The sequence below is a fragment of the Camelus ferus genome, chromosome 11 (genome assembly GCF_009834535.1).
Source record: "Camelus ferus isolate YT-003-E chromosome 11, BCGSAC_Cfer_1.0, whole genome shotgun sequence".
NCBI lineage: Eukaryota > Metazoa > Chordata > Mammalia > Artiodactyla > Camelidae > Camelus > Camelus ferus.
The window spans coordinates 40,790,778-40,934,956 of record NC_045706.1 but is presented as its reverse complement, the minus strand read 5'-3'; positions in this window follow the sequence as shown (position 1 = coordinate 40,934,956).

Here is a 144,179-nt window from a genome sequence, read left to right as displayed (position 1 = left end):
TTTAAACAATAAAAAATTTGCTGTCATGAAACAGTGATAGAATACGTTGCAAAGATGTTGGAAAACCCAATTTATTGACATATAAACAATTCAAACACAGATGATAACTTAGTGTGAGGAAAAATACAGAGTAAAGAGAAAGTTTTAAACCCTCAATATCAGTACTTCCTGTCAGGTAGGGCATGTTTAAAAGATAAATAAAGACAGCCTGAATTTAAGAGACCCCCACATTTAGCAGGCTGTATGAGGCCAGGAAGATCAACCAAACAAACTCAAATAAAAATAGAAACACCAGTTGTTTTACATAGAGATTTAACCAAAACAGTGGAAGTATGATTGGGCAAGGCAGAGGGTTTTACAGATTCAATCAATAAATGTTCATTACTGCAAACTAGCTCTATATTACCTCCTGAGGACTTGATGGTAAACAGGAGAGACACAGTCCATGCTCACCTAGAACTTATGTTCCTGAGTAGGGAAACCTGCGGCTGGATAATGAAGTGCAATCACGTGTGCTAAGTGTTAATGACACTGTTAGATGCCCATGGAAATAGATAGGAGGCCATTGAATCAGATTGGTTAAGTCGGGCAGTCAGCCAGGTCAAATAGGGGCCATGTATGTAAATGAGTCATCCAGTGAGAAGGAGTGGCATTGATGAGACTTCTAGAAAAAAAACATAGTATGATGTATTAAGGTACCAAAAGAGGTTCAGTACAGCCAGAGTGAAGAGTGAGAATGGGGTGGGGTGACGGATGGGAAAGTGGCAAGATATTGGGGTAATTTTAAGACATTTGTATCCCTGGGTACTTTTACCTCAAAGCTCTCATTTCACACTATATCCAGCACCCATATCCCACATTAAATACATCTTAGGTTTAAGCAGGGGAGGAACATTTCACAACTGCACTTTAGAAATAGCATTCTGGCTGCGGTGTACATAATGCGCTGAAGGGGAGTACGTAGAATGCATCAGAGTGGAGATTGGAATGGGGATGTTGGAAGCTTGTTGTGAATTTTCAGGGAGAATTGATTGGACCCTGGACAAAAGTGAAGTTGTGACAAAGAGTAGAATTTTAACTCTGCAGGGTAGCGGTACCATGAGTTACTAGTGATTGAGCCTAAAAAGAAATCTTTTCTTCAGTCCTTGAAAAAGTCCTTATTATCTGACCCTTTGGAGGGGTCATTCATTGGGCCTGGTGTCACTTGTGAGTTATACCCCATGTCACAATGAGATGAATAAAAAAAGTTGACTGAAAAATGGCCTGCAGGTCTTTGGCCAACGGACCCTCTGGTCCATTCGAATATGTCTGTAGGCAGACTCTTGGCTTCAGGACTTAAAAAGTGAGTTGTTGGCCTAGTGGAGACTTGGATCAAATGTTCCCTGCCTTCCTAAAATGTTACATGTTTACCAAAAAGTAAATGCTTTTTGTTTTCCTTTTTCTGTTGTAAAACCTAATAAAACAGGCAGTGTTTGCCTTCCGATTTGGTGCTGCAGTACATCACTCATGAGAGCAAGTCCCAGGCAATGTGGCTGCAGTGCAAGGAGTTCGTTCACCTATGTTAATGCTCCCTGCTCATTTCTGTGACCTAGCCAGGAGTCTGTCCATTTTTGTGACAGGCCAAAAAGAGCTGCTTTTGAAAACCAAATCTATTTGAAATTTAAGAGTCAAGAGAGTTTGTGTGCCTTACTTTTTACTTTGTATAAAATGATGTTAGTTGCAAAGAATGGCAGCATATGTCTCCCTCAAATTTGCCACTTTGGCATAAGGATATTTTGAACTAATGGCATTTTAAAAAACAGCAGATGCAAGAAGGGCATTCTCATCTCCCCTTTTATTCTTGAAAACAGGAGATTAAAAACTCCCATGTGAAAGATGCCCTCCTTGAACAGGAGAAATAAACATTCTTCAACAGAATCAAAGCAGAGAGGATTCTGTACAAACAGATAGTATTAAAGTAGTTCTTATCATCCTTTAGCCTCCCTGTAAATGTAGTTACTTTTCTACAATTGCCTCTCTTTGTTCAACCTGATATAAAATATGGAGGTTTTGCCATTTCTTTGGGTATTCTTTTTATTATGAGGGCTCTTGTGTCACATAAAATTTATATAAATTTGTACGCTTTTCTCCTGTTAGTCTGTTTTATGTCAGATTAATTCTCAGGCTCAGCTGAAAAACCTTAAGAGTGTAGAAGAAAAAGTTGCCTCTCCTACAGTTATATACCACGTTTGCATTTTTTACTTCCAATTTTTCAAGAATTGACGACTTCTAGGATGTAAATAATTATATAACTGCCTGAGACGCTGAGAAAATTGTAAGCAAAACTCATTTCAAGATGTATTTATTGAGTGCATAGCCCTATGTTGCGAATAATATTAGCTAAAAAGTAATTTCCTAAGTTGCTCCCTGCTGTATCCATGATTATGATTCTGGGGGAAAGATCGAGTTAGACATAATACAGAGAAAATATATAAATATTTTACTAACTAGCTGAACACTGAAGAACTTTTGGAAACAGATTTTTATACTGAAAGTAGAGGTCTATTTGATAGCATCTATTTTTTATATCAACACTTTGCATGTGATTAAACACAGTAGTGAATTTTAAGCTATCCCTTACTTAACTGTATTTGATTTTTAGAAGTTATAGGAAAATGAGTATGATACACATGAAATATTTCCAAACAAATATACAAACCATTGCAATAAACAAAAATAAGGAAAAATAGTATACAACTTTCTGTGGTTAGTATTCACACTGAGCTCAGCCTCCTGTGTGCCCTTACACAGAGGTGAGCCAGAGCAATTCCAATGGTTGCTCTGTAAGCTTTAGTTTTGTCGTGTGTAAAACAATGGCAACACATCTTAATGCTCCTTTTAACTCTGTGATTCAAAATATAATCCCTGTGATCCTGTCATACACTAGATGAGCAAAGAAGGAAATGCTCTTATCTGATCTACAAGTTACTAAGGCAGGAAAATAGCCTCAACATTTAAGAGAAAATGTAAGTAACCTAGCTTAAAATAGCCCAAGCCCCCACCAATATGTTTTGTACTTATGAACCAGGAAATGCAACTAAGAAACTTGATAAATTGATGTTTTTATTGAATTTATTTCTTCTGGACTTTCTTCTTAACTCACATAAGTCAGAAAATCAGAAATAGTCAGCCAGCATTTCTTGAAGTGGCTCTTTACCCACTTACCTAGAAGGTATACTGCAGGAAATGGAAGGAAATTAAATTGGGAAGGAAAGTTCAGTCCATTTCATGAAGGGTAAAAAAGTGAGGGTAAGAATTTTATTCTGTAGGCAACGGGGAGTCTTTGAAGATTTCTTAGCAGGAGATGAACTTGTTCTGAACTGTGGAGGATTAATTTGACCCTGGTGTCTAGAATTCATTGGATGGGGGAAAAACAGGAATTAGACATTTATTTTAACAGTCCAGGTAAGAAGCAGTGAGTATCTGAGCAAGTATGGTGGCAGTGGGAAAGGAGAGGAGACAATGTGGCAAGAAAGATCAGTTAGGCTGATTGAATAGGGTGGATTGGCTAATGAGATATGAGAAATACGGGAGGGGCAGGAGTCAGATGTTACCTGGTTAGGGGAATAAAAATGATGTTTAAGCTGGAAAGGAAAAAAGAAGTAATTAGGAGATATTAAAAATCTGTGAAGCTAGAAGCAATAAGAAAAAGTATTTTGTTAACTTAAATAAATTTGTATTAACAGGTCCATAAAAATCATGTCCCAGGGTAATAATAATAACAATAACTGTGAATTTTCAGGGAAATGCTGTGTCAGGTATGTGTATACAGCACATCATGTGTAAGTCTTACAATGTCTCTCGAAGGTAGATATGACTACTTTAATTTTACAAAGTAAGAAACAAATCTCCTAGATATGAAGAAAATAGCGTTAACCAGCTTATAAGTGGAACAAGAACTGATATTCAGATCTGTCTGATGTAAGGATCTGTTCTCTTGCTATATGCCACGTGGCCGCTCTTGTGCTTGAAAAAGACTTATTGATTTGTTACCTGTGGTTTTAAAAAATTTTGTAATGATGGAGCTAACTATGCTAAATTATGCATTATTAGCATTTTGTTCATATTATGACAAACTCGGCTAAATCATTCATATATTAAAAATGATATGGAATATATCTACATAGACTTATTTTAATGTTCTGCCATATTTGTTTCAGATTTTTTTTCTTTAAGAATTAGATCCCTCAAAAGCCTCTCATTTCATAATTTTAAGTTGTTTGTCCCAGCAAGTAGTTTCAATATTAGTTTACTGATAAAGAAACTGAAGCTCTAGTGGGAAAGTAACTTGCTCAAAGTTCTACAGACAGTACCAGAGCTGAAGTTAGTTTGCCTTGGAAGGGCATCCTTTTTATACCATACCAAACTGTTTTGGAAATCTATCAAAATCCTAGAAATGGACAAATATTTCAAATTTCAAAAAAGAGGAAAATTTGGATCCCAGAAACTAAAGCTCATAAGCTTGATGTTGATCCAGACATTTAAACTGATTATGGAACAATTTATGAACAATTCTGAAAGAAAGAAGGAACCATTAAAAGTCAACATTGGCTTATTAAAAATAGGTAATGCTAAACCTGGTTTCATAAAGACAGTGTTGTGGACTGGTTAAAATGATGGATACTGTAGATATGTTCCGATTACTTATTACATAATTATGGACAAGATAATACCATACAGACTAATGACAGAATTGACTGGACTTATACTCAGACCTCATAGCAATTAAAGTTCAATGTCTTCCTGAAAGTCCTTCGTCCCCTTTGTCTAGTCTGGTCTTCTTTAAAATTTTCATCTACAGAAGTAGTTTTTTTTTTTTTTTAAGATAGAAAGATATTCTTTATTAGTAATCCCAACCATATTTCTTCAGATACAGGAGTTTTGAACTCAAATACTTACGAGAAAACAAGTTAAAATTGCATTATACTGCAACTCATTACCAGTAACATTGCAAAGCGAAATAGCTTGGAAAAGTAGGGGAAGGAAAGAGGAGTGAGGGAGGGAAGATAAAGAAAAGGAATTAAGTTGATCAAGTGGAATTCTTTTTTTTTTTTTCCTTTTTTAAAATTCTTGAGAACCATGAAGTCCTTGCAAGCACAGCTCGTTTTTGCAGATTATTTTCCAAACATGCTTTCGTACTTGTGGCACACTTTCAAATCTAGATTTTTTTGATAGTATGATTGAAATAGCAGCCATAGTTGTTGGGCTTTTCTCTTGGTCACTCTTTCCCCCTAGTTTCTCATTAGAGGAGATTTATTAGAATAGAGCTGTTGAGTGTCCTGGCTGCTTTCTGCTTTCATATGCACATGTGAGCAACATTTTTGTATGTTCTGGTTCTCTGGTGCCTGCCTGATATTACCGTCTACCTCTGAGTGCTATATGTAAATGTGTACATGCTATATCAGGTCTGCTCTCTCAGCTCAATGTTCCATATGACAGATAGGTATATAGAGCTGTTTTTCAGCCTGTCTATTTCAAAAGCAAATGTTTAGTGATCAACGTTTTTGATGGCACACTTATGAAAACTTCATAGTACACTGGTGCAGCAAGGCTCATTGATTGAGAGCTACTGATCTATAAAGTGGGTAAAGTCATAGAATAGAAGGTACATGCATTTGGAGACAGCAGAAGATAATAGGGCTATTTGAAATTCTTCATTGAGAGGAGAAAATTATGCATTCTCATAAGACGCACACACACACACACACTGAGCAAAATTTAAATAATTTAGATACTGGTTGGGTTATAAGCTAGTTGTATGAAAAAATTGCCTATTAAAATATAGTGTGATATAAGTTTCTGTTGCTGGAAGTAGAAGTCTCAATCAAGTGATAAAGAAATCTCATATGCCACAGGGATTTACTCTTGGGCACGTACTTTTTTTGAAATGTCAGCAAATGCCCAGATGAAGGAGCCACAAATGCAGTCCATATATGTGATTTTAAATTTTCCAGTAGCCTATTAAAAAAGGTAAAAAGAATCAGGTGAAATTAACTTCAGCAATGTATTTTATTTAAGGTAGTATATTCAAAATATGACTTCAACATGCAATCCATTAACATATTAATGAGTTATTTTACACATTTTGTACTAAATGTTCCAAATCTAGTATGTATTTTATACTTACAGCACATCTCAGTTTTGACCAGTGACATTTTAAGTGCTCAGTAACTGTCTTGCATCTAGTGCAAACTGTTAACTGAAAGATATTTGCACAAAGTGAGAATTGGGAGTTTCAGTTTTATTCAGGAAACTTAGTGAGGACTAGAGCCTGGGAAACAGCCTTTCAGATAGCTCTGAGGAGCTGCTCTGAAGAGGTAGGGGAGGAGCTAGTATATATGTGAATTTTATGGCTGGAAAATACATATAGTCAAGCATACATCTTGGTTAAAATTACTGCTAATCACAAAAAACAGATGTTTCAATTGAATGATTTTAGTACTTTTTCTATGTATAGGAAGATGCAAGAATCTGGAGTCATTGAAATTCTTCTTGAAATAAACATCTTAACTATCTAGGAACACATTTAACCAAAGCACAGGAAGCCTCATCCTATTTTTCCATCCTGAGTCCCCTTCAGTGTCACTGTCATGGGCATACAGTGGATTAGGACTTAACCCTAGTGTAACTGGATCATGAGCGACATCTGGTTTTTTTTTTTTTCTCCCTGCACTACTGTATTGGACAGAGTGTTTGAATAGTTGTCACATGGAAAGTAAATTTGTCTTTTTCTTTAGATCTCGCTTCATCTAGAAGAACTGACATTAATGGATAAAAATTTGGAGAAGCAGATTTGACTCATTTTTCAACACCAGCCTAGTTGGGTGAAAAATGAATGGCTCAGTGTGTGGTATTGAGCTCTCATTCACGGAACTTGCTGAAGCAAAGACTGACTGATCCTCTCTCAAGGTATTGTCAGAGGGGATTCCTATAGTAAGTAGAATATTAGAAAAGATGAATTTAAAGTAGGATAAAATCATGACTCTCATACAAATATAAAATGAACACATCAAAATTTTAATTTAACACATTATTTAATAAGCTGTTCCAATACCACATATTTTTAGTCAGAGTAGGAATGCTGAAATAAATTAATAAATGGATGCAAAACTTGCCAAACTGCTCAATATCTAGGGAGTGGCAGTTGCATACCACTGAACACAATTTGCATTTCTAAAGACAGGGCTTATTTGCATTACTCTTAATTTCCTATAAATTAACTTCTATTTCTACAGAATTGTAAAGTAGCCTAAAGAGTTGCAAAATAGTGCATAAAAAGCAGAGATAACCCAGATGGAAGAGTTAGGCAACCACTAACTGTCACTATATTTTCTTACATAAACAGTGTGAAAGGGGAAGGTGGTCTGAAAGGTGACAGATAATGTCTGGATGGGTAAAGAAAGTAGAAGAAAAACTGCATCCTAATGTAGATGAATAGAGTTCATGTGACTCTGAGTCAAGGCTCTCTCTCCTTTTCTCATTTATAGTGTGACTTCTTGCATTTTCTCCTACTCATTGGAGAGTGCTCTGACAATCTTTCCTCACAGATCTATTTTCTGTAGATTAAGACTTGAGAGTGAAGGGGTGCAGGATCTGCCACCCCAAAATACACCTTTTTGGCAGAAGGGACTATTTTAAACTGGTTACCTTTAAAAAGCAGCAGAAATTGGAGAAGCTATGAAAACTGAGAAGTTGGTCTTTTATGAAATACATACATTTATAAGAGAAATCTCTATTGCTAAGCATGTCTCCCTCGCTGTACCAGGATGTAAAAGGTGACTAAATTTCTGGAAACTCTTATCAATGGGGAAGGTACTGACTTAAATCTGCATTACAGCCATACCCTTGGTACTTGTCACTGTGCTTTTCCTGGTAACCTCCTATTAACAGACCTTCCCCCACCCTCCCAACATCTTTCTTTTGTTACTGTTGGAGATGGTATTTAAGGTGGTGGCATGGCTTAATCAGTTTTTCTGGGTATCTTTCAAGTATACAGAAGGCATACACATTATTAAACTTCAGTTTGTTTTTTTCTCCTGTTAATCTGGCTTTTTACTACAAGGTGGGTTTCAGCCAAGAACCTAGAAAGATAGAAGAAACATTATTTTTCCTCCCCTATGAAATGTATTAAAATGGCACGACAAAGAGGTAAAAAAACAGTTAAGTCTTTATCAGCTCAAAATTTCTCAAACCAGGAACTATACAAGCTTCAGAGGAAATAGAGCAACAGAAACACAAATAAAGCACAAACCGTACAATAATACGTGTTTGTAAGTTGCCCACCCAGATCACAAAGTCAAGCAAATACAGAATAGAACCACAGAAAATCTATGAGATAAACCACTATAAGCAGAACAAGGGAAGTACAATAAACAGACAAATTCTAAGCACTTCCCAGTGAACATACTTTTAAATAAAAGAAGACAGAAACTCTACGTAGAGTTTGGATGTGGTGAGAGTAATTGTTGACTCCACTTAACTAATCTCGGTAGTGAAAGAATGACAAAATCTTCAACTTAAATTGTGACTTTATAGGATCTCACTAATCGTATTTATGTAAAAGTAGTTTTTGTGATATTTCTAATAACTAGGATGATAGGAACTTTATCTATGGATGTGTTTTTCCTGAGAGTTATGAAACCATTTAATGCCCTGGTTTAAACTGAAAATTGTACTGACAATTTCTCACTTTGTTGGGAATCACTTTGCTTAAACTTCATTAGGAGCTTATAAAGGAAAATGAGACCTCTGCAAACATTCAGGAATAAGGAGCCAGTATTCTTCATTAGTCCTTTACTTGTATCATTTAAGGAGATTTACAGAACTCTCGTATATTAAAAAATCCACCTAGGCAGGCAATTTTTTTGATATTTTATTTTATTTTATTTTTTCTCCCCACCCACACATACATACTCCCCTACCCTCAACATCCCTCATCAGTGTGGAATATCTGGTACAATCAAATAATCAACATGGACATATTATTATCAACCAAAGTCCATAGTTTATATTAGGGTTCACTCTTGATGTTGTACATTCTATGGGTTTTGACAAATGCATAATGATATGTAGCCACCACTATAGTATCATACAGAATAGTTTCATTACCTTAAAAATCTCGTGTTCCCATCTGTTCATTCCTCCCTCTCCCCAAACCCCTGAAAACCACGATCTTCTTATTGTTTCTGTAGCTGTTAGGCAGGCAATTTTAAAGAAGGATGGTTTGGTATCTCAGTCTTACTCTTACATTTAAAATTATGCAATAAAGTGCAAGGAGGAACTAAAAATACATGTTTATTAAGATGATTAGGGTTTTTAAGGTTTTATTTCACTGATTTTATTTCTACCATTATAGCATGGCATCATTGATGAACTCAGCAAACAGTATAATGGTGTTGACATTTAGGAGTTATTCCCTCAAGGACTTTATACCACCTCAAACCAAAATTCAATAGAATATTAGTTCTTTGCTGAATCCACTAAAGGGGAACTATTTCATGGAAGGTGACAGTGCTGCTGTCTCCATAGTGATTTTTAGGATGTTCATTCAGTAGGGAGCTAGGATTGTAAACTCTGTGTCTCTATTTACACATAAAGAATTTACCTTTTTTTTTTTTTTAAATTGAAGTACTGTCAGCTACAATGTATCAATGTCTGGTATATAGTACAATGTCCCAGTCATGCATATACATACATATATTCATTTTCATATTCAGAACTTAGCTTTTTAATTCTGTGTTTTTCCATTAGCATCTTAGTGCAAACTACCATCATTTCCTTGTTAGATTAGCCTAATTGGTGCCTAACTAGGCTGTCTCCTGCTTGCCTCCCTACGATCTGTTATCTACACAGTACCTGGAATATCACTTGACTGCTTAAAATCATCAATGGCTTCGTTACATTGCGTTTAGAATTAAATCCACACTCCTTAAACTGGCCCCTCCCTTCTCCCTCCTTGCTGTATTATGCTCCGGTCATACTGTCCTTATTTTGGTTGCTTAGGCACACTAACGTCATTGGTACCTTAGGAATTTTGCAATGGGATGTCCTTCGTCTGATCTTCAGATGACTGGTTCTTTGCCATTTTGTCTCAGTTTAAAAAGCAGATTCCTCAGGGACACCTTCCCTTACTAACTTGTCTGGGGTGGTATTCTGGTCACTTTCCACTAAATCTCTGTTTAGCCTTTATATTTTCTGAAAAAAAAGTTCGGCGTTTGTTTTAAGAATACATACCAATATTTATATAATTTATATATAAATTGTCTAGATCTAAATCACCTTTCTATATAAATGTTACATAGTTTTAGCCTGACACCTACACCATTTCCTCAAAATATCACCTCCACGGAATCTGTCTTGTTCATCACTGTGTCTATAGTATTTAGAACAGGGCCAGGGACACAGGAGAGTCTCCATAAACGTTGAATCAGTGGATGGCTAAGAGCATCAGATTTGACATCAGATGGGCTTGGGGTAAACTCCCAGCTCTTTTTCTTCCTCACTATATGATATTGGGCAAATTGCTCAGCTTCATTAATATTGCTTTGCTAAATGAAAACAATAATCATGCCTATCTTTACAGTCATTATCCCTCACCCCCATAAAAAAAAAAAGACTTTAGTAAATCATAATTGTGGTTTTGACTATTGTTACCCACGCCATATCCATCCGTGTTATCTAGGGGTGTCTGGGTTAGCTTAATACAGTAAAGATATAGATGGCCTGTAGAATGTGATTTGCTTTTCTTACTCTCTTCTTTTTTTCCTGAAACAGAGCAGCTGTTTGAGTTATCACTTACGGCCCTGTTCTGGAATATACACAGGCCTTCTGTGGGAGGTAGGTCTCCCAGGTGTCTCTCATCAGTGGCCTCCTGAACTGCTCGAGAGGCAGGGTAAAGGAGTTCGCTGGAGATCTGGCTTTAAGGGGAATTAGCAACTCTGTTTAGGGGCCGGACGGACCTTAAAACCCCGGTGTGTCCCCACCTGTGGCCAGTTTATTCCCACGTGGTCAGAACACGGGATCTATCCCAGGAAGCCTTGGGGCGAGTCAGCGTCTTTTGCGCATGTGCAGCGTCTTCCACTCCAGCGCCTCTGCCGCAGCCATTAGGATCTCTGAGCTGTTCGCTCCGGCCTGCACTCACCCACCAGGCAGTCTTTCTGGGCCGCAGTTCCCTGCAGGGCGCCACCGATGCGGGGGTTTGTGTGGTGGAGCCCGACAGACAGCATATGGCCCTGCTGGCCTTGGGGGACTTGGGGCCTGTCTTCAATCTTGAGTCCCAGCTGTCCCCGCATCTCCTGCAGCCTTGGTCAGGCCTGTAATGGCTTCCGAAGTCCCGCAAATTCTGGCTTCAGGGGAATTAGCAGCTCTGTCCTGGGCTGTGCTCGACGCAGACATCGGTGTGTCCCCAGCTGTGGCCTGGCCTGTCCCTACACGCCTGGACCTGGGACCCATGCCAAGAAGCCTGGAAGCAGTCACACAGCGCGCGCCTGTGAAGTTCCCTCCGCTCACCTAACCTCCGGGACCAGCACCTCTATCTCTGTGTGGACGTGGGCTGCCCACGCCCAGCAGGCCATTTGCTGGGGCCAGTGGTTCCCAGGACTGCTCACCTGATGCAGTGAAGGTCGTTTGAGTTAGACCATTTATGGCCGTGTTCGGGGAAGGCCCACAGGCCCTCCGTGGGAGACCGGTCTCCCAGGTGTCTCTCATCACCGGCCTCCCCCGCACTGGCCTGGGCGGAGGACAAGGCTCAGGACTTATGCGATCTGGCTTCAGGGGAATTAGCAACTCTGTTTAGGGGCTGGACGGATCCTGAAAGCCTGGTGTCCCCCCACCTGTGGCCAGTTTATTCCCAAGTGGCCAGAACACGGGATCTATCCTAGGAAGCCTTGAGGCGAGTCAGCATCTTCTGCGCATGTGCAGCGTCTTCCACACCAGTGCTCCTGCCTCAGCCATTAGGACCTCCGAGCTGTCCGCTCCGGCCTGCGCTCACTCACCAGGCAGTCTTTCTGGGCTGCAGTTCCCTGCAGGGCGCCAGTGACGCGGGGGTTTGCATGGAGGAAGTCATCAGACAGCACATGGCCCGGCTGGCCTTGGGGGACTCTGGGCCTGTCTGCAATCTTGATTCCCAGTTGTCCCCGCATCTCCTGCAGCCTTGGACAGGCCTATAATGGCTTCCGAAGTCCCGCAAGTTTTGGCTTCAGGGGAATTAGCAGCTCTGTTTAGGAGCCGGAAGGACTTGGGCCGCCTGGTTTGTCCTCATAAGTCTCCACCTGTGCCTGGTTTGTCCCTACGTGGCCCAGACCTAGAGACTGATCTGGAGGAGCCTGGATGCCGAGGCAGCAAGGTACGTGCATGCGCATTACGCCCCGGTCGTCAAGTCTCTTCGCTACTTGTTCAAATGGTGTATTTGAAAGGGGTACTTAGTACGTAACACTGGTGGGGATGTTTTAACTTTTTTAGGATATGGTCCTTAGAAGATGTGCTTTTTTTTTTTTTTTTTTGGTTACTGGAGCTTATAAAATTTGACTCGAGAAGCAGAACCGTTGCCTTAAAGTGAGTTCCTTGGGAGGTGAATAGGAGTTATTTTTCAAATTATTGGGGATGTGCTTGTGGGACTGGCATTTGGCTCTAAAACACTAGATAAAATTGAGAGACTTAGTAAGGTGAGGTGGGGTTGTGGGAATAAATATTTTATGGAAGGAACATTTTGCTAATGTTTGATTTGAACTCGAAGTTAATACTTAAAACAATTGAGAGACGTCTCTGATAGACTGGATCAAGGTAATTATTACGGTCAAGGTGAGACATCACGCAGTCCATCTTTTCAAACTGTATGGTTTTTTTAAATTTGTCTTTGTTTTGTATTATTACATATAAAAGTGGATAAAGAACTTTGTTCTATGTAAGTGTTATATGGCATTATATAAGAACACGGAGCATATAAGGGTGTGGTTTACTGTTGTTTTTCCAACTTACTCTGCTTACGCCTGTGTAACCACTAATTTTTTCAAACCATGTGACAGTTAATCAATTGGAGGTAGAAGAGGGAATAGTAGAACACAGTGGAGAACATTCACTTTCTCTTTAGAACACAGCTTTCATTTTACAGTAGTGATGGAACCAGCACCGTCATTGCCCTTTTGCTATTTGTAAAATGGAGGCTTTATTCTTAAGAAATCTTTTAAATATCCTGCTCTTAACGTGTACTGTTCCCACAAAACAGGTAATGATTGGTTCGTAAGAACTGCATCTTTATGATCATGTTATGACATCTGTGGCTTTTAATATAAGGATTTCTTAGTGAGGCTTTTGTATTGTATAAACTTTTACTTTGAAATTGAACTACCCTATTATGATCGTTGGATCTTGTCTTAAATTTTAACTTTTTCATTCAACTTTTCACTAATACTAATATATACTTTTCTTTTAATTAATTTTTTCATACATTCTCAGAAAACAGGTTCTTTGGTGTGCATCATTAATAAATTGCTTTTTCTTCAGTAATGGGTAGAAAATGTTAAATTTTGCTCCATCTCATGTTTCTAATCTTCATTTAAGATAATATTATGTCAGGTTCGAATGTTTCAAAATTGGTACAATACTATATCATTAATGAATATCCTGTATATATCTGTACATCCTTGAAAAGACTTTATTATGTTGGCACATTAGGTAGTTTGTACATCATTTTATACATATCTATTCATTTAAAGTATACTTTCCACAATATATTTTTAAGACAGTATCCTGTTCCCTTATAACTGTTTAAAAAGTATTATTGGTAATATTTTAACAGATATTTTAGTCTATTTTATTATCAAACATGGAGAATAAATGGTTTTCATAGTTTAATTTAAACAATGGATAAAATATAACAAACTTCCACATTTATAATTAAGAGGTTTTTTTGGGAAGGCCAGTGGTATTTGAAGTAATGTGCACTTGTGCTATCAATCAGGAAGGTTCCTTGTTTAATTCTGGAGATTGAAGAAGCAGGTGATTACATGACCCAGAGACCCCACTGCAGGCTCATTTAGCTCCTCCATCTAGACATATAATTACAGGCTTCATCAATCTTTTAAGGAGTCACAGAGAAAAGTTTCAAAATTATGGTCCTTCATGCTTGAAAAATCTGAATATTTTCAACATCATATATTTCAGTTTTGCAGAGAATATTGTGATGGTAAAGAAGAATTGTAAATTGGTAGTAAAATGACATGATTTCCAACAACTTACTTGAATTGAAGTCTATGGTGGTGTAGGGATTTTACATTTTTTTCACGGTTATTGACTAATATTTTCTCACCACTTAGAATAGAAGTTGGAATATGAGAAAAAGAATATGGGGAGGGTAAGAAGGTAATGGATTTGAAGGAGACGGGAACAGGTGTTAAACTGGGATTCCCCTAGACTTCTGTTGTATGTAATGGTTCCATTCTTCCGTCCTTACCTGGCTATCATCTACACATTTTGTAGGAATCAACTTCCTGGCACCCCTTCCAGCATAATCTTCAAGACTAGGTTAGGGTTTGTGCTTATATAAAACCATAAATAATTTGTATTTCCTCCCATCCTGCTTTTCACACTCAGAATGTTGTGTTGTAATTTCCTGTGTTCCAGATGTGTGCTTCCTTAGACAGGAATTGTATCTGACTCGCTAAATTCATGGTGGTGGTGTAGTAATTGTTCAGTGACTGAATAGTTACTCAGTCTGGAAGAACTGACTGGATTGTGTGCACTGCACTGTGGTATATTTGGCTTTACAGAGGGTAACATTTGGGAAAAAGAAAATGTGGCTGGATATTCAAAGTCAGAAAATTTGGAAAATTCTTTATGCTTTTGTATTTCAGAGCAGTGGGATGTATTCTTGACTAGAAACCAGGACTTGAGTTCTGTTTCTTTAATGGCATCTGTATCTGTGTACTGTTGGCAAGATTCCTGACCTCTCTGGATATCAGTTTCTGTATTTGTGGGAAAAAAAGGCCCTTAATTTGATTTCCAGGGTTTCTTTGAGCACCTATACTATTATTATATGAATAGCAACTTGGTATCAGTGGCAGGACTAGTTCTTAACCTGGTGAGTTTCTTGAGGTGAGGGTGGGTATTGCCTTGTTTTGCCAAATGTCAGTGACTCTAGTGGAAGCAGGTAACATTGAGAAGCTTCCTCATTTGTGGCCAGAGGAATGTTGCTTATTCCATATTATTCAGAAATGGAAATTATGATTGAGTTGCTCCTGAAGCACATAGATCTAAAGAGTTTTGGAAGAGGGAGTTCTGATATGCAATGAATTATAGACCAAGGTGAAATGGGGTTACTATTTACTATAGATAAATCACTATTGGATAAGTAGAAGACGAATTAGGAGTAACTGCTACTGTAACAAAGAGATTGAATAAAAAGTTACTGTTAAGGAACAAATACAGTCGTACTTAAGTATCCACAGGGACTCACTGAGGGATTCAACATCCATGGATGCTCACGTCCCATCGTTGGCCCTCAGTGTCTGTGCTTCCTCATCTCTGCATTCAATTGACCATGGATTGTAAACATAATGATAGTACATAATCTATAGATAGTTGAATCTGAGGGTGGAACGCATGGCTCTTGAGGGCCACTGTGTATTATTTTCTGTCCCTCACAATCATCCTGTAATGGTATGGGGAAGTTATCTTTTAGTCATTCAGCAAATCACATTCCTTTCAAGTCAGTGTGCTATTCTAGGGTATATTGTCATCTGCTCAATAAAAGCTGGGTTGCTGTGAATTCTTGGTTTCAGTTGAGGCATATGTGGGATGTGGTTGGGGATAGATGAATGCAGTGAAGCACATATGCAGTTTTTTAAAGTCAAGGCCTGGAAATTGCACGTATTCTTCCAATTACATTACACACTTAGAAGCAAGGGGACGGATGGGTATAGCTCAGTGGTAGAGGGCATGCTTGGCATACATGAGGTCCTACGTTCAACCTCCAGTACCTCCATTAAAAAAAAGCAACAAGGGGAATTGGGGAATGTAGTTGGTCCCCAGCTATATTTCTAGAAAGACAGAGAGAATGGACTTTGGTGGATAACTTAAATTCTTTACAAGTTTTATGACTTTCAGTAATTAGAAGTGAAATGGTCAAATGCATCAAAGATGCAATTTGAATCATCATTGTCCTTTTTTTTTTTAACATATCCATCATCACATTACAAATGTATAATTCCATTGTTAATTATTTTTGTAGCATAGCCATACAGCAGATGCTATGTAGCTCTTCAAATACTTTTGTAGAATAGTTAATACAATGAGAATGAGTACACCATATGTAGCTAATTTAAACTAACAAGATACGGAAAAAGTTATGCAATAAAATAACTAATTTTTATAAAAATATTTGGATAAGTAAAGTAAGGAGATTAGAAAAATAAAGTTCAAAAAGTGTTATCTTTTTTGATGTTTAAGCAGTTTTATTTTGTATAGAGTTTTTATTACAATCATCTAAAAGTTTCTTCAAATAGCTTGTTAGTCTATGATATAAAATAAGAACTATCTTAACCCTCCAGCAGCAGAGTTTCTCATTTCTCTTCTTCTATGAATTTTTCAAGAAATAACCTTGTTTTCATCTACTAGTCAGATCTGGTGTGTGGATGGAGCACTTAGCATGGGAACAGATCTGGTTTTGAATCTTGACTCTAATACTTTATAGCTACACATTTTCTCTGAAAAATCCCTTAACCTCACTGACTGCCCATTTTCACATCAGGTCAACAGGGATAAAAGTACCTACCCTATCCAGCTGTTTAGAGCACTAAGTAATAAATGTGAAAGACGTTTATAAATGCTAATTACTATGTCAAGTATTGATAGTAATAATTTCTCCTAGAAATTAAATTGATATTTAGCAACTGTTTAAATGACACTTGACTCTGGGTGAATTTGGTTCATTCATATTGGCTCACATGCCCTAATTGATTGTAGTAAGGCAGTAAATCAAGTTATTCTGCTAGATTCAAATAACTACAAGATAACTGGTTTAGACAGGCTGAAGGTGGGACCATTTAGAGTTCTTTAGTAACACTGCTGTGTCCAACTTCAAAAGAAGTGGCTAATGGCCCTAAAGTTCACTTTTCAAAGATTAACAGTATTCCAGTAAAGGTTTTCTGTCTATAATTTTAAGATAAGTTTTTAAAAAAAGTTTATAAATGACATGACAACAAAGTAAAATGATGTATATCATTCAGCCCTCCTAGAAAATCCGTAACAGCATCATATTTTTAATTAAAGTGTAATTCACATGTTATGAATTGCACAGATCTAAAGTATGAAATTTATATAACTGTGTGAACTACAACTTGTAAATATACAGAATATTTCCATTTTCATCACTTCAGAAAGTTCCCCTGTGCCTTCTTCCAGTCAGTATCTGCATATGCAGCCACTGTGATTATTCTATTATAATAGATGATTTTACTCATTCATAAAAATGGAATCATACAATATGCACTTTTTTGTGTCTAGCTTCTGCTTAACAAAATGTTTTGGTGATTCATCAGTATAGTTTTATAACCTGTTTATTGTGTCATATTTGATGGTAGAATTTAAATCATCTTTCTGTCTGTTTTTTTCTATTTATATAGCCATATTTTCTAAATTTTCTCCATTGAAAATATATTTGTGCAATAAGCAAAAATTAATAAACCTTTATATTAAGAAGTGAGAATTTTGAAATGACCCAGGAGAAGTTAAATTTACCCATACTCAACTTCAGCAATTGATTCAGATAGAATTAATGATCTTTTTGGTCAATAGCCAGGTAGACTTACGGTCTCTCAAGGAAAATAAGCCAGAAAATTTGGCATGTAGAAAAAATGGTAATTGTGAGTTATGGTCCTCTTTCAATGATACAAGAGCCAATCTCATAGTAAAGCAAATGCATATAACATTTTTGTATAAAGTCTTATCACAACGCCCATAAAAGCACATAAATGTCTTACTTCCCAAAATCAGTGAAGGAAAATGTCTGAAATGAATGCAACATTTAAAAGGTAAGCCTTTTTCTCCTATCTGAATGCTTCAGTTGGTTAACAATTTCAGTGATTCATTATCTGCCCTGAGTTTGATTCCAGATTACTTTTGATCACAACCAAATTAAACAAAGGAGCAAACTTTTCATCACGGAAGTGCTCACTTTTTTCTGATAATGAGAAACCTATACTTTTGGAGGCCATTTTCCTACATGATTATTACAAGTAGCCATTTTAACTGCTATTTTTATTTTTTAAGTAGTAAAGTTGAGTTCATTTTCAATAATACACCAAAATTAAAAAGATTTTAAAAAGAGAAGCCTTGACACTACCATCAGTATTCTCATCTTTTATTGCCAAGTTGTGATACATGCCCATTAGGAGTATATGTAGAAACACATACATCAGTCACCTTGTAAATAAGATAATGTCATCTGTGACCCAGTTACTTATTGGCCCTTCTCTCATTGAAGGAAACTGCCCTTTAACCTATGCGTATAACCGGAAGGTTTGCTGTGGATTCTTTCTTGCTGGTGTAGTCTGTAGCATATCCTTTTGGTAGCTGTGATTCACCTCTAGTAGCGCTGACCACCACCCAGAGATCTGAGTCATTACTTACTACTTTAAGGCAAGTGCCTGCTCTTTGCCAGATCCAGTACATAGGGTGGGCCAGCTTTTCCTGTATTTTTTGGTTCCTAATTGCTTTAGTCTCAAGCACTAGCTGTGGGATGCACTAAATCTTGGCTTTAGTCTTCTCAGTGTTGCTGAAAGGTTGGCCTCCTCATCCCTGATGAACCAAATAACTCAGAGACAAGGTCTTGGACCTTAGAAGAAAAGGGGCAATTTTGCTTTGCTGGGCAAAGGGGACTCACAACAGGCTAGTGCCTTCAAAACTGTGAACCCACCTTGAAGATGGGGTGGGGTGGTTATATAGCCATAGCTCAAACAATAAAGCATTGATAAGAAGCAATAGAATCATTTTCTCATCAGAAGACTTAGAATGGTGACATGATGCCTCTAGGCGACCAATTCTATAGAGGCCACTGGTTAGATCTCTTTATCTTGTAAGCACTCAAGGTGTGGTCTTCTTGGTAATTCAGGCTATTTTTGTAAGGTTACAGTCCTGTGATCTCCTTGGAGAATGACTCAGAGACCAAGCTTGATTATTACTTTCAATTACTGGAATGAAGTAGAATCAGTAAGATCAATAGCTTTAGTTTCAACAATAGGCCTGGAACTGAGTAGTAACTGGTCAGTCAGGTCAGTTGACCCTTTTAAGGGCAAGTATAAGAATAACCAAGCTGTTAGGCTAAGTGCGGCCATTTTATTAATCCTCCTTCATCCATATTTACACAAATCTGCTTTATGGCTTAGTTTTTGGGAAGCTGAGTGTGTATGGATTTTAACATCATGCAAATGTTACTGATGACACATGCACATGGTGAGGGCTGTGAAGTATACGGGAAAATGTCATGTTTATGCACACACTTCAGTTGGCTGTTCAGAAAGCAAATACAGCACAGAACATATTGCAGAGTTACTGGTCATAGCCAGAGAGATAATGGACCTATTTTATCATTATTCTTCAACCATAGATAAACTGCATGATATGCAAGAAATTTCAGAACTGCCTTATATTCAAATAATTTGGAATAACTGCATGTTAAAAAAAAACTGTTTGAGACAATTAGCTTGAATACTGTACTTTGCAGTTAACAACACTTGTATGGCTATGTACTAATTGGTTTAGTAATACTAGAATAGAATAGTCAATACTGGCCTTAGAGAAAATAGTTCACTTTACCGGAACTTGCTGAAAGTTTTTTTAGGGGCAGGTATTTGTTACATAATGCTTGTTGATCCTCCAACTATTCTACTCCAAGAAAAATAGTAAAATGGATATGCATTCAATGAAAGCTGAATTGCAAGTAGTAATTTGAAGACAATTTCATTATCTTGAAACTTGAATTTGTATCTCCACTGGCACATTTTTCTGTTTGAAGTTTAAGGACAGATTTTTCTTGAGTGGATGTGTGACAAATCAAGAGCCTGCAAATATATTAGAAATAAAAATAAGTTTGGGTCTTAAATTTGCTTATGAAAATAGTCCACATCTTCTGCAGACAGTACACAAATCTTTGTTTCAGGGATTGTGTCAATAAAATTTTTAACGTGACTATATTAGTGTTCTCCAGAGACAACAGAACCATTAGGAGCTTTGTGTATCTCTCTCTCTATATCTCCATCTCTCTATTTATATTATCTCCCCTCAATTTCGTTAAATATCATATTTTTGGATTTATTATGACGAATTGACTTGTGTGATGATGGAGGTTGGCAAGTCCCAGGGACTGCAGGGTGAATCAGCAAGTTGAAGACCTAGCAGAGCTGATGGTTTAGTTCCAGCTCAGCCTGAAGGCCTGAGAACCAGGAGGGACAGTGGTGTAGTTCCTGTTGGGCGACTGGCAGGCTTGAGACCTAGTAACAGTGTTTCAGTTCAAATCCACAGGCAGAAAAAAAAAAGTTGATGTCCCAGGTTGAAGGCAGTCAGATAAAAGGAATTCTATGTTATGTGGGGGAGGGTCAGCCTTTTTGTTCTATTCAGGCCTCCAACTGATTGAAAGAAGCCTACTGGCATCAGGGAGGGCAGTCTGCATTACTCAGACTACCAATTTAAATATTACTCTTACCCCAAAACAACCTCACAGAAGCATCCAGAATAATCTTGACCAAATATCTGAGTACCCCATGACCCAGTCAGGTTGATATATAAAATTAATCATCGTAATCACCATCAACATTTGGTTCAAGAGTTGAAGAGGCAATATTAGAGGAAAAGAATTTGTTAAGAACTTAGCACCAACATCAGCAGCGACAGGAAACAATAGAGGCATATAACTGATACATTTTGCTTCTTCCACTGACTGTGGTTGGAAGTAAGCATCCACTTAGTGTTATAAATGTGCAGTTTAGGGGCTGCAGGAATAATTAGCTGGTGAGGCTTTTTTTCTTTCAGTTCAGTGCTAAGCTTTTACAATTTGACCATTATATTTTAAAACAAATATAATGGTAATAATATACTATAGTAATACTATATTAAATATTACTTCACAATTTTTGGATGTAAATTAAGATACTCAGTTTATCCTTGAACAACAGGGGTTTGAACTGCATGGGTTCACTTACATTGATTTTTTTTTTTCAATAAATGTATTGGAAAATATTTTGGAGATTTGTGACAATTTCAGTGAGTTTTTTTCTGTGTAGCCTAGAAATATATATCAAAAAGAGAAAGATATATCACGAGTACCTAAAGTGTATGTAGATACTAGTTTATTTTGTCATTTACTGCCATAAAATATATACAGATTTATTATGAAAAGTTAAAATTTATAAAAATTCATGCACACAACTTACAGACCATACATGTCATCATTTGCAGTTGAGAGAAATGTAAACAAATGTTCAGATGCAGTATTAAATTATAAATGCATAAAATACTGTACTATTTTAACAATTTTGTAGCCACCACCTGTTGCTATTGTGGTGAACTCAGGTGTTGCAAATATCCTTTTAAAATGCCATGTGATGCTGATCTTCTCTGTGTGAGCAGTTGGTCCCTGGAGTAAATTGTATATCATAGTGAAAAGTGGTTTCTTGAAGTTCTCAGTTATTTTTCATCATGTTTAGTGCAATACCATAAACCTTGAATAATACCATGGGACCCATACAAGTGCCACTAGTGATGCTGAAAGTGCTCCCAGGAAGCAGAGAAAAGTCATGACGTTACAAGAAAAAGTTGAATTGCTTGGTAAGTACTGCAGATTGAGATCCACAGCTGCAGCTGCCCGCCATTTCAAGATAAATGAATCCTGTGTAAGGACCATAGTCAAAAAAAAAAAAAAAAAAAAAAAAAAAGTAAACTCATGTAGCTGTTGCTGCAGCAGGTGTGAAAACTTTACACTTGTGAAATATCTCATTATCTTGTGTTGAAAATGCAGCTTAGCTTTTATGTGGGTGTAGCATTATTATTAGAAAGGCATGCGTACTCTAACGATTCAAGAAAAAGCAAAGTCATTATGTGGCAACTTAAAGCAAAAGGATAGAGAAGGATCTAAAGCTAGAGAATTTAATAAAAGCAACAGATGGTTTAATAATTTTGGAAAGAGGTTTGTCTTAAAAAATGTGAAGATAACAAGAGAAGCAGCTTTTGCTGACCAAGAGGCAGCAGACAAGTTCCCAGATGCCAAAATCATTGAGAAAGAGTATCTGCCTGAATAGGTTTTAATGCAGATGAAAGTGCCCTGTTCTGGGAAAAAAAATGCCACAAAGGACATTTATTAATGAGGAAAAGAAATGAGTACCAGGATTGAAGGCAGGAAGGGACAGTCTAACTCTACTGTTAATGCAAATGCATTTGGGTTTATGATCAGGACTGCCCTTACGTATGAAGCTGTTAACCCCTGAGCCTCGAAGGGGAAAGAGGAACACCAGCTGCTAGACTTTTGATTGTGCAAGAAGACCTGGACAATGAAATCAACCCCCCCCCCTTTTTCCCTGTATCTTGCAGCTTTACTGAATTTGTTTATTCTACCAGTTTTTTGATGGAGTCTTGAGTGTTTTCCCTCTCTCTATATATATGTCATATGAAAATAGCGACAGTTTTACTTCTTCCCTTCCAATATTTATGCCTTTTATTTATTCTTTTATTGTCTGATTGCTGTGGCTAGGACTACCAGTACGGTGTCAAAAAGAAGTTATGAGAGAAGGCATCCTTGTCATACTTCTGATCTTAGAGGAAGGGCGTTCAGCTTTTCACTGTTGAGTATGGTATTAGCTGTAAACTTGTCATGTATGGTCTTTATTTTGTTGAGATACATTTCTTCTATGCCCAATTTGCTGAGATTTATTATTATTGTTAAAGTATGTTGAATTTTGTCAAATGCTTTTTTTATGCATGTATTGGGATGATAATATGATTTTTATCCTTCATTTTGTTAATGTGTATCATATTGACTGATTTGCAGATACTGCATACCTAGACTGTATCCCACTTGATCGTATTGTGTGATCCTTTTTATTGTTGAATTTGGTTTGCTAACATTTTGTTGAGGATTTTTGCATCTATGTTCATCAGGGATATTGGCCTGTAGTTTTCTTGTGGCATTCTTGTCTGGTTTTGATAGTAGTGTAATGCTGGCTTCATGAAATGAGTTGGAAAAGTTCCCTTCCTTTGATCTTTTGGAAGAGTTTGAGAAAGATTGGTATTCTTTGAATGATTGGTAGAATTCAGCAGTGAAGCAGTCTGGTCCTGGACTTTTGTTTGTTGGCAGGTTTTTGATTACTGATTCAAAATCTCCTTACCAGTAATTGGTCTGTTCAGATTTTCTGTTTCATAATAATTCAGTCTTGGTAGGTTGTATGCTTCTAGGAATTCATCCACTTCTTCTAAGTGTCCAATCTTTTAGTGTATATTTGTTAGTAGTCGTCTCTCATGATTCTTTATATTTCTGTGGCATCAGTTGTACTATCTCCACTCTCCTTTCTGACTTTATTTATTTGGGTCCTCTTTTTTTTTTTTAACTGATGAGTCCAGCTAAAGGTTTGTCAATTTTTTTTTAATCTTTTCAAAGAGCCATCTATTGTTTCTTTTTTTCCTTAACCTTTTCTATTTCATTTATTTCTGCTCTGATCTTTTTTAAAAATTTCCTTCCTTCTACTAATTTTGGACTTAATTTGTTCTTTTTTTTCCTAGTTCCTTTGCGGAGTAAAGTTAGGTTGTTTATTTGAGACTTTTCTTGTTCCTTGAGGTGGTCATTTATTGCTATGAAAGTCCCTTGTAGAACATTCCATACCATTTGGTGTGTTACATTTCCATTTTCACTTGTTTCAAGGCATTTTTTGATTTCTTTTTCAATCCATTGATTGTTCAGTAGCATGTTGTTTAGTCTCCATAATAGTTGTGGATTTTCCGCTTTTCTTTATGTAGTTAATTCCTTGTTTCATACCATTGTAGTCAGGGAAGATGCTTGATATGATTTCAGTCCTCTCACATTTATTAAGTCTTGTTTTGTAGTCTAACATCTGATCTATCTTGGAAAATGTTTCATGTGCATTTAGGAAGAATATGTGTTCTGTTGATTTTGGATGGAGTGCTTTATAAGTATGTCTGGTCCTCTGTCATTTAAGGCTGATGTTTCTTTATTGATTTCCTGTCTGAATGATCTATCCATTGATGTAAGTGGGGTATTAATGTCCTCTATTATTACTGTATTGCTATTTCTCACTTTGGGTCTTTTAATATTTGCTTTATTTGTTTAGGTGCCCCTTTTTTGGTGCATATGTATTTATAAACATTATATTCTGTTGATGGGTTGACCCCTTTATCATTATGTAATACTTTGTTTTAAAGTATATTTTGTCTGATACAAATAAAGGTACTCCAATTTTCTTTTAGTTTCCTTTTGCTTGGAATCTCTTTTTCCATCCTTTCCCTTTCAGTCTGTGTGTCCTTAAATCTGAAGTGAGTCTATTATAGGCAGCATACAGATGGGTCTTGTTTTTTAATACATTCAGCCACTCTTTGTCTTTTAATTGGAGAATTTAGTCCTTTCACATTTAAAGTAATTACTGATAGGTATGTACTTATTGCTATTTTCTGGCTATTTTTGTAGTTCCTCTCTGTTTCTTTCTCTCCTCCTTTGTATTTTGATGACTTTATTTAGTGCATGCTCATATTGCTTTCTCTTTGTCTTTTGTGTATTTGTTACAGATTTTTGCCAGAACTATGGACAGTTTTTTCCCCTGTATCTTGTTTGCCAGCTTTTGTGTTACTAGGGAATGATCTTTTCTCTCGTCCTTCCCTTGAATTTCTGTGTCTTTGGCGATTTTCCTCTCTCTTGCTCTTTCATACTTCCTTGCCCCTCAGCCTTCGAGGAACTTTAAGTGCACTTGGTGAAGGCTTGGCATGCTTTGGAGTGTTTCCCCTCAGCTTTCCTCCTTCACCCCCAACATAAAGCAGCTGTTGCCTTATAATTGGAGATCTGTTTTTAATGTGAGAGAAATTTCTTTCAGTTATTCTGTGCTGTATTCACTCTTTTGACTGCAGCTGCCTCACATTTTGGGAAAGCTGAGTACCTTGGAGAAATTTCTAAAACCTTTGCAGCTCCACCTCCAGCTTTCTTTGCACTGGGGGAAGGCTCAGTGTACCTCAGGGGATTCTCTCTTAGTAATCCTGTTCTGCTCCCAACCTTCAACATACTGCCCTGAATATTCAGTGAAGGTCTGTGGGAATGAGTTTGTCAGTGGATGAAGACTCATTCCTTGACTTACCATAGTTACTCTAATGTATGATACTAGTACATATGTGCCTTATGTTACCGTTAAAAGTTCATCTGCATTCTCCTTATCTCCATCTGTGAAGAATTCTTCTTTCTTTTGGTGATCCTTTAGGGATGATAGCAGCTAGGGGTTTCTTCTTTTTTAGCTTGAGTCATTTTCCTATAATTTATTTTATTTAGGATATTTTATTGTGTATGAGTCTTCAGCTCTCTGAAGAGTTTAAAACAACTGATTTTTATAGCTTATCCAGCTTGGTTTCATTAGTGGGTGGAAGCAGTGGCTATTTGAAATATTCTGCATCCTGAACAGAAGCAAATATTTCCATGTCTGTTTTAACTGTATTCCACAAGTATTGATGTGTAGAAATTTAATTTTTCTGTAGCTCTTTGGAATTGAGTTTTAAAATCTGTCTCTAAACTATTTCGTATTTTAATTGTATTTCATGCAATTGTATTTTAGTAAGAGAATGTGGTCTATATGATAATGATTTCCTTCAGAACCCCATTGAGATTTTCTTTGTCACCTTGTACATCTTCAGTGTTTGTAGGAATCTCTTGTGTACTTTAAAGAAATACCTATTTCTGTGGTGCAGAGTTCTCTCTCTCTCCGCTTTGCTCTTTCACTAGTTACCAGTTTACTTCTGGGCTAGATTTATTTTTCCATTAAAAACTTTCCTGATGTTAATGGCTATAGTATTTATTTTCAAGAAATGAAATGAGTTTGTTTCTTTTCATATGTACTTGTCTTTATTTCACTTATACCACTTCTTATTTTGTAATTTCTTATTCTGATTTAATGTATACTGTTTCTGAATTTATCATCTTTTAAAGTCTTTGTGGTAACTTTTATTTCACACGTTAATTTCATTTGGAGCAAATTTGCAGTTAAATTGTGATTTTTGTTAGTTTTTTAGTACTAGCTAAGATACCTAGCTGGAGAGCATATCTTCATGTGTTTAGGTAGGCTTATTTTAAGGGAGATTTTTGTTGTTACTATTTTCTCTTCTCTGCTCTCCCTCCTTTTCCTCTGCGCTCTCCTGGTCTAAGGGTCTTGCTGTTTCCCATCATCAAGCCCCAATTCAGATTTAAATGACATTTTGTATTCCTGCCCAAGTTGATATTAGAGGTATTGTAAATCTAGTCACAAAGCTAATAGGTGAACAATTTATTCTTGCTCACAGGCTCTGTTTTTTCCCTGTACAGAATTTATGTTTTTATTTACGTTGGTATCTTACGCAGGAGTTGGTTTCAGTTCCCTTTTAGGAGCTTGGAAGCCCCAGCTGAAGTCCTGATTCTGACAATGACCCTGACTTACTTCCTTGTATCTCTGCCCTACTTCCCTGTCTCTCTGCCCTGGTTACTCTGGAAAGCCAAGCTACGACTTGCTGTTTCCTCACTCCAGACTGTTGAGCCCCTTGATCTGCTGCTTCAGTCCCACCCATCTCTTACTGTTCTCTGGTCTCTGGTCAGTTTCTGATTGCTTCTGAAACTAGTTAGGCCATTTGTTTCCCCCTCCTGATTAATTTTCTATTTTCATTACTAATGTTATTGTTATTTCTCTGTTGTCCTGCCTTGGAGGGCCTCACTGTTCCCTTGGGATTGTGGATACTTGCCTACTATCTCAACATTGATACGTAAATACTATTTGTTGAGTACTACAGATACACTATTTGGCTCTATTATCAAATTTGAAGTGAGCATATTTTTCTTAGTTTTAATAAACTAAAAGAATCTGTTGAACATTGCCTTCTTAGATGATGGCAGAACTGTGGTTAATATTTTGAAAGAGATGAGAAATACAATTTTCATTTTCTTGTGTGGTGAAATGTCTCCTATTGATAGTTTTTTTCTGTATTCTCTGCACATTATGCTGTGTAAAGTCTTTGAAAAGAATAATGATAATTTTTGTAGGTGCAAAAAGCCTATTCTCTCACAGAAATTTATTTCCAGAATGAGCCAGCTGCAATTTGCTGGTACTAAGAGTAAAACATCCAGTTCTTCTGAGAATTAAAAAAAATTTTGTTTTCTTTCCAGACACCACTTTTTAACCTGAAAAAAATAACCAATCATTTTTTGTTTTTGTTGTTTCGCAGGTTGCTTTTTTCTTTTATCCTTTGTGCCACTGCACAAATTTCAGAAGGTGGTTTTATAGTTTAGTATTTTGAAGAGATGATTTGGCCACTGTCTAGGATGCTAACAACATCTTTGGTTTGCAGAGAGAAGTTTGCTGTGTTAAGTATTATTTCCTTAAGACTTCAGAAGGCCTGCCAGGAGAGTATGTATGTTCTCTCAGTGGATCTGTGTCAGTGAGCTCTTCAGAGCACAGCTCACCACTGGCCAACTGTCTAGCCCTGTATAGGGCAGAGTAAGAGGCTGCCATGGAGCATTTCATTTGAGGAGGGTCAAAAGGTTTGCTTGCACAACAAATTGTTCACTCTTGGTTTGATCAGACTCCCACCGTCAGACTCATTTGCAGGGAAGCTGTATCTGGTTGTGTACTTTGCAGTCTTCGAGGATGCCCATCACACAGACCGTGATTGGTGTCCCCTGTATTTGTGCATTGCACTGGCTATGGTGATTTTGCTAATTTCTTGAGGTTAAGATATTTTCCTCTGGAAGATACTGTTAAAATGCAGGGTACCCAGGAACACAGGAGTGTGAATTGGTTGGTTAAATTAACTAACTAAATTCTAGCTATGATTGTGGTTCTGAAGGAATTAGGCAGAAAGGGAGTATGTGGACTAGAAAATTGGAATAGAACCAAAGAGAGATGTCTGTTTTCACCTGGTGGGGTTATGAGGGGGAATGGTGGGATGCATTGGGAAGATTTTGTGTGTTGAGTGAGATGCCAGGAAAGGAAATAACGTACCCAGTCAACAAGTGGGGTGGGGAGGAGACACTGAAGAGAAATTTAATCTTATGCATAGTTTTGCCAGAGGCTGCCTTGATACAGTTACGATTTTTAAGACATTAGGGACATTAGGAAGTATTTCTTAGGTTATTAGTAACTATTAATGGACATTTTATAATCATGGAAATCTTTGATCAAAATTTTAGTAACATTCTGTAAGCAAGAAGTGTGCCCTTGGGCTCAACACGTTAAAATCAAGGCATTGGCAGAGTAACATTCCTTTTTGTAGGCTCTGGGTAAGATCTTTTTCCTTGACTTTTTTAGTTTCTAAAGGTTACTCACATTCCTTGGCTCATGGCCCCTTTTTTCCATCTTTGAAGCCAGCAAAGGTACATCTCTCTGATTCTGCTTCCATTGTCACATCTCTTGTTACTCTGTTTTCTACTTTTAAGGACACTTGTGATTACATTGGCCCCATCCTTATACTCCAAAGCAGTCTCCATATTTTAAGATAAACTGCTTAGTCATTTTAATCCCATATTCATCCTTACCTTCCCTTTACCATGTAACCTGACATTTTTGTAGATTCTTCAAGTTAGGGCATTGGTACCTTTAGGAGGCCACTGTTCCAACTACCATACTCAGTACAGTGGTTTTAACATGTAATGGATAACATTCATCAAACATTTCCCATTTTCACTGTGCTTAGTATTTTATTATGCATCATCCACAAAGCAGTCCTAAGAAGTAGATACTCTTATCTCCATCTTACAGATAGGAAATTTTGACATTGAGAAGGCTAAATAACTTGCTTAAGGTCACATAGTAAGTGGCAAGGCCAGCCTTCAAGCCTATGTGATACTAGAATCAGCACCCTTAACACTTTGCGGTACTGTTTTCCATCTTTTCTTAGCTTTTGTTGCCCTTTCTCTGATAATTTTCCCCATACATTGGGAGTGCTGTCCCTTGTGGTCATTTCTTTGCTGTGTGACTTTATTTATGTGACTGTAATTATTTGAGCTATAAATAGACATTTGGCTCAAACTGGCCTCATTGAATTTTCTCTCAGAGCATTTGGAATTGTGACAGGAGATTCTGATTTAGTTGATTGAAGGCACCAGAGTAGGGAGGCCATGTTGTTCTGGTGCCCAAGTAACTATTTTTGATCCCGTATTTAGAGACATAGAATCAGTGTATTTGTAGACAGCAGAATGATTTAGATACCCAGAGAGAAGGAAAGAGAGCACATGTGGTTCCAGAGGAAAGAAAAGTGTGGTTGTTCGGCTCTCTAATGACTTTCCAGTTTATAATTCTGGTACCATGTGATGCCCTGCTCCACTCCTTGGTTTGGGTTCTGTGATATGCCCTTTTATCCTATTAGTATATTCTGTGTCTTATAGGTATATTCTCATTTTTGCTCAAGCTATTCTGCATGGGTCTTCTGTATCTTGAAATCAAAAGATATTTTAACTAAGATTCTCAATCTGTTACTTTTGTGTTCCCAACCTTCTTTCTTAAAATACTGTTAATTTTGCCTTGTAGATAATGTGGATAATACCAGACTCCATGTCTATGAGGAATTTAATGACTAAAGTGAACCACACCAGCATGGTGATGGCAATGCTTTCATCATTTTTTTTTTCAAAATTAATTTCACCTTAAGAATGTGAGACATTGCAGTATTATCACCATTTATTCTATTCCATCATAAAACATTATTTGAAGAGTTTTAAGAAATTTTAAGGGTGATTATTTTAATTTAATCCTATGTAGTTTTTTGAAGATTAAGAAATAGAATATTTTTTTTTCTCTCCCTGTTTATACTTTGTATGGAAAGGTAGAAGAGTTGTGTTCCTCTTACCCAATTTGTTGGATAAGGTGTCGTTTGTCAAAGTACTAAACTTTTCCACATAGACCAGTGGTTCTCAACCAGGAGCGATTTGCAAATTTTGGGTGAGTGATTACTGAGGCCCTATATAATCCTGACATTCCATGAGCCCCATTATTTCATATGCTTGAAAACATTTTCATGCAAATCAAACTTAGACCTTGCATTTGAAGATGACAGAACTTTCCATGCATTTTAATGATCATTTAAAGAATTCAATCCAGATGGCAGAAAGGATAATACTTTTTTTCCCTAGAAAAGCTGAGTTTTTTTATAATGGTATATCAAAAACAGTGAGGAAAACAGATGTTATTGCAATATAGTTTCTTGTATAAATACAAGACACATGTATTTCTTTATGTTTACAAAATGGTATAAGGAGAAGACTAAAATGCCTGTTTCAGATAGATACCAAACTGAAATTAATTTCAGAAAATTTGTTATATTCTTTTTGAATGCTCACAACATTGTATTGCCATGAAGAAATCACGAAAGAACAATATGAGCAAACAACAGAAGTGAATAGCATTCTTTATTTTTATTATTACTTAACAGCCAAGTGTTTATTGAACATATCCTTTGAATTTAATCTGGAACAAGGGGCTTTTTAAAATGATTCTTTCAAACAAAGCTTTTCAAATTTTTTACTGCTGTTTTGGCAATTAATATGCCAGTAACACTAAATGATTTTCTTTAAATCCCAGAGGTCCTTAGAAGTATCTGACTAAGGATTGTCCTGATTGCTCCTGTTTTGCTGTGATAACACACTAACAAAATACTAAATCACAGTGCTAAAGGCACACACATGGGTTTTCTGCTGACTGTCTAATCTAAGGAAAACAGTGTACCTCCCTGGATGAATTCATTAATAAACCACCACATCAGCCTTTTACAGATCATTTGACAGTTACTTTAAAATCAGCTAAAATTGGGAAAGTCAGATGCCATAACTTTATAGCCAAAATTCACATATGTTATTGATGCTGAAATCATTAGTTGTGAGATGAATAGTCATGGGCACAGATGTATATGGAGAAGGTTGTTTTTCCCTCTGTAAAACCCTTAGGTACGAAAATAAGTTGTTGAGTAGGAGGACAATTTTATTGTTGGTAAAATAAATTATTTGAGATACTTCGAGCTGAGATAAGAGGATGAGTACTTGATGCTATTACTTGATCATCAGCCACTAACTGTTGGAAGCCCAGAGAAGAGGCTAATGAGTATGAACATGAGCTGGTTCTAAACAACGTGTTAGTTTCCTCATGAAGGCACCTAAGGGTCTTGAAAGCTTGCTTGGTTTGTTTGACAAACGCTTAGATTCAGTAGAATAAGCTTCCCTCTAAAATGTTTGGTGCATTTCCTTAAAGTAACTTAACTCATTTAATAAATTTAAATCCGGTAATAAAAAGTTTCGTTTTATATTGACTTCAAATTAAATATTGGTGTAAGAACATTCTACCTTTGGGCAATAATTTGCTTTCCTGGTCATTATAAAACTGCGCTGCCATATAAGATTCCTCCTCTGAACTTGTAAATTATTGCTTACACAAGGCTTTTTAGCAAGTTTCTTTTTTTAGACTATCAGAACTTTAGAACTGGAAGGGAGTTTAGTGATCATGATGCACTGTCCTTATTTCTGATGTGAATAAACAATGGTGAGGGAGATTGAGCTACTTGCCTCCCATTACACACTCCGCAAGTAACACTCGTGAGTTTTTGACATGACAAAAGTGTATGAGTCTCAAACAAGCATGGGAGCAGCCCTGGTGTGGATAAAACAGTTCTCAGACAAGTTCATTCTGGTAGGATTTACTCTTAGCTTTCCCACGTCTCTAATTTTGGCCTTACTGTCCTTTTGTCATTTTCTCTTTTTGTCTTAAAATTGTTCTTCTGGGTCCTCTCACCTGTACCTGAAACATGAAGTTTAGATCCAGACTGCCTAGGTATAAATGTTGGCTCCACCACCTTCTAGCTGTATGGCCAAGGGCAAATTACCAAACCTCTCTGTGCCTCAGTTTCCTCATGTGCAAAGTGGAAATAATGATTGATACAGGGACTGTATAGTGTATTTCATATAAAGCATTTAGTACAGACCTGGCTCATAGTAGATAACTGGCATTGGTAACTATGATAACTGCTTTTATTATTACCATCATCACTTTTAAGACAGCACCTTATGGGTATCTCCTATTCTTATCTTCAACTTGAAGTCTTCTACATTTCCAGATTTGGTTAGTGGAAATGTGATAACAGGAGTCAGTCGTGATTCCTGCTCTTTCTTAGTTCTCTGCCATGATCCAATAGTCACTTAAGGAATAAATATTTTTGATTTTAAACTAGTAAATATCTCTGATCTAACCTCACATCTCTAGTGGTAGTGAGTGCTACTGCCTCATCCAGATCCTCAATGTTTTTTTTTTTGTTTGTTTTAGTGTTTAGAATATAACTTTTTAACTTTTTATAAATGTGAACTACAAATAAAAATTTTGGTTACAAAGATACATTGCTCATATAAATCACAAAACCGCCAACTCAAGATACCTGAATTTGATTTTATTAATAAAATAAATAAAAACTGATTTATTTATATTCACATAGGACCACAGACAAACCTGTAAAGAAGGCCTGTGTACAAAATACAATTCATCAAATACAGCCCTTGGACCTAGTGCCTAATTTACTAGGGTGTGTCATATTTCTTCCTGCTTACAAAGTGCAAAGCCTCAAGTCAAGGTTCACATTCACCTTGGTTACCTGTAATAATCCTGTTTATTTTCCAACCCCTGTAAGCATTGCTGTGGTTGACAGTCTCCATCGCCTCTTGCCTTTGGCTACATTCTAGCTCTTCCTTCAGCTCCATTCCAATTACTGATACATAAATGCCTTCATGCTGTCTTTGTAAACACACATACTTCTTTTGTTTACTTTTACTTATATATAAATTCCTCAACTGGTAAATATTTATTTTGCTTACAAAAAAGTCACCAAAACAAAGGAATGCTTGAGGTTGCTTCAGTGTTCAAGTCTGCTTTCTTTTTCACAATTTTTTTTTTTTGCTGTTTTGATGAGTTTTATTTTATACCAGTATATATGGTATTGTCACAAAGTTTGGTTTAATGAATTACCCAAACAATAAAGCATTTACATTTCTCCCAGAAATGAGAGCTGTAAGTACTGCTCTGTTGCTGATTTTGATCTTGCACTTTCCTAATAATCTCATGTAAAAATTTGTCACTGGGCAGATGAAGTAAGTGTAACCTTGTTTCTCTGTCAAATTTTGAATTTCCCCATGAAAGGTAAACCTCTGTGTCATGTTATCCATTGCAAAACTCACTCAGTAGTATGAGCTAGAAGCATAGTTCTCAAAGTATTTTCTGCATTTTCCTGCAGCATCTGCAGGTCTTCACAGAACTTAGGCACAGTTTAAGGGGAAGTTTAGAATAAGCAGAAGACAGTTACTTTGTGCGTTGCTTCATTTCCCTAACGTTGCTTTCTGTTAAGACATCGCTTCTCTCAGAGAAGTCTGTAAAAGCAACATGATCCTGCTTATTCAATAAAAATGAAGAAAGAAAATCAGTTAACTAAAGACTATTACACTCTATATGTAGAGATATAGGAAAATACTAAAGATGAAAAGAAATCACTTCAAGCAGACTCTAGAGATGTGTTCAGTAAGAAAAGCTTTGGGATATTTTATTGCATGTGTTGTACAGAAAACATGCTTCATTTCTTTTCATCTTTAAATTTTAGATGCCAGCTTCACAGTGGGGAGGCATTTTTAAGCAAGACAAAGACAAGGCCAAGAGTATCACAAACCATTGGCCCTGGGCAGCCAAAAGCAGTTTAGTTCAAGCTTGTTCCTTTTCTTCATAGGTGCATTGTTTCACTGAAAGCTTTGAAAATCAAATAGCTATCATTCTCTTTTTTTTCCCTTCTGGTCAAAATTTAGTAGTGACATGACTGGAAAAGTATTGGGAAAGTCCAAGCATTGAATATATACAGAGTTAAGCACGACGGCATAGTGGAACCAGTATATGGTTAGGCAGTTGGTGACAGAGTCTTCCAGCAGATTGCTCTCTGTGTGATGAATTTTATATTTGCCAGCTCTACTAAGATATAATTGACATGCAACGTTATGTAAGTTTAAGGTGTACAACGTGTTGATATGATGCACTTACATTGTGAAATGATTACACTCATAGCATTAGCTAACATCTCCTTCACCTCGCATAATTAATATTTTTTTGTGGCACGAGCGTTTATGATCTACTCTCTTAGCAACTTTCAAGTATATAATACAGTATTATTTAAAAATTTCAAAAAATTTCAGCTTTATTGAAGTATAATTGACATATAAAATTATAAGTTATTTGAAGTACATATCATAGTGATTTGATTATGATACAGTATTATTAACTGTAATCCCCATGCTGTACATTAGATCCCCAGAACTTAGTCACCTAATAACTGGAAGTTTGTACCCTCTGGCCAGCATCTCCCTGCATCCCCTGTCCCCCAGCCCCTGGAAACCACCATTCTAGTCTCTGTTTTCATGAGTTTGTCTTTTTTTAGATTTTACATATGAGTGACATCATACAGTATTTGTTTTTAATTGCCTGTAACAATGTATTGAGGAATTACTAGCTTTGAGGGCTGACTTTTAAGAGAAAAATTTGTAAGCAACTTCATGTCCACCTTCAGTTTGACATTACTCAGTATATTCGTTAAAAAAAAAATTCCCTGAAGACAAACAGCTTCTTGAACTTAGAATGTGGAAGTTTATTTGGTGGCTTCTTTGGACAATTTCATATATTGCCTAATCAGGACTATTTAGAAGGTAATTTAGGCCTTAGTAGGCCTACTCATCATTTTTCTCCGTATACTTTCTGAAAATGGAAAATTCAAACCACGGCTGTTCTTGGGTGGTAGCTTGTGACTGTTTATTGCATACATTTTAATTAAGTAATTGCAGTGAGTTCATCTCAGTTAGATATTTCTTTCCCAAGGCTGCTCCAGGAACTTCACTCTCCCAGTTCGGGCTGAGCAGCAGAGTGGGATCTCGCTGTGCTGCCCAGACCACAGTGACGGCTGGGTGGTGTCACAGTTCTCCAGTCTTCTGTTCTTGATTGCTTGCTCTGCCTCCTTTTCTTTTTTGCACCCCCTTCCCCATCCTCAACTGTCCTGCCTTCACTTTGCTCTCCTTCTTACTCATTTTTGCACTGATTCCACACACCCTGTCCTCTTCATAGCTTCTTTTTTTTCCCTGTATATATATATTTTTATTGAAGTATATAGTCAGTTTCCAGTGTGTCAATTTCTGGTGTACAGCACAATGCTTCAGTCATACATGAACATACATATATTTGTTTTCATATTCTTTTTCACCATAAGTTACTACAAGGTACTGAATGTAGTTCCTTGTGCTATACAGTATGAACTTGTTTATCTATTTTATGTATATTAGTAATGGCCATAGCTTCTTAAGTGCTCTTTACTTAAACTCCTAACTTGTCTCCCTGCCTTTGTGTACCCTACTCAAATCCATGCTTCATATCACAGAAACGTGATTTTTTTTTTTTTTTGGAGATAGAAATGTGGTTCTATAACTGCCGTGCTTAACTTCATTGCTCTCTTACCACCCAAAGAATATTGTCCTGATTCCTCAGTATGACCTGCAAGGTGGGCAACCCACTGTATGGCTCTTGTTTACCTCTGAATCCTTTTCTACTGTGATCCTGTCATAGTGACATGATAAATGCATAACATTTGATACATGTTATGTATCAAATTGATTTTGAAGCCTAGATAGAATATAGTAGGAAAGACTAATTTGGGAAAATAGTATTAGTTCATCTTAGAATCTATAAACAAATCTGGTTTTGACTAAAGAGCAACACGTTTGATCTTAATTTTTGATGGAGTAATGAGGAATTATGGAATATGACTACCAAAGATTCTCATTACTTTTGCTATAGTCATCTGTGACTTACAAGATTTTTCTAATTTATACCTTTCTCTAAAACGCCTCATGATAATTTTATCTGCAAGTTATAATTTATTTTCATTTCTTGACTATAGTTACAAATGATTGAAATCTGGAGATTAAATGTCAATGTTCGGCTGGCCAATATTAATTGTGTCATCTGCATAAAACCCAGTTATCAACATATATTAGAAGTAATACGCAATTTTATGTTTAAAATGTTGATGCTTTTGATATGACCTGTGATGGGAATCCTCCTTCACTGAGCTTTATCTAGGTGGCAGTTTCACTAAAACATGTGAGTGCTGTATTTTCTACCTAGGAAAGTATATGTTTTAGGACCTTAGTAAATTCTCAGTAAAATGTTATTTAAAATAACCCTGTGCTGTGAACCCCACAGTAATACCAGGAACTCACTGTAAAGCGTGAATTCATAGACAGTGTGTAAGTTTCTTTTATAAATTGCTTTGGTAGACATGCAGTGCCATACAAGCAAAATAAGGTTCAATTTTTCTGTGAAAGTGAAAATACTGAGTTGAAGGAAATGCTCTTTTAAAATTTTGATACTAAATTGCCTTGTAGAAAGTTTGTACTGATTGATAACTGCTGTGTGTATGAGAGTGTGTCTTTATCCACAACTTTTTAGTTACAAAGGCAGACTTCTTGGAAATTGTCAGATTGGTAAAGTTCGAAATATTGATAGGTAAGAAATTCATCCTATTTTAATTTTTATTTTTCAAATTACTAGTGATAACAAAATTTTTAGAAAGTCGTATTTTATTAATTCTACCACTGAGCTATACCTATCTCCTCGAGCATGCCGCCTTCTTCTTCTTCTTTATATTTTTTCATCACAGTAGTTCCCTACATCTAGTTAAAAGTTTTGAATTAGTAACAATAATTATCATGTGATTGGAAACACTCCCCCAATCTAAGTGGCTTATAAAAGGTTATTTTTCCCTCATGGCTACTTGTCTACCCTGGACTGCATGGAGAGTGAGTCTGCTATCCATGTTTGTTTAGGCATCTAAAGCGATAGAGGCCTTTCTAACTTACAGTTATACTTTGTGGAATGCAAGTCTTCCTTACTTGTCCTAGTAGGAGAATGGGTTTATATAAGCTCTTATCCCTACTCTTCTGTGTTTTAGGCAATAATTCTGCTCATGGCCTGTTGGCCAGAACTAGTCACATGGTGCTACCTAACTGAAAAAAAGGCGGATAATATACTTTTTTGTGCTCTTGGAAGAAGAAAGCTGACAGATAGCTACCATGGAAACTAATTGTTACTGAGAGTCTATTGTAGTGCCATGCCCTGTAATAGGAGTTCGTATATATAACTTCTTTCTTATAAGAATCCTATGGGGTATATATTAATAATCTGATTTTTAAGGTGAGGAAACTGAAGATGATGCATATTTAGCATTTGTCTGAAGGTCATAAAGCCAGTATTCGTGTAATCAGGATTTGACTCCAGAGTGTCTCCTATTTGAAAGTCTGTTCTTTCCCCCCTGGGAAATAAATTATTTATACAATAAATATTTGCTGATTTAAATAAACAAGGTATGTTACAGTAGATGGTAAATAAATAAGATATGTTACAGTAGATGGCACAGTCTTATTCAGTTTCTTTTAAGAAAAAAAATACTGCTGATTCAAAACTTCTTTAGTGAAAAATGTCAACAAAAAATCTTATCTTTCATCTGTAGACATGAAATGCTAGCTCATGGGAACTGATTTCTGGAACTAGTTATTTGTTTTTTTTAATTTATCCTGATGTCTGTCACTGTAGAAGATGAAACCAGTTTTTGTAGAAAGGGTTTATAGACTGAAAAGGTAGGAACTGTAAAATATAAGCAAAATAGACATGCTCTATGGGTAACTGAAAATCTCTATGAAATATGCCAATGTGAATAGTACTGTAGAGAAGCAAACTGTGACTGGCACATTACGTGTTTTTAATGATTAAAAAACTTGAGTTTTGGCACAACCTAAATGTCCATTGACAGATGATTGGATAAAGAAGTTGTGGTATATTTATATAATGGAACACTACTCAGCTTTAAAAAAAAGAATTAAATAATGCCATTTGCCGCAGCATGGTTGGACCTGGAGATCGTCATTGTAAGTGAAGAAAGCCAGAAAGAGAAAGAAAAATACCATATATCACTCATATGTGGAATCTTAAAGAAAAAAAGAAGACGCTAATGAACTCATCTACAAAACAGAAACAGACTTGCAGACACAGTAAACAGTCTTATGGTTACTGGGGGGGAAGGGGGTGGAAAGGGATAAATTTGAGAGTTTGAGATTTGTAGTTGTTAGCCACTATATATAAAAATAGGTTAAAAAAATCAAATTTCTCTTGTATAGCACAGGGAACTATATTCAGTATCTTACAATAATCTTTAATGAAAAAGAATATAAAAATGAATGTATTTATGTATATGCATGACTTGGACATTGTGCTGTACCCCAGAAACTAACACACTGTAACTGACTGTACTTAAGTTGAAAAAAAAGAAAAAGACGAGAGTTTTGGTCTCAAACAAATTAACCTTGGAAGACAGTATATTGAGCCTGATATTGTACATTTTGAGTAAAGCAGGAGATTGTGGCTGAGAAAAACCTGACCCCAAGAAACCACTTTCTCATCTTCCTTGTGTTTGGGAGAGAAGTGTTTTGGCAGTGGCAAAGAAGGTGCTTTTGGAAGCTGTACTGTTGCTGCTTAAAACATTTCTTACTTATATGGAAGGTTAATTGTTATTGTACCAACTTTGAAATAAAAACTATGATTTAGGATGGAGATGCATTTGTGAAGTATGGATGGGGGAGGAGGGAGTGTCTACCATTAGCCAGACATTGTGCTAAGTGTTTTATGTACAGTTCCTCATACTTAATGAGATTTTAAATAAATGAGTTTGATACTTCAAATTATTCTGTACCGTTATACAGACAGTATGCCAGCACTTACAAGGTTCTGGAAAAGCCTTCTGAATGTTGATAAAGTTAAGTTTAAGAAAGCTGAGGGGAGTTTCTGTGAAATTTAGTCAAATGTCAAAAGTCCTTGGGGAGAAAGAAGTGAGAAGCTGCTGTTGCTGTGACCCTTCCCGGCAGCAAGAAAAAGCGATTCATAATTTTGAAATTAACTAATCTGTTGAGAATGGAGTCTGTGATTTTCAAATGTTTATATATCCATTTGTTTACAAAAATATCTTTATAAATGTTATCCCCTGAGATGATTCTGTTTTTCCTGATAATTCTGCAATCCTATGGCCTCCTTTCGGTTTTTTTAGACTGGTCACAGCAGAGGACTGCTGTCAATAAAAGAACAATTTGTCTTTTGAGCCAAACTTCCATCACCGCTCCTTTTGCTGCCACTAGCTATCGATTGTAGCCTGAAGTGTTCACCCCTATTTTTCTGAGGTCTTGCGTCCGTTGCTTTCTGCTGTTAACGAGACTGAATTCCGCTCTGCTCCTTGTGCACAAGTCTCACTGACAAACAACTCTGAACACTTAAGTTTTTCTTCATGGTGTTGTATTATGAAATTCCCTAATCTGTATTGTTTAGTCGTTAGAGGATTACACTTGTGGAGAAATTTGAATGTTAATTGTGGAATTTTTTTAAATTGAAGTATTGTTGATTTACAATATTATATTACTTTCAGGTGTACAACTTACTGGTTCAGTATTTTTATATATTATGCACCATACAAAAGTATTACAATATTATTGACTATGTTCCCTATGCTGTACTTATTTTGTAACTAGTAGTTTGTACTTCTTGATCCTCTTCGCCTGCTTCCCATATCCCTCTAACTCCCTCCATCTGGCAGTGACTAGTTTGTATCAATGATTAATTTTTTGTATATGTTTATTTATATCAGTTTTTAAGATTCTACATGTAAGTGAAAACATATAGTATTGTCTTTCTCTGTCTTAGTTTACTTAGCATAATATTCTCTAGGTCCATCTCTGTTGTTGTGATGGCAGATTTTATTCTTTTTATGGCAGAGTAATATTCCATTGCATGTATATATGTGTATATATAGACACACACAACTCACATCATCTTTATCCATTTATCTGTCAGTGGACACTTACGTGCTTCCATTTCTTGCCTATGATGTAACTAGTGTGGCATTGAATGTTGGGATGCATATTTTCTTTGAATTAGTGTTTTCATTTTCTTTGGATAAATGCCCGAAAATAGATTTGCTGGATCAAAAGGTGGTTCTATTTTTAATTATTTGTGAAACCTCTGTGTACTGTTTTCCATAGTGGCTGTACCACCAACAGTGTATGAAGTTTTCCTTTTCTCCACATTCTCACCAGCCCTTATTATTTCTTGTCCTTTTGTTGATAGCCATTCTGACAGATAGGATGTAATATCTCATGGTTTTGATTTGCATTTCTATGATGATTAGTGATGTTGAACATCTTTTCATGTGCCCGTTGACCATCTGTATGTCTTCTTTGGAAAAATGCCTACTCAGGTCCTCTGCCCATTTTTTAATTGGATTGTTGGTTTTTGGTTTTTTTTTTTGGATATTGAGTTCTATGAGTTCTTTATATATTTTGGATAATAACCCCTTATTAGACATAAAATTTGCAAGTATATTCTCCCATTTAGTAGGTTGCCTTTTTGTTTGTTGACAGTTTCCTTTGTTGTGCAAAAGCTTTTTAGTTTATGTGGTCTCATTTGTTTATTTTCACCTTTGTTTCTTTTGCCTGAGGAGACAGATCCAAAAGATATTACTAAGACCCATATCAAAGAGTGTAATGCCTGTTTCAGCTCTTACATTTAAGTTTTTAATCCATTTTGAATTAATTTTAGTATATGGTATGAGAAAGTGTTCTAGTTTCATTCTTTCATATGTAGCTGTCCAGTTTTTTCAATACTACTTATTGAAGAGACTGTCCCCTTTGGTATATGCTTGCCTCCTTTTTCATAGATTAATTGACCATTGTGCCTGGGCTTATTTCTGGGCTCTCTTATATTCCATTAATCTACCTGTCTGTTTTTGTGCCAGGACCACAATATTTTACTGTAACTTTGTATTATCGTTTGAAGTCAGGGAGTATAAAACCTCCAGCTTTGTTGTTCTTTCTCAAGATTGCATTGGCTATTGCAAGATTGTATTCAGGGTCTTTTGTGGTTCTTAGGAATTTTAGGATTATTTGTTCTAGTTCTGTGAAGAATGCCGTGGGTATTTTGATAAGCATTGCATTGAATCTGTGAATTGCTTTGAGTAGTATGAATATTTTAACAATATTAATTTTTAAAATCTGTGGACACCGGATATTTTTCTAATTCTTTCTATTATCTTCAGTTTCCTTGATCAGTGTTCCATAATTTTCAGAGTGTAAGTCTTTAACCTCCTTGGTTGAGTTTATTCCTAGGTATTCTATTCATTTTGTCTTGATTGTAAATGAGGTGTTTTCTTAATTTCTTTTTCTGATAGTTCATTATTAGTTTATAGATACTCCAGAGATTTCTGTATATTAAATTTGTATCCTATATCTTTACTAAATTCATGTATTAGTTCTAATAGTTTTTTGGTGGTGTTTGTAGGGTTTTCTGTACATAGAATGTACAACTTGTTGGCATGTGATTGTTCATAGTATTCACTTATGATTGTTTGTATTTCTGTGGTATTGATTGTTACTCTCTTTCATTTTAAATTTTAATTGGGCCATCTCTTTTTCCTTGATAATTCTATCTAAAGGTTTATCAATTTTGTTTATCTTTTAAAAAGTTAGCTCTTAGTTTTACTGATCTTTTTTTTTTTTTTTTGTCTCTATTTCATTTACTTTCACTTTAATCTTTATTATTTTCTTCCTTCTGCTAACTTTGGGCTTTGTTCTTTTCCTAATTCCTTTAGGTGTAAAATTATGTTGTTCATTTGAGGGTTTTTTTTGGTTTTTTTATTTGCTTGCTTGTTTCTTGAAGCAGACCTGTATTGCTATAGACTTCCCTCTCAGAACTGCTTTCGCTGTGTCCCATAGATTTCGGAAAGTTGTCTTTTTATTTTCATATGTGAAAAGGTATTTTATGATTTATCTTTTGATTTCTTCATTGACCCGTTGGGTTTTTTTTAGTAGCATGTTGTTCAGTCTTAGTCTCCATGTGTTTGCATTTTTTCCAGTTTTCATCCTTTAATTGATTTCTTATTTCATACCATTGTGGTTGGAAAAGATGCTTGAAATGATTTTAGTCTTTTAAAAATTGTTGAGAATTTTTGTGGCCTAGCGTGTCATTTGTCCTGGAGAATGTTCCATGTGTATGTGAAAAGAGTGTGTAATCTGTTTCCAGAAGGAATGTTCTGTAGTAACATTCACATAAGTCCATTTCTTCTAATGTGTCACTTAAGGTCAGAGTTTCCTTACTGATTTTTTTTGTCAGGATGATTTGTCCATTGATACAAGTGGGGTATTAAAGTCCTATACTACTATTGTATAACTGTCAATTTCTCACTTTATGTCTGTTAATATGTACTTTATGTATTTAGCTACTCCTACAATAGGTGCATGTAGGTCTACCAACATTGTGTTCTCTTCTTTTGTCATTATGGGATGCCTGTCTTTGTTTAATGTCCATTTTGTCTTAGATTCACACCCCAGCTTTCTTTTTGTTTCTATTTGGATGAAATATTTTTCCCCATCCCTTCACTTTCAGTCTGTCTGTGTATTTAGCTCTGAAGTGAGTCTGTTGTAGGCAGCACATAGGTGGGTCTTTTGATTGGAGTATTTATTCCATTTATATTTAATGTGATTATTGATAGGTATGTACTTATTGTCATTTTGTTACTTATTTTCTGGTTGTTTTTGTACTTCTTTTAGTGTCTTCACTGTGGTTTGATGATTTTCTTTAGTGTTATGTTTGTGTTCTTTTCTCTTTGATTTTTGTGTATTGTAGATTTTTGATTTGTGATTATCATGAGGGTCATATATAGGCACACACATTTATGTATATATAAATACACACATTTATTTATTTTAAGCTGGTAGTCATGTAAGTTCAAACATTCTGAAAGTTCTATATCCACCCCCCACTATTTTATGTTTTTGATGTTATATCTTTTTATTTTTGTATATTCCTTAACTATTTATTGTTGTTATAGTTGGTTTTATTGCTGTTTTCTTTTAACCTTCATACTAGCATTTTGTTTTGGTTTACTGCCTTTACTATATATTTGCCTTTACCAGTGAGTATTTTTTAAAAGTATGTTTTCTTATTTCATGTTATGGCCTTTTCTTTTTTGCATAGACAAGACCCTTTAACATTTGTGGTAAGACCATCTAGTTTAGTGGTGGTGAACTCTTAGTTTTTTCTTGTCTGAGAAACTATCTCTCCTTTAGTTCTGAATGATAACCTTGTTGGGTGGAGTATTCTTGGTTACATGTTTTCCTTTTAGCACTTTAAATATATCATGGCACTCCCTCTGCCCTGCAGAGTTCCTGCTGAAAAATCAGCTGATAGCCTTATGAGGGTTCCCTTGTTTGTGAATCTTTTTTATTTATTGCCCTTAAAATTCTCTCTTTGTCTTTAACTTTTGCTATTTTAATTATGTTATCTCTTTGGGTTCATTATGTTTGGGACTCTTGGTGATTCCTGGACCTGAATATCTATTTCCTTCCCCAGGTTAGGAAAGTTTTCAGCCATTATAAAATGTTTTTGCCTTTTTCTCTCTCTTCTCATTCTGGGAGCCCTGTATTGCAAATGTTATTACACTTGATGTTGTCTAAGAGGTCCCTTAAACTATCCTCATTTAAAAAAATTCTTTCTTCTTTTTGCTGTTCTGATTGGATGATTTCACTATTCTGTTTTCTAGACTGCTTATGTACTCTTCAGTATTACTTAATTTGCTGTTGATTATCTCTAATATATTTTTAATTTCAGATATTTATTCTTCAGCTCTGATTTTTAAAAGAGATTTTCTGATTCTTTTTTGAACTTCTCACTGTGTTCCTTCATTCTTCTGAGTTTATTGAGCATTTTTATGGCTGTTGCTTTTAACACTATCAGGTAAGTTACTCTGTTTCATTAGGGTTTTTTTTTTTTTTTCCTGGGCTTTTATCTTGTTCTTTTGTTTGGAACATGTTCCTCTGTCTTCTCATTTTGTTTGACTTTCTGTATTTATCTCTATGAATTAGTTAAAACTGTTAGCCCTTCCAGTTTTGAAGGCATGTCCTTGTGTAGGAGTGTCCCTGTGCAGTCTGTGTGTATCTGGTGGCTTTGGTGGGAGGGCTGGAGCTGAGGTGGGCAGGGGCCAGGGCTTTCTGCAGGGCATGCCAGGGGCTGCTGCTCTGGTGATGGGTGAGGACTGGAGCCACAGCCTTGTGAGGGCTGGGCTTTTCCCAGGGTAATACGTTAGGGGCCATTTCCTTGGTGGAGGAGGCTGAAGCCCTGTGAGAGCCTGGGGATTGCTAGGCTGGCTAGAGTCCTATGGGCTTTTCAGTGTCCTGCTTCTGCACTGGGACCCAGAGCGAGTAAATTTGTGTACAAGCCCTTTAAGAGTGGAGTCTTGGTTTTCTACAGCTCTCATGGTTGTAAGCGCCACTGGTTTTCAAAAACAGTTGAAGGGGCTCACCTTCCTGGGGCTGATCCCCAGGGCTAGGGTGCTCAGTGTGAGGCTTGAAACCCTTGCTCCTTAGGGTGGACCTCTGAGTTTGTGATATCCCGTTCTGCTTTTGGATCACTCATTGTAGATGTGGGTCCTGACTAGATTGCATCTCTGTCCCTCCTACTTAACTTGATGTTTTTTCTTTATATCCTTAATTGTATAAGAGCTATTCTGCTAGTCTTCAGGTTGTTCTCAGAGTTGTGCTATATGTACTTGTAGTTTTGTTGTGTTAAGGGAGGAGGTGAATTCAGGGTCTTCCTACTTTGCCATCTTCATCCTGCCTCCTCTCGATATGCTTTTCAACTGACTGTATAAAAAATACTTTTTTTTTTTTTGGTGAAATATTTTCCAAGTTAAAACTTGAATTTGAAAAGGATACTTTTGTGTTCATATTTATTTTAAGGAATAGCAGGAGAGATCTTACTCTACGATTGTGACAAGATGGGTTAGGTTATGCTGCAGGGCCATCCCTGATGCCTTAGTGGCTTAAAATAACAAGGTTTATTTCTTGCGTACACAGCATGTTCATCATGGGTTGGAGGGAGCTCTACTCAGTGTCATTTACTCTTCAGGACTCAGATTGTTGTAGCTGCCACTGTCTTTAAACTTATAAAGTGTCATGGCAGAAAAAAATGTAGATCTCATCTATTGCTTTTTAAAGCTTCCTCTGGAGATGACAGACATCACTCTTCAAATTTCATTGGTCAGAGGCTGTTACTTGGCTATGATTTATTTCGTGTAGGCAAAGAAATTATAATCCTTCCGTGTTTCCCTAGAGAGGAGAACTTGAATATTTGTGACAGTTCTAATGACTCCTATAATGAAGTATATATTTTAAGAATGGCTTTTCTGAACAATATGTGATTTTGAGTACTTTTTGTATAGATTGTTTACATCTCCTAGTTTTATGAAATGGTTACTTTTGTAACTTATTGATAGAGGTGTATGAGTATATAAGCCATAATAATCTTGAATAATCAAGTACCATCAGTAAAATGTGCTCATTTTCAGATCTGTCCTTTGTATGCATTAAAAAATCTGTTATAATGTATTTTTAATGTATTTTTTCCTTCAACATTTTATTGGGGAAAAATTTCAAACATACATTAAAGTTGAAATTTTTTTGCATTAAAAATTTCTTTAAAAATTTCAGTCAGTTATAATGTGTCGATTTCTGGTGTACAGCACAATGTCCAGTCATGCATATACATATACATATATTTGTTTTCATAATGAAAAAGGTTGAAATTTAATTGTGAGAAGACGTTCATCACCAATTTGATTCTGCCATTAACACTTTTTAATACTTAATTTTATCATGTATTTACCATCTATCTATCCTTATCCATCATCCTCTTATTTTTTGATGAATTCCAAAGATAGTTGCAGAAATCAATGTATTTTCACCTAAACATAACAGCATACTTACCACCAACTAGATTTCAAATTTAGTCTTTTTCTTTGAATCATGCACAAATTATAAATATACCATTCAGTGAGTTTTGACAAGTGCAACATTTGTTCATATTAAAGTTCTTCCAAGATACAAAACATTCCTGTCACCACTTAAACTTCCGTCTTGCTTCTTCCCAGTCAGTCCTCATTTCCACTCTCTTCTTTCCTCCAAGCAAAGCATCCCTATGATTTTTTTCCATTTAAAAATTACTTTCACCTAGCCTAGCATTTCATATAAATGGAATTATATAGTGCATGCTCTTTTGTTTGAGGATGCAGCAAGTTTTTTGATTCATCTGTTTTGTTGCGTATATTGGTGTTTATTTCTCTTTATTACTGAATAGTATTTCACTGTATACCAAATTCTCCTATTTATCCACCTCTGGGTCCTTTCTAGTTTTTGGCTATTATGAATAAAGTTGCTAAGAACATTGATGTGTAGGTCTGTTTGTGGGCATATTCTCATTTCTCTTAGGAAAATAAGACTGGAATTGTTGGCTCATAGAGAGAGAGAGAAAGAGAGAGAGAGAGAGAGTGTGTGTGTGTGTGTGTGTGTGTGTGTGTGTGTGTGTGTGTGAAATTGCCAGAAATTAAGGAAAAAAGCTTGGATCATATTGCATTCTCACTATCAGATTATGAACGTTATTCTTTCTCCACATTCTAGCGATCATGCAGTGATGTCCGTCTTTTTGATTCTAGGCATTCTGATAGGTCTATGTAGATATCTCACCATGGTTTTAGTTTGCAGTTCCCTAGACACTAATGCTTTGAGTACTTTATGTGCTTATTGGCCATTCACATAGCATCTTTTGAAAAGTGTGTATTCCAGTCTTTTCCTCGTACAGAATTTGTTTTCTCTTAATTGCTAAACTATAGGAATTCTTCATGTTTTCTGGATACCAGCTGTTTTTCAAAGATATATCGTGAAAATATTTTATTTTGTAATCTCTAAATGGTAGCTTGGGAGAGCAAAATAATTTAATTTTGATTAAGTTTATCTTTTTATATTTCTGCCTTAGAGAATTTACCAGTTCCCATGACATAAGGGTATTCTTCTATGTTTTCTTCTAAAGCCTTTACATATTTAGCTTTTAGACTTAGGCCTATGGTATACCTCAGATTATTTTTGTGCATGGCAGAAGGTAGGGGATCAAGCATCATTGTAGTTTTCCATATGAATATCCAGTTGTTCTAGCACATTTCATTAAAAAACATGTCCTTTCCCCACTGGATTACTTTGATTTTTTTTTAAAATATCAAATTATAGCATAAGTTGAGTCTACTTTCTGGGCTTTCTAATCTGTTCCATTGATGTATTTTTCATTCGTTATGTCAGTATCACATTTTCTGAATATTGTAGCTTTTTAGTATTTCTCAAGTCAATTAGCCTAAGGCCTTCAACTTTGCTCTTCTTTTTTCAAAATCCTTTGGATTTTCTAGTATATATATATATACTAGAAAAAAAAATATATATATATTTGCCATTCTGTATAAATTATAGAATACATTTGTGAATTTCTACGTGAAAGTCTGCTGGGAATATGATAGGGATTTTGTTGAATGTAAAGATCAGTGTGGGGAGAACTGATATTGGAAATATTGAATGTTTTGATCCATGAACATGGTTTATCTCTCCATTCATTTAAAATCTGTTTTAGGTGGTGTTTTATTTGATTAGTCTCAAACTATAGCTCTAACTCTTGGACAGTGACTTAGTTATTAGTTTAATTTCTTTTGTCTTAGCTGAAGTGCTTGAAATCTGCCCATGCATGCATTCTTTTGAGGGTCACCAGAGTATGGGAAAACTGTGTACATAGAATTTTGGGCTCCCCTTTTCTGGCTCTCTCTCTGTTAGTTTGCCCCTTTCACTTTCCAGTGGCTTTGGTGCTTCAAAATGCTGCTCCTGGTTCTTTAAGCTAGAAAGACAATGGGTTTTCTATTGGGATTGTAGCTTTCGTGCATGGTGTTGACAGGGCCTGCTCTCTGCTAAAGGCTCTGAAAGTAGGGAGCTGACCCAGTGCTAGTCCCTCTTTCCAGTATCAGCTCTCCTGAAGGATGTGCCTGCTTTTTTTTTTTTTTTTTTTTTTTTAGCTCTCCGATATATTTATGTAATTTTTTTTTAATCTAGAGTTTATGGTTGTTATCTGTGAAAGGGTCAGTCCTAGGAGTTTACTTAAACTTTGCTGAAAATAGAGCCCAGTTAATTTAGTTTGGACATCTGATTTTTAGCAATACATGTGGGATTCTTTAACTTGTGACTTTAATGTAAAAAAAGGATTACTAGTGAGTTGTTAGAGAAATTCTATAGTAACTATGCATAGTTTACTGAGTCTATTAATTTTAATAGATACACGCATACAATCATAATATACAGTCCTATCTTTTCTTAACTTCATAATCCAGTAAAAATCTTATAGCTGAGGGTGGCTATAGGAAAAACCTGTTTTTGTCTTAATCTTTATTTTCCTGAATCTGCATTTAATAAATTGCTTCTCTTCCATATTCTCCTTCTTACCTTTACAATTTACATATGTTGTTTCAAGGATTTGAGCATTAATTTAAAAATTCCTTTGTTTCTTCATAGCCTATTGTTCAGTTTGCACCCAGTTACCAAAGCATAGGAAACAATTTTTATGGTGTGTATTGCCTTATTTTTGTTAATTGGAATTAAAAAAATTTTAAACTAGCACATACTACACATGCCTGATATCTTTCCCCTGTATGTTCTTCCCTCCTTTGTATTTTTTCCCCTTTCTTTATTCTCTGACTCCATGATGTTCCTTGACTTACTGGTAGAAAGACATCAAAACTTAGTTTCAAAATAACCTCAGAATGACTCCTGTCATATTCCTTTGATCATGGACTGTGACACTATGTATGTTGTAAAATCAAACACTTTTTCTGACTGCAAACATTTCAGGAATTAACTGTACATTTATTCTCTGACTATCATGAATAGATTCCATTTTTTTCCTAAACCAATGCTGTTTTTCTGTTTCAAAAAATTCTTAGTTAAGTAGTTCACAAAACAGTTTGAACTTTAAAAGTACCCTGTTTACTTAATAGATTATTTCCTGGGTGGTCCTCAACCCCAGAGATTTTGATGAAGTAGATCTTTGATGAGGCCCTGGAATCTGGCTTTTCATGAAGTTACTACAGATTATCATGATGACAGTATCTTATGTCAAATTATCTGGTGCACTTCCTCTCACAAGTGAGTAGGTGATGGACACATGCCACCCTGTTTCTGGTGAGGCTGGAAAAATCAAGACACAGGAAAGAAGCACAGAGAAGCATTGTAGAGCTTTAGAGTTAGCAAATTCCATGTCTGCTAGTTTGGCTTCAGTTTCTTCCTTTGTAAAAGTGAGATTTTTCTTATCAAGGCATTGAAAGAATTAAATGAAAAATTTTTTCTCGTCCTTATTGTACTCAGACTAAAATTAAAGTCAGTGCCTAGTAGAAGAAGCAGAAGTGTGTTTTTATGCTCTGAATCGTCTTTTATGGCTGACCTTGCTGAGATCCCATTGGGGGCTCTGGCTGGTGGTCTTCATAGTGCTTTTTACTTGTGTTAAATCTAGTGGCAGGAATTCCAACAAAGAGAATAGAGCTGCCTCTAGTAATACGACCCTTAAATAAGTATCTACTAACAGTATTCTGCACATAGCAGGGACTCAAAAATGTTTGTTTAGCAAATGCATTCTTCCTAAAATAAAAAAAAAAAATCACCATTCTCCTAGTTTTTGTTACACTAAGCCTCTTTGTGCAACACTTACCCTATTAGAAGAGAAAATGAGGGCTCCAGTAGTTCTGTAGTACTCACTGAGACAGCAAAACATTTTCACAAGTTGAGTAATTGGTTTTTACAACCAGGTGCTACCGGCAACTTGATAGTGATTAGCTAAAATAGATGTTTATACATGGCAGTGTTTCATGGAATTATGGACGGGCCCTCCCAGATAATGACCTGTGAACTTTCTTGGAAATCTTGAATACACAGAATGAAGCGACAACGTTAGTCCTTATATCACATCTCCTGGATCTTTCTCCTATGACGGTGTCTTCTGTTTTCAGGACCCCAAACTCTAGAAGATATTATGCCTGTGATTAATTCCATTCATATACAATTCCTCCTTATTCATTTTACCTATTTAAATATCTAAAGACAGATCTTAGCAGTAAGACAAGCCCCATAGTCTTCAGTTCTTATTCCTTGCTCTGCCTTTTCCTGAGTCCTGATTCTTCATGCTGTTCCCCAGTTTCAGTGCTGCTAATAATTGCAGTATTTATTGGACATTTACTATGTACCATACACTGTGCTCAGTGCTTTGCATTGCCTCATGTAAAGCTCTCAACTTAAGATGTAAGGTTCTGTTATTATATTCATGTGACACAAAGACTATTTTGGAAGTGTCCTTTTAGGCAATGCTATGTGCAGTCATTTTCTGTTAGCAGAGACAATTCCTGTGGAAAACAATTGAAGGAGGAAACCTAGTGAGCAGTGACAGTCAAAATCCTTTTTTTTGTGTGTGTGTGTGTGTGAACTGCCTAATACATCAGTGATGAAATGTATACACCAACATGAATGCTGTTATCTGCATGAGCCAGTGGCAGCCTTATTTGTTTCATTTGGGAAAAAATTGACAAAGTAGGAGACAGGCTGGTTCTAGAATGTGGCATTAACTCAGAAATTGCAATGACTTCGTATCATCTGTACCTTTTTATAATAGTGGATGGAAAGTGGGCTGTCATTTCTGATATATGGGACATTATCACTGTGCTGAACAATGATTGCATGATTCACAGTAATGTAATTTATTTCTCAATAGTTTTATAAAGAATCATTTGACTTCTGGGCTGGTGCTAATTAGAATGCAGCTACATTGGAAATTATTTTGCAGGCAGTTTGTGTATTATGTGTCAAAATGGTGTTACAGATTCTGAAAAAAGTTTTCTAATATTCCTTTAAAGGGGTTTTCCACGAAATGTTGTTAACGGCATAATATTAGTGGAAAGAATATTTATGCATGTCTTAAAGTTTATATTTTAAGGGCATTAGGACATTTGAAAAGCTTGGATGATACTTTATGAAATGCTTTTAAAACTGATTTTTTTTCTTAAAGTTTCTTGGTCACATCTAAGCAAATCCTATCTAAATGATCTGACACCATTCTTTAGAATGTAAGGGTACTTAACACCCTTTACTTGCAGCTTTGAAGTCCCCAGATGGTGAAAAAATCTGAGGCCACAGAAAAAGTCTGATATATTGTATTAGTGGTCTGTACACTAAGGCTAAATAGCTTGAATTTGATAGGCGTGTTTACAATTTAAAATGCTTTTGGTGATTTTGGTCTCCATTTTTGTAACAAATATTAAATTGAAACTTCTTAAACTGTTGGTATTTTATTTAGAAGATTTTAAAAATCAAACTAATTATGAACATAGTTTTAAGAGTTAAATAGTTCTAAAAAAAATCAGGCCCTTTGTATCTTTCTCCTCCCCAGCCCTGCTCCTCTGATAACCCTTTTATTTATCTGTTTGATTGTCTATCTATTTATTTATTTATTACTTTAAATGAAGGTACTGGGGATTGAACCCCGGTCTTTGTGCATGTGTTCTACCACTGAGCTATGCCCTCCCTAGCATGACAGCCTTTAAAAAATTCTTTTGCTATCTCCTTTGGCATTTAACTCCATATTTCTGTATTCCTCTCTATATTTCTCTTTTGATTTACTAATTTTAGACATGTCTACTGTTTAATCTCTCTACTCACATAGCAGGAAGTTAGGTTGGACATATGAAATTGCCTATATTTGGCCATTTTTTACCTATAAAAATTTCAGTGTTATTTAGTTAAACCTAATAATTGCCTAATATTTTCTTTTTCTTACTTTTTTGAGCCTGTGGCTCTCTCTTACACCCGATAATCTGTAAAATATTTTTGAAAATTTTTAATGTAGTAAAAACTGCCATGTTATCTATTAGTTCTGTATTACCTTTTTCTGGAGACCACCCTCTTGGAGTTCTTCATCTTACTGCTCTAATTCAGACTAAAATAAAACCTTTAATCTGGATTTTGTTCTGTTCTGTTTCTGGGCATCTTAGTTTCCCAAGAAGAGTGCACAGGAAATATATCATTTAAACCATTACATCTCTGAAATACCTTTATTCCTCTCTCTTATTTGAAGAATACTTTGACTGTGTATAGAATAATTTCATGATTTTCAAGGTATTTGTTTTTATTTTTATTTTTCTGGTTTTCAGCTTTGCTCTTGAGAAGTCTGGTCTCATTCCTGGTGTCAGATAATTTTTTTTCTCTCTTGAAGCTTTAACATTTTTCCTTTTATCTCTGGAATTCTGAAGTTTCATAATGATGTTCTTTGGTGCAAATAGTGCCCAGAATGATGAATAAGATGCTTAGTTGGTTACTTAAATCTGGAGACTCATCAATATTTAATTTCTTGAAGTATTTCTTTGATTATATACATTTTCCCCTTTTCTTTGTAGTTTTTGTCTTTTCATGTATCCTTAGCAAATATTTTAGAATACTTGGTGCTTTTGCTGTGATGGTTAAGTATTTTGAATATCATACCTTCTGACCCTATTTTACCCTCCAACTTGTACTCTTCATTCCCGTGACGGAGTTTTATTCATAAAACTCATATGCTAGGCTCATTTTTTCATGATATTTCTCTAATCTGGAGTACTTTATCAGCTCTCAATTAAATCCTCCAAGTAAGTCAGTATCAATATATACTAACACTCTTTTAGTCTTCTACTTCCCATGATGTTGTCCTTAGTCACTTAAACCATAATTCATCTCTTTGAACATCATGTTCCTTGCCTGAAGTATTCTATTTTGCTCTTGATTATATTCTGTATTCAATTTATAATAAAAATAGGGGATAAAGAAGATAAAAATGTGAATGTTTAAAGGACATTAAAAATCCAAAAGATAAGATAAGCTCTAAACTATTCAAAATTAACAAGTAATTAGTAAACTGAAAGATAGTACTGAGGAGTTCATCCCTAATATCGCACAGGGAGAGACCTAGAGTTAACAAGTGTGAAAGAACATTGAGACAAGAGGGTTGAATTATTCTAACATGTGTCTGCTAGGCGATTCTGAACATGAGAAATGAGGAGATGGAAGAGAAGCAATATTTGAAGAGATAGTTTGGAGTTTTCCAAAATTAAAGGAACTGCTCTTTTTTTCCCCCAAATGGGAGAAACAACAGTGTATTTATTTGTATAGGGAATGATAGCCATAGCTACATTTTTGAGTGGAAGGGAGGGGGTTGTTAGATAAATACTCAAGTGAAGACACTGTCCTTATATAGGAGTGAGGCAGTTCTCCACTATATCCTGTGTGTCCATTGAGAGAAGATTGATGTGAGGTGTAGCGGTGGGGAGCATGGAGATTATCTTCTGATTGTTTCTGTGTTCTCAGTGAACCCTAGAACCCTAGTTCCTAAACTAGAGTAATCGACTGAGGATGATATATGGGAAGAGATGTTGGGAGTCTGGGAAGAAGGGAGGTGAAATAAAGCTCTAGGAGAGTGGAAGTGAGAATGACAAGGGAAATGTATGTTGCTGGACAGCACTAAGAATCCACTTGGGGTCAGTGGTCCTTTGCAGTGAGAAGAGTCAGCTATGTCCTTCTCCAGACAAATTCAGCAGTCTGGCATGAAGGAGGAATTGACCTAAATTTAACCAAAGCTAGAGTGGAAAGAGACATAGAGGATCTGAGACTATACATAAGGTGGGGTTATAGCGATTAATCGTGAATTTAAGTAGGTAAGAAGAAAGTAAGAATATGAAAGACGGAAGGATAGATAAAGGTGAGAGGATTATTGCAGAATTAGTCCTGATGGGGTTCGTGAATTATTGGAATTGGGTACTAGAGATCATTTGAATGGTCGGAGAGTATGGTCAGGCAATGGGATGTTTGAAATCAGTATCATGGAGGGGGTGAAGTTACTGGTAATGACAAGGCCTACAAAAAGCTTTCCAACCAAAGTGACACAAATTGGTCACAGTTGTGCTCCAGTGACTAATCCAGGAATCTAGGGATTCAAAGAACCAGCTAACTCGAGAGTTGTCAGAGTCCCCAGGGTGCAGGGCAGCCTTCTTTTCCTTACTCTGATACGCCATACGATAACTTTGTTTGCATGTGTGACATGAAAGTGATTGGAATGCACTGGCCTAGTGTATGGCTGTAGGAATGAGTGAATGAGATAATGGGGAGGATAGGACTACTAGGGAAGAGGAGATCAAGGAACTGAGAGGTCAGGGTTTTGAAAAAATCATTTCTATGCTTTTAGAAATGACAGAATTATGTCAGGAGCAGTGTTTGAGAAAGTATCTTGGAAAGCAAGAATGGAAACCTTCAGGGAGGGAGAGGAGGGAGCAAGTCAGAGATCTTCAGGAAGGGAGAGGAGGGAGCAAGTCAGAGGTCTACTTGACAAGTAGAGGTAGTGATGGCATAGCCTGACTACAGGAGGTTAAAAGCTTGTAGGGGTTTATGACTGGAAGAAATAGTCTGGACATAGCAATGAAGAGAAAATTATCCATGTTTTGAGAGGGCTGCCGGGTCTTTAGGAGTCTGTCTTTCTTGTAAGAAGAAAGGATGTTCAAAACATAGGTTGTTGTCTGACCTTGCATTCCAAAAGGCACTTTGGAGAGAGATGGAAATAAGGTAAAAAAAGGGAATGGGCAGAGCCATATGGATATAGAGTCCAGGGGTAAGGGATAGTTTGAGTTCTGGGCTTTCTATGGTGAGTGATAGAAGCAGGGATAACGTACATTATGAAATTATCACTAATGCATTTGAGGTAGATAATAGAGGCGAGTCAGTGCGTAATTAGCTGAAACGATGGGAGATATTTGCCAGAAACAACTGCCAAACTTCCATTTCCTTTCTTTAACATGAGCAACTCTTGGTCTTTTCCCATTTTGACTTTGCTGCTCCAGCACCTGGCTCCTGCTTTAGTCCAAGGTAAAAAAATTATCTACAAAGTTCTTTCTTTTTTATGTAATCGAAAGAAAGCAGCGCTAAAGTGTATGTAAAGTATAATGAGCCAAGTGGGGAGTACTATGAGGGATATGGGATTGGAGAATCAGGCAGGGACTGAATCATTTGGAATCTTTAGACCAAGGAAAGGGGATTAGAATTTATCCTAAATGTTAGCATGAGCCACTCAATAGTTAAGTCTTTTGCTGAGATGGAGAAGGCTGTGGGAGTACTAAATTGGGGGAAAATCAAGACAACTCTTACTATCATAGTAAGCTTGAGATAGATCCCAACTAAGAAGGCACGCTTTATCAGGGCAAAGATATTTGTCCAATTAATTAATTGCTCAATCCTCAACACTTTAAAAAGTGCCACACACATAACATTTTTTATTTGAACAAATGAGTAAACAGTTGAATGAACAAATGAATAAATGAATGAATCAATAAAAGAATAATAGGTTTCCAAGTTGAGATGTCACATGAACATACGGATATAGGGTCTGGATCTCAGAGGAGAGTGGTCAGTGCTTGAGATACAAATACTTGTTCTTTTAGGAAAAATTTGAAAGTACAATGGTGATGATGACAACACAGAAATAATTATTGGTTGTATGTTTATATATAACCTTTCCATGTGTATATACTGGAAAAAATAAAATCATACTTTGTGTATAGTTTATAAATTTCATTTTCAGTTAATATTTTGTGACTGCCTTTTATTATCACTGCATACTGATATTATATGAAGTGATGCCATATTGTTAATGCATTCTGATAGCATAGTTTATTCAATATTTATTATTTAAAATCCAAATTCTGTTGGATTTTTAAAATTTAAGTTCCTACTAGCTAAATCTTATGCATATTTTAAATGATTTTCTTAGAATAAATTTTCTAAAAGTGGAAATAATGAGTCAAAAATGATTAAAACTGCATATATTAAAAGCTTAATGGGCATTGCCCCCGAGACAGATAAACTCCCCTTCACAGTGCATGGTGCTTTTTCCCCAACACTAAACATTACCTTTTTTCTGTCCTTTTTATATCATTTTCTTTTCTGATAGGACTCTGTTGCTTTGAAAGCTTTTAAGTATTGCTACTTTATATGATGATACTTTAGGGTAAGAAACTTATTTTTTATTAAAAGTAGAAAAAGTTTTTATCACTGTGCTCATCTATAACAGATTAATGAAAACACTTAAGTAGGGGACACATTTTCTTGGAAACATGAATTGGATGTTTCCAAAGTATCTGATTTTAAATTCTTTAAGACAAAGAAAACTCTTATGTCATGTCAGTATAAACATTCCCTATATACTAATACAATCAGAGCAGCTGACTAGAGTCAAACTGATTAAAAAGTTTCTCCTGTATGCTTTGAGATCTGTGAATGACATAAAATACAGAGAGGAACTAACACAAAACAGGAAAATATTTCAGTAAACCTAAGTTGGAAAAATTTAGAAATAAGGATTTTCATATATGTTCCTTGGAAATACACACTTTCACTTGTGTCCTAATACCTTTTCTTATTATGTCTTGTGTTTTGTATTTAAATAAGAAATGTTTTATCTAGGCCTAGGACTAAAACTAAGTTAATGTCTCAGCATAGGGTTTATATCCTCTTTTCATATTATGAATCTCCTCTTGTTGAGAAGAATGCCCACCTGTGATTCTGAAGAGCCACTCTCTCATTTTCAAACAGGTCAGTGCTGTAAATGTTAATCCCATGACTAAAGATAATGTATAAGGCAATAAACACCTCCTGTTTCATAAACAATAAGATGGTAAAACCTGAGTGCTTATTTATGGCAGCAGGAGACAGTGACTGCTGAGGGACGGGTTCTACCGCCCTGGAAATACTGTGCAAGCAGACAAAGCAAGATTATCAGACCAAGGATGTGAAGAGTTTTCTTAACTCTTTTAAACAATTTTGTTTTGTAGGAAAATTTGAAGAAAAATACTTGAAGACACAATTAGTAAGTAGTGGAGTTTATTATTATACAAAAGAACTGGGTGAGATGTCTCTGCAGTTGGGATGTCAGAGGCAGCAATTCAGATCCACCGTAGGAGGAACAGGAAGGTGAATGGGTCACTCAAACCAATGATATGGCTAGGAGCATTCTCAGATCCTAGGAAAAATCAGACACAGGACAAGGACCTACGAGCAGACGCTGTGTAGACAGCAAAGCACAGCATCAGGCTGCACATTTAAAACATACCTATTGATTACTTTCCTCTTTTAAAAGTAATACATACTTACTTGGGAAAAAAAAAAACTAGATGGAAGATTTTTTAGAAATTCCCTGCAATTCTACCACTCAAAGTCTTTTCCATTTTGATGTATATCTTTCCTCTATGCTTTTAGAAGTACAGGTCTTTTAAAAATCTTTTTTAAATTATGAAAGTAATTCTTTTTTATTATAATAAATTAAGCAACTTGGAAATTTATATGGTAAAGAATTAAAGATCCTTCAGTTTCTTAGATTTTTATACCTCAGAGTAAAGCACTATAAAATTTTATTTGTATTTTTCTAGTCTTGGTCTATGTACATGATACCCACTATATGTGTGTGTGTATATATATCTCTGTGTGTGTGTGTGTGTATGGTATATATATCATATATGTGTAGATAAATCATATATGTGTATATAAACACAATATACGTATATATGAAATATATGGTATATAGTGTATATTATCTGCTGTATATAGTAGATATATACAATATATATGATGTAATCATGCAATTAAATATATAAATGTTTATGTATTATATAACTATAGTCATATTATACATGAAAATCATAAATCTCAGCTCTAGAGTTGCAAACATAAGATCTGACTACCCTTTTACTGTTGTAGTTCCCAGTCCTTTTCAAAGAAATGTTTTTCCCTTCATCCATTTCAACACCCTGCCACCTTAGTCCATATTTATTCCATTTCTTTCCTTATCTCTCAGATAACAAGCTCTGTTTATTTTGTTCTTTTGACAGGCAATAGATAATCTAATTATGCACTTTAATTTCTTATGGATCACACAAAGATAAATTGTTTGTGTCTCATTATGTATTGATTTATGCACCATTTGCAATGCAGCTGACCCAGAGAAACACAATTATTACTGTTACAGTTCATTTACAAGACTTTTACACAGTGGGAGATGTTATCATCAGAACTGGTAGTCTTTTAGAGAGAGAGACATACATAAATTCTCTTCCCAGAACCTAACAAAACTAAAAAAATAAATCATATGTAACATAGTTTTGTATAAAATATTTGTAGTTTTCCTTGATATGAAGAAAAAATTTCTCTTTAATCACTGAGTTTTGTTGACTTCATGTGAAGTCCAATAGATAATACAATATGGAATATACAAATAGGGCCTGTTAAGTGATTTTTCCACTTAGAAGCATTCCAATATAACTTACTCATATTCACATAAAAAGATTGACCTTTGACAATGTCTCATGGAAACAATTTACATTTTTAGCAATACACTGTTCAGTGGCAAGTTTTTAGTTTCAATGAACATTTTTTTAACATTTTTATTGATTTATAATCATTTTACAATGTGTCAAATTCCAGTATAGAGCACAATTTTTCAGTTATACATGAACATATAGTCATTGTCACATTTTTTTCTCTGTGAGCTACCATAAGATCTTGTATATATTTCCCTGTGTTATACAGTATAATCTTGTTTATCTATTATACAATTTTGAAATCCCAGTCTATCCCTTCCCACCCTCTGCCCCCTTGGCAACCACAAGTTTGTATTGTATGTCTATGAGTCTGTTTCTGTTTTGTATTTAGGCTTTGTTTGTTTGTTTGTTTTTTTAGATTCCACATATGAGCGATCTCATATGGTATTTTTCCTTCTCTTTCTGGCTTACTTCACTTAGAAATGACATTCTCCAGGAGCATCCATGTTGCTGTAAATGATGTTATGTTGTCAGTTTTTGTGGCTGAATAGTATTCCATTGTATAAATATACCACATCTTCTTTATCCAATCACCTGTTGATGGACATTTAGGCTGTTTCCATGTCTTGGCAATTGTAAATAGTGCTGCTATGAACATTGGGGTGCAGGTGTCATCCTGAAGTAGGATTCCTTCTGGATATATGCCCAGGAGTGGGATTCCTGGGTCAAATGGTAAGTCTATTCCTAGTCTTTTGAGGAGTCTCCATACTGTTTTCCATAGTGGCTGCACCAAACTGCATTCCCACCAGCAGTGTAGGAGGGTTCCCTTTTCTCCACAGCCTCTCCACCATTTGTCAATGAACATGTTTTGAGGTGACAAAATAGCAATTCTTATTCTCCAGTGGGTAGTATGATTGAGAATTATCAAATGAAGTTACAAATAATATTTTAAATAAAGTTCCAAAGTTACTAGTTCCTGTGACTTTTATTTCTTATAAATTAATTTTTCTCCATGATCATTATTGTATTACTAACATTATTTTCTTTTTTCATGGTGTTAGCTTTTATTAAAGACTTAAATGACATGAACATTTTGGAAGAATATACAATATTTATCTGTTACATTCACTTAAAAACTATTTTCAGGACATACCTCAACAAACTTCCAAAACTTTTAGTTATCATTGAGCTTTCTCTTCTCTGAAAAAAAATTTGAAGCACATTTATAAATGTTTCTTACCTAATTTAGTACTTGATTATATACTGTAATTTTTTTTAGCTCCTAGTTGTTATTTGCTTCTAAATTTCACGAGAGCAATAATTCTAACTCCCATAGTTTAGGAGTGTTCCTTCCTCTTCAATCTTTTGGAAGAGTTTGAGAAGAATAGGTATGAGCTGTTGTTTTTTATGCTTTATAGAATTCCCCAGTGAAGCCACCTAGTCCTGGACTTTTGTTGTTTGCTGGGAGGTTTTTTATTGCTGATTCTATTTCACTGATAGTGATTGGTCTGTTCAAATGATCTGTTTCTTCTTGATTCAGTTTTGGTGGACTGTATGTTTCTAGAAACTTGTCTGTTTCTTCTAGGTTGTCCAGTTTATTGCATTGGCTTCAACTTTAAATCACCAGCTGCATTAGCCCTTAACAAGAGAGTTAGCCTGTCCTTTGAAGCTTTGAAGCCAAGCATTGACTTCTAGCTTTGAAAATCATAGGTAGCATCTTCTTCCAATATAAAGCTGTCTTGTCTACATTGAAAACCTGTTGTTCAGTGAAGCCAACTTCATTAATTATCTTAGCTACATCTTCTGGATAACTTGCTGCAGCTTCTACATCAGCACTCTACCTTGCACTTGGATGTTATGGAGATGAGTTCCTTCCATAAACTTCATGAACCAACTGCTGTCTTCAAACTTTTCTTGTGCAGCTGCCTCATCTTTCTCAGCCTTCATAGCACTAAAGTGAGTTAGCCTTGCGCTGGATTAGGCTTTGGCTGAAGGGCATTTTGTGGCTGGCTTGATCTTTTATCCAGACCACTAAAATTTTCTTTGAATGAGCAGTAGACTGTTTTGCTTTCTTACCATTTGTGTGTTCACCGGAGTAACACTTTTAATTTCCTTCAAGAGCTTTAACTTTGTATTCACAACCTGGCTAACTCTTGGGTGCAAGGGGCCTAGCTTTTGGCTCATCTCAACTTTCTTTGTCTTTCTCCCTAAGCTTAATAATTTCTTGCTTTTAATTTAAAGTGAGAGACGTGTGACTCTTCCTTTCACTTGAACACTTAGAGAGTAGGGTTATTAACTGGCCTAATTTCAATACTGTTGTGTCTGACAGAATAGGGAGGCCTAAGGAGAGAGAGAGAGTTGGGGGAATGACCAGTCGGTAGGGCATCCAGAACACACATGACATTTATTGATTAAATTTGCTGTCCTGTATGAGCACAGTTTGCAGTGCTCCCAATTACAATACTGACGTCAAAGAACACTGATCACAGGTCACCATAACAAATATAATAATCATGAAAAAGTTTGAATATTGTGAGAATTATCAAAATGTGACACAAGACATGAAGTAAGCAGATGCTATTGGAAAAATGATGCAAATAGACTTGCTCAAGGCAAGATTGCCATAAACTTTCACTTTATTAAAAAAAACCCCCACAGTATCTGTGAACCAGAATAAAGTGATGTGCAACAAAATGAGGTATGCCTGTATCCAGAGGTGCAGTTTCTGGGTAATAAGGAGTTTGATTTTAACTTCATAGTTGAGAAACAGTTAAACTGTTCCATTTTTTTCACTTTAGCCACAATATATGAGAGCTTCAGTTGGTCCACATCTCTGCCAATAGTTGTCAGTATCATCAGTCTTTATTATTCCAGCGAGCGATTCTAGAGGGTATGAAGCTATATTTTGTTGTTCTTTTAAGTTAAACTTCCCTGAAGACTAATGACGTTTAGCATCTTTTCATGTGGTTACTTGCGGTTTTTCTATCTGTGTTTATGATGTGTGTTCAAGTCCTGTCCTCTATTTTTGTTGTTTGTTTTCTTATTATTGAGCTCTTGATATATCCTGTATGGAATCCTTTGTTCAATATACGTGTCAAGTATTTCTTTCCAGTCTATAGCTTGGCTTTCCATTTTCTTGATGGTATATTTAGGAGAAAAGAAGGTTTTAATTATGATAGATCTCTGAAAATATTGATTCTTCCAATCCATGGACATGGTAAATCTCGTCATTTATTCTGACCTTTAATTTTCCTCATCATTGTTTACTATTTATTAGTTAACAGTTTCATGTAAAGGTATGGAACTTACTCTGGTGGGGTTGGTGTGAAGGAGATTTCTGAGTGAACATACACCTTGTAGATGTGACACAGATAAAAAAAAGTTAATGTGTGAAGGTAAAAACCTGAAGACTTTATCTATTAGTTGGTAAAGAAATTTGTGGCAAGAGTGTGAGAATTGATCCCTAAAATAATTGAGGGCAAATGAGCTATTCCTCGTTTATGCCTTGTAGCTGAGCCTAATGAAAAGCTAAGAGGTAAGCATTTAGCAGTTGGCAAAGAAAGCCACTATGTTCTGAAAAATATTTCTGAGCAAGAAAGTGACATCAATATACACAGTGAATAGCTCACTGTGTGAGCCTGGGGAAAGCGCCTGAGAACTGGTGATAATGTTAGCTTGAGTAGTTTAGACAAGCAGGATAGGCAAGATAAATACCTTTTCCCCCATTGGATTAATCCAGCTAAGAAGGCTAAAGCCTAGTCCCATCTTTTCCATATCATAAGGAGTTACTGCCACTCCACTTGATCCAAGGCAGATTTGGCACAGCTTTGGCTGGTTTCCTTCTCTCATATTCCTGCTAATAACAGTACTGGGAGAGACCTCAAGTGTATTGTAAGTGGGATGTGTGACAGTTTCAGGCTGAGACAGGATTGTGCTGTTCATGGTATTTGAAATGTTTTCGTAGAGTGATTAAATAAAACAATGAATTCCTTTGAGAATCTTTTTGTATATTGTTTTCTTGCCCATGGAGATTATTTTCCTGGTAGATTTGCATCCTCTTTTTATTCGTTATTTCATATTTTTTTTCTGTCTCAACACTCTAGCTATCCACGTGCAATCGTAAACAGAGTTAGTGCTGAATGACAGAGATGAGAGCTTGTTTTTTATAAATGCCCATTTAAATGAGAAGCATGATATAAAGGTAAATTTGTTTAAGCTAAAGTTTTAAATTACTCCACTTGCTTAAAATAGGAATCTTTAAATGCTATAATAAGCCAAAACTACTCATATTACTATGAGAGCATATTAAATTATAAAATATGAATAACATGTTTAAGGAAGTATATGATTCTAGTATAGATTGGTTACATATACCCTAAGTCAAGCCTGGAAGTTAAAACAAGCAAACAAGCAAGCAAGCAAAACATAAGGGGAATCCTAATGTAGGTAATAGTGAAACCTTAAGTGAAATGCTTTACAAAAGTTATACATTTGATCAAAGTGTGATATCCAGGTATTGTAGAATTGCTTTTGGATTATCTCTAATACATTACAAACAGTTGATATCAATTTTCTTTTGTCTGCTCACATGTTATATTCAACTTAAATATTTTTAATACTAGGTACCCCAAGAAAGGAAAATAAATTTATTGAATGTTAAGGAAAAATTGGGCAAGAGTGTAGTAGCAATCATCTACAGCCCTATTCTTATATCTTAATCCCAAGTAGGAAGTTTCTCAGGAAGGGATTTTTTTCTCAAGGTGTTTATGGCTTCCAGTGTGTAGCAGACCCTTCTTGGTTTCTCCTGGGACTTTATTATTTCACTGGTTTTCATAAGAGGTATTAAGATTGAGCAGGGTCTCAAGTTACCCTCTGAAAAGCATGATGTTCCCTCAAGACATTCCAAAGCATGAAAGCCCACTTCTGCCCTGTTAGATGAGTCCAGTCTCCTCCTGACTGGTCCTTCCTCATTAAGACTGATACTTAGAAAATGAACTTATTTTAGTATCTTTATCTGAAAGATTCAGTCAGAGTGGTTCACAAGCTTACAAATGAAATTATTTCTCAAACCAGGTCCTTTGTCTCACCATATCCTTGATTCATTGTTGATTGTAGGCCTAAGATCCTCAGTTTCTAAGTCTTAAACATTACAATATTTTTGCTTATTTTCTTCCAAGGGGCAAAAAAAACAAAAAACAAAAAACAAAAACTCGTAACAATACTCTGTTATAAAAAATTCCATATCTGATGTGGATACCTGCTTTATTTTTATCCCAACTTCCCGAATCTAGAATCTATATCAGGAAAAAGCACATATATATGAGGAAAAATTGGTTTAGAAAGAGGTTGATGTCTGAGCAGTTTTAAACCTCCTGATGCGGAGTTAGAATTAGAAAATGTTACTACTCAAAGGATTCTTAGAAATTTGAGGCCCAAATGATGAAATGGTTTTCCTAAGATCACTTATTAAATATTTGTGTTGAAGGAGTGGTAATACTGCTTGTCTCATAAAATTGATGTTAAGGTTTATTGAGATCACACAGTTAAGTGCTTGACTCAGTAGCACATACTATGTGAATAATAAATATTATTATTCTATTACAGTTCATTAAATCACATTATTAACAAAAAAAGTCAGTGTATAACAATGATACTCTTGAGCCTATATGTGTACTTGTTTCCCATTAATAGTAGTGGGTTTGGACTACTTTGCTTAAAAGCTCATAAAAACAAAAACAAAAAAAAAGAAAAAAATCCAGCTCATTATTTCCTAGAGTTCATAATACATTTACTAGAAATGTCAGGCTCTTAAATTAGTGTAGTCTAACTGCTGTTGCAAACAATTTCAAAACCTAAGTGACTTAGTACAGTACAATTTTATTTCTCACTCACCAGATTGTCCAGTACAGGTCTCCACACAGTCATTTAAGGACTGGGCTCCTTTTATATAGTGTCTTCACCATCCTCTAGAGCCTTGTGTCCTGCACTGGGTCCTCTGCATGTGGCTGACCATGGAGAGTCACGCAGGAAGTTGAGGTGTAGCTTGGAAGTGGCATTAGCACTTTGCTCACATTCCACTGAAGAGATAAATGAAAAATCAGATTTACTTCTACAGGTTATAGCTCAGAAATCTCCAGGTTAATTAATAAAAAGTATCATTAAAATAACCCACATAAAATATTAATTATTGCCATTTAGGAAATTCATGCTTATGGGCATCATATTTGCATGCTATTCACTGTTCAATTTTTACTTAATTAAAAACTTGGAAAATTAAAAATGTATGTAATGTGCTTTCCTAAAATCCATCAATTTTCAAAGCGCAAGCATAGAATTGCCATTTTTGGAAGGCAAACACATGGGCAGGCTCCAAATATAGGCCCAAGAGGAAAAGGAAATGGGATTTGATGATTATATGGCTTTGACTCTGCAACAGCCAAGGTACAGTGTACAACGCAATGACTCACACTGGAGAAAATAGTCATGCTTTCCAAAGCATTATGTCATTTGTGCCTTTCAACATCACAGTGACATTGGTAAATACTATCACATAAAGAAACTAGATGTAAGTGATTTTTGTCTAGGTGCTATAGATTTCTGTTTCATTTGGTTTAAATAACTTAATTGATGAAAAATTGTTCCTGAGTTTTTAATATTTGTGAAATGAAAAATTTAATTGCACATCCATGTCTTTTAGAGTCTGCAAAAGAGACTTCATAAATCCACTATTTTGTAGAATAGTCCTTACTGCTTTTGTAGATTTCAATTTATTTTTGCTTCCTGAATAAAATTTCAGTTTGGTTAGCATAATGTCACATTTATCACAATCTTGTTAGCTAAATGAACACTTAAAATGGCTTACTGGTTTAAACAATTCTGCCCTTAATTCTCAGTGTCTTCCTGGAGGAACCATCAAAAAATGGCAATACTCTGCTTCAACTTTTCTAGTTAATGGATTTTAGTTATATTCACTGCATATTTTAAATTTTTCTAAATTTTAATTAAAGATTATAAACAGCATGCAAATTTGTTACCCACAAACACAAATTCCCCATGATGATTATGAATGTATTTATGTGAATTATCTCAGTGATATTTTTAATTAATACACTTGGAAACTTCTGAGCAGAAACCTGTACAATTAAATTTAAACTTTAATTACTCTCTTTCTCTTTTGTTATTTCAAAGACTTTGATTCTATCATATATTTATTTATTGGGCTTTTATAAGAAACAGATGTGAACTAACAATCCAAACTGACATTTAGACAAAGTTGACACCCAATTAATAATGTAAGTACATTTTTCATATCAGTATGTACTTATTTATATATTAAAGCTAATTAAAATTTTATATTGCAGTCTTATCAGAGGTTTTCGTTTCATATTAAACTTTTGTTTCTGCAACCACCTGTTTGTCCTTCCATGTGTATTGTTCTGAGCCTCTAACCATACTATAGTTTGGGAATGTGCTTTGAAATTATATTCTTTAAAATTTCTTTGAGGATGTTTTCCCATGTGATTTCTGTGATTTTATGTTTGCCTGTAGGATTGGGAAAGAAAATACCTATAACAATTAGAGATTATGGAAACACTGACCACTTCTGACCCTTTTAAAATCTAGATTTGGAAGTCTATCGGATTTGAAGAGGAGAAATCCACCACTTCATACAAATCTTATTTATGTTAAATTGAATTTTTAAATAGAGGTGGAGAAGGGACAGACTGGGATTTTAGAATGTAGAATAGTTAAACAAAATTATACTGTATAGCACAAGGAAATATGTACAAGATCTTGTGGTAGCTCACAGCAAAAAAAAAAGTAACAATGAATATATGTATGTTCATGCATAACTGAAAAATTGTGCTCTACACTAGAATTTGCCACAACATTGTAAAATGACTTACTCAATAAAAAAAAGTTAAAAAAAAAAAAAGAGAAAAAGAAAAAAAATAGAGGTGGAGAGTTTCACAAAGGAGGTGGTAGTCAGACACTTCACCTGTGGCAGAGGAGTCACCTAAGATGGAGGTCAGAGTGTCTTATGAACAAGAATGGCATCAGCAGTTTAAATCTCCCATAATTTACATGTTATGGCTTTAATCCTAGCTTCCAAATTCAGGAAGATGGATTGACCCCATTTATGTTGGGGGTTTGGATTGATCCAAGATTGAGTGCCAGGGGGAAGACGTGGGGAAGAGACAAAACGGCTTCATAAGGAGGAAAGGGGAGAGAACCAGAGCAGATTTATAGACAGGAATACACAGAAGAGCAGGGATAGTCACATTGGTGTTCCAAGTCCTGAGTTCTAGCTTGTTGCAGAGGCCTGGCCCCACTCCTCAAACTGGGTACTCTTGGGCAACCAGCATCCTTATGATTAATATACTCTGTGCTTAAAATCGTTCAAGATGGATGCCTGTTATTTGCAGCAAAAATCCTATATAATCTAGTATCTGTCTCATTTTCAAAATCAATAGAATAACTTTTCAGAACAGGATCTGCTTGATGACAGCATCCAATATTTTTGAATAAAGCTTTGCAACCTACCAAAGCCCTCAATAGATTGTCTCCTTTATCCTCAAAATTTTTCTGAAAAAACTTCGATTCTAGATAAATCTGCTAAAATATTTGCATCTGTGGGGAAATCTGGTAGTTCTGTTTTACCCATTTGTTTTTGATAGAGGATACAACTTTCTCTTCAGCCACTTGAAATGTAAGTCATATTTTGCTGACCTCAATTGAAAGAAATACATCCAGACATAAAGAATATGTGCTAGGTATATTTGGAAACCAATTTCTTTTATAATATACTTCTTGGTGTCTGTTGTAGTTGTAAATCAAGAGGAGACTGGTCTCACACTTTGGGATACAGCTATATGGGATGAATGTATTTTTTTAAGCCTTACCCTTTTATGGTGCAGAAATTTTTAGATCCCCCTACATCATAAATTGCTTCCCCAGAATATCAATAGTAGGAAATACATTTTCACGGCCTGTGATGAAGATTGGAATTCACAATTATAGAAAGGATGGAATTTGTTCCAGTAGTCCATTTGCACTTAAAACTCAATTATTTGTCGACATGGCTCAAACCTTCATTATAATACTGTTTCCATGAACAAAACAGAAAAAACACTAGGTTTTGTGTTAGTCATCCTTCCTCTTCTAAGCACGGAGAAAAGGGAACAATCAGAATCACTGATGTATAGGAAAAGTTGTGTTACTGGTGTTTTACCAAAAACTAAGCCTTAGAAAATACAGTTTTTGTTTTTACCTTAATAAAATATTCAATCTAGCATTGATTATATCTTTAGATAAACACACAGAGTTGTTAGGTGCATTTAAAATCAGTTCTAATTTGAGACGGAAGCACCAGCTCTGTACTTCCTCGAGTTTTTGCTGGCAATGATGATTCACATGCGTACAGTCTCCAGTATGCCTCATGGTGCAACAAAGACTTTCTAGAGTCTTCAAGACTCCAGACTGATTGCTAATGTATGGGCCTATCCACTTGAAAGCAATCTACTTACTTGTTTTCAGTCTCCTAAGGAAATGGAGAGTACAAGTTATTAAAAGTTCTGAGTGAGTAAGCTATTGATCTTCTTATCTATTCCTTGCTTTTTATTTTTAAACAAGACTTAACACTTACAGCCCAAAGCCATTGGCAAGTCACATTTAGGGAGGGAAGCTATGCTCTTCACAGGCCTTCTCACTCTTGTTTTCCCATGATTCCCTTAGTCTTCTTTCAGATTCTTACACTCTAAAAGAAAGGATTTACATACTTGTTTCAAAGCTTTTAATATTTTTCTACTGATTATTAAGTTATTTTAGTGGTGGAATTTATTTGGCATACTTCTGTAGATCGTATGAAACATTATAATTTTAAAATCTCATGAAGTATTTACATTTGAAGCCGAACTGTATTAAATACAGCATATTTTAAAGAAATGATCCTGGCAACTCCTCTACAAAGCTGATCTTGGGATGAAACTTAAAGGTTCAAATCAAATAGATTTTGGCATTTCTCAGCTATTGCTTCTTGTGAAAAATTGCTGACAATTTGAGACGCAATGTTCACTACATCAAATGATAAACATTTTGGGTACTAGCCTTTTTTTCCTTCAGTGTTTCTCTTGAAAGATTAGATGTTTATAGCTTCCCTTTGCTGTTTGCACGTGTTCTGAATTTGTTGCTTTTAGCCACAAGCAGTGGCACCAGAACTAAGGATATAATGGATATATATGTATATATAACAAGAGAGAGACTTCTAACAAAATCTACAGTTTTAAATTCTACTGTTTTAGATGGTGCTCCTTGCTGTCTGCCAAGAATTTTTATAAAATGTGTGATTGGAGAAATATTTGAATCAAACATTATCACCTTGATTTTTAATTGATAGTGGTACCTGTTGTTTTAACTTGAGAGATAAAGTGGATGACATAAAAATATAAGAGTTTTAAGAGTCACCGAGGTTGCCTACAATATACTGTTGCGTAAAAGGGAAAACCAGGGGTAAATGAATGATGAATATTTTCATATTGCAGGATTCCTGCTACCTATTTATTTTTCCTTATGAGGGGATATTGTGCCATTTTAGCAAATCTTGTTCCATGAAAGCCATCAGGGAAGGGTGGGAAAGGTAATGATTGGGCTTTTAAAGGGCTTATAATAGTCTCTGTGTGACTGAACATAAATAAACATTGAACTGGATGGTGATATTTTCAAAACAAGACTGCTAAGGTAAGCCATGCTATTCAAGGAGCAAATTACTCTTAACTCTGTAGTCAATCAGAGCAGATGTCAAATTGCAATGAATTCACACAAAATCTGTTATTAATTCTCATGTGAACATGTTTTATAGCAAAGTAATTTTTCCTTTTAATGCATATCTATTTAAAATAATTACACATGATTAAATGCCATACTGCCAAAACTAGATTGTTAATGTCATATAGCTGAAGTAGATACCAATCAAGTTTGGCCATTGTTACTAATGTTAATGTCCAAAACTAAACATAAGTCACAGTATTCAGCAAATTGAAACACGTTGTCCTCTTAAACTAGATATCAGTTCTAATCAAGAGAAAATTCAGTCAAAATCTATTTCTATTCATTGGTATGCCATTATGATTTCTGATATGTAATGCCAGTTCAATTTGCAAAACATGAACGAAGAATCTGAACAATATAAAGAGAAAGAAATAACCAATATGAGTGAAAACCTAGGTAAATTTTGCTTATAATGATTACCTCTCCTTGTCCTATTCAATAGAATGTCGACTTCCTAGACAGAAACTTTCTTGTTCAATATGGAATCAGTACAACCCAGAGCAACACCTGGAACATACAGATGCTCAAAGAAGATTAGATAAATGTAAGTCCATGTAGAAAACTGATAATTATTCCTATTTTCCAAAGGTATTAAAATAGCCTTTGTATTTCTGAAGAGTTATAACTACCAACATGTTCTAATTCAAAAATTTTTATATTTTATGTAGATTAAGAACCCTTATAAAACATCAAAAATCTTCAGTAGTTAAAATAATAACTATTAATAAAATAATAACTAATAATAATAACTGAGTAGTTAAAACTGATTAAAATATATTATCCATGAGTTTTGATTTAGTTCTTGATTAAGGCAGAAAATTAAATCTGGATCTTACTAATTGTTAAATCATGATCAATGCATGCACTCATTTTTATTTCTGAGTCACATATATCCAAGGCAGTTTAGTGGTCATCTATGCCGAATATGATTTAATCACCAGCACATTGGCACATTCTAGCTTTATTGTTGAGTTTCTAAACCATGAATACTAGTGTAACTCAATTGATGTTTCATTTAAATCTTAATGAATCTGTTAATTATTACTGTGTCAGATTTATAATTAAAGTGTCCACAGACACATTTTTTTTTAATGCTTACTTTCAGTGACCCGTAGCTAGTGAATGAACTTAGGTCTGACGTAGTCATTACTTCAAAATTTATTGACGTACCTGTACCTGGTCGTAAATGAATGTATATAAATGTATACAAAATAATGCTAGTCAGTGAGATGGGTGGTGCTGGGTTTTAAAAATTTGAATTGGTTATAAACTTTTAAATTGGCTTTCTATATAGAATCCAAGATGTGCTTGATATTGGCAGAGCACTGTATGTAAAAAACTCTGGTCATCAGCTGGCAACAGTTTTCCAAGTTCATAGCCAGAGCTGTCGTATAGAGAGGATTGGCGAGGAATAGAGAATTTTGAGATAAGCTGGATGGAAAATACCTGGGGACCTTGGGCTTTGGCTGGTCAAGAAGCAGTGAGAAACCAGATGACAACTCTGAATGAGTATGGAAAAAATCTGCTCAGTATCATTCTTGGCAATCACTACATGTGGTTGACAATTTATTTCTCTGTGTTAATCCATGTTCTGTGGGATCATTGCAGGGCCAAAGCTTACAGTCTTCCTTGATGGGTCATTGCTGACTTTACATTCCCTATATCACATGTTCATTACTCCTCCAGCTGGGAACCAGAATTGCCAGGTTATTCCTTGTGTGCAAAGATGGGGACATATTTGTTAGAACAATGTACACAGATTAATGAGAGCATTTATTGCCAGATGATAGAGCTGTGACAGAAGGATGAGTGCTTCCACGCATAAAAAAGGAACTCAGTGAAATCTCCTTGGAATTTTCTTCATGTTCAGAGGCTTAGCTAAGACAACAGCAAGCTCACATATCACTTTGTGAGGACTGATGGAAGAGTAAACACATGCTCACATTCAGAGATAGCTGGCATAAGTTCTGGCTCTGGGAGTAGGGATGGGCCAAGAAAGAAAGAGCCAGTGTTGTGAAAGCCAGGGAGAATATTCTGGCTTTCCTTCTAATAGCCACAGGAGGAATATGTATTATTTATACTTATATTTTTATATATTTAGGATCATTTCATTGGTTCATATTTCTCTTGGTGGATACATTTTGGCAACTATGGTGGCAGCGAGAGGAGGTTGGAAGATTTTACGTTTTTTCTAAGGTGATTTACATGCCTTCTTTTAATTTGCAGAAACAGCTTTTAGGGGAGGTATTAAGTTACAATTTAATAGATGAGCAAACTGAAGCTTAGAGAGATGACACAAATTGCTGAAGTCAGAACAGGGCAGAAGAGTCAGGAAATCATTAATGGTTACAAACTAAACACTGCTTAGGAGTGATGCTACCTGGCTTCACTGTGGGATCTGAACACTGAGCTCTTGTGACCTTGGACAAGGTTCACAACTTCTTGAAACATCATTTTCTTTACCTGTGAAATGGGAATAATAAAAGTACTTTTCTTAAAGGGTTGTGATAAAGGTAAAGTGGGACAAGACATGATGTCAAGGAAGGTTACCATTAAAGGGACAAAGTTAGGAATCAAAATCATGTATATTTTTTAGAATGTCATTCTACTTTCTATTGAGGTTTGAGTACCTAGATAAGCCTGATACACTTATGAGAACCCAATGAACTTTCAAAGCTGGCCATAAGTAGAAGATTATATTTTGAGCAAGCATAATGTACCAGAATCTAAATTGACAAAGCAAGTAAAATCTTTATTACAAAAGGACACACACAAATGTATGCAAATAAATCAGTTCTCCTTTGATGTTAACAAAATGGTTCATTTTATAGTCAAATTTTAAACTTTGGGAGTGAATCTGTCATCTTGTGAATTATTGCCTATATGAGGCAACCCACTTCATGGACAAGAGAGGAAAAATAGTTATGAACATTTCTAAATTTCTGATTTGATATTTAGTTTTATAGAATAACTGAGAACATTGGATGGTTTTGTGTTTTAAGTTTTTGCTTTTAGATTTTAGGTCTCCGACCTTGGGCAAGTTGCTTAATCTTTTTTTCAAGCCTCAGTTTTCCTCATCTATAGAGTGATGATAACAGTACCTACCCCATAGTATTGTTGCGAGCATTAGATAATAGTGGATAAGTGTTGATATTACAAGATATACAAGGAGTGAGACCATTTGACAGCTTCCCCAATTCCAGTCCGTATGTGTCTCTGAAACATCACTGGAATACATTAGAAATACGGCACATTACTTAGATGCCCATGTGTCATTCGTACTTGACTTGTGATAGGTAAACTGGTCTTTATCCCATGGGATAAAACAGAGCCCTTGGGTTCTGGAAAAAATTAGGTGAATTTCCTTTTCACTGTTGCCTAACCTGTCTCTGTTGAGTATTTTGTGTGTGTGTGTGTGTGTGATAAAGAGAGAGAGACCTTAAACTATAATTCAGAATCCAAGTAGAACCTGCACTACCAACTACAACAAATATAAATATAAACCATACTTAAATTTAATGGGCTCTTACTATGTGTCAACTCTGTATCAGGTGCCTTTCATGTATCTTTCATTTGATGCTCACAACAGCCACTGAATTAGATACTATGATTATTCACATTTTTCCTAGGAAAATTGAAGATTAGAGAGGTTAAATAACTTTCCTAAGATACCACAGTCAGGAAGTAGCAAAGACCGAATGTAAATCTAGTTACTCTGCTTAGGCTCTTATGTTCTTTGTCACTGTGATATGTTATGATTCTGTTTTCTCTGATTTATTTCATTACATAAATTGTAAGCCCTTCCTAAGGTCTCTGTTTCAGACTATTGCAAACTAAACTCAAGTACAGAATTTGCAAAAAAATGGGAAGTGTTTTGCAAAATATATTTTGAATAGTTTTTTTCAGTTTACACATTTTTGTATACTTTTGGAGTATTCATTAACTTGCTTTTTGAATACACTTATTTTGAGGTAATTGTAGACTCACATGCAATTGTTAAGAAATGGTACAGGGAGATTTTTACATTTTACCTTTTACTCAGTTTCCTCAATGATAACATTTTACAGACTGTAGTACAGTATCACAACCAGGATATTGACATTGATAACAATCCATTGATCTTATTCTGATTTCCTCCTTTGTACTTGTGTGTGAAATGTGCATGTGTTTAGTTCTATCATATGCAATTTTATCAAATAAGTAGTTTTGTGTGCCCACCACTATAGTTAAGATACAGAATAGTTCCATCACCACATGTATCTCTCATGCTGCCCTTTTATATACACACCCACCTCCCTCCTGCAACCTCCTTCCTCTGCTAGTCCCAACTACTGCCAACCACTAATCTACTCTCTGTTTCTGAAGTATTTTGAGAATGTTATGTAAATGGAATCCTATAGTGTATAGTCTTAGGGGATTGGATTTTATTACTCAGCATTATTCACTTGAGAGTCATCCAGGTTGTTGCACGTGTCAATAGCTGGTTCATTTTTATTCCTAAGTAGAGTTCTATTATATGGCTGTACCATAGTTTGTTTAAGCGTTCACTTACTGAAAGACATTTGTGTTATTTCTAGTTTTGGACTATAATGAATAGAGTTGATATGAACAATTGTATACAACTTTCATGTGGATGTGAGTTTTTGTTTCTCTGGGATAAATGAACAAGAGTGCAATTGCTAGGTGTATGATGATCGCATGTTTAGTTTTATAAGAAGCTGCCCAACTATTTTCCAGAGTGGCTGTACCATTTTACATTCCTGTCAGCAGTGTATGAGTGATTCAACTTCTCCACACTTTCACCAGTGTTTGGGGTTGTCACTAGTTTAATTTCAACTATTGTGATAGGCATGTAGTGATAGCTCACTGAGATTTTAATTTGCATTTCTTTAATGACTAAAGATATTGAATACATTTGCATGAACTTATTTGCTATCTATATATCCTGTTTGCTGAGATATCTACTCATGTCTCTTGCTTGATCACTGACTGGATTTTTTGTTTTTTTTTTTTGTAGTTGAGTTTTTAGAGGTTTTATATGTGTGCACGCACATGTATATATGTTACAGATAGCTGTCCTTGGTCAGATAAATGGTTTACAAATGTTTTCTCTTAGTCTGTGGTTTGCCTTTTAATTTTCTTCACAGGAACTTCACAGGGCAAGAGTTTTTAATTCTGATGAAGTGAAATTCATCAAGTTTTCCTTTTATGAATCATATATTTGTTGTCAAGATGAACTCTGCCTATATCTAGGCCCCCAAATTTTCCCTTAGTTTTTTTCCCAAATATTTTATAGTTTTCTGTTGTAATTCTAAGTCCACAATCCATTTTGAGTTAATTTTTATTTAAAGGTATGAGATTCAGGCTGAGGTTTATTCATTTTTGCCTATGGATGTCCATTTTCTCCAGCACCATTTTTCAAGTACGTTATCCTTTTTCCATTGAATTGCTATTGCTCTTTTTTTTTTCAAAATTTAAAAATTAAGCATATTTGTATGGGTCTATTTCTGCGTTCTCCATTCTTTTCTTTTGATCTATGAGTCTTTCCCTTTACTGATGCCACAGAGTCTTGTTCACTTGGTTACTGTAGCTATATAGCAAAACCTAATATTGGTTAGAGTGATACCTCCTACTTTCTTCTTTTTTTCCCCCCTCAAGATCGTTTTAACTATCTGGGGCCACTTTCCGTATAAAGTTTAGAATTAGCTCATCTAGATCTAAGAAAAAAGCTTTGAGGTTTTGATGAAATTGCATTAAACTCTGATCAATTTGGAGAGAATTGGCAACTTTATTATGTTGGGTCCAATCCATGGACATAGTATGTCTCACCATTTATTTTGGTCTAGTTTGATTTTTTTTTCATCAGCTTTTTGTAATTTTCAGTGTACTATACATACTTTGTTAAATTTATATGTAAGCATTTTATTTTCTTTGAATCAATAGTACATGGTATTGTGTTCTTAATTTTCAGTTTCCACATGTTCATTTTTAGTATATAGAAATACAGTTGATTTTGTGTGTGTGTTTATCTTGTTGCAGACTTGCTTAACTCACTTATTAGTCCAAAAAGTGTTTTTGTAGATTTTGGGATTTTCTGCATAGAAAATCATGTGATCTGCAAATAGAGATAGTTTTCTCTCTCCTTGTCCAATATATATGTCTTTTCTTTCTTTTTCTTGCAGTGGCTAAAATTTCTAGTACCATGTTGAAAAGAATTGTGGTGTATACATTTATTATTATGAGAAAACAAGTTTCTTCATGTCAATACCAAAAAAAAAAAGTAAATTAACGCCAAGTTATTAGCTCACCTATAAGTATGTATTATTTTGGCCCATGAATGATTACCTAGCTCATCATAAACATTGAGAAAAAGTTAGCTATCATCATAATCATATTATATATATTTTTTATATTTCTGTAATTTTAAAAATGACTAATAATTTTAAAGGTAGTTATTTTATTAATTCATCACGTTGTTATTTAAGATTTTGAAGAGCACTAATCCCTGCTTATTTTGTCTCTAACTCATGGTGGATTATTTCTTTGTGTGTTTTAAAAATCCTACACTACGAACCAGTTTTAAGCACAAAAAATGTTCTCCCTTGAAGAAGGTAAGTAAGGCAAGTTTGGGGGAAGCATTCTTCTAGAATGGTTTTGAATTTGCTTTTGTCAGTGAGTTGATTAAATGGAGTGTTTCTTGCACAGTACTTGTAGGTCTTTCAGGATCCGGTTATCTACAGAGTGCCGTGTTCTAATCCCCTACCTGATGTGGGCCTGAGGCCTGCTCCTGTGGGAATGTTAAACCCTAAACCTCTAGCCAGTGCCAGCTCCATTAGTTCCCCAGTGCCACTGCACTGTTGGCAAGCATGACCACTGCTCTGGTTTTCATTTTCTCCTTGATTTTAGTACCTGGAGATTTCTTTTTGTTTTTTGCTGACAAGTTCATCATTTTGCTGGAATTTGAGGACAACTCACTGTATGGAATAAGTGCATAGTATAATGAGGGATGGATTTACATTTATTCAAACCATTTACTTGGCGATGAACATTTTTGTGTGTGTGTGTGTCTAGGTTTGTTTATTTTACTGTAAACATGTAGTTGCTGCAAACTCAACTTTACATGTATCTTTTGTTGTAGTGCTTTTTATCTATGGGATAGTGCCCCACAAATGATATAATATCCCAGAGATTTTAATTGATTAATTCCTTACTTCATTCCATGATTAATTCTTTACTGCATTCTAAAAAAGCTGTTAACAGTTAATATTTCCACCAGCATTGCATACTGGTCTTTATCGGTCTTATAAATATTAGTCAGAATTTAAAATCTTTTTCTCAGAGCATTACATTAATACTTTAATTCCCTAGCTCCTCATCAAAGATAATAATTTTACCATTCACTTAAACATAAAAATTGTATAATAATAATAAAACTAAAGCACAAGGATTCAACAGTAAATCTGCAAACTTGTTTCTGGCAAACCGGTAAAGTTAAGACTATATCAACTATCATTTATACCTGGACCAGAGAAGAAGAAATAATAAATCTTCACTTCCAAGTAAAACTAACTCCTTCCAAGGAAAGTTATTTCTTCTTAGCTCCTTAGATAATGAGAGGTCATTCAGGTGCTTGGTATGAGTCCTTAGGGAACCATAACCTGGGGTAACGGCTGCCTGGAGACTTCAGTATGGTAATTAGGACATGCTCAGGTAATCAGATGAAATAACCACTTCCTTGGAATTTAAAAAATGCTGCCTTTTAAAATGTGTAGTCTCAAAGTTATCTTGAGGATGCTTGAGTTCACAAGGTTTCTGGCACTGTTGACTGGAAAGGCTTCTTTAAAACTGGCCTGGTTTATCTCTGTTAAAATAAGCTGCTATTTCTGACACATTCCATCTGATAAAGATTTCCCAAGGCCCTAATTTGTGCACTTGCAATGTTTCTATGCGAACTGAGAAACTTTTTAGAAGAAAAAGATCAACTCTGATTGATGCAGGAAAATGAATGTGGGACGAGAGGATGGCCATGTCCCAGGTCTTGGTTGAATCCCTGGTACTTGTCCCGCCAAGTATGGATCCTTGGCTTCACACAGGAAAGAATTCAAGAGCGAGCCACAGTTGAGTAAAGGTAGATTTATTTAGAGAGATACATAATCCATAGAGTGCAGACTGTTTCAGAAGGCAAGAGAAAGGCCACGAAGTGTGGGGTTTGGGTGCATAGTTTAAAGTAAAAGTAGTTACACTTCATAGACAGATTGTGGGCCATCTCACTCAGAAGAAGAGCTGCCACAAGGTGTGGGGGTTGTTAATTTTTATGGGCTCATTAAATTCATATGCTGACAAGTGGGAGGATTATTACAACTACTTGGGGAAGGAGCCGGGATTCCCAGGAATTGGGCCGTAGCCCACTTTTTGACCTTTCATGGTCAGACTTAGAACTCTCATGGAGCCTGTGGGAATGCCATTTACCATGCTAATATATTAAAATGAGCATATAATTAAGCTCAAGGTCTACTGGAAGTCAAATCTCCCACCATCTTGGGCCTTAAGGCCTACTGGGGTTGAATTTTCTGCCACCTTGGTGTTAATTGCTGTTATTTCTTGAATGGCTGTGCCTTGCCCCCTTCCTTCCTGTCTCATTATGACGGTACTGTTTCATTCTATTAAAATAACATTCCCATAAAATTTATTTCTACCTATAAAAATAAAGACACTGAGTAAATTTTAACTAACTGTAATATTACCGTTGAAGTCTTATAAATTCAGGAAGTAGTTGCAATGAAATTTATTTTGATGATATTTGAAGACAGAAGATTGGGTAAAATATCAATAATGCAGAGATTCTAAAGGAAATATTTAAAAATACCAGAGAAAATAATTTTCAAACACTATAAAAACAATATTTAATATACTTATCTCTCAGTGGAAAACATGGTTACGTAATTGTAAATCTTTTTCTACATAATACTTGGGAAACCTTGTGGGACACAGGCGGTAAATGAATTTACCAACGACTATGAGGATTTAAGAACAAAGGGAAGGTTTAACAGATATGCTGTTACAGGCAACAGCTGGCGACATAGATGAGGGGTGCCTGTGTGAGTACCCAGGGTGAACGTGCAGGGTCTTTTACTGGGGAGAAGGGGCTATGAACACATGGAGTAGGGGGCTGCGTGATCAGTTAGTGCACAAGTACCTGATTGATTGTAAGATCTGCCAGGGATGACTCTGAATAATAGGATTTATGACTCTGAGAAGGGCAGGATGTGTCCTGAGACCTGTCCACCTAGGGTGTTGTATTTCTCCCAGGCTGTGGTGGATATTAAATTTGCTCTCAGTATCCGCTCCTTCTTTCCTTGATCATGATCATGATCATTGATTTTGCATCTAAAATGCTTATCAGATATGTAAAGTTGGTTTAGTTTTGAGCTGTCTGAGGATTTCAAATTCATTTTTTGTCTGGTGCTTCTGGCTTAATATTAAACCCTTAAGAGAGAAAATTGTACCGTGTTGCATATTCATATGTTAAAAATGAAATACTTCACAAAATCAGAGTTTTTATAGTACTCCATTTTAAGTTGTGATGCTATTTTTAATACTTAGGTTGAAGAATATTAACAGCTGTATCAGGAATTTTGTTTTTTATATCCTCTACTTCGGAATCATTCCCTTTGTATTGATTTATGCAAATGTGTCATTGACATGGCCTCTAATTTATACAGATTCATAGAACTGCAAAATGTATTCAAGAACTGATAACAGTTGGAGATAGTCTATAAAAGGATTCAATAAAACCAACTTGTGTTAATCCAGTGATCTCTTTTTGTAGATAAAAATTTTCCTTAACACGACTTCCTGGAAAAAATTTCACATTAGATTGTCAATTCTAACTTAACATAGTGATTATCTTTATGTGGCTTATTTAGAGGAATTTTTCACTTCCTTAAATAGCGACTAGCTATTGTTTAACATTGTTCAAAAATTATGTGCATTCATATAACACAGGTACAAATTTGCCTATGTTGAATTTACATTCTCTTTAAAAAGCAACTACTCATAAAAGATACAATAATACTGCCATATTATGTATGTGACTTTACTCTGTTAAAGTTTCAACCATGTGTTTACAATGAAGTTGATTAAAATTATTCTAGTAACACATTTTGTAAACATTGCATGAAAAAAGAATCTCTGACTCTCTTTTTGCTTCATAATGATTTGAAAATCATATCAATTATTCCTTTCTTAGAGAGTGCTTCATAAATATTTTGTATTCCCTTTTACTTATGAATTGTGCATTTGTTCTACCACTACTGAAAGGACATTTAATCTGATTTCTTTTTTTTTTCTTTAATGCAAGAACTGGGGATTGAACCCAGGACCTTGTGCATGTTAAACATGCGTTCTACTGTTGAGCTATACTCACCCCTCTGATTTCTCGAGTTCTGATATGCAACTCTGCTGCTTCTCCCAAGTGAACCCTGCCAGTATTCTGTAAATATAGCTCCGTTGCTCCTGACTTCTTAGAATATCTGTTATTATCTATACTAAAAGAGTCTGTAACAAGCCTAAAGCCCAAAGATACAAAATGACTGTACACCATAAAAAGGGAACTAAGAAGATAAAGGAAAATCTTGATGGGAGAAGACGAGAAGGCAGGCCCCTGGCATACTTGAAATTCCCCTGTTCCTTGAGCAGGCTGGTAAGCATAGTGTGCTACAATTGTTTCAGTGTTAGCGGAAGAATTTTGGCTATGTAAGGATAATTAAAACTTAAAGCAGCTGAAAAGGTTGCAATCCCTTGTCTTTTCATAGAGCTAAAGAAATAGTGTTGTGGGGAAAAAAGAGAAAGAAGAGAAGACCAGCATTAAATGTTGCTAGAACTACCAATATGGAGCAGTAGTTAATGAATGACCTCAACTCTCTCCAGAGTCTTATGGCCCTGCCTATAATCTGAAAAGCTTGTATTCAGTATTTGTATTTGTCCAGCACTGTATCTTCTTGTCCTTATGATGTCATTCTCAAAAGAGATGAGAGGATCCAGGACATCCTGTATGTTTACATATGTCACCTGGATATGAGAAATACTTAAACTATTCTAGGGAGTCTTTCATGGGACCTGGTAGAAATGAAGTGGCATTCTTCTTCATCCCAGGTTACAGAGCTCTGATATTATCCATCTACCATATTTATCTGCCTAGATATTGAATCCTGTTACAGTCCACAAGTTGTAATGCAAAATAAGGGCAATATTTTCCTTTAGGGCTCTTGTCTAATATTCTTGTCTTCTGATTAAAAAAATCTGCAGAAAAGGAAAGTTCTAGGGATGAAATAATTTTGTTCTGTGAAACTGATGTTTTATGGTAATTTAGGATATGCAGTTCTTACATTGTGAAGTGGTAAAACAGTTGAGAGAAAGGTATGATCCCATGGTCAAGATACTAAGGACAAAGTAAACTCAATCATAAAAACTATAAGACAAAAACAACAACAAATTTTTAATGTTCAATGAAAAGTACTATTGATAGTAATTCTTCAGACATTTATCGAGTGCCTCCTATGTTTCATCCTTTGGACTAGAGGATACAGAATGAGCAAAGAACTGGGCTTAGAAAATGTCTCTGGATTCTTTGAAGGAAGGTAGTGTTACAGGTGGGCCTCTGGAAATAGTGCCCAAGACAGATTTCTATGCTAGTGATTTAAAGCAGTGCTTTCAAGAGAAACCTGAAAGGGAGTGAGGAAGCAGGAGAGAGAAGCTACCCAGAGAGCTGTTTTCAGGTGAAATCTAGCCTCAGTCTGATCCTGTGGTGAGTCCTCAACTATAAAAAGAGTTGGGCTTTTGTACCCCTCACACCAATCACTGGCTGCTGGATGTAATGGAGGGTGGTCACAACCTTGCATGTGCTTCCAAGCAAGACGTCTTGCATCATCCAAGGGTACTCCTTCAGAGAAGGCGGCAGGGGAAAGCTATTAGTGGTAACAGACACAATAATTGAGTAGAAGGGATTCTAAGAACTTGTGCATGTCACCAACAGTGTCTGCTGTTGTAACTGACAAAGGATGGGACGATGTGGAAGCATATAAGCAAACTCATTGTTTTAGATTTGAGAAAAGAGAAGGACTGGAGAAATACACTTCATCTCAATAGTGGTGGTGACTCCAAGGGTGAGTGAGGAGTTGAGTCTAATAATGCCTCTACCAGAGGGCCCCATACCAGTGCATGCCCAGACACAATCTGGATGACTGCCCTTCAACCGTGCTTGCCTGAAAAGTGGATGAACCTGCTGATCTACAAGGTTGTTTTCAGCTCTTGGGTTTTATACTCTTGCACACACATAGAACCGTGTATTCCTGTGTACCAGTTAATAGAATTTTTATGTGCCACCATTTATGAATAGTATTCTAGAATTAATAATTATACTTAAGATTTTAGTGAAATGATAATGCTATATTTATCACTGTTAGCCATCCTGAATTTTCCTGGAATCTTGGTTCAACAAATTGTCCAATAATTTTGATAGTCTCCAGTGGGAGGTAAATATATTTAGGAACAAGCTAAGAACTATACGCAGAGTGGGATTGGGTATTATTAAATACAATGAATATTGAATTAGGTTCTCAGGGTGAGTCAGCTTTTTTTTTTTTTTTTAACCTGTGACCAGGTACCTGTAATGAAGCTATGGGATCTCCCCATCTTCTGCCGACATTTTTCTTTAGAAAGGAAATTACAATTTCTAATTCCGCCTATAGCATGGCTTCCAAATTTGGCTGGTAGCTTCCCAAGCAGAGGTGGTGGTTCTGAAGTCAGCAGCTAGGCTTGTGGCTCTTTGATTTGATGGGGGCAATTGTGACCTTGTGAGGAGCAGCAGCCCTTGGGGTGGCCCAGCCCTGTGATGTGGCTTTGCAAGTCCATCCTGGAAGCTCCAACCATGGTCTTTTACTTCAGTCACCTAATAATTCTGTAAGTGGTGCAGTACCTTTTCTGTTAAAGTCAGCTAGAATGCATTTTATTTTCAGTGGTTGAACCCTGACTGATCAACTTTTAAACTGAAATTTAGTGATTACTAGATGTAGTGTGTAGAGATGAATTCTTTTAACTCAGAGATGGAAACATTTTTTTTTCTCTTTGACAGTTATCCATTTATATACTAGATTTTAGGCCTCAGGTAAAAATGTTTTATTAAAGAGTTCACTGACTAAAGTATGATTATAAAAATTTCCCACATTATGCAAAAGGTGAAAATTATTTACAAAGGTACTTGATCACTTAAAATATTATTTTTATCTGAATTTAAAAATAATATTCACATTAAAGAGTCTTTGGACAGCTAGTTGCACTTTAAGTTTGCTTTTGGTGCTCTAGCCAGCCCCTGTCTTGCCCTTACAAATCTCTCATTTGAAAAGACAAACTAAATTAGCTGGCTCCTGTGACACATAATGAGTATCAACCAGTGGCTTTTTCACACAAGTGTAAAATTTTCCTTTATTAGCTACTGTGTCAGTGACTTGGTAACTTTAAAGCCTACATATATTTAGCTTTCTGTTTCTTCATGAAAATGAACTTTTTCTAAGTTTTTTCTACCCTAAAATAGAATTTAATGTCACAGCCTCGGTAGTTAAATTCAGAAGGGGGCATTGTAACTTGCTAGTAAATAATTTATTTCCACTGAGCCACCCATAGTATTTTATTCTCAGTAATATGATGAAAATAATTCCAGAGAGAATACTTTTAATATGTTATAAATTTCAATGTTATTTTACAATGGATAATTTGATTTCCAAACAAAGCAAAGCTTTAAGCAAAGGCTTTCTCTTTTTAATGGGTTGGACAATGGGTAGGGGGAACGTTCTTCAGCTTTCTTGATTAAAGGTTAAGGAATTATTTGCCGTCTTGAAATGTGACATATACTCCATGTCCTTATAGAATGCCACGTGAAATTACAATAACAAAAATGTGTCAGCATGTTGGGTGTGATACTGCCAGTGACTTCATTTCATTTCAGTAGTGTGAGCTTTCTTATCTCTTGGGGCGATGATAGGCTTATTTTTATACTGCAGATCTTCAAAACTTGACTTTCTTCATGCTTATGAAGGGTTGTCAACAGTCACTTACCCACCTAAGAAACCACAGTGTTGCCCCTATTCTCTGATTAATGGAAACAACTTTCTCAAGGGCAAAATTACTATTACATAATTAATATTATCTTGGAAATAAACATAGTGCCTGAAGCATTGAGTCCTAGACCATGTCAGTGGTGACTGATGTAAAGATGTGTATCACATAGCTGATTCACTTGCAGTGTTTGGAGATCGATTGTGAAAATTAAGGCCTTGGGTGGCTTGGGTTATTTTATGGTCAAAGTCAAGGCAATTAGTAAATAGCATTTTTGTCATATTATTTACCATATTTATTTGCCTATCAATTTAGTGTTTACTAGTAAAGGACTTAGTAAATGGGCTGTTCTTGTTCTTTTTGGTCCCCTGTATGAAATTTTGTATCAACTCTAACTTAGTGAAACAATGAACTTAAAAGATTAAATACTGCTTTCCTGTTAGTTATGAGGGTAATAATTACATTAGAGGAAATTCCATTTTAATTAAGTAGAATATTTTATACTTTTCTAGGTACATTTGTGTTTTTCTTTCTTTGCTGTCAATCATAACTCTGAGAGGTGAGCAAGGTGTCATTGCCCTTATTATAGAAGTAATGAGAAAACTGAAGTCTGGCAATAGTTATTAGACAGTGTAAAGTCCTGTGACAGAGAAATGGAAAGGAGAAGTGATCTAAATATGAGTTTTCAAGGGCTACATCTCTATCTGCCATTTTATTGATGTTTAACTTACTGAGTTCCATTCTTCTACAGAATTTTAAATTCACTGAGAGAGAAAAACAAGGTACTACATATTAAAAAATATAATTTTTATATGCACAGGCAACTTAAAAACTCATACTTAATAAGCATCTTTTAGGCACATTTGTATACAAGAGTGATTCCCCAAGTTACAACAAGGGAATATCAGAATTCTATAGTTATCTTTTTAAACATACCCATGCTCAGAGATTATGCCTACCTGGGGAGGAAGCATGCCTTGGTCAGCTCAGGCTGCCTTAAAAAAATACCATTGTCTGGGTGACTTAAACAACAAACCTTTATTTCTCACAGTTCTGGAGACTGGGAAGTCCAAGATCAGGATGCTGACAGATTCAGTATCTGATGAGAGCCCTCTTCCTCATGTGTAGATGGCAGACTCCTTGTTGTGGCCTCACTTGTCAGAAAGAGAAAGGCTTCTGGTCTCTTCCTCTTCTTATAAGGGCATTAATCGCATCATGGGGCTCCATCCTTATGACTTCATCTAAGCCTAATTACCTCTCAAAGGCAGCTCCACCTACAAATATTATCACATTAGAGATTAGGGCTTCAACATGTGCATTTTTTGAGCAGGGCTGAGGTGGGGAGAACACAAGCATTCAGTTCATAGTGGGATGTATTTCAACCAATGTGCCATTGTCACTGATCAGAGCATGTCAATAGGTGCAGGTAACTGACCACTAAATAAACACTGGGAATCAGGAACGTGCATCAGGTAGTGAATCCTTATGGTTTCCCACAACTGGTTGATGAGCAGGAACAGGTGATTCTGTGGCCCAGAGAAATCTGGGAATCCCTGGAATACACATATAACTCATTGTCCAAGCTGAGGTGGTACTATTATTATGACATTTCAGTTATATTGCAGTTTAAATAGGAAGGCCCCTACAGACTTCCAAAAGAAGGATCAATAGTTAAAAGGATCTGTAGTGGCTCAAGAAGATTTCTTGAATTTGATAAGTGCCCTTATGTTCCCAACATTGAGCCTTTTTGCTCTCTGAAAACTTTGGTTCTGATTCATGGCTCTTAAGGTTTTCAGTCAACTTTGCTTGGACTTACCACTTTACCAACTTGAGCCTGAGAGCCAAACTCCAGGTCCATTTGACTTGACTGGACCACATTCAATTTCATCAAGGGTGAGAAGAATGCTTTTAGGGACATCCTCGAGTCATATATGTAGGGTAATGTTAAACACTGCCAGGTCTAGGACTTGGAACTTTGATTTGCCCACTGATGGGGAGTCAGTGGTGTCAGCCAGCTATGCAGGTATAACAGATACGTTAATAACTAGGGGCGGAAGTTCAACACAGTAATTGATATCAGAGTTGGCTATCACAGAGGAATAAGCAAATATCCTTGTGTGCATGCAGCAAGCAAAAGAGGACTGCTTTAGGGAAATCTCTCAGCACATCATCAAGCCTCAGTCAGTCCTTAGGAAAAGAACAGACAGTGTGGCAGGATCCAAGTCCTAAGGCCATTCAGTGTGCTAGGAGTATGCCCAAAGGAGAGGAAATGGTGGAAATTCATTTAACAGCTTTATCTTTAGCTCTAGACTGGAAATTCACATGGCCTGCAGTCTACTGTACATACCAGCCTGTTATTACTGGCGTCTATCTCAAACTTAACATGCCAGGTACCTGAGCATACCATTCTCATTCCTGCTGCAGGGGAAAACAGAAGCTTCTGTCCAAGTGCCAGAGTCATGGGTGAAGCAACCTTCTTAATTTACTAGCAATGACTAGCCCATTTTACATTTGCTTGTATCTCAGGAACTTCTTTCCCCATAATGAATCCACTGAAGTCTGCTCAAATGATAACCCTTACCTAGGGCTTACTATGTATCAGGAACTATTATAAGCATTTTGCATATGGAGCCTCATATCATACCTTACAAAAATTTTATGAGGCAGTTTTTATTATCATTAGCATTTTGTAGATGAGGAAAGTAAGACACAGAAAGATTAAATTACTGGCCTGAGGTCTGCTGGAATTACAGCCCAGGCACTCCATCTCCACAGTCTGTGCTTTTCACCATTATACTGTATTGCCCCTAATTTTGTTACACTGCTAAGATGTTAATAGGTATTGCCTATTAAGCTAGAAGAGTTTTGTGGGGAATAAGTTTAGAAGTGTTCACTTCATTATGCCAATCTGTGGACTATTATTAATCTATGATGGGAGTGGGTGGATTTGGTGGAGTATCTCCAGGAGCCGGGATTCTGCAAAACGTGTTTCAAGAAAAGCTGATAGTAGTTATTAAAGCAGCCGGCTTTTGTATCCTGTTATATTCTTGCCAGAAAGAAGTTTCATAGATAGGCTGAAATGTTGCTCTTCCTGGCAGAAGACAGTTATTAAATCTAACCAATCGCTTATGCTAATGATTCAATAAGAATCTGTGGGAATCAGATCTAGAATTGCATTCACTCAATTAGTAATTCTCTCATTTCCAACATTATCTGTGGAGATTACCTTTGTCTCTCAAGGACCAACTTAAAGGCTTTCTCTCCTTGAGGCTTTTCTCTTTTCCTCGGTCTAAAGCCTTCACTTCTCCACGTTTAAAATACAAAACAACTTCAGTTCAGCAGTTCACATTAAAACTTTTCAATGTGCTACCTGACAGAGCAGTAATTTTTTTACGTGTTTTTTAAGTCCTCTATTATATCATAAGCTCTCAAACTCAAAAACCATGTTTACACCTCACAGTAAATTTCTACATCTCTGGCAGTTGAAGCTCTGTTTTGTTCAGTGAATGAAAAAGGTCTTTGATGTTGATTTTAAATTACTTCAGATGGTCATTTACTTTCATTTAGGTGTAAATATAACTTTATTTTTATTCTATTTTGTTTTATTATTAATTAATGATAACAGTTAAAAATAGACACCTCTAGGTCCCATCAATCACGTGCATCAAGCTGTTAGCAATTTTATTTGGTGCTTGTCTTCCTTGCCCATGTCACATGCTTGTATAATTTTTTGTAGTTTTAATTATAATGTATACCTTTTTATATTTTTAAAGATTTCATTTTTTAGAGCAGTTTAGGCTCAACAAAAGTTAGAGGAAGGAACAGGTTTCTCAATACTCCCTGCCCCCACATATGTATAGCCTTTCCCATTATCAATATTACTCACTGGAGTGGTACATTTATTAAAACTGATGAACCTGGATTGACACATCATAATCATATTTATTAGCTGCATGTGATTTCATTCAAGAGATGTTCCATAATTTACGTAGGTCTTCCACTAACTAATATTAGACACCCAAGTTGTACCCTCTTTTTCCTATTATTAGCACAAAAAATTAAACCTGTGTGATTATAACATACACTGAAAAGTAATTACAACATTCATGACTAGCGGACAATGTGGTCAGTGCTAGATTAAATTATTGGAGCTCTTTTCTAAAAATCTTTTTTACTTAGTTTAGTAAAAACATGGAAAAGAAAGTTCATGGAAGAAATTCCATAATGGGAAAATATCCTAGTAAATCAATATAGAAATTGATTTTTCTGCTCAAAATTTGAATCAAAAAATGTAAAGATATCTTTTAAATCAAATCTTGTTTTATGTAGAGACATAAAGATTGAGAAAACTCATGAGAATTAAGAGATTTACCTAGGAGAAACAGCCCTGTGTTTAAAACCTGAAGTGGCTTTTTACCCTACAAAAGTAGACAGAGTAAGGAAGTAAGGGCTCTTGACAGTTGATGTGGCTCTGGCCATTCAGGAAGAGGCTGGACTGATCTCATCCATTATCTTTCTGTTGTTTTTCGTCTTCTCTCGTGCCTTCCTTTCTTTTTTTCTCTCTCTTTTCCTTTTTTACCTCCTTCTTTCTATTGTCCTCTCTTGAGGGCCTACTATGTGCCAGGCCCTCCTGTAAGAGCTGGAGATGCAGCAAAGAACATATACTCTGCTCTTATGGATCTTATACCCCTGCTCTTATGGATCTTACATTCTGGTGAAGGGAGTCATAAAACAGACAAATGTATATACAAACAAATTGAATATTTCAGATCTTGGTAATGAAAATGGAATAGGTGATCTGATAGTGACTGATGGAAGGTATGTGTATGTTAACTTTACATTAATCTGGAAGAGGTACACTGAGGAACTAAAGGTGAGTTAAGACCTGCAGAGTACTCATCAGTAAGATACGTTAATAAAAAGATTACAAGTAAAGTTTTCCTGGCAGAGGAAATAGTAAATACAAAGTCATTGGAATGACCTTGGGGGTTTAAGAAGCCCAGTGTGGTGGGAACATAGTAAATCATGCTTGGAGAGAAGCAAGTCAATAACTTCCTGTCTTCTGGGGTGGGAAAAAGTAGAGACCTCTGTAGGAATCGGAGACTGCATCATGCCACACTTTCATAGCAAGACTGAATGGGATGGTTTTGAAGAACTTAAGATGGTTAATGAAAGCATTAGAGAAGAGCATATTTTGCAATTGCTTAAATGTGCACCTTCTTCGCTTTAGACAAAACGTGTATCCTCAAGCTGAATTCGATTACATGTTAACAGTTTATAAAGTTTGATGCCTGAATTGTTATATTTGTCATGCCAGAGTGAACAGACAGAATAATGCTTGTGAAACTTAATTGTTCACTAGAAATAATTCCTTGATGCACAGTTGATATTTAATTTAACAAGTTAATTGAGGGATAACTCAGGCTTACATTTTAGAAAATCAATTTACCATCCCATTCATTAAGGCAAAAAAAAAATGAAAGCATCTGATTATGGGGTAAGAAAAACATGAACAAATGAGATGATGAACCTGCCTTATTTTCAGATATTTTGCAAAGAAAATGCAAAAATACTTTTATGATTGGAGCTCTTAAAAATAAAATTCTCAAAACGTACATGAGTTAAGATTTATTACATTTTACATGAATGTTTGACCTAATTTATGAAAGAACATTAAATTTTCAAGTACCTTCGTATTTTTGAAGAAAACAAGCCGGTGTTCATGAGAAAATGATCTACAGATAGAATACTTTGCCACTGGGAATTCTCTCAGTTGAATTTCATGTAATTTTCTTTAAGCTTTGACATAATGACTATATACCATATGTATTTTGAAACACACATCTGTGTATTTCTTTGTAAGTTTTCATGTATCATGTCATTTGGAACCATTTGACTAGATTATGTTTTTGAAGGTAGAGAGCACATTATCTATTTCTTTTTTTTTTATGATGTTCTGTAGAGTCTAGGCCCAAAATAATATGACAAACTTGGTAAGCCATCCTTATTTTTAATGGGTTTTGTGTAGGTTTTGGTTAGGACACTGGGATGAATTAGATAGGGATTGGAAAACTATGGCCCTGGAGCTGAAACTGGCCCTTAGCCTGTTTTTGTAAATAAAACTTCTCTGCAGTGCCACTGTATCTCTTTGTTAATGTGTTTTCTATAGGTGCTTTGCTGCTACAACAGCATTGTTGAGTAGATATAACAGAAACTATATGGATCTCAAAATCTAGAATATATGGCCCTTTATAGAAAAGGTTTGTGGATACCTGAAATAGTCTTTCTGTTTGTGCCTTGGTGTAATCAAAAAGATATGTACCTATGTCTCCAACTAGGTTTAAAGATTTTTAATTTTTAAATTTGCTTTTATTTTTGTGTAAGATGTAATATAAATTTCTAACTACATTACAATGTTACAAGGTGGTTGTTTCCATACCATAGTTATTGGGTAACCCATCTGTTCGTTACTAATACGAAATTTTCACATGTATTATATATCCAAGGGCTCAATTACAGTATTAATGTCTTAACATGTATTGAGCTTTTACTATATGATAAGCACTTTGTTAAGCATTTTCAGCATGATTTTATTATATGTGTATGCGTTTATTATCCCCATTTTACAGATGAAGAAACTGAGGTCTATAGATGTTCTATAACCTGTCCGAGGTCACACAGTTAGAAAGTTGTGGAGAAAGCAAATTTTATAGATTTAAAAGAGATGAAAATGGCAGGTAAATAATTCTGAATGAAAGTTCAATGAATGTATAAAATTCTTATATGTATTTCTTTGCTTTCTATTTTCTTTATTTACTTACATAACAGGCACTTGCATGGTACCAGCTCTGTTGTAAGCAAGTTATAAACATTAAGCTATCTAAACCTCTAAACAACCTTATGAGGTAAGTATTACCATAGTCAACATTTTGACAGTAAGAAATTGAAGCAGAGAGACTGAGTAGTTTCTTGAAGGTCATGCAGCAAGAAAGTGTCAGAGTTGGGATCTAAACCCAGGGATACTTATTTTAGATTCTCTTCTTTTGTTCCTTTGATTTGTCCTAATAATCACAGATGTGTGTATATCTAAATATTTAAAAAAATGAGCAGTTGCTGACCTGTAGGGACAGCAGCAATTCAACACTGAAATAGAATTTTTAACATAATTATATAAGTAGAGATCCCAAGAAAATCATCTAAATCAGGTACTGTGAATAAAAAAGCCTTCCTTTATATTCCTCAACACACCAGAAGGTGAAATGTGGTCTACTTCACTTAGAGAGGCTTACTTATGTGATACAATCTTGTGGAAACAGGAAGAACTCATTGTGTGAGTGGACAATTCTGAAAATAGTCTGAAAACTATAAACTTCCATGATGAAGAGTTCAAAACCTTTTAAAGAACTAAATTTTTTTCCCTGTAAAATTGACTTTAGCTTTTCTCCTTTAATTTAAAAACTGGATAAAATGAGCATCTCTTAATTACCTAAACTTTTATAAATATCTGAAACATTCCTTAAAAGGTATTAATATTGGATGTGTCAAATACAATGAAATGGAATTTTAAACCTTACCAGAAAAATCACCTGTGGATTATGTGGAAGCTGGGTAGACTTCAAATAAAAAGTCATTTATTTCAGACTTGTGTGTCTGAGCATCCTGGCACCTCTTCTGGCTCTGTGTGCCTCAGCAGTTACTACGTTAGGAGGAGCACCACTCTGGGTTTCAGAACCATTTTCTGGGAGCAAACCACGTGAATCCGCATGATACATATTGATGTTTCCTAATTGGTTATACTTTTACAGTGGGACTTGAGTTTTTCCCAGGAAGATGCTGGTATTGGCTATAGCCACACCACGTTCACGATCAAGTCAAAGTTCATGTCACTGGAAGGTAACTTGGGGGAAATTACTGCGGAAATTTTGGACATGTTGCATTCTGGATAGCCTGTTCAGTTTGGTGACATTCATGACTTCTGACTGTCTGAGAGCCAGAACCTAAATCAGTTTTAAATGGTTGGCCTCACTTAAAGTTGGGTTTAAAGAAGCTGATTTACTGTGCCTCTGGCTAAGGACCAGGTTTAAAGCAATTTCATTTGCTAACACTGCGCTACTAGTTGTTGCACGAGTGGCCCTGGATAGGCTGAGCCAACATCCTGACCAGATGTCAGAGCCTAAGCTTCTGAAATGCTGAACCTTCCTTCCTTTGTTTGTGGAAGATGAGAATGTTACTTTAGTTTTTCAAAAGAAGTTATTTAATGTTAGGTCTCCAACTATGAAATGAACAATGAATGAGTGACCATACTTAAAATATCCAGATACACATCATTCTTTGCATTTTTCATGCTGACTGATTTTTTATGCCCTCTGATAATTGGAAATAATTAAGTGAAAAATGGTGGGATTTTTAAAAGTAAAAGTGCTTAAAATAACTAAAGTTAGGTTTATTTTCTATTTTTATGCCAATACCACATGTTCATTTGACAGACGGTAAAAATTCAGATTACTGTTAAATAATGTTAGAATCATAGCCCTGTGGAATTAGTGCTAATAAAACCTAACACTCAAGGGAGAATAAGAGGAGGAAGAGTCCTCAGTAAGTAAATTGTTTCTTTGTGAAGTTCTAAAAATATGTTTAAAATGCAAGACCTCAATACAGCTTTATCTGTTCAAGGACAATCTCTCATTTAAGTAATGACATATAACTCTACTTGTTTTGTACTCCCTAGTGGAACATTTGTTTATTTTTCATGCAACCCAAGAGAATATTTGTGTCTGGGGGGACTGATAGACATGCTAGCGCCAATATGCTTATATTTTATTCAGAACCACATTAGTGCAGCAAACCTAGAATATTTAGAGTTTGGTAATGCATAGTAATAATTTATAGTATTTTAGTCATCACACCAACAACAGACATTTGATGCATACCAATTAAGAAGTGATTTGTGATAAAACTTTCCCAATATTTTTATGCCAGAGCAAAGGAACCTGAATGCCAGATCACTGAATTACACTGACTTTGTTTATAGCTTTCTGTATACGTGTTCTTTGGGAGGAGAAAGACATTTACGACTCACTAGCTGCTTACTAGCTGTGTGAACTTGAATGACTTGCAGAATCATAGAATTTTCTGGATAAAACGGATTTTAAGGTTACCTTGCTAGTCAACTAATACGATTCTTGAATTTCTTCTTCATCATGGATACAAAATACCTGTTCAGCTTTTTTTTTTGACTCTTTCCAATGATGGGGAACTCAGTACCACCCAAGGAAACTTGACCACTTCCAGACAACTCTTAAGTAATATTCCAGAAGAAGGCTGCTCTGACAGCCTGGATCTTAGAGTGAAATGACATAGGGCAGAGCCGCAGACTATTCACAGGGGTGCTGCATGAGTCAGAAATCTTGTTTTTTGTAAGCCACAGACATACTGGAATTATTTGTCCTCACAATCTGTTCTAGGTTTTACTAATTGGTGTATTCCCTTTTCCACTCTGAGTTGAGGCCTGAATTACAAGTTATATTCCTGTGAACTTTTTACCACTATTGAGGGAAGCCTCCTCTTCCTTCTGACACTACAGAGTCGTCTTTGTAGCACTCCCTGTAGAAAGCAGGGACCTGTTCTTTCTTAGAGTGGCCAGATAAGAATTCAAAAGCATTGTGGAGTAAAGTAGGCTGTTGTTGGGTACTTGAAAGCCTTGTGAGTATATGAAACTTTTTCTATGAAAATTCTAAGTTATCAATTTACCTCTTTGTAAACTGAGAACTATGAGTATTTTTCTCTAACTCAGTGTTTCTCAAACTTCCCCTCCCCCCATTATTTCCCCTCTAACTAGCCTTTTCAGAAATTTTTCTTAGTTAAATTTCAGTACCATCAGTTTGTCTGTATTCTCCAGTGGAACATTTGCTCATTTATCATACAGCCCAAATTGTATGTACATTTGAGCTTTATAATTAAAAAGACTAGGATTTTTTTGTTGTTTGTTTGCTTTCATTGAGACTGGCTGCTGTACCTAAAGATTGGACAAATTAGGAAAGGCCAGTTCCTGAACCTTGAGGCTGCTGTGGGATATCTCACAAGGTGTGGTCCTAAGTACAGCAGAGTGAGCAGAGGATTTTTCCTGGGGAAAAAAAACCTTTCCTCTGTGAACTAGAGGCTTTTGAAATGTACCATATTTTGTCAAAAAAGAGAAAAAGAAGTAGTAAACCATCACAGTTTAGCAATGGCAAAGTTGAGTGGGTGGAAGAGAGCATAGACGATGGTATGACAGAGTAAGTAGAGAATGACCTAATCAGTGTAGACATAGTAAGCATTTAATAAGCATTTGCTGTGTGCCCCACACTTGCGTTATTTCATTTAATTCTCCTGGCAAGTTTCTGAAGTAGTGTTAGAAAATTAATTTTATAGATGAGGTAACTGACTTAGAGAGTTTATAAATGTGACAAGGCTGTGAAGGGGGGAGAGGCTGAGTCAGGATGCGCAGGCATGTCTAAGAGTCCAACTCCATGCCTCTTGCTAGAAGGTGACACTATGCTCTAAGGTCAAAAGAGGTTTGTCTGGGAGTAAGCTCACTGCTGGGAAGGCAAGGAAGTCATAGAAGGATTGGTGTTTAAAAAAAAAAATTTCATCTTGGATGATTCTATTCCACTGTCTTCTGTGTAACTAGTGACTGTATATCTAGCTGGTATATCAGTGATACATGTACCATGATTGAGAGCTGAGTCTTAACCAGAAATCATATGCGATATATGTCCATTACCTGCTTTACATTTGTTTTATGCTGTGCATGATTTCTGTGGTTAAAACCAGTCCCATAAATTTCTCCCCACCCCATTTTATCAGGGAGAAAGAGTGTTGGGTCAGTCCTCTCCAAGTCACCACACTTCTTTGAGCTGCCCTCGTGAGATTTTCCCATTCTACGCTGGCCCTCATGTTACCCAGTGTCCCCAGTATGACAGACTTAGGGTCCATAATAATTTCAGTCTGTTTTGTTAATTTTTGTATTCCTAACACTTAAAATCATTCTTGGCATATAGAAGGGACTCAATTAATACATGCTGAATGTATTGAACAGATGAATGATTTACCTATAGAAGACAACTCGTATTCCAGGGCTATCGTTATCATGTGAGTTACTGCCTTCTTAGAGTACAAACAGTAATGTCAGCAATACTTTGGTGAGTGGCCACTTTGTCTTCTTTGACCAGTGTAATTAGGTTTCTGCTTTAAGGTGGTAGACTGAACACATCCATTTGCAACCCCAGTGGAATGTTAGTAAAGAATTACAAAAGGTGATAAAATGTTTAACAGTAGAGGGTCAATAGTTGACTGAGATGTCAGTAGAACTTCTGGAAGACAAAAAAGCTTATGAAGGCACATTGGTGGATGAAACAGAGCTAGAAACATGCAGAAGGGTGCTGCCTGCGAATTGATTTTCCCACGGAGCCAGTGGTGTGGTGGAATCAGGTCTCAATGATCTGGGATTATGATCATCTCTTCACAGCCATGACTTCTGAGATACCATGTTGGTAGCTTGAAACTGGCCATATGGGAGTACAAATCAGGGCTTTTTTTTTTTTTTTTTTATCATTAGCTGATAGTTAAACATTTACCAGCACATCACTATAAGGAACCCCAAAGAAAATTCCAGTGTTGGGTAATCTAGTCCAAATGTTAAGAATGAGGATGGGCTCAAAAAAGGGAGTAGGATTATTAAAGGTTTAGACCAGCTGTGACAATGAGTCCTTACTCCTTTTACCCTCTTTCTGCCTGCGTTTGGCCTTTGCCTCAGTGCCAAACCCTGGAGGGTTCTCTTCTAAAGCAGTGGTTTTCAAATCGTAGGCTGCCTTATAATCATTTGGAGCCTTGTTCAACCATGGATCACCCAGCCTAACTTTTGGAGGTTCTGTTTTAGTAGTTCTGGAGTGGAATGCAAGAATTTATAACCCTAAGTTCCAAGTTCTACTGCTTCTGCTTCTGGAATACGTTGAGATCCAGTGTTGTAAAGGAATAGAAGGGAGAGCCTTAGGTTGGATGTTGGCATTATGAAGTGAAGTGCTTCTCATTTGACACGTGGGGTACTCTGTTAACCGGCTTCCCGCTCTGCATCCTAACGTTAGCCTCCCGAGCAGCAAACTCCTTCCATTGGAGACAGCCTAACTTTCTTTGCTATTCAGCTAAGAGGCCTGTTGAGGAAAAAAACCAAAAAACAATTTTTCCATAGCTTCCTAAAATCAACATCTTTTTATAGGAATCAGTCATTATATAGATGTGTCAATGTAATCTCTGTTTATTAGTTTTCAACTTTATAATCAACCTTTCATCAAGACATAGATAATGTAATTAAGCTTGCAAAATAAAATATATATGCTATTAATGTTAACAATATGAAAACAGAAAGGAGCAGAAATTGGGAGAACAAAGTTGGGAAGACAGGCAGAAAAAAAAACAGATAAAAACAAATATTTTACATAGTGAACAACTGAGTGATTGCTTAAAGTTGATAGCCAAATATATGGAATTTCAGGTATATTATTCAACTTTACCAAGGCAACCAATAGAAGAACTTAAAATTTTTCTCTCTCAAAAACAGATGATAAGGAAGAGGTATCATAAAGAAATGACTCCTCATTTTTTATAGTAGGGAGTAAACAGAATGATGAAAGTAAGTGAAATAAATGGAGACATAAGCATATTATCTACAGTTTTGAAGGTCACAACCAGAAGTAAAGACAGAAATGGTTAAAAGCAGTGACTTCTGAGGAGTAGATACTTGGCATGGAAACTTGAGGACACTGGTGCTTCTCATTATAAAATTTGTGTTATCTTATAATTCAGATTGGCATGTGAATATATTCTTTTTAAAAAGATCTTTTACATTAAGATGATTTCTCATTGGTTTGGGAAGTCATGAGCATTTATAGTTTATAGCTTAGTCTGAAAATGGATAATGGATGTATAAGACTTTTTAGTATATGAATGCTGGCAGAAAATATGCTGTTCTCTGTAAATAAAACCCTGACCTGCTCACATGAACTGAAATTATTATCAGCTGACTGATAATTAATTGAACAGCTTTATTTCTTACCTAGCTCTTTGGGTATCTTTGGAGACTTCCAGTAAGAATTTAAGTAAATGAAGAAGATAATGATTGCTTCTATGTCACTGACTTCTAATAGACATAACAGCAGATTGTAAAGTGTCATAACACTTAAGCACTCTAAAGTTGTTTAAAAACAGAATCTTGCATGTTGCCAGCTTTGGGGTATGGCAAGAATCTGCTGCCCTATACGGCCTTATGTTTTATAGAAAATAATATTTTTAGTCGGACAATTTCCCAGTTGTAAAGAGGTGAATTCACTTCAAAGACTATAATGGTTTCTAACTTTGTATTTTTCTTGCTTTTGGGTAGATTGTATTTTTTTCTTAGAATTTGAGGGGAAGGGATTAAAAACTTATGAAAATGAAGTTCCACATGAAACTTCATCAAATTGCCTTTCAGTTGAGTGAATACATTTGTTATTGATTTTTGTCCTTTAATAACAATAAATGGTTAATGAAAAACTACCTAGCTTTAATTTCTGGGTGCAGAATTCTAATATACATGTGGCTTGATGTCCTTCCTTTGCCAAAAATGTATTTATTCATCAACTTAATGAGCTGCTATGATCCAGAGTGAGTCATGCCACACTATCTTTAGCTTTCAGGACCCTGACACAATCACAATGATGGGAGGGTGTTGTTTAACATGTAAGATCATTTACAATGAAGATAATGAAGAAAAATTGAGATCCAACTGGGACAGCCTAGCAGAGTAAGTCCTAGAATTGGGTATTTTATTTTCCTCAATTATTTAAGATAGAATGTAGAGGTATACATAGGCAATCTGGAGTATATTATTAGTAACTATCCTTGGAACTAAAACAATGATTTTTTCAAAGAATCTACTGGTACAAGGTAGAAAGCACCATGCATTTTACTATTTTGTCAATAGTAAGAGGCTGGACTAGAACTAGTCTTGTCTAGAAGATTCTGGAGGAACTTCGTGAAACTGCATTCAATTTCCTATGTAATATAATAAATGAAACATTCCTTGGGTTCATATTAATCCTTTTTTGATATGTTCTTTCAACAAATTTTTCTTTCTAATGTTAGATGGCATAAATGTTTATATACAAATCTCAAAATCATTGATTCCATTGCACTTTGACTTTATTGAAGCAATATCAGTATCTCTATCAGCTCTCAGAAAGTACTCCTGATTTCATACTTCTTATTGAATGAAAACTAACATTCCCCTCCTTATCTCCAGAAATGCTTCTTCCAAAACTGAGACAATATCCTCAAAAATATCTGGGGAAGTTGAGGGCATAGAATGTTTTTTGTAGAGTGGTTTGGGAAGACAGCAACAGAAAACTAGTATTAATTACTTTTTTAAACTAGGTTAGTATATGGCTTACACAAGCCATTTCTCTCTCATTCCCAATTTTTATATCTGTAAAAAAATTAGATGATTTACAAGGACTCTTTTGATTCTAAAATTTAGAATTTGTCAAGAAATTAGGTGTGTTAGTGAGGATGTTTCTGAAATACATAGATTTTGTTTATTAGTAAAGTCTATAGAGATGAGCTTGATTCACCCTCTGTCTAGTTTGTCAGTTCACAGAGGGTAAACTTGGTTATTTTTATTTATGATTAGCTCTTTCCAGCATTTATTAAACCTTTTTGCACAGTCAGTGCCTTCATCAATATTGTTCAGTGTATATTCAGACCCTTTGGGGATTCTTTAGTAACTTGTGGAATCATTGTGTTGTGTTTCCTTTAGTACTAAGGGATCTACCAAACCCCCAGGAAGAAAGAGCATCTTCTCTGGTCCCCTCTGTATTTTGAAGGACATGGAAATTAAGATAAGTGGTGGTAGAGTTGCAGGATGAAATGCAAGTGGTGACTGTACTGGGGGTGGATGAGGTTAGGTAATAAGCTTTCAGATCTAAGTACTGACAGCTTTAGTGCTATATTTAGAAAAATCTGTGGGGAAGACTTCTGGGAATCAAAGTATGCAAGCAGGACTCTTTTTGTGTCTCTGAATTCCTTTGATCCTCACCCCATTCTTGTCAATACCAGAGCAAAGAATTCCTGTGGCTCATCCTATCCCTCAGAAATAACTGAGTACACAAATCCTTGAAAATAGAGCATCCAAATTTAGCTGTCCCTTTGTCCTTTTGTTCTTTATTTTAAAAATAATAATTGGAGATGGATGCAAACCACCCATAATGATTTACTTTAAGAAGGTATCATCTAATGATTGTATGGAAGGGAAGATTTATAATAGTTAGGAATCGTAAGTTATGAATCATAAAGCAGAAGAAAATTTCTAGTGACAGAAGACCAGAAATTAGATTTTCCCTGACACAGTGAGAATGCCATCAAAATGTGCAGTGGCATTTGTACATGTCACAAAGGTGATTATTCTGCATCAAAGCTATGGCAAGGTTAGACCTCAGATGCTGTCTTTAAGATTAAGAAAATCAGCACTGACAGCAGGTAGGCTGAGTTTAAAGAAACAAATGTTTAAGTGTTGAGGAAACTGTTTTGAGAGAAGACAACAGGCAATACAATTATGTTGCAGAGATTCATTGTGAATGAGTAGGAGTGAACATGTTATGTGATAGCAGTTCAATATGTAGGGCAATGATATGGTCCGTAATATATAAATCATAAACAATTAAGCTATGAAGGACTTTGGTATGTTTAGAAAAGTAAATTTAAGAGGATAATTATGCAGGACCAAAAGAGGGTGCTATGTTTCTGCCTGTATATTTTCATGTCCACTGATTAGTCCTACAAGAATATTAAAGTACAGGCTAGTACATATTAATTTAGTGTAATCCAAAATGCATTGGTGACTAGAGTAAAAGTTAGGACTATACTGAAAAACAATTTTGTGAAAGCAGAACAAAGTTGGAGACACTACACTACTTGATTTCAGCACTTACAAACTTGCAGTAAACAAGAGTGTTGTATTGGCATGTGGATAGACATACAGATCAGTGGAACAGCACAGAGATGTCTATAATAGATCTACACATATTTGTCAATTGATTTTCATCACAGGTGACAAGGCAATTAAATGGGGATGGCATAGCCTTACCAAAAATGGTGTTAGAACAGTTGGATATCCAAATGGAAAAAACCCCTAAATATCAGGTCTTGCCTGATGTGGTTACAAATACTAAACCAAAAAAAAGATCATAGGCATAGATATAATAGCAAAAGTTAAAAATCTTCAAAAAAGTACAGAAAATATTTTTGACCTATGCTAGGCAAGGGTAGCATAAAAACAAAAACTCTAAAAGAAAAAATTGATAAACTGGACTGCATCTGAATGAAAAATTTCTGCTCTTTTAATGACACGATCAAGAAAAGGCAAGTCACAGAGAGAAAACCTCTGTAATGTGTGTTTGTGTAATACATATATATGTATTTGTCAAAGGATTTTGTATTCAGAACACATAAAGAACCCAACTTAAGAAGATGAACTAATTTAACCCAATTTAAAAACAGACTTAAAGTTTGAACAGACTCCTGACAAAAGAAGATAAATAAATATCTAGTCAATACATAAAAAGATGCTCAAGAGCATTAGTCATCAGGAAAATGCAAATTAAAACCACAATATGATACTGTGAGACACTCCACTAGAGTGGCTGCAATGAAAACACCTATGAAAGTACCAAGAATTTTGTGAAAAAGTAGAACAGCTAAAACTTTACAACTTCACTTTTAGGAATTTAAAATAGTAAACCACTATGGAAAAAAACTTGACAGTTACTTAAAATGTTCAACACATTATTACCATGTGACTCAGCACTCTCACTCATAAGTACTTACCCAAGAGAAATAAAGACATCTGTCTTTATAAATATTTACATGTATATGCTCATAACAGCTTTATTCATAATAGTTCCAAATTGAAAGTAATCAAGATTTTCACCAACAGAATAAACTGTGGTATATTCAGTAACAGAAATAAGCAGATGGTATACACAAAATGTGGATGAATTTGAGGAACATAATTGTGGTGGATAATTTTATGTATCAACATGGCTAGGCCACAGTGCCCAGATACTTGGTCAAACATTATTTTGTATGTTTCTACGAAGGTGTTTTTGACTAGATTAACATTTAAATCAGTGGACTTTGAGTAAAGCAGATTGCCTTTCATAATGTCAGTGAGCCTCATCTAATCACTTGAAGGCCTTAGTAGAACAAAGACTGACCTCCCTTGAGCAAGAAAGTATCCTGCCAACAGACAGCCTTCATACTTGAACTATAACAGTGACTCTTCCCTGGCTCTTCAGCCTGCTGGCCCCAACCTATAGATTTTGGACTTTGTAGCCTCCATAATTGCATGATGCAATTCCTTAAAGTAAATTTCTTTCTCTCCCTCTGTACACACATTCTATTGGTTCTGTTTTTCTAGAGCACCGTGGATAATACAATTATGCTTAGCAAGAGAAGCTATACATAAAAGGCATGAATACTGTATATGAGTCTCTAGAAAAGACAAATTTAATCTATAGTGACATAAGCAAATCAGATGTTTCCTGGGGCTGGAATTTGGGGAGAACTGATTGGGATGGGACACAAAGGAGCATTTGGGAAATGTTTTAAGTTTTGATGGTAATTTTGATGAATACACTGGTATATAAATTTATCAAAATTGATCAAGGTATACTTAAAATGGGTCCATTGTATGCAAATTATACCTATGCAAAGTTGATTTTAAAAATATGAAACCTAGAAGAAGGGGGAATTTTTGCACAGGCTCAGACTGTTTTATTGGGATGTAAATGAAGGCGTTTGTAGGTGGTAAAGTATGGAAGGACAAGAGTCTTTGGTATGTTGGTATTAATGGAGGAGGAGGGCACTGTGGTTATCTCAGGACTTTAAGACTAGTGATGGGGAAAACATCCCAAAGCTAAGCCCATGCAGGTGGTAGAAAAGCACTGGAGAAACTTAAATACAACTTAGCCAAGTGGAGAGAGGCTATTCAGCAAAGTAGAGAAATACTTTATACTAGATATTTTTGATATGGAGGTTTGAGAACAACTGTGGAACTCAGATTAAATGTGAACTCAACATTGGTCCATAGATCTGCTCTATCAGTTCCCCATGGGGAACTTTTAAAAAATATGTACGTTTCAGAGCCTTACATGTAATATTTCTAGATCTTAGGTGAAGCCTAGAAATTAAAAAAAAACAAAAAACCCAACTTTTTCTGGCGATTTGAGCAGCCAGGTTTGGGAAGCACTTCTTAGAAAATCATAAAGTACACGAACAACTTCTGATGACAGGTAAAATGTGATGAGAGAGAATGAGGAAATGGCTCTGTAAGTTCAGACTGTCAAAACAGGCTGACCTTCAGTTTCTGGAGTTAAAACTTCAGTAAGGGAGACTTACATAATGCAACTCAAAAAAAAAAAAAATCAAACTTTTCCTGGTTGTATTGTGTTTTTTTTTCCTGGTTTAATTATAAACTGAGTTTCTCTGAGGAGTCTCTACTGACTAAACCATTGTTTACTTTGTGTGGTACAATTCTAGGTAAAATGAAATCAGTTAGATTTGAGAAATATAAACAATATCAAAGAACTACTTGCAGGACTCTCATGAGTTGATTTCATTAAAACATAGAAGACTAGTCTGTCAATACTCTTTTATTGACCAAAAATGATCTTTAAAAAATTAATAACACCATTCATAGATGTTCATCTATTTGAGCACCTTTATATAATTAAAATTTAGCAGGAAAAATTGTGTCACTAAACATATTAACAAGCTAAATGCAGCTCTGAGAACTTGTCATATTTGGGGTGAAAAATGATAAGATTGACATACCTTTTAACATCAGTCTCCATGGAAAATAATTCAAGTAAGATAATTTTGACTGAGAGGATTATAGGAACAATTTTCTTGTTAAAGAACACAGCCATGTTATAAACCCCAATTGTGAGAAAGCAATTTTAAAGTACTTTAGTATAATCGACTTTATGTCTTTGTGGAGTGAAGGCTAAAATATCCTTACATCAGAAAATAGACACTGAAGAATGCTGAATTGTTTTAGGTGTAATTTAGGAGCTTTCCTTTTTTGTACTTTTAGGTTGAAATCTCAGCCTCTAAAGTCTGAAGAGGTCTTTAGACAATGAAATTTGGTTTATCAGTTTATTTCCACTACGTCACTGAGGTCTGAAAACTGCTTTTAAAGGCTTATATTGGAGTTTATTTTAAATTTTGCTATAGACAATCAGTTGCTCAATATCTCTGGAGCGTATAACACTGGCATCCCAAAGAACAGAAGACATAGAAAATCTTACAGTTTAAGTGACAACAGGTATTATTGGTTGTCTTTTCTACTTGCCATATTACCTTTTTCCAGTGTGCCTTTTACAGGCAAACTGCAGCCTCTACTTTAATACTTCTTCTGATAAGAAACTCACTCCCTCACAGTACTATTTCATTGCTAAATAGCTTCTGTGAAATAAAAAATCTTCTTTATGTAGAGCATTTCTTTAAATTCTGTTCTATAAAAAACCACAGGAAACTTGCATTTCTGCATTTTACCCCAATTAATATCAGAAAAAGTGTACTGATCCCCATGAGTTCTCCATTCCCTTGCCTGAAAATTTCCTGTTGTATCCTTTTTTTGGAGCATTTCTTCTCACCTATGGTGTAAAATTCCAAATGTCTTACTATGACCCTAATCATGTAATTCCTGCTTATTTTTAAAATTTCACCTCCTGTCATTCTCTGATACCTCTTCTGTGTGCCAGCCATGCTAAAATAATCATGGTTTGCCACACATGCATCATGCTCTTTCACAGTGACATATTCGGAGACATAGTTCTTCCTATGTCTGAAGAGCTTTCCAATCTAGCAAACTCCTGTCACCTTTTAGGACTCTGTCTAGTGAAACCTACTCTGGAAGTCCCCCTTGAACCTTCTTGGGAAAGAAAGCCTCCCTCCTCTTCTCCCTTACCATCTGAGGATATCTCTGCCCAAGATAAATAAAGCATCTCTCTTCCCAAAGCTGTAAACTTCTTGAAGGCAGTGACTTGCCTTTCTTATTGTTCTGGGTATTCTTGAGTTTCACACAATATGACAGTGAATATTCAACAAGTGTCTTGTGAATACATGGACTCATACTTTGACTCTAAATATCGATCAGCCCTAAACCCATAGGTCCCCTGGTAATAATTACAATGTACCATGCTTATGAGCATAAACATAATTGAGGACATATGACTGCTTTTCAAGTCTTGGTCTCACTTCTTTGTCCCCCCAAAATTGATAAGTGCCAGAGATAAGCTACTTGGACTACATGGGTCATTGGCGTTATCTCCTCTGACCCACAAGATTACATTTTTTTCTTTTTTAGAATTGAATTATAATTGACTTACAATATTATATTAGTTTCAGATGTGCAACGAGGGGATTCAGTATTTTTTACATTACAAAATGATCACCGTGATGTCTAGTTATGATCTGTCACCATACGAAGTTACTACAATGTTATTGACTATATTCCCTATGTTATATATTGTATGTGTGTGACTTTATTTTATAACTAGAAGTTTCTACTTCTTAATTACATTCAACTTTTTCACTCATCCCTCCTCCACCCCAAACCTTTGGCAACTATCAAATTGTTCTCTGTATTTGGGACTCTTTCTGTTTTGATATGTTTGTTTTATTTTTTAAATTCCACATATAAGTGATAATATGGTATTTGTCTTTCACCATCTGACTTTACTTAGCATGATACTCTCTAGGTTTATGTTTGTTGTTACAAATGGCAAGATTTTCATTATTTTTTATGGCTGAATAATATTCCACTGCATATATACTCATTGTTCTTTATCCATTCATCTAAGTGATAGGCACTTAGGTTGCTTCCATCATGGATGTTGTAAATTATGCTGCAATAAACATATAGCTTTTTGAACTAGTAGTGTTTCTTTTCTTTGGAGAAATACTTGGAAGTGGAATTGCTAGATTGTATGATACTCCTGTTTGTAATTTTTTTGAGGAAACTTATACTGTTTTCCATAGAGGCTGTAATGATTTGCATTCCCACCAACAGTGCTCAGAGTTTCCTTTTCTACACATCCCCACCACCACTTGTAGTTTGTTTTCTTTTTGGTAATAGTTATTCTGACAGGTGTGAAGTGATATCTCATTGTGGGCTTGATTTGCATTTTCTGATGATTAGTGATGTTGAACACTTTTTCATATGTCTGTTGACCGTCCATATGTTTTCTTTGGGAAAAACTCCTATTCAAGTCTTCTACCCAATTTTTATGGATTGTTTATTTTTTAAATTATTTTTTAAATTGCAGTATAGTTGATCCACAATGTTGTATTAGCTTCCAGTGCACAGCCCAGTGACTAAGCCATACATACATGAGGTGTTTGTTTTCTTCATGTTGAGTTGTATGAGTTCTTTTATATTTTGGATATTAATCCCTTATCAGATATATTGTTTGCAGATACGTACTCATATTCAGTAGGTTGCCTTTTCATTTTGTTGATAGTTTCCTATGTTGTGCAACAGCTTTTAGTTTGTTATAGTCTCATTTGTTTCTTTTTGCTTTTGTTTCCTTTGCAGGGGAGACATTCAAAAAATATTGCTAAGACTGATGTCAAAATGTGCACTGACAATGTTTTCTTTTAGGATTTTCGTGCTTTCAGGTCTTATATTTAAGTCTTTAAGCCATTTTGAATTTTTGTGTGTAGCATGAGAAAGTTGTTCAGTTTGGTTCTTTGGCATGTAGCTGTCCAGTTTTTCTAGCACCATTTCTTGAAGGGGCAGTCTTTTCCTCATTTTATATTCTTGCCTCCATTGTTGTAGATTAATTGATCATAAAAATGGGGGTTCATTTCTGGGCTCCACATGGTTCCATTATTGGTGTGTCTGTTTTTGTGCCAATATTACTGTATTTTAATTACTGTAGCTTTGTAGTCTAGTTTGAAACCAAGGTGCGTGATGCCCCCAGTTTTATTCTTATTTCTCAAGATTGTTTTTGCAATTCAAGGTCTTCTGTGTTTCCATAGAAATTTTAGAATTATTTGTTCTAGTTCTGTGAAAAATGCCATTAGAATTTTCATAGGGATTGCACTGAATCTGTAGATTGCCTTGGGCAGTGTGGGCATTTAAAAATAATAATTCTTATCCATGAATACTGTACATCTTTCCATTTGTTTGTGTTGTCTTTGATTTCTTTCATCAGTATCTTACAGTTTTCCAAGTGCAGACATTTTACCTTCTTTGTTAGATTTATTCCTGGTTATTCTTTTTAATTCATTTGTAAATGGGATTGTTTTCTTAATTTGTTTTTCTGATAGTCCATTGTTGATACGTAGAAATGCAATAGATTTCTGTATACTTATTGTGTATCTTGCAACTTTGCTGGATTCATTTAAGTTTGAATAGTTCTTTTGGTGGAGTCTTTAGAATTTTCTATATATATTGTCATGTCATCTGCAAACAGTGACAGTTTTATTTCTTGCTTTGCAATTTGAATTCCTTTTATTTCCTTTTCTTGTCTGATTACTATGGCAAGGACTTCCAATACTATGTTGGATAAAAGTGATAAGTATGGGCATCCATATCTCATTCCTGATATTAGAGGAAATGCTTTCACGTTGTCCTGTTGAATATGATGTTGGCTGTAGGCTTGTCTTATATAGCCTTTGTGATACTGAGGTAAGTTCTCTGTAGATGCACTTCATTGAGTTTTTATCATAAATCAACATTAAATTTTGTCCAAAGCCTTTTCTTCATCTATAAAAATGATTATGTGATTCTTTAATTTGATAATGTGGTATGTCACATTGATTGATTTGTGGATGTTGAACTATCTTTGCATCCCTTGGATAAATCACAGTTAATCATGGTGTATGGTCCTTTTAAGGTATTGTTGAATTCAGTTTGCTAATACTTTGTTGAGGATTTTTGCATCTATGTTTTTTAGGGATATTGTCTATAATTTTTTTGGTGTGTATGTGGTATCTTTGTGCTATCACAGTGATGTTTGCATTGTAGAATGAGTTTGGAAGTGTTCCTTCCTCTGCAAATTTTTGGAAGAGTTTGAAAATGGTATATGTTAACTCTTCTTTAAATGTTTAGTGGAATTGAACCTGTGAAGCTGTCTGGTCCCAGACTTGTGTGTGTTGAGAATATTTAATACCTGATTCAATTTTGAAGTTTTCAGCTATTATTTCTTCAAATATTTTCTCTGTGTTTTTCTTTCTCTCTTCTCCTTCCAGGTCCCCTATAATACATATGTTAGTATGCTTGATGTTTTCCAGAAGTCTTTTAAACTATCCTCCTTTTAAAAAATTCTTTTCTCTTTTCAGCCTAGGTTATTTCCAGAACTCTATCTTCCAAAGTCTGGATCTATTTCTCTGTATCATCTAATCTGTTGATTCCTTCTATTCTAGTTTTTATTTCATTTATTATATTCTTCAGTTCTGTTTGGTGGTTCTTGAAATTTTCTAGCTCTTACTTGGAATTCGTACTATGTTAATTTGTCTTTTCTCTCCAGTTTGAGCATCCTTATGATCATTACCTTGAACTCTTTATTGGGTATATTGCTTATCTCTACTTCACTTAGTATTTTTTCTGAGCTTTTTTCTTTTCTTCTTTTAAATTTGAAATATATTCCTCTGTCTCCTCATTTTGCCAAATTCTCTGTTTATTTCTATGTATTAGGTAAGTCAGTTACATTTTCTGATCTAGAATTGGCTTTATGTAGAAGACGTCCTATGTGTCCCAGCAGCATAGTCGCCTATGGTCACCAGAGCTGTATGCTCTAGCATTGCCCACTTTGTGGGTTGACTGTGTTCTTCTGTTGTGGCAGGACTGGTTACTGTTGGCATGCTTGTAGGTGAGGCTGACCCCCAGCCCTTTTGGCTGCCAGGCCCTGCCTTTTACAGTGGCTGCTGGCCTACTAGAGGGCAGAACTGGGTCTCAGAATGGCTGGTTGCAGGGCCAGGGTGGTCCTGGGGTTGGTGTTGGCTCTCTGGTGGGCATGGTCAATTCCTGAAGCAGCTGGCTGCAAGACCTATGTGCTGGTCTGGTGATGGCTTGTTGGTGGGTGGGCAGGGTCTCAGTATGGCTGGCTGTGAGGCCCAGGGATCCTAGCGCTGGTGCCAGCCTGCTGGCAGTTATAGTCAGGTTCTGGGGCAGGTGGTTGTATGGCCTAGGGAGGGGGAATGGATCTGATGCCAGCCTGGTGGTGGGTGGGGCAGGTTCCTAGTGCAACTGGCTGCCAGGCCCCTGGTGCTGACAGTTCAAGTGGGTCTAGAGTGGCTGGCTAGGTGGGCTGGGTGATTCTGGGCCTTGTGCCTATCTTCTGGTGGGCTGGCTTAGTCCCAGGGTGGCTGGTTTTGGGCCTGCAGTGATTACATTTATTCTTTGAACTTGTCTTCTTGACTCCCTTGAATCCACTTTTTCTTTTTTCCCTGTTTGGTCTCTGCATTGTGGTCAGTGCTGGGCATAAAAGTTGCAGCACATATAGTGAATTTAAGCAATGAGCCAAGATAGAAATATCTGGTAACCAGTAGCCAAGGAAGAAGAATGGTTCTAGAGTCAGCTCATCAGTCTGAAAGGTAAGGACAAATGTACCACACAAAGCCAAATAGGCAGATCAAAGTTAGGACATACACAGATCATGAGAATCAGAGCCTCCAGCAGGAGATAAACCCGGGAGACAAGATGTGACTACAACCAGAATAGTATATAAGCTAGAAGGCTCACAGTACAGGTAGTCGAAGTCTAAGCAGGTAACAGTTCTTACTGTTCCCTGACTACATGTGAGGCAGTGTTGTGTGGTGTATTGCACACTGAGGTGTGAGCAAGGGAGTCACAGCCTCTGCCCTTGGGTAGCTCACAGTCGAGTTGGGGAGCACTTACAGAGCAGGCAGTTATGACCCTTTGTGAGAAAAGTTGTGATGGTGAAAGTACAGGATCCTATGAGAACACAGAGGGACACCCAGACTGCACTCCCAGGCACTCCAGGGGTGTTTCTTTCTTAGTATCCTGAAATCTCAGGCTTACTTTTCTCTCCCGTGACTACCTGAAGATCTTCCATTCCTGGGTCCCAGCAGTCCCTCTTTATTCATTTCAGTCTCGGACTGCATTATCGGACCAAGTAGCAACACTGTTGTTCTCTCTGCTACTTAGCAATCCTTTTATTTATGTCATGTTCACTCCGTAATGTATCATCTGAGTGGCTGCTTCAGTCCTGTCCCTTCCAATCAGCCTCAAATCTTTTCATTCTCAGCACATGACCTTGTCTCCCATTTTCTTGAGCAGATGGAGGTCACTGAGAACTCTCTCATTCCTTCAACCTTTGCTACCTGCCAAAACATCATCCTTGCTGTGTCTAATTATTTTTGCACTTTTGCTTATCCATATTTCTTTCATCCTGACTTAGAGAAAAAGGCATCCTTCCTTCAGAGCTAACCTGCTCACCTGTATTTTGGCCCCACCCGTCCTTCCTTACCCAGAACTCCTGTTTCCCTCCCTCTCTTTGGCAGCTTCAGTTTATCCCTCTGCGTTCGCTTCTTTTCAAGTACCAGAACGCATGCACAAGTGCTCGATTCAATCTAAAGCTGTCTTCCTTACCCAGTGTCCATTTTCTAGGACCCATCATTGTCAGAAATTTGTTGTTAAATCAAGTCTCTAATGTGCTGTTGGGAAGAAAGGATTTTCCTCTATCATTCAAAGGTTCTTTTTTTTTCTTACAATTTCAAATTATTTGAAAATTATTTGAATGGTCAAATAATCAAATTGATGTGAGTCAGATTTACAGGAGGAAAACCAAATTTAATTTTGTACATATGAGAATCCCACATGAGAGGTTCAAAGACAGAGAGGTAAAATGAAGTATATGTGCCATTCTGAGCTAAGGCATGGAATAGGGGCCTGGGGCTTCCAAGGCAGGAGGGTAATTCACAGGATAATCAGTAAAAGCAGATGTTGGGTAATTAGATGTTTGTCCTGCCATACAGCTGGGTCACTCAGATAAAATTAATCTCTGTTAATAATTCTCAGTCTGGGAAAGTCCCCCTGTTTAAATTCTTCTAAACAGTTAATGGAGGGCAGAAGTTTTTCTTGATCCTGCAGGGTCTAAATTGACTTTAGCTCAAAATAATTCAGATGCCAAAGAAGCATATTTTGGAGAGGTTCATTCTGAACCCCTTCAGTGCTCTGCACATGATGAGCTGCCAGGTATAGAGGTGATGAATGAGAATAACGAGCCAAATTGAAAGTTACAGCCAAGTCTTTATTCACTTACTACCATGGTGCAGTCTAGAGACAAAGAGAGGCACTGGGTCTCCAGTATTCCAGTTTCCCCCATGGAAGGTACCTGGAGAGGGTCAGATGGATGTAGCAGACAAAGAAACTATTTCACAGCTTTTGAACAAAAGGCTCCTGCATTTGCATGAAGCCTTGGTCTGGGGATAGACAGAAAGGGAAGGGCTAGGAGTCCAAAAGTATTGCTGCAGAGGGGAGAAAAGTTCCTTAGCCAAAGCTTCCTCCCCCATACGGCTGGGCCTGCTGGCGGCTTGGGTTAGGAAGACACATATTCTCATGAGTATCGCTAGCTCAGTGCCCTCACCTTCCCTGTCCTTGACTGTAACTCCCTGCAGAAAACTGCAGTGAGGGAACAGTAATGTTTTAAAGTCAGCAAAAGAGTTTTTATTTGAAAAGTTGGGAATAATCAGCAATTCAAGAACGATTTTATAAGAAAACTGCTTGTTTGGATACCAAATTGGCTAATGTCAACAGATTTTCATCACCAGAATTTATTTGCATCTCTCCTGGGCAAAAATCTTTAAATTAACCTTTGCCTCTCAGATTTTATTAAATTGCTCAGAGAGTGACAGTCAAGTTTAGTGCTACAGTGGGGCGGCGGGGGGGGGGGAACCCCAGTAATCTTTTCATTATTTCAGATAATTTTTCTGATATTCTGAAGCATGGCTATTCTGACCTATCTCACAGGGTTGTTGTATTAAATACAATATTGTATGTTAAGCCCATACAAATTATCTAGTGATCACTCAGATGCCAGGTGCTATTATTATCATTAGATTGTCATTGTTCCTCCTCCACAACCTTTGCCATCTGACTCTTCTGCACTATTCAGCTGAAATGTTCTGTTGGAAGGGACACCTGATAGCTAAATTAATTGGCTTAGTTTTGGATATCACTATCACTGTTTCACCCCTAGTATTTGGCTCAATTAATTATCTCCCACTTCTTGAAACTTTCTTCTTCTTTGGTGTCTTTTTCCAAATTCTGCTCCCTTCTAGTCATTTTTCCTGATTCACATTCCTCCTATTAGCTTTTCAATGTGAGCACCCCTGCAGTACTTCACCTTTTCTTCATCTCATTCTCTCCATGCATTACTATCTCAAACAGGTAAGCCCATGTTTCTAATCTTCCTTCTTCACATAAATTACAGACATATTTTCAATTATATTTGGGAAATTGCCACCTATACATTTTGTCAGTACTTTACACTAAACACATCTTATTTTATGAAAACATGGCCTCCTGGTCTCAGGATTATTATTATTTGCTTAATTTTGGAGAGCAACCCATATCCTAAAACATTCAGACTTGAAACTAACTCTTCAGTGTAACTTTTCACTTACTATTCTTTATTTCCTATATTTAATTGCCCAACCTTTTTGAACTTTGGCTTAAGGAACCCAAAGGAACTGTGCCTCTAATATTATTGCCTTTTGTAGATGGGGCCGTTTGCCCTAGAATGCAGGCGTTGGCTGTAGAGAATTTAAAAATAATGATAAAATCAAGTGAAAGCTGGTCTCCTTTTTGTTATCACCATCTACTTCAATTTTAACCCATGTCAGCGATCACCTGCTTCTCCTGCTGGCATGGACTCCTTCCACTGCTTCCACTTCAGTATACATCTTATTGTGTTTACTCTTGGTTTATCCTTTCTTGATGGAACATAAGCAAATCTGATACGTTCAAAGGCTTGATAACACCTATACAGTGGAGCATGTCTTCTTGGAACGTTGGCTTTCAGGATGCTCCCTGTCATATTGAACCATCATTCTGTAAGAAGCCCAAGCCATACAGTGATGCCATGTGGAGGACAACTGACGAACTATGGTCGACATCCCCTGAGTTCCCAATGTCTTACGAATCTAACAACAAAGCCTCTTACTTCATCTAGTTATGTTGTAGACCTAGTAATGATCCCAAATTATGCACCCCCTAAAATAGTGCCTATACAGACATAGAAACAACATAAAAACAACTGATATGGTCATGTTCTGAGAAATACAGCTTCAATAAGAATTAAATTTCTTCTAGGTCAACACCAAACATCTTATGGAATAACATAAAAGCAACTGGCAGGGAGAAAATGAGTGTTTTCTTAAACTGACTTTCTGAAATATAAAGGCAAAAAGTTAATAATTTTCAGAATACCAATATTTTCACTTTCTGATGTAGAATTCAGCAAAATTTAGCATATGGGTAGATCTACAAAGAAATGAATGAACTTGAGTTATCTTAGTACTTTTTTATGGCTTAAAAGTAGAAATTTATTAATATTTTTTGAAAAATAAAAATACTCAACACTCAGTGTTCATAGATTTTAAACATAAATTAATGCAATAGTGATTGAGCACTGAAATGAGCACTCTGATATCTGGATGTATGAAGATAAAGCAACATGCAGACCCTCCCCTCACATTTTCAGTCATTTGGGAAATAGGACATATGCATTTAAAAACTTAATAGTGTGAGAGTTAAACAATAATGTTTAGTAAAAAGGAAGGAGGTAGTTCTCAGAATTCTGTGCTTAAGTGCCCAAGAAAATATATGAAAGAAAGAGAAATGCCAACAACCCAGAAAGATGAATTTTTCTCTTGGGTTCATACGGAGAAATAGAGGTAAAATACTGGAGTAGCGTGGATAAGAGTCAGACTGTGGAACGCCATGTATACTCCCTGTTTACCTAACACATCAAAGATTCTAATTTTAACTGTGTGTAGCTGTGCAAAACTAAAAAGCCTTTCATATTTAAATACAGGGATGGACATTTTTTCTCTTTTAATGAGTTACAAGTTGCCTTAAATAGTATGGACCATTCATTCATTTTACACATCATTATTAATGGGCTCTTACAACGTGATAAGCACACTGTGAGGCATGGAGGATGTAAGAACGAGGAAAATAAACACACTTGCCCTCTTGGAGCCAAGACTCTGGAAGATGCAGCAATTAAAACAAGTCCTTGTAATACAGTGGGCTCTGGGGCAATGAAAGATACTATATAAGCACAGAGGTAGAGCCAGCTTTGGTAAAGGAAGGTCAGGGAAGGTTTGCTGAGAATGAGACAATAGAGACCTGAGGGTCAGAGGGGTCACCTGGAGAAGGGAATGCAGAGGAACTTCATGTGCAAGGAGTAGAGCAAGAGAATTTGAAGAATTGAAGTGTTTCTTAGAATGGTCTTATAGAATGTGAAAATATCTGCATCAGGTCTATCAATCTCTATCTATAGAATGATATAGAAAATCATATGAAATTGTAGTTTAATCAAAAGTTGATGATTCAGGAGAAAGCTGAAGAGAGTATTGTTGTGTGAATGGATATCAGGCTCCAAGTCTCTGTACTTCCTCCGGTTTGTCCAGTTCATTTGCTCAGTTAACATTTATTCAGAAAGTGCTAAAAGCCAGAGACAGTGCTTAGTGATGGGGATGCTGAGATAAAAAAAGACAAGGAGTCAGTGTCCAGCAGTGGAAAAGACATACCATGGGTAAATTCAATGTTGTGCTGAGTGCTGTGTGCTAAGAGCTTGTGTACTGGATTCTGAACACATTGGACTATAGGAGCATGGAGGAGGGCACTTAACTTGGCTTCAGAGGATAGGGATGACTTGCCAGAAGACTGATAGCTGAGCTGAGCTATGAGTCTGCTCCATTCAGTATTTTTTCATATGTACTTAGATGAAAACCTAGAAATCTATAAAGATTTAAGCCTTGTGAGTGCTAGGGATGAATTAATCTGTATGGTTAGCATGCCTAAAACACAGAAAATACTAAATAAATGTATCTTGACTCATTGAATAAGAGACATTTTAATTATATTTGTTAATAAAAGCCAAAAATGTAATAACATTAAAATAAAAAAAAACTTAATGGTTTGGAATAACTGCCCTTAATAATAGGACATTTAATAGTGAAAAATGTGTTGTACTAAGTTCATGTAATCAAATGTCTAAGGACAGGAGTGGAAAGATCATATTAAAATGACATCACCTCAGAATTAGTTCACATTATGATGTCAAAGAAAGTAAAGACGTTATTTAGATGAAGTAGAGCGTTCAATGCAAAGGGATTGAGAATTCCACTGTTCTCACTCCATTTGTTAGAATCTCTGGATAATTGTTTACAGTTCTTAGTGCAACATTTAAAAGAATGGCTATGACAAAATTGTATATACTTGCAGGAAAGCAGTCAAGGCAGTAAAAGCTTAAAACTAACATGAAGAATGCAGTGGACTATTTCACCTCTCAAATTATGTAGTTTTTTAGGATTAGAGAATTGATTTTCATTATAGAGGAGAATTTTCCTGAAGAAGAATAGCACTACTTTGTTAGTGAGACCATAGGTCCTGGCCTTGGGTTTGGTAATTCATTCATATTTCTAAAATTTATAATTTTAGAAGAATAGGAAAGTGATTTATGAAGAAAGTGTGAATATTTCTAATATTTCACTTTGTAAAATAATTTGTTTTCTATATTGTTCAAATCCCAATTTATTACCTAATCATATATATTCATGCATTGACAGTTTAGCACTTTATAAGTTTAAAAGTACTACTTTATAAGTTTTAAAGTTAAGAGCAAACAAGGAGCATATACACTATTTCATGATTTGAAGTCCTCCTTTCTTCCCAGAAAATGATGAAACATTGTTAGACTTAAAAAAAATAAGCTGTAATCCTTGATGCTTAAAATACTTCTAGGGAATAGAGAGACAGCCTTGAGATTGCTGTGTTACTATCACTCTTAAAGGGACAGATGGGCTAACATCCAAAGAGTGTGTATAGTGGGTAGGTGTAGCCATAACCCATGGTATTTTCAAAATGATTATACAATAACTTGCTGCTATCTATAACCAGTATAAGTGGACAGAGCAGTAATAGAAGAACAATCTGTGAATATTTAATGATAAACATATTCTACCATGGCTTAAGAATCATATTTTTCTGAAAATATAATTGCAATAACTTTACAACATTGTATGTGTTCTGCGATTTGTTGAAACTATTAGGGTAATATCAGAAGCAAAATACATACATTTTCTTGACTTTTTAATTTTCCTTACACACAAATCAGGCCAAAATGAGAAAGTAAAAAATACGAGAATTATGCAATAAAATTATTTAAAATACTGAGTTCAAAAGATAAGATTTGAGCATGCTTCAGGACACAGTGCATGGCTTTCAACCCTTGAACATAAAAAAGACATGAAATAGTTTAAGTTATGGTCTGCTTTACCTTGGAGATACATTTTTTTTTATAGGGACTGTGAGTATATATGGCAAGAGAATGAACACATAAATTAATAAATGAGTAAATGAAATAGAAAGGCATATAACTCTGGGTCACCAAAGTGAAACTTTACCACCAGTGAAATCCAAATTGTTGTTCCCTTTGGATCTGTAACTGCCCTGTTTGCATATGTCTGGTCAAAAACACAGATTTATTTTCTCTTTTAAAATTCAGGGCTACTAAATCTCACCTTCATCTTTATTGCTGCTTAAAAATCCTACTATATCTCGTTAGTTCATTCACTCTCCTGCTTTCCTAGATAACCATTTTTTACTTCTCTTTTAAACCTCTATTGCTTCTCTCATAATCACACGTGAAGTTGTCATATTATCTAAGATAAACCACTCCTATTCCACGAATATTACATCCTCTTGCCTTTGCCAATACAAGGCTCTCATTCCAGCAATTCTGTCTCTTTATACTTCATCAAATGCTACCCTCCACATTAGTGTTAATAACCCGCTAGAGCACATTTCCTCTTGTTAATTTAAAAAAAAAAAAGGTATCCAACTTTTGTTTTTAGCCATGAGGGAGTAACAATATTTGAAATTACCCTTCCATCACAAACAAAAAACATGTAGAAAACAGACGTTTTCAGACATTAGAAAGCAAGCAGCATGAGACTGTGATCCATGAGAAGGAGGAAATGAGTTTATCCCAGTGTAAACCAGACGCTCTACCTACAGGTAATTTCCAGATTGTGAAGGAGAAAGAGAGAACCTGAAAAGAGATAGAACAGAATTCTGGGAGGGCAAGGTAGAATTTTGAGAGCATAGTGCCCAGTAAGAGAGCTGCATAGAGAAGAAATGCCAGAAACTTGAATAGGGATTTCTTTGAGACTTTAGCTGAATATAGATCTGAGAATGCATAGGATAAAACCCTATGAGATCAGAAAAGAACAAATTCTATGGGAAGAATTTTCAAGAAGCTGAAAGCTGAACAATTCCCAGTTTTCACTTAGGACTGGGAGTCGTTCAAGTTCTCACTAACCAAAGTGGGGAGATCTTGTTTGAATACATGGGCATTCAGTAGAGACTGCAGAAGGGTCATGACTTAGAAGTAGAATTAAATTAATACAAAAGTAGAGTCTTCTCTTGAGCTTCCCTAAAAGAAATTAAAAAAAAAATAGTCTTGAAGGCTGAAACTGATGTGTAACAACTATTTTATAGAAAAAGTCTTCTACTCTTTAAAGAAATACACACACAAAAAATTAACATTCAACAATATAAAATGTCTGTCATGCAAAGAAAAATTTCTAGATATAAAAAGGAGAAAATATGACCCATAGCCTGAAGAAAAAGCAATAAAAACAGAAATTCAGAGATAATAACATCATAAAAAGAATATAAATATCAGCTATTGTAAGTATGCTCCATGTACTCAAAGATGTGAGCAAAAACATGACCATAATGAGGAAAGAAATGGGAAATGTGAACAAGAACCAAATGAAACTTTCAGGGATGAAAAATATAGTATCTGAAGTGAAATTTTTTTCGATAAAATTAACAGAAGATGTACAGAAGAAAATCAGTTAATTTGAATGTGTAACAATAGAAATTATCCAAAATTAAAATGAGAAAGTAATATGATTGGGGGAGAGACACAGCCTTGATGAGTTATGAGAAATTATCAAGCAATCTCACATCTGTGTAATTGAAGGCTTAGACTCGGGGGGGAGGGGAAGAAAAATTATTCTGAGAAATAACAGCTTAAAATCTTCCAGATCTACAAAAATTAGTGAACTGCAACCAGGACAATGACAACACTAAGGCACAATGTCAAATTGCTGCAATCTGATGATAAAGGAAAAAAATCTTAAAAGCAGCTGAAGGAAAAAAGCATATGCAGAGAAGAATAATAAGAATTATTACAGGTTCCTTTCCAGAAATTGTGTAAGCCACTGAACAATAGAATTACATGTATTAAAGTGATGAAGGAAAAAATATCAAGCTCTGAGAGTTAGACATTGCAGTACGTATTAACAGGTTGATGGAAGGTGGTGGCTCCATAACATAACAGCCTACAAGGCCTAAGAGTAGATTTCCAGCTTCTGACTGCATTTCTTTTCAAAGCCTAAAACCAGACTGAGGTGGAGGAAAGCTGGAATACAAGTAAGACAGAAGGTGTTCTTGTTCTAATAGAGCTGAGTTCCTCAGCCCAAAGACTCCTATTCATGTACAAATAACTGTCATGAACTCTTCCTAATTTTTCCATGAATTGTTTCATATAAGTTGGCTTTTACTCTCTCCCTGTAGGCTGTTTGCTGGCAAAGACCCTTTCTCTTTTTCTTTGAAAATAAGTATTTTTGAGTGCTTTGATAATAAATTAAAAGACAAAAATAAAATGGATGCTATAAAAACAGAATACAGTCTTGTTGAAGGTGGTTCTGTTTATTTTATTTTGCGTTTATTCACATCACTAAAAAGGATGGATAGCATATTGTGGGTACAAAAATACTTGTTTTGAATGAATGGATAAAAGTAAATACTGTAGTTCTACCACCCAGAATAGCATTAATATTTTATTGCATTTGTTACTTTAATTTCTTAAAGAAGATAAAAATACTACAAATGAAAGTCAAAGTTTCTTTTAACAACCACTCTGTTTTAAATTCACTTCCATCTATTCCTAGAGACAATACTATCATGAATTTGGTGTTTTTTCTCCTGGTCATCATTATTCCCTTGCTATACAGATAGATATAGAAATATCACTATATATAGATACCATCATACATTCATTCTGTCTGTCATCTATCTATCATTAACATCCATCTGACAAATCTCTATAAATACTATTGAAGGAAATGCACACTTCTAGGGGAAGCCATTCACATCATACTCATGTGCATATCATTGCTTTTACACTGGAAATATTGTTCTGTATCTACTTCTTTCATGTAATACTGTAATTTTTACATAGTTCATGCCTTTTCATTGCTATGTAGTATTTCATTATATAAATAGCTCATATTTATTTCATCTATTCCCTGAGTGATGAACTTCCAAGTTGTTTCTAATTCTTCAGTGTTACCAAAAATGCTGCAAAAATATGTTATATGCATCTTACACAAGATTCTGTGTAAAAAATTTCTCTAAGGTATGTTTTTAGAGATGAAACTTCTGGCTCATAGGATATATTCCTTTTCAATTATACTTTGTAAAATTTCTTCAGAACTCACAGCAGGTTGAAACATTTTATTGTTCTACTACTCATATGTGGCAAAACCACTTTGCATATATCCTTAACAATACTTAGGAGGGCCAAATGTTAATTTTTGCCAATATGAAAAATGAAAATTGTTAGAAATCTGAACAACCAATCAAAATAAGTGTTGCAGCTGTGGGTGACAACATTTCTTAATATGTCTTTTTAAACTTAATTTATTGCACCATTCTTTTTACATTACAATCTTAGCCATAAACAGAAGGGAGCTGGAGAGGGAGAGGTGCAATGCCTGTGGGTAGTTTGCAGGGAGCTTTCAGGGAAAGGTGAACTATTATATGCTGACACATCTGTCCTTCCTTCAAATTTTGCTGAGTTATCTCTTTCTCAAGAATAAGAGGCATAGTTTTAGACCTTGCATTGGTTTCTAGTCTAGTAGGCTTTTTCACTAGAAACTCAAAGAATATCAGTAATGATGTTAAGCTTTTCTCTGAGAATTTAAATGTGCAAATGCATGTGACAGTAGGGGTCATAGTTGTCTTAGATTAATATTAAAAAACTGTGCACATGATTTTTGTCCATTTGTTTTACTATTGTTTTTAGATTATAGAATAATCTGTAAGAGCTGAGTTTGGTTTAAAAAATACAGTCTTTGGTCACATTAAGAGACTTAAAATCTCATCTTTCCCCCATTCTGCATATTCGAGTAATTGTCTTCAAGATTGCTTTTCTGAGAGAAGTTTTCATTCTTAGACAGCTAAGTTCTGAGTGATGGTGTTCTTTTAATCACTGTTGAGCCAGACAGGGATTTTCATTAGGGACTTTTAAATTTTCTAATCAAAGTTCCTAAAACATTTTTGAATAAATGAGTTTCATATTTTACAGTGTGGTGAAAATTATTTCTCTTCTACTTTGAAGAAATGAATGTGGCTGCATTTAATCTCTACTTGCTAGGAAATTATTGTTGTAACTTGTTATTTGCCAGTGACTGGTTAAAATAAATACGTTTACCTAAGTCTCTGTATCACTTACTATAATAGATCATTAGAGCTCATACAGCCATGGCAATTTAATACAGTATTTGATGCAACAAATGATGCCCTTAGTTTATAACTTTTGATTAAAAAATATTCATAGGAGATGAATGTACTGGGTAAACACAGAGGGGCATACTATTTATTGTAGACTACAAGAGGATAACAAAGCATTGATGAAGATATGTAGTAACTTCAATTCATACTGCTAATGAGAGTGAAAATTAGTATAACTCCTTGAAAGGTTTATTTTTGGCAGTACCTGTTAAACCTGATTATACCCATACTTAGCCACTGTGTCCTTAAAAATATGCCCCCAAACATGCTGTTAGCAGCACTGTTGTAATAGTCTTAAATCAAAAACCATCTGAAAATCCATGAACATCTGTTATACTTCAGTATAAAGTTAAGACAAAGAGGGTAATGATGAATTTGTTCTTTTCTAAAGAATAGTTGAATAGTCTCGGTGCTTGGCAATATCTGTATACATTTTTTCTATGGTTTAGCATGTCATACTTAATTTGCGTGTCCACAATCATATCTTTTCTAGGGCACTTTGTGTTGCCTATATTAAGAAAAAGTTACTGATTTGAACTAGACTTATAGAAGATTGATGACTATATTAAGGTAGATTCATTTACAATGAGTAATCTTTTTTTTTTTTAATCAGCTGAAATATTCAGGTCCCTTGTTCAGGTAAACCTTTCTGTTATTGTGAAATTAATAATCAGAAGTTGGTTTTAGTGGAGTGTCAAATGAATGTGGTTGCAGGTGAATAATAATGAGGAGTGTTTTTCTTTAGAATATGTTGATGGCTAATGCTTTATTTCTTTTACATAACAAAGTTATTTGCTTTCTTTCCCCTAGTGCCTGTGTTAGTATCTCCCAGATGTAGTTTCTCATTGTGGAGGATGCTATATACACAATGCTTGTTCTTAATCCTGTGGGCTTTTCATTTCTTTTTTTCAGGTTGACCATTTTGTTTTCGGACATACCATCTTTTTTTTTCTTCTTTTAAAAACTTTTTAAAAATTGAGTTATAGTCATTTTACAATGTTGTGTCAAATTCCATTGTAGAGCACAATTTAGCAGTTATACGTGAACATATATACATTCATTGTCAAATTCTGTTTCACTGTGAGCCACCACAAGATCCTGTATATATTTCCCTGTGCTACACAGTACAATCTTGTTTATCTATTCTACATTTTGAAATCTCAGTCCCTTCCCACCCTCTGTCCCCCTGGCAACCACAAGTTTGTATTCTATGTCTATGAGTCTGTTTCTGTTTTGTATTTATGTTTTTTGTTTTGTTTTGCTTTACATTCTGCATATGACTAATCTCATATGGTATTTTTCTTTCTCTTTCTGGCGTAATTCACTTAGAATGACATTTCTCCAGTAACATCCATGTTGCTGCAAATGGTGTTATGTTGTTGGTTTTTATGGCTGAATAGTATTCCATTGTATAAATATACCACACCTTCTTTATCCAGTCATCCGTTGATGGACATTGAGACTGTTTCCATGTCTGGGCTATTGTAAATAGTGCTGCTGTAAACACTGGGGTGCAGGTATGATTTTGAAGTAGGGTTCCTTCTGGATATATGCCCAGGAGTGAGATTCCTGGGTCATAGGGTAAGTCTATTCCTAGTGTTTTGAGGAATCTCCATACTGTTTTCCACAGTGGCTGCACCAAACTGCATTCCCACCAACAGTGTAGGAGGGTTCCCTTTTCTCCACAGCCTCTCCAGCATTTTCCATTTGTGGATTTTTGAATGATGGCCATTCTGACTGGTGTGAGGTGATACCTCATTGTAGTTTTGATTTGCATTTCTCTGATAATTAGTGATATTGAGCATTTTTTTTAATGTGCCTATTGGCCATTTGTATTTCTTCCTTGGAGAATTGCTTGTTTAGTTCCTCTGCCCATTTTTTGGATTGAGTTTTTTTTTTGTTATTAAGTTGTATGAGCTGTTTGTAAATTCTGGAAATTAAGCTTTTGTTAGTTGCATCATTTGCAAATATTTTCTCCCATTCCATAGGTTGCCACTTTGTTTTGCTTATGATTTCCTTTGCTATGCAAAAGGTTATTAGTTTAATTAGGTCCCATTTGTTTATTTTTGCTCTTATTTCTATTGTGTGGGTAGAGTGCCCTAGGAGAACATTGCTAAGATTTATGTCAGGGAATGTTTTGCCTATGTTTTCTTCTAAGAGATTTATTGTGTCTTGTCTTAAATTTAAGTCTTTAAGCTATTTTGAGTTTATTTGTGTGTATGGTGTGAGGGAGTATTCTAACTTCATTGATTTGTGTGCTGCTATCCAGTTTTTCCAACACTACTTGCTGAAGAGACTGTCTTTTCTCCATTGTATATTCTTGCCTCCCTGGTTGAAGATTAATTGATCATAGATCTGTGGATTTATTTCTGGGTTCTCTATTCTGTTCCACTGAGCCGTATGTCTGTTTTTATGTCAGTACCATGCTGTTTTGATGACTATAGCTCTATAGTATTGTCTGAAGTCTGGGAGGATTATTCCTCCAGCTTCATTTTTTTTCTTCAATATTGCTTTGGCAATTATGGGTCTTTTGTGATTCCATATAAATTTTAGGATTGTTTGCTCTAGTTCTATTAAAAAAAAAAAAACAACCCAAAAATGTCCTGGGTAATTTGGTAGGGATTGCATTAAATCTGTAGATTGCCTCGGGCAGTACGGCCATTTTAACAATATTGATTCTTCTAATCCAAGAGCATGGGATATCTTTCCATTAAACCTCTCTCAGAAGAAACTCTTAACTCCAGCCTAAGATTGCTCATGCAATTGAGCAAAACCTGAAAGAATGATATAACTTGCCTTCATAAAACTAACTGCACATAGCTGTGGAGTCCAAGTCAGCAGGGGTGACAGTATTACATTCAAGCATGCTGTCCTTGCCACATTTTTACAAGGTTAAACTAGAGCAACTAGTTAAATGATGTTGAGGATAAAGTCTGAAATACAGCAAGGTCAGGTACTCATGATTAGATAGCAGGCATAAAATGCAGTATATGTAAAATATTTGCCTTTTAGAGGATTTTGAGTATAGAGCACCTAATATTTCCATTGAAGTCCGTGATGATGAATACCAATGAGCAAAGGAAATTGATTTTAAACATTTGAATGCTTGAATATAAAACCATATTATAAAAGTGGAGAAAATGGTTTTTTCAACTGATTTCTTGTTGACCTGGTTACTTGGATTGGTAACTGTGATTAGATATAATATTGATAAGATCAAGTGATAATATTATTTATAAAAATCAATTCCTCATTGCACCATGAAGGAATTTCCAAATGTTTGAAAAATGTTTTATGTTTTCATGAATTTTGGATTCCTGAACTCATGTTTTTGTTTAATAAAGATTCACTCATTCACTTATTCGTTTACTCATTCATTCAGAGCCTGCCCTATTCTGAATGCTTTCCTTGGTGCTGCTGGAGGAGCCAAAGATGTCTAAAAAATAATCCATGGCCGAGGAAAGAATCTGTGAACTCAAAGATGTCAACAGAAACTCCTCAAACTAAAAAGCAAAGAGAAAAGGGAATAAAAAGTATGGTTTACCTTAATGAACATTGAGGTGCAAATTGCTACACCGATGACCCCAGTAGGTCATAATATAGTCTCCTTCTGCATTCACTCTGCTTAACCAAGGGGATATCAGCAAACATGACACAAACAGAGACTTGATAAGCTCTTAGACTTTGAGGCCTAACCCTCTTGGGCTGCTGCCCTGAGATCTGCATCCGAGGAAGCCCAGTCTAAAGACTGTAAGGAGAGATGCCTGCTCAGCCATCCAGCTGCCCCATCTGCTGAACGTAGCCACGTGAGTGAGCCCAGCCAACTCCTAGAATCATGAGAAACAAAATGGTTATAGTTGGAAGCCACTAATAAAGAAATAATCCATGTGCTTTAGGCATTTATGACTTAGTAAGTGATACAGAATAAATTACCAAGTTAAGTATAGTTTAAATCCAAATTAAATTCATACCAGAAGAGACTCACTAGTAACCTGTGCCTCAGAAGAAAGGACATTTTTTGTCATCATGTATAGCTGCAGAGAGGAGGTGAATTTTAAACTGGGTCTTAAAAGATAACTAGTATTTTAATAATAGGGGAGGGTGCAAAGGACATCTTTGGCTAAGAGAACAGGTCACAGGCCTCTAGAGGTGGTCTTATATTGTGATGCTCAGTAGGGTATGAAATGTAGTGGGATGGGAGACAGTTAATTTGGAAATAGACCAATCTTTTATAAATAGAGAAGGTGTAGTCATTTACCAAACTGAGTTTAATATTGAATCCATCAGAATAACCAAGAACAAAGTGTTCTACAAACACATTTGATCTGGAGGGAATCTCAGAGATTATCTGATTTAATGTCTTTCTGTCTTTCTTTCCCCAGAACAGAGGCTCATAGAGGGAATTTTTAATCAGAACCATATAAGCAGATTGGTTAGGTATGAAATATCCCAGGTTACTAGAACTGATCTGTAGCTCTTTTGATTGCAGTAGATAGAATAGAGGCTGCTGGACTGTGAGGTGCATTAGAGATTCAAAGGAGAGCTAGTCCCCATTATTGATGGTAAAGAAGGCAGTAATTTCGTAGTTTTGTAGGTAGGTGGTGACCTAAATTCGATGCAAGTGACTCCTCAGTGTAGCATGTGTACTATGACGTGCATTTTCAGGTTCCTCAATTGATCATTTGTAGTAACTGCATAGTAGTGGACCCAGGTAGTCAGATTTGTGTCCTCTGATCCAATTCTCTACAACACCTACTTGACCAGAAATGCACATCTGCTTGTAGCTGAGTAACATGCCTTTGCTGGGAATGGAATTGGGAAGGCTGAGATGAAAGGTCATGCTGGGTGAAGTATAGTGCTGGAATCCTGATAAGCCAAGTGTAGGAAAAGTTGGGAAAACAATTATGTCAGTAAAAAAAAGGAAGAAAAAAGAGGAACAAGGAGAAGTCATACATCAGAAGGAGAGACAAAGAGGAATAGAAGCAGAGCCTCAGTGGTACCTATTTCCTAGCTAAATTTCCCATCTTGCTCAGTGATACCTAATTTCACCTTTTTGTGTGACATCAGTGATATTGTCCATCTTTGAGCTGGCTTGCGTGGCCTCTGCTATGTGTAGGCAAAGCAGTTTTGGTCTGAAAAATCATTTTACTATATGACTCTTTAATAACCCTTCCATTTACCTTTTAGTTGTATTTTCTCTACTTTTCTTCAAAATAGAACAAAGCAGAACAAGAAAACCCTGAAAAACCTTACCTTATCTATTTTGTTATTTAAGGGAAAATGTTTAATTTCTTCTTACTTAGACTTGCTGAGTCAGGATTACCTCATCCAGTTATCACAGGATGATGGAAGCTGTCTGAAGCATTGTTGAGTCTTTAGTGCACAAGACCAATGTGTATTAGACAGAAAGGCTTGAATTGTCCCTAGAATTGAACACTGCATCAACAACTTGCCTTCTTCCATCTGTTGCAAAATCACCTTTCAGTTGAATGAACAGCTTTAAAATCTGAAGAATACATGAGTTATCCTTAATGGTTTTCCTTTCCATCTACATCAATTCATTGTCATTAAAGAGGGTAGTGGATCTTGACAGAGATGCTGAAAAGAGCACTTCCTACTATAAGGAAAAAAAAATCTGTGCAGACACCATGCTGGGGCAGCAGTCACAGAAAGAACTTTCTAACTAAGCTTTTGGGGCTTCTGTCAGGATGATGAACCATCATAAATCTTTCCAACTGGGAAGAAAATGTAGATACTCAACTAGTGGGATACAAACCAGATATAGGGAGTGTATTTCAATTAAAAATGCATATCTTTTTATAAACATTTATAAATATTTATATTGATAAATTACTTATAAGTAATTGCAAATTATAAACATGAATTTATAAGATATCTCTCAGCCACCCCAAAATCATTTTGACCAGAAAAATACCACATGCTCTATTTAGTAAAAATTGACTTGCCTGCTGCTTTCTGAAAAGCATACTTTTGTTTTTATAGTTTTTTTTTTTTTTAGCATATTTATAATCAAACATACACATAGGAAAGGGCTTGAATTTTACAGAATTTCAAGATGTTCATTAACTGGTATCTTACTGTAGACTTGCAGTAGATTTGGAAAGACCAAGAAAGAGTTTAATCCAGCCTTTACGTTCTTGGAAAGAATGAGCCTTCTTGGGAAGATTAGTGCTGGAGCAGTGAAGATGTCTGGAACACTGTTTTCCTAAGTCACCAACTCTGCCACGTTTAACTTAGGGCACATCATGGGTTAATGCTCAAATCTCTGTCTCTTTCTTTCCCTTTCTTTCCTGAAAGGAAATAATCACCTACAAGTCTCATCCTCATTAAACTACAGTTGATACCTACAGATCAAGGACTACCTGCAGGTAGCTTTAATCAGGCAAAATAAAAGTAGTTTCTGTCTGAGGCGTATAGCTTAGTAGGTCTGCTCATCAGTGCTGTTCCCAACTCTGTAAGCTTAACTCTGAGTACTTGCTCAGAATTGATGTCTCATGTTTTAGCAACAAGTCCCAAGACTGGATCCCTTGTCTGCTAGATCTTGTAGTATTTGTAGAACTCTTTCTTTTCTTCTAAATTCAAAGGCTAACCAGACCTTCCTGACAAGCTGTTTCTCTGGCACCCTGTACTATAGTTGAGGAGGAATTAGATTTCAAATGTTGATTTCCACAAATAGTATCACTTGTTAGGTGGTTATTTAGTCTTTTGGGTCTATTATCTTCATCTGTAAAATAGGAAGACTGAGAACTATACTGCATAATTGCTTTAAGATACAGGTAAACCATATATTTGATAAAATGTATATAAAGTGTCTAAAGGTTCTAGACATATGGCAAGGGTCTCAGAAAATGGTAGCAAATTTTTGCCTGTATGAGAAGGTTGGCTTTGGATCCTCAGAGTTTCTATTGCTCTTATTTACCCATAATTAAAATACATACTGAGATTATCATTTGCTAAAAAACAAATAAAGCAGTATTGAAAATGTATGCATAAAGTACATCTTCTGCTTTAGGCCCTGATTTAAATAATTACTGCAGGTTTTATGGAATACCCAAGACTAATCCTGTAGAATAAGCTTTCTAATATCTGACTTAAAAATACTGGCTCAGCATTTAAACTCATTTTCCCTCTGAAATAATATTTATAAATACACAATGAAAATGAAAAATGATATTAAGGGGAACATTGTAGCCCTGTGGTCTCTGTTCTTTCATAAAGACCCATCTGCTTCTTGCACCCCCAGAATCACATCTTCTGTTGCTAAGTACTGAAAATCTATCTTTTTTGGGATAAAATAAAAGTTAAGATTGTAAGTCTATTAGCATAAAGGGATTGTACTCTGAGTTTATTCAAATCATGAAATGCTGAGAGAAATCAATTTATGTTAAAGCCACTTAGTCTTCACAGGGCTTTGACTGGAGTATAATTTAGGTTGTTTCTACACATACGTCAGTAACTCTTGCTGGACCTGCTATAGGCCCAGGGTTGTGACTATTGATAAAGTGATTTAAGAGCAGAATTTATTGTCCAGAGAGATCTGTGAGTAAGAGAAGAAAAATGGTCATTTCATTTATCTGTCATCTTCCTTCACTTGGAGAATTAGCATCCTAAACGTATATGTCATGGTGTCCCAGAATGAACATGGCGTTCCGGTTAAAGTATTCTGGAGGATAGTGGTCTGAGCTCATCTGTGCCACTAGTCACTGCACATCTTTGGATCCTGGGATTGTACATAAGTGATACAGGCGTACCTTGTTTTACTGTACTTCACTTTTATTAAACTTTGCAGGTACTACTGTTTTTACAAATTGAAGGCTTGTGGCAACCCTGTGTCAGGCTAGTCAATTGGCATCATTTTTCCAACAGCATCTGCTCACTTTATGTCTCTGTATCACATTTTGGTAATTTTTATAATATTTCAAGCTTTTTCATTATTTTTTATGGTAATCTGTGATCACTGACCTTTATTACTTCTATGGCTCACTGAAGGCTCAGATGTTGGTTGGCATTTTTTACCAATAAAGAATTTTTATTTAAGGTATGTGCATTTTTTAGGCATAATGCTGTTGTTGCACATTCAGTAGACTACATTATAGTGTAAACATAACTTTCATATGCACCAGGAAGCCAAAAAATTGGTGTGGTTCACTTTATTGCAATACGTGCTTTTTTGTGGTGGTCTGGAACTGAACCTACAGTATCTCCAAGATATGCTTATATTTATATTTGAGTTGCTGAGAAAATGAGGTTTTTCACTTACCTAGCTGCATTGTCAGAACCTTAAGAGTAGATTTAGGTTTGAGCCCTAGCTCAAATTACTGTTGTGGGTTGAATTCCCTAAATTCATATGTTAAAGTCCTAACCCCTGGTATCTCATGATGGACTTTATTTGAAGTTCGGGTCTTTACAGAGATAATCAAGATGAGATGAGATCATTAGGATGAGCCCTAATCGAATACATCTGGTGTCCTCATAAAAAGGAAATTTGGAGACAGAGACAAATACAATGAGAATACCATGTGAACATGAAGATCACCATGTAAAAGCCTGGAACAGAACCTGGACTCACAGAACCTCAGACGAACCAACCCTGTGAACACCTTGACTTCAGACTTCTAGCCTCCAGAATTCTGAGACAATAAATTTCTGTTGTTTAAGCCACTCAGATTGGGGTAGTTTGTTACGACAGCCCTAGAAAACTAATACAATTACTTATTAGCTATGTTACTTGGACAAAGTATTTAATTTGTTTTAAACCTGAGTTCTCCTCATTGTAAAATGGAAATGATAAAAACAGAGTATTTAAAAGAATGGGTTCTGAAGTGAGTCCTTGTGTTCCCATTCCAGCTCTACTACTTAATAGATGTATAACCTTGAGCAAGTTGCTTAACCTCTCTTTGCCTTAGTATTTCTATTTGTAATAAGATGATAGTAATAGTACCTGTCTCATAGGTTTGATGTGAGGATTAAATGAGTTCATGTGTATAAAGCATTTAGAACTGTATCTGGTACTTGCTAAGTGTTCAGGAAATGTTAGCTAATGTTGGTCACTTGGAGGACAAGTTAGATAGTAATATAAAACAGTTCATTGTGTCTGATGCATAATAAATTCCTAGTTAATGTTTATTATTATTACTTTTTTCCTACTAATCATCTTAAGTGCCCCTAATAACATTAAAAAGACTTCAGAGGTCTCAAAAATAAATGAACAATTAAAACTATAGACAGTGATTATTAATAATTATATATTAATAAAAACCTTAATGTAGAATTTAAATTATTTATCATATTGTCTATGTATTGAAAAGCTGCCATTCTTTCCTCATTTTCAACAGTATAAATCTCTGCTAGTGTTTGAAGATCTTATTAATGTCCTTACTTTTGTTTTTGTATATTTCTTTAAATGTGTCGTCATTTTTACATTTTCCTTCAGTAGAGCTACAGCTCTGGAACTAGTATTTCACTTTTACAGAATATCTTCAATATTATGCTGTATAGGAGGATGCTAGTTTCCTCTGCCTTTGCTTTCTTCATTTTCCCTTTCTGTCTTCCCTGAAATAGTGTTAAAATTGGAAATATCTCTTTTATATCTATACTTGATGAAATCAAGATGTAATGACTTCATGATTCATTAAAATGATAGTCTCTGTGGTTAAGACAAAATTCTTAGTAAATGACTTCAACTATCAAAAAGATATGACTTTTGAACTGATTCAAAAGAGAACAGAAGAAGACAATTCATGATGACTAAAAATATTTTCTGTTTTAATTCTCAATTTCTATCTCAGTTAAAGAATCAAAACTTTTTCTTAAGGGAGAAACTTCTTACAATTCAGGCCTTTATAATTCAAAGTTATACCGAGTGGATTGTGAAATAGTCTATTGGCTTTCAAGTGGGTCACAGATGTAGTTGTTGATCACAGGGGAAGAACAGCGAATGCTCATTGACTGCATAGTGAATATATTACGATTGGTATACTGTGGTGAGAAACCATTCCACAGTGAAGAGGAGATGTGTTCTCCTTGTTTATTATTTTTGTTCTTTTAAACGAGGTATATCAGTCACAGTCCCAGGTGAAATACAGATGCCTTACTCAAAGGGATATGTGAAGAGTTTAAATGAGGGGTTGTTTATAGAGATGTGGGAAGGAATAAGGAAATCAGCAAGAAAGATAAGCTAGTAAAAGTGAAAAGCTGTTACCATTTCTAGGCATAAAACAGCAAGGAGAGGGAGCAGTTACCTGAACCCACAGGGAATGCAGCTCTGACAAGGGTTGTGGCTTTAGATAAGAGGAAGAAACCACTGCCCAACAGCATCCTGGCAGAAAGAGAGGAGGGGAAATAAATTCCTTGATCTGTTTATGTTCCCACTTTCTATCCTCTGCAGAGCCTCCCAGTGGTTGAACACTGGAAGCCAGAGAGTAAGGGAGCTTGGTGACAAAAGTCCTTGCAAGTCAGCCTCCTGAGGCACAAAATAGGGCACAGAATGGCTTTGAAAATGGATCTGGAAGGACAATCTAAGATAAAATGCAGCAGAGGTTTTGTTATTCCAAGTTAAAACTGTATCCTAAATAAGACCTGGTTACATGTGGATTAGAATAGCAGTGATGGTTTCTTACATACTCAGTGGGGCGTTGAATTAATTCTTTTATACTCCATAATATTCTTGATCCACAAAAATAGTATTTGGTATCTTCTGTTTAAATGTTTATTTCTGATGGTGGGCTATTAAATATAAGGGAAATATTTGTCACTACTCAGTGCTTTATTGATAATGTTTGCACCTTGAAAGTACTGATATCAAGCATAATCATCATCCTTGTATTGAGGATAAAAATGACCCTTTGTTGAAGAGTGAGACTGACATGCTGTTGAGTGACAGACTGAGCATCAATCTTGCAATAATTACTTCTGTTTTCTAGTCATGACTTCAGATAAGCACTTTAGTCTTGCTGATCTGGCATATAACTGCTGGAGCACTTAAAAGCTAAGCCAACCATATGGTGAGTGATTAAGAGTGTAACTCTGGGTCCTAATGCCAGTGTTTCAACTGCAGCTCAACAATGGGGAAGCTTGGGAGAGTCCCTAACATTTTAAAGTTCATTTTTCTGATTTATAAAACAGATTCAGTAATATTATCCATATTATAAGGTTATTTTAAGGATTAAACAATAATATAAATGTAAAAATATTTAACATAATGTTTGGTATATGAAATAACCATAATCCTGAGAAAAATCAAATTTACTATTTAGAATCCATGAAAAATATAATTTGGATTAGTATTGCACCTACATTATTTAGAAGAGGTGCCTTTACTACTGTGAGGCTATATACACTATAGAAAACATTCCATATTCTTGAGGAAGCATGAAGTATGGTAGGAGGAAAAGAGTAGAAAAACTATAGAACAAGAAAAGGAAGCAAAGATAAAAGAGAATCTCCCCAAATCAAAGAATTATAGTTACTCTCATATTTTTCAGAAGCTGAATCAATTGACCACTCAAAGAAAGTGTAGAAGTGATACTTTTCATTATAATATTATAAATTAAAAATTTTTTTGATTGACTAATTGGAATTCTTCTCAAAACAGACCATGAGATGGGCTAAGGAATAAGAATTGATATGAAAAATATTTTCTCCTCTAGGCACAGAAAACTTGGATCCTAGTACTAGTTCTATAATTACCCGTGACTTTGAATCAGCTATTTCCCTGAAATTCAGTTTCATTTTGTGTACAGAGTAAGTTGTGCAGAAGCAACAGTTTTCACAATATCTTCCAGAAACATTGGTTTCATTAGTTAAACAAGTTTGAGAGAAAGTGCATTCTAGAGCACCATTTCAGAAATTCCCACAGTACATGGATTAATCAAAAATTGAGAGAGATTCTGTGGCAAGAAAAAAAGAAAATAAGAAAAGTAGTTCAATTTTGTTTAACTTTATTTTTTTTAGCATTTTTTATTGAGTTATAGTCATTTTACAATGTTGTGTCAAATTCTAGTGTAGAGAACAATTTTTCAGTTATACATTCATTGTCACACTTTTTTTTCGCTATGAGCTACCACAAGATCCTGTATATATTTTAAATTTATTCATATATGAAATCTTTTTTTCTCACATAAAATCTATTAATGTGTTATACACTTCTAGTCAAGGAATACTTTATTGGAGGACTTTTGTCTTCTTACAAGTATTGGAATCTAATTCTTGAACTCTGTTTTATGATACAGTAACTATCTAACAGATAACGTCTGAAACCTGATTAGCTCACCTCATTTCTGTGAGTAAAGGCTAAGGGACAGGAGAATCCTGGACAATTCATTTCTTCTGCCTGAGACCCAAAGGAAAATAGAAGGATAATTAAATCTGATTCTTTGGAGTAAAATCAGCTTTTTTGTTGTTCTGTACTATACATTGTGAAATTCTGTATGACAGACAATACATTTTAATCAGTTATCTACAATGAACATGGAGCTCACTGAATACTTAAATCTGTACCGAATATTTGCCATGTTGTTGTAAAAAAAAAAAATCCGCTTATTAAATCCTAGTAAAAGATAGCTTTTTTTTTCTTACTAGTACAAGTATGTAAAAAGTGTAAAAGTAGAAGACTTGAGAGAATTGTTGCCATTTATTATGAACCTGGAAACAAACCTGTTTCTTAGCCATTCTAGAATAACATTTGCCTTCAGGAGCTATAGTATAAATTATATTGGCTACTAACTGATCTTGTTATTGGGCCAAAATACTCACAATGTATGTAAATACACTTAGGACATTGGACTCTTTACTACCAAGCTCCAGAAGCAGCTGCCAGAAACATACCTTGCTTATCTCAGCTCTACCCCATACCAAATTTTAGTTTAAATTGGTTGTCATCTCATCACTTAAGAGTAGATAAGGTGTTCTCTACTTCTTGCTTAAAAAGACAAAATAAGTAAACAGTAATGGCTGCTTCTGGGTGTCTTTGATAATGAAAAAATGTTAGTTACCTTTTCTTAAGCACTTCCTGTTTTAGACACCATACTTACATGTATTATCTTGAATTCTTTCAGCAAGCTGTGAAGTAGGCAATGTTATCATTCACAGTTTCATAGGAGTTGAAGAACTTACCCAAAGTTTAACGTCTAGTATCCTGTCATGACTCAAATCCAGGGGTGCTCCAATGATCCTATTTTACTACAGACTGACTTAAACCACAATAACTGTGCACGTGGTCAATCTGATATCATGTATAGTAATAGCAAATGGTATATTCTAGAGAATGTTTCATGTACATTTGCAAAGAATGCATAGTCTACTCTTTTTGAGTAAAATATTCTACAAAAGTCAGTTATATCAATTTGGTTCACATCTTTAATATTCTTACTGAATTTATGTCTAATTATTTTAATTACTAAGGGAGGGGTATTGAAATTTTCAGCTATAAGTAATTGAATTATTTGTTTCTCTCTTGAGTTCTGTAAGTTTTTGCTTCATGTATTTTAGAACTCAGTTGACGGATGCACATACCTTTTTGATTTTTTATGTTTTCCTGATGTATTGATCATTTTATCATTATGAAATTATTTTTTGTTTCTAGGAGTGTTGCTTAGGGTCTGTTTAATCTTTTAATGTAATACCTCCAGCTCTTTTATGATTAAATTTGCAGGGTTTTTTTCCCCCCATTTACTTTTCACCTCTGTGTGTGTATTCCTGTAGACAGCATATGGTTGAATCTTGCTTGTTTATTCTGTTTGACCAGTCTCTGCCTTTTGATTAGTATATTTTGTCCATTTATATTTGATGTAATTATTTCTATGTTTGGATTTATATCTACCGCTTTATTATTTTTTCTATGTATTTTATGTCATTCTTTCCCCCTTTAATGTCATCTATTTTTGTTTAACAAATATTTTTCTTTGTACCATTTCATTCATCTGTTGATTTTTAAACTATTTTATAGTTGTTTATTTAATGATTGTTCTAGAGATTATAATGTATAATCTTATTAATTAGTTAATACTAGTGTAATTATGGTAAAATATAGCAGCTTTGCTCCAATATAGCTCCATTTCCTGCCTCCCTTGTTCTTTGTGCTATATTAGCATATATTATACTTATATATGTTGTGAACCTAATCTAGTAGTACTATCATTATTGCTTTTTACAAATCTGCATTTTTTTTTTAGAGAAACGAAGAGGACAAAGGAGAAAATATATACTTCTATAGTGTCTTAGTTCAGTCTTCTGTAACAGAATACCATAAAGTAGATGGCTTATAAACAATGAACATTTATTTCTCATAATTCTGGAAGCTGAGAAGTCCCATATCAAGGCAGTGGCAGATTTATTATTTGGTGAGGATTTGCTTCCTGGATCATAGAAAACTGTCTTGTAGTGTCCCCCCCACATGGTGGAAGAAGCAAGTGAGCTTCTGGGATCTCTTTTATAAGGGCACTTATCCCATTCATGAGGGCTCCACAGTCATGACTTAATCACCTCTCAAGGCACCACCTCCTAATACATTGGGGCCTAGAATCTCAACATGTGAATTTGGAGAGGTGGACACAGTCCAAACATTTAGTCTTTTGTATTTACTCACCTGTTTTCCATTTCTTATGCTCTTCATTCCTTCCTCTTTATTTAAGCTGCCTTTTGGTGTAATTTTCTTTCAGCATTTTAGTATTTCTTGTAAGGCAGTTCTGCTAGAAATGAATTATCTCACTTTTTATTTATGTATGACTGTCTTTGTTTCACCTTTATTTTTGAAGGATGGTTACACTTTGTTGACAGTTCTTTTTTTTCCCTCCAGTACTTTGAATATGTTATTCCTCTGCCTTCTAGCCTCCATTGTCGCTGATGACAAGTCAGCTATTAATCATTTTGTTGTTCCCTGGTGTGCCATGAGTCATTTTTCTCCTGCTGCTTTTAAGATTTTCTTTTTTGATTTCATGGATTGACCATGATGTGTCTAGATGTGTATCTCTGTTTTAGCTTTTGGGTTCCTTGAAATTTTTAAAATAAAATCTGAGAATTTCCAGCCATTATTTCTTTAAACAATTTTTTCTTATTTCCTTTTTCCCTTCTTTCTGTGACTATTACAAATGTACTGATACATTTGAATTTGTCCCACAGCTTTTTGATACTTTGTTCAACGTTGTTAAAATTTTCTTACTTTGTTTTTCAGATTGGACAATTTCTTCTGACATACTTGCATGAGTGTTAAGACACAAAGTAAATTTGACAATGGAGATGATATCTTTTTCTTTTATTTTCATTTCTTCTCATCTGGCCTCAACTTCTTAATCTAAAGAAGACTGGCAAAGCCCTATGAATTTCTGAACTGGATGTGAATATAGACAGCAGGAACACCTCCACCCTGAAAACTGAATGGAGTGAAGGGAGTAGTGTGGCTAGTCAGTTTAGCTTTGGATCAAAATTTGCCTACTCCACTCAGGAAATCCATAGCCCCACAGTTAACATGACCCGTCCTCTTGAGGTGGTAATTAGTGACCATTTATTCTTTTTAAAATAAATCCTTGTGTGTGTGTGTGTGTGTGTGTGTGTGTGTGTGTGTGTGTGTGTGTGTGTGTTTGGTTCAGGAGGTAATGGTAATCTCACTTCCTACACAGGGTTGCTGATCAAAGTATTCCTTCCAAAACCAGAATAATTGCTCTGGAAGGAAATCTGATGAACGCAGTGCTTTTTATTTTATTTTATTTTTATTTTATTTTATTTTATTTTATTTTATTTTATTTTATTTTATTATTTTATTTTATTTTATTTTATTTTATTATTTTATTTTATTATTTTATTTTAGCAAATTCTCTTGTGACTCACTTTCCTGTAATCTGTAAATGGGAATAATAGTAGGTACCTTCTAGACTTATTAAAAGGATTAAATAAGTTAATATATTTAAATATTTTAGAAAAGTGCCTGGCACATAGCAAGCACTCACTATATATTAGCCCTTATTATGATTATTTTAATAACATTTCTATGGTATTTAGAACCTTGGAGATGTACTAGCACACCAAATGAAATGGCATACCATGTAATTTCTCAGGGTAGCCCTAGGCCAGTCTTGTTTCTCTAAAACTTGTGTTGCCAATGGTGGGAAGATTGTTCTAATGATAAGTGATTTGAACAGTCACCAGGATGATATTTATCAAGTGTGAAATTTACAGTTGCTCTTAAATGGTGTCTTTACATGGTGATAGAGTCAGTCAGTGATTAAAGTCATGTTTAATTTTGGTTATTTTTAAAAGAGAATAGTTAATCATATGAGAGTTTTTTATTGTTTTGTTTACATTGCCTTCATCTGTCAGATCCTGATTTCTAAATGTACCTGTGTGTTGCAATATCAACACTAATGGATTTTGAGTTCTGATGAGCTATTTCTACTCCAGTACCCTTTCCTTATTGCCAGTAGTTGAATTTAAGCAGAAATAAATTAAATTTAGTCAGCCCCAGTGTTAGAATCAATGTTATAGCTAATGTCAAAACAAATTAACAAATATGTTAAGCAAAATGACCATGGACCATTATGACATATTTTTTGACCAATCACTAGAAAAGATATCACGGTGATGCAATCCTTCTCTGCTTTAAGAACACTGAATTTATGAATTTTTTGTAAAACTTGCATCTAGAAAAAAATCAGTGTAAATTTCTTTAGCTAGGAAGTCCTAACTAATTAGAGCAACTGAAGTGGGTTTTACTATAATTCAGGTTCCCACAGAGGGCTTGCTCAACCTTTATGTATAATGAACACCCAGTAAAGTTAAAGTGATCTGTACATGAAAAGACATGACAAAGAAACCATCCCCAGAAATAAGACTGGCTCTTCACAGAGTAGTTCAAAACTAACAGAGGTCTCTCAGTAGTTTGGTTACACTGAATGTAAATGCTGACAGTATTTTAGTACATTCAAGCCTTAGATAATGAATATACTATAATATATGCAGTACTGCATAATTTATTAGAGAATGGTAGTCAAATATCTTTTCAGAGCTATCTTCTTAAGTCTGTAAAACCAAAGTTACATGTTTCCAACTCATAGAAGTTTCAACATTCAATAATGTGTGAATACTATTATCAATAGCCTTCTTACTGTTATTGCTTATTTATACCTTTTGTGATTGTTTTAGTAATTCCCTCAACATTAAGTAATTTCCTAAAGCAAGTAGTGAATAGGTGTAAGCAAGAAGCATCTCAGTAAACTTTTGTTCACTGATTGCTTATTTCAAGTGTATTCTATTGGGAATCATTATTTAATAATATTGTGCTGATCCTTGTTCCACAGAGTCCTAGGTAACTGACAGATGTCTTTGTCTTAATATTAGGTCCTCTGCAGAAATGAGAGGAGTCAAGGTGTTGAATAGTGGGCACAGGTGAATTTTTATCGTTGGCAGAGATGTCTTCATGACTGAAACCCACAGCTGTGACATAAAAGACATATTATGACTATTTGAACAGTCATTATCAGTAATTTCTGTGATCTCTGCCTGATTTTTCCCTTTTCTATTCAAACATGACTAAGGAGAAGGATCCTGGAGGTGCTCTTTTTTGTGATTTCAGGTGACTCACAATTGGGCTGTGAAGTTTACCGCCTATGATTGGGACCTCTGACTTGGTTTACAAGTTGCTATCTCGAGCTTAGTATTGTACAAATGGAGATGTTGTGTTGATATATATACCTGCTAAAGACTAATTTTGCTCTTTATTTATTTAAAAAAGCATTTCTTGAGTGTTATAAAAGTACAGAGGATAAAGCAGTTAACCTGAGACTGCCCTTGATCTCAAATAGCTCCCTGGTGGCTCTGGCTCATTTGCTTTAAAGAGGATTGCATCTTGGATGTGCCTGTGCTGCCTCCATTTCCATTTCCTTACATCTACCACTGACCTTCCCTGAACAGATGTCTGCATTACCATAGTATTTTGCTTTTGGTGATGATTCACAGTGCTCTTAACTATTTGTAACAAATACCTATTGAGCTTTATTCTGTGCAAAGCACTGTGTCAGGCACCTTGGAGGGATCATCGCATTTAGTTCTTACAACAACAGACACTATTATTTTCTCTATTCAATAGGAAATGAAAAAGGACTTTAAAGAGTCTAGGTACATTATTCCAGGTTATACAGGTCACATCTGGTGGAGCTGAATCTGCTACTATCGCCTGACTCTAGAACTCAGTGCTTAGACAGTATTGTAAACTGTCTCATACTCACCTTTTTTTTTTTCCTTTATTTCCTCTAGTAATTCCTAACTGGGAGAGTTGGGTAAATGGAGGGGGGGATGTGACAGTTTTTTTTGAATTATTAAGAGAAAATTTCAAAATACATCTCTTAGATCTTCCTCCTCAAAGATTCTGATCTGCCCTTTGCTTATAGTAGGGACCTGTAATTTGATTTGGAAAAAAAGCCCCCTAGGAATTTTGTTTCATCCCCTCTGATTGAGGAGCATCAGGGAACAGTTACATTTGCTGCAAATTGGACTGTATACTTCTTACGTCACTTTTCCAGGCATCTGATTTCCAGCTGGGCTCTCTGCTGTTTCCTGCCTTCCATCATTCTTCTTTGTTATGGGTGTCTGGCTCTGTTTCCCAGCCCTACTTTAAGTGGGAGGACTGTAGCTCCCAGTTTGATCCCTGTGTCCCCTGAGCTTCTCCCAAAGAGGCTGAACACCTTCAGGTTGGGCTCCTTCATGACTTCTTTCTGCCCATGGTATAAAAAGTCTTCTTCATTTTCAGTACTTCTTCCCGTAGAGCTTTAAGTAAGTTTTAATAGGAGGTCAGTTTATGTGGCGCAACAGACTTACAGTAAATGGATTGCAGAGAAAAGGTCCTAGAAGATATATGACTAGAAGTCAGTTCTCAATTTAGTGTTTTCAAATGACCTCTTAGCTATGTGAACATTGATGAGAAAATAGTAAGAAGAATTATCTGCTGACTTTGAAAGTTGTGTAATTTCTTGGAATTATTTAATTAAACCCAGTAAAGATTCAATCAGTTCTTAATACATAGGGCACTTTCATAAGCATTACAGATGATATCAGAGTGAGTGAGACTACAGACACTGCTCTTAAGAAGCCTAGAAGGAAGAACACAAATGAAACTATCAATAACAAAATCATGAGAACTGTGGCAGAGGATTAAAGCAATGCCTGTAGAATCCTTGGAGGTTGTTAACTTTTAAAATTATAGGTATCTTGGGATTCAGTGCACCAGCACCATGTGCATTACAGCTAAGCCTTGTGGGAACAATGATTGTTAAACCAATAGGAAGTGAAGAAGAGAGGGATTGGAGAGAACAGCAGGAGAAGAGGCTGGAGAGGAAGGGAAGGGCCAGTATGTGCATTGTCTATGTTCAGTGTTATCTATCTTTGGTTTCAAAACATACAGTGTTTCATTTGTGGCACTGGTGAATCTGATAGGAATTAGCTCATTTTGATTTTCAGTAATCTAGACTAAATGACAACGGTGGGCTCTCTTTTCTCCTAGCTAGTCACAGGATTGACTTTCAATACATTTCCCTGAGGGTGACAGAAATTCACAACCTCTTTTTATTTATTGTTCAGTGAGTCTGTGTGGCTTATACCAGTCTAAGTGCGAAATGGCCATCAAGAGAATCAGATAGAGCTGTAGTTTCCATTAGTCAGCACTCATATATATTATGACAACAAAAAAGGAAAAGGGCATTAAAATGATTGCCCTTACTACGAATTGACAGGATCAACTTGTAGTAGTCTGAAAGCTAATTGTTTTTATAGCCAAGTCTGAAGTTCAGCAACACAAAGGTAGTTTATGCCTGTTAACCTTTCTTTAAAATGTACTATCCCTACTAAAATCTCCACCGTCTAATTGTTTTCCTTACTCCATCCCATGCTCTCCTCTTCACTTGATCCCCTAATTTATATTCCGTTAACTCAACCTAATAAATAGGCTAATTGGTTAATCTTTTGTATGAAGTAAAAAAAACTTCCTAAAATTTCCTTCCTATTTCTTTTCCTAAGGCTTGAGTTATCCCAATCTTGCTGTATATTTATGCCTATTACCTACATTTCCTCAAGGAGACCATTCATTACCTTTGAGTAAAGAGTGAAATATAAGTTTCCCCTCAAATGTCAGGAATCCAGCATTCTATTTGAATCGGTGACTTGGAAATGATTGCAAGCACACAAACTATAATTTATTATCACTTTAAAAAATATAAGCTGACAAAGGGGCATGAAGTTACTTATCACAAAGTATGCAATGAATTACATTTATGTATCCATACAGACTTTTATTGACATTCTTCAGTTAGTTTCTTAGAATACAAAGGTGGCCACCAATGATAGCTGATCTACTTTATGTATCGCCCATAACTTACAGTGTCATAGTCACAAGAAAATAATTACACTGTACAGAATATATCAGTAAACCTGCTTTCTTTAGAACGTTAGTAATTAGCCACTTAGGGGACCATGAGTTGATGCTGGTTGATACTGATTTAAACTGTAAGGGGAACTCATAGATGAGAGAAATCAGTGTGCCTCTGGTGATTAGGGAAGAATTGGCAGAGAAGCTGGGACTATATATGGACCTTGAAAGATGATTAGTACTTAAATAAATGAAGGCAAAAAGAGGTATCCTTCCAACTATGGGAAGGTTGGGAAATAAATTTCATTCCTCTAATGCTGAGGCTGTTTTCCACTCCTGTGTATCTTTGATGTCATTATGACTGGCCATAAAGAGCAGGACCAATTTGAAGTCAACAGTTTTGGTTTTAGGATTCTTCCTTGTGGCAACATTGACAAATTATTCACTTGGTCTTTTACCTCCATCAATCACATGAACAAAAGATGCAGAAACTTAGAGAAATCATCTCATCTAAAAGGGGTCCTGCAGTGTGATCCATTTATCATTTTTATATGAAGTAAGGAGATGCTCCTTGAAGGCAGGGATCATTTTTGTTTGGTTTAGGTTTTTCATTTAATTTTTTCTTGTTTATAGTATACACTTAGTTTATGGTAGGTATTCAATAAATATTGACAATACTGAGTAGAGGAAGAAGGTAGAGATTATAATTCCTCATTGCCTCCTAGGAGGTAATTCTACATAGGTCCCATGGGGTGGGAATGAGAAAACTCTGAAGCTGCAAAAACTGATTTTGCTGATTAACAAAAGGACACAGTGCTGAGAAATTATTTTGTTTTCTCAAATCGTGGACTGTCAGAAACTTTGCTGTTTGAAAACTTTATCAGTAAGAATGGAATAGCCCATTTTGCATAGAGGATTTGAGTCACTTTGAGGCAACCTGAATTGCTAACCCATGTTGAGAGGTATATAAGTAAGAAGCTTCTAAATAAAAATTCTAAATTTATCTTAATTTTGTAGTTTCCAAGGAAACAACCTTGAGTCCACTTGGCAGTCCAAATAGGATGCAAACCTCTTTATATCAAGCCCTTGCTTTACTTTGAGCCTAACAAAACTCCAGTTCATTTAAATTTTACCTGAATGCCACCCTTCACAGGAATCCTATAATAATCCTGCTTCTTCCTTTTGTTTGATAGGAGTTATTACACCTTGCTTTGAAGTGCCCTCCTTTTCTTGCAGCAAGAAAACAAACCAATCTTTTTTAGGCTATAAATTTGTTCCTATGGTGATCTTTATCAGATTGGCTTTATCAAACCTTAGTATTTTAGATCATGATTTTGGGGAAAAGGAGAGACTGTTTTTCTCTACCTGCTCAGTAGTATTTATTTCAAAGATTATTGGTCTTTACTCAGTAATCTTTGTTTCAAAAATACACACTGCCTCTGATGGAGAAGATCATTTGATATAAACTAGAGGAGCTTTGGGTAAATTGCTTATTATAGAAGCATGCATACAGGAGTGTAAAATCTTGGTCATTCAAGTGCTTAGGGATATAAAAAATTAGCAAATCTCTTACCTGACATGTCTGGCATGTCTTTTATTCTCAGTGTATATTTATTGAATGATCCATGCGCGCGTGCGCACACACACACTCACTCACACACACAAGGATTTGCGTGAAGGACTAGAGGGAATAAAATAATTATATGATTTTAACCTTGAAGAAACAACATAAACGCAATAGTTTGTATCACCTTGTCTGTTTCTTCCCTTTATAAACTGATAGATGAGCCTTTACCCTCACTTACACTGTCCTCATTTATGTGCCTTTTGGGTTATAATAATTTAGTTACTTACACAACAAAATCAAATTCTCAGCTCGCTATCAGAAGATCTGACCTAATCTTCTCATGTTCGTAACCTGTTCTCTGTTATTAGAAAAAGAAACTTAGATAAAAAAAATTCCAACTTGCAGTGACAGTAGTTACTCCCCTGACATTTACCCCTCCTCTTGGGGCTGGATGGTTAGTATTGGTGGATGGACTATTAACAGTGACATGGGTCACTCCCAAGTTAAGGAAGTTTGAAGCTGTTGTACCGCCTCCTCTCTCTTTCCCTAAAGGATAAATTTGGAGGCTACATGTTGTCAATAGCACAACTCCAAGATGGATGAAGGGAGCTTGCCTACATCAGAATTGAATTTACATAAGGGACAGGAGTGACAAACGAAGCTTTATTGTGCTAATACATTGGAGTGAGTGAGTGTGTGTGTGTGTGCGCGTGCGCATGTATGTTATAGCAGTTAGCATTATTTACTGTGCACGATACAACTTTTATATTCAAGTTGTTTCCCCAGTCAGGGGTGCCCACGTTTTTCCATCTATACTGGAAGTTTTCCTGGTTCTCAAGGTCCAAAAATACTTCTACCAATTTTGAGTAACTTGCCTAATTGTTCCAAATCAAACCTTTATTTGGGGTCTTAAGAATTGCCATTTGGGAGACACAGATTCAGGCAAAATTGAAATAGTGTTCTGGAGAAGAGAAAGGATCACAGGCTTATAAAAGCAAAAGCCATGGTTGTTAAATTTGTCTTGCAAGAATTATGGTTGGTACTGTGGATGAAAAAATTACTCAGTCCATCTAAGAAATGGAAAATTTTATTTGGGCCAAATTGAGAATTATAACCCAGGAATAGCCTCCCAGAAAGCTATGAGAACTGTACCTCCCCTTAGAGATCAAAGTATAGTTACATTAGTTTGAGATGGAGGGCTGTACATTAAATGACTTATTACTGACAACTTACACAATTCAGATCTACAGTATAAGGTGAGTGCTGGGTCTTTACAAGGTTAAGATGGAAGGTTATCTCCTAAGGAGGTTTGGTTAATATAGACACACCGTACACACTAAAGGGAAGGGAGACGGTCCAAACAGCAAAGAAAAATTTTATGTTTAAATTTTTCTTGTCTTGCCATAAAAAATGAATTTTATTTCACCAGCTCCTGTGCAAAAAGAAAATGTTTGCCTGTAAGAGATAGGCTGTCAAGAGTTATTTAGGGTAGGGGTTCAATACGTATTTTGAATTTCTAGAACCTTGTGCAGATGTTCTGGATGCCTGAGTTAAGACACCATATGGACAAAAGTTCAGATTCCATTTGTGCTGAGACATGCATAAGTCCCGTTTTCTCAGTGGTCTCCCAGCCCCATTTTAGAATGCTCTCTTAGCAATACTGACCCCATTTTTATTTTCCTTTCACAGTGCATTTCATACAGTATTTAAGGCAGTGAAAAGAAAGAAGAGAAGGAGGTAGAAAGCAAGCAGGAAATGAGTTTTTCAAATAATAACTTAAATATATTGAGTTTTTGACATATCCCATGTTCTTCACAACCACTGTCTAATATAATCCTACCAATAATTCTGTGTTGTAGGCATTACTAGCTCTATTGTATGGATGAGGAAGTTGAGGATTGAAGAGGATAAATAATTTGCTAAAGATACATAGTCAATATATTGCTTCTTTTTAACTCTAGTAATCTGCGTTTCATTCAATATTCATTGCGACTTCCTTGTAAAAGAAGAAACCAAAGAGCAAGGATGGGTAAAGGAAGAAAGGAAGGCAGAGAAAACTTTGAGGGAAGGAAGCCAGGAAAAAAATAAGTCAAGGAAACAGGAATGAGGGGAGGGAAACTGTTTTGGACCTTGTCAGTAATTAGAAATATGCTTTGACCTGCAAGAAGCTACTGCAGTTCCTATTTATGCGTTTGCATGTGGACATGAACAGACTCAGATAACACTGCGGTTGTAGGGTGTAGGTGGGCTCTTTAAACATGTCTTTGAAGAAACTCAATTCCAGTGAGTTTGTCTCTGGAGTAGAGATGACTTCTATATAAACAAAACTAAAACTTAGAATTGCAACAAACCTGTCATTTTAACTTGCTGGGACTGTGGCCATGGAGAAGGGGTAACAAGTTAATTGTCTTTAACCAAAATGTTTAAACCAGGATGTTGGCCTTTTTGATGGCTTAACAGTAGTGTCACTTCATTAAGTCTATGGTTGAGAGGCAGGACAGTGCCCACTTTGTTATCAGAACCTAAAAATCCCCATTTCACATTGTTTCCTGTCATAAGATGATTTATTGTTTTAATTTTCAGTACAACATTTGAGATTATATTAAGTAGTGTTCTTTAGGAAGACCCGATGTGGGGTTTGTTCATACTATATATCACCTCATTATAGCTTGAGGAAATTTACTTTGTCAAAGAGATAAGCAAAGCTGACACTTCCTGGAATAGACAGTTGTTTCAAATGTCTTCATAACTCTTTAAAGTGA